Here is a 116,335-nt window from a genome sequence, read left to right on the forward strand (position 1 = left end):
GGCCCCCTCAAGGATTGAACTCACAACCCTGGGTTTAGCAGGCCAATGATCCCTCCAGCCCTATAGTTCTGTGATTCTGTGAGCACACACACGATTGAGTATTATTTGCATGAATACTCAAAGAAAGTGATTTTCACACTAAAATAATTGCAGATTGTTTTAAACTGGCAAAACCCTTCACCAGAGCCCTGATGCAGAGACAATTAAAAGATCTGACTTCACCCTTTGCATGTAGTGCAGTGCAAGCATCTGCAGTTAGTCTGGGTAAACAACTGTGGTGAAAATTACAAATCAATAAATGCAATATGCCTAGTATATTTTATTTTGGATGTCTTACTGTTTGACACAACAGTTAGCGTTCCCCAAACTCATGGCCAGATTCGTGGCACATGAGCCATACTGTCAGCGAACTGCCTCCGTCACAGCTAGAATCACAGACTCAATGGCTTTGTGTGAATGTGATAAGAAAAAAAAAATGGTCACCTCAGAAGCCATCCAATAAATGTTACAGTAGCCTGTTTTTTCTAGGAATGATGCCTTGGGCAAGGTCTGGCTGATCCGGAAGGGAAAGGTTTAATGTTTCAAAACATTCCCTGATCCTATTTATCTACTCCAAAGCTCCAGTGGCTTCCTCACTCTTTCTTTTGCATATAGGAGTTATAACCAAGGAACAGAAACAAAGCAATGAGACTTCTGTGACTATGGGACTTTTGTGACCAATCACAGCTCAGTGGAATATTGAGTAGCCAATACTTGCAGCAAACTGTTTTTGATCAGTCCATAGAGAAAAAACAAACAAACGTTGTGCGGTAAATTTAAGTTAAAAACAAATTTGAGGGAATCATGGTCTGCTTGTAAATTGTCCTCAAGCAGAAAAAGAAGTTACATGTATCAAGTAAATTATTCCCAAGGAATCATTCACTCAGCTCTAACCACAGCACCACAGGAGATATAATTAATCAGAAAAATTAAAAGTATATTTACTGAGATTTTACAAAAATCCATCTTTAAATACATACCACTAATATTAGATTCTATAAATCCCTTCTTGGGTCTAAAGCCAGCTGAGAGTAATCCTTAATAACCAATCCGAACAGTTCTATATCGAAAGACTGTTGAAAGCAGGCCAACCAATCAACAGCCTAATGACATCAAGAGAAAAAATATACCCTACACTGAAGGTTTAATTCTGATTGTGACCTCAAGTGTATATCTGCTGATGTCATTTCTCAGGCTCTTGACTGATTGGCTGCCATGTATTGAATAGGCCCTTTAGATGGATTAGCTGTCCATTACTTTGGCCAAACCATCAGAGCTGTGGGGGTGGCAGCTCTTTCACATGGGCAAATAAAAGCTTGGCTGAAGCAGTGTAGGTTTGTTTGGAGTTTGGGGCACATTTTAGACTTGGTTTGTAGCTCTTTAGGTTGCTGGTTTTACCTCTTATATTCAGTGACTATTGGCAAAGAGAAAAGCACATTCTTTCAGTGCAAAATAATATTTTCCTTAACCTAAACTAATGTAAAGTGCCCATGGCAGCATCTCTGCTAGAAATGTCCTTACTGACTATTCCCAAGGGGCAGTGCTCTGGGCAGGGTTACAGGACACTGTGATAAAAACACCCGAGTCAGCCTACACAAGCTCCTGTCTATTTCTGCTAGCACCTGTGGGGAAGTGCTACCTTTTGGGAATAATGGGTACATAGATGCTGGAACTAGGGGTGCTGGGGGTGCTGCTGCACTCCCTGGCTTGAAGTGGTTTCCATGTATATCCATTACAGTTTGGTTCAATGACTCTCAGCACACTCACTATAAAAATTGTTCCAGCAGCCCGGAACGGGTAACAGCATTTCTACTGCAGGCAAGACCTGTGTGAGAGAGAACTCAATGTGTCTTTCACTGTAAGATCCTCCACTTTAAATTCTCTCTTAGCCCTAACAGGCAGGTAAGTGGACTTCTTTCATAGAAGACAGAAGACCACTGTCCCACAATTTCCTTTAGCTCAGCCTATTGCTGTTTGCAAATTTAAAGGAAATAGTTTCAATCTCCAAATAATTCAGTTTATAAATGCCAGATAAAGAAGATTTATCAAACAAGCTTCACACTCTTCCTTAATTAAGATAGTATTAAAGTATGGAGAAGAGAGCCATCGAGGCAGGTGTTTCGGTTAGGGATGTGTGTTGGAATAAAAGAATACACTGCCAAAATCATGTAATCCATACTCCCATAGATACTGTGTTGCTGCAGTGATTCCCCCAAAAGAATAGGCCAAATTCAGAGGTGCTGGGTAAGATTTACCCTTTACTCTGGAAGGGAGCTCAGATACCTGGTAATGTGCTTTGCCTGAGAATCTATATGGAACAGACTAGAGAGAGACTAGAATAGGTAGTTTAGGTTATATATAGGGTAACCAGACAGCAAATGAGAAAAATCGGGACAGGGGTGGGGGGTAATAGGAGCCTATATAAGAAAAAGCCCCCAAAATCGGGACTGTCCCTATAAAATTGGGACATCTGGTCACCCTATTTACATATCAGGAAGTGAGTCCAAAGGAGTCTACATTGGCTTAACGTAAATAGTAAGGAGCCAGAGGAAGCTGTAAGTTAAAATACAAGGTAGTTATTTTAATTCTCACCTTTATTACACCCTCTGGAAGATGCTTCTATTACACTCCTGTCTTCTGGCCCCTTGGAATGTGACACCAACCTGGCCTCCCTTAAATTCAATTACACCTTCTTCCTGACATGTAATGTATGCTCCTTTATGCATCACCTCGGAATCTGGCCCTCTATGTAAAACACTGCATGTAAGCAGTATTTTTTAATAAATGCAATGAGCCTTTCTATACATAAGGGTATAGAGTGCTAGAGAGGGGCTTAATAAACTAAATAAAAAATGTGTTAAGTGAAAAGAATGCAATAAAATGCTGAGTGATTTAAAGTTTCCCCAAATGCTTGGAGTTTAGTGTCTCTATCACTCCCAGTCATACAGACCCATGCAAGTGAGATGCAGTAGTTTAGATATCTGTCTGAGTTCATTTCTGTATATAAAAATACATTAAGAGCCTTCTAGCTTTCTCTTCCCATTCTCTAGATCAGAATTTGCAGATTTCTGAAAGCCTCTTTGAAACAGAGCTTGCTGCTTGGATGCAGCCTCACAAGAAGTCCCATGTCCTTTCCCATCCGTGTGCTGTGATGCAGGAGGCCCCCATCAACTTTTCCAGGGAGTTTCCTTACAGGTAAACAGAACATTCAGTACACGCCGAGAAATCCGGGTTCTGAGCCAGCTCACTCTTCCTTTGCAAGTGAGCTACTCAGCGGGAAACATTAATGCTTCACAGGCCGAATGTAAAAAGTAAAGGCCTTTTCTGAGTCTCATTCGCTTTGTAGTAGATTGTTTTGAACATGTGGGGAGCAGCAGCACCATCCTCTCAGCATTCAGTGATTTTTTGTTTTTTGGAAGACCAATGAGATGAGTTCTGGATGCAAGCCAAGGGTTTGAATGGGACACTGCAAGCACTGGAGGACTGTTTTTTTCCCCCCTCTGCATTTCCCTCTTCCAGTAAAGTCTCTGGTTTTTATGAGTGATTCCTTTAAACCCTCTCCCCACACTCAACCCTCTAACAGGCAGCCTCCCCGCTGAGGGGAACTGGGCAGGAATCCCTTTAGAACTCAGCAACAATGCACTTTGATCAAGAAAGGAGTAACCGCGGTGCATCATGAAACTCTCTCTCCCAACGCTGTTCAAGAGCCGAGCTTGCTGCCTCTGCAGCACTTTTCGCCTCTTGCTGGTTGTAGGAGAGATTCCCCAGTTTGACAAGTGATCCAGGAGCTCTTGCAGAGCACTGCCTTTTATGGCACAAAAGTTTCACTGGGAGTTTTTTTTTCTATAGGAAGGGGAAGGAACATGGGCTAGCTGCTAAAGAGGGGACTGGGAATCAGGACGCCTGGGTTCTGTTCCTTGGTCTACCAGCGACTCACCATGTGGTCATGGGCAAGTCACTTCACCTCTGTGCATTAGCTGCTCCGTGTGCAAATTAGGGACAATGTTTCCATTCCTCTCTGCCAGAGGAGGAAGATTCCGAACGTTGTGTTCCAGCCCTGGGCTGGAAGCAGAGGCTGCCTCTTCCAATGGCACTTCCAGGGCAGAGCAGTGTCACTGCACAATATCAGGCAGCCACTGACTCTGATTTTGGGAGAAGTTTAAATCCTAAGCCAACAGTTTTCCATTAGAGATCGGTTTCTTAGGGGAGTGATGGCCTCCCCTGAACTGAGATTTCCATCTGGACCCTGTATTTTTTGGTTCTTAAGTATGCCTTCATAACTCATGTTTTCATCTTGTTTTTTAATCTTCTTTTACTCCCATTATTTGAAATTAATCTAATGTGATGTTATAGACTAGCCTGGGGACCTGTGACCACCCATGACTTGGAGGGAAAACTGCGTTACCCAAGGACGATGCTGGACTTGTTTAAAGAAGGCAAAGCAAGCAGCCTCCTTGTAGAGAGAAATCTGCAGCCAACAAAATCAATCCCTAGCAAAGGGTAAGTAGAGAAGCCCTCTGTGTCTGCCAACCCATGATGAATAATCACTCTTGTTCCCCCAGCTTTTCCTACTCCCATCAAGCTTCACTCACTGGCTACAGTCTGATCCCATCGTTCCCTCAGTAAAGATGCGTACAGCAGTCTCACTGCTGGCAAAAACCCAGGAAAGGCAAAAATTGCATTTCATAAATGTGTAAAATAGTAAAACGGTTCTCATGTTCACCCTGAATTTTATTTTATTTTATTTCAAAAGTAAGAGTCAGATTTCTCAGCCAAAAAAAGGAATTTATTTGGGGCAAATTCACAATTTTATCTAAGGTGTAATAACAGCAGCACAGAAAGCTGCACTTCCTAGCAGAAATGACCAGTGTTTACAAAGCAATCCAGGGAATTATCTGCCAAGTTACCAGGTGTCATGAAGTGAGAATAGGTCATTTCAGCCAGCACTATACATATCATAGAATCATAGAATATCCGGGTTGGAAGGGACCTCAGGAGGTCATCTAGTCCAACCCTCTGCTCAAAGCAGGACCAATCCTGGAGCAGAGACATGCAGAGTCCAAGTCTGGAAATCCCACCCCTTTGAACACTGACTCTCAGAGCAGAGAACAGGCCTTTATGGTAAGTAGACAGCAGCCCAGACTGTTGGACATACAGGTGGTGGCTGCCTGCACTTATGAATGTTGCAGTGGGCACAGAACAAAGGTGGCTGAGAAGTGCCCAACAAAGACAACTCTGATCAAGATATTTTCAGAATGTGTGTGTTGTATAGACACCAGGTTGGTGTCTCCTCCTGCCCAACACTTTGTTGTGGCTGTTTGTAAAGCAGTGATGCGGAAGGTTGCCTAAAAGGAGAGAGTCTGCTTTGTCTTGATCCTCCAGAGATATTTGAGAAGCTCACTCTGGTGTAGTAAAGGAAGCTGTTGTTTGATAACCATGTCAAGCTATTAGTATAATTCTGATACGACTGCCTGGCTTATTCAAGAGCCCTTGAAGAGCACGCATAGTGTCATGATTACAGGGCTAGCTGCATCTCTCTGAATGCACCTCCACATGTGATGAGCCTCAAGCTGTCACCTTTTGTGGGGTGAAACCCCGTGATTCTTCCTTTCTTACACCAGGACCTCAGCTGCAGACGTCTGCGTGCTAACCATGATTACCCCCACAGGCCAGAGTTAGTTTCAGTATCTGCAGTTCTGCTTCTCGGGAGCTGTGAGCAGTGGTATTCTGTGACCAGTCAGCCTCTTCAAAATAAAGTATCGTTTATTCTTAACAGTAGGAAAACCACATAGCATAGGACAGGGGTCGGCAACCTACAGCACGCGTGCCAAACACGGCACGCAAGCCGATTTTGAGTGGCACGCTGCTGCCTGCTGCGGGCCCGGCCCCCAGCCCCACTCAACCCCCCCCCGCCCACCGCTCTCCCCTGCGGGGGCAGGAGGCAGAAGCTTGGTCCTGCGGCAGCCAAGTTTCCCCCCCACCCCCACTTCTTCCCCCAGCGTGCTGCTTTCCTGCCCCTCCTCCTCTCCTTCCCTGCGCCGATCAGCTGATGGCCCTTGCAAGGGGGAGGGGGAGGAGTGGCAGTGTGCTCCCTGCTCCGTAGAGGAGGCAGAGAAGAGGTAGGGTCGGGACTTTGGGGAAGGGGGTGGAACAGGGCATATCCCTTCCAGCCCCCTGCCTTGAGCCGCTCAGGGCAGGGGGCTGGGAGCACCCCCACGAGCCGAGCACCCCAGCCCTCTGCTCTGACCCCTGAACCCCCACACACACACCCAGCCTTCTGCCCTGCACCTCCACACACCCCCAGCCCTCTGCCCTGACCTCCCCCCCACCCAGCCTTCTGCCCTGCACCCCCACACACCCCAGCCCTCTGCCCTGACCCCTGAACCCCCCCACGCCCCCACTGCCCTCTGCCCTGACCCCTGAACCCCCCACACACCCAGCCTTCTGCCCTGCACCCCCCACATTTTCCTCAGAGGTATCTTACCTCTAGTCATTATCTCATTTCCTGCTTGCTTTTCCTAACTGCCCCTTTTGACTTAGCTCCATATAGTTGACAACTGCCCTTTCCGCAACTGGACAATCATAGAGCATGAATAAATGAATACAGAGTGCCCACCTCCTCCAAGCATAGTACCTACAGTATTAGCATTTAGAAAGATTGACATGTACCTTTACCTTAATATCAATCACTTGGAGATGACTCTGTCTTCTGTTTTTCTTTTAAGGAGGTACATCTTGGTGAATGCTGAGACTCCTTCAATATCCTCTACCCCGCCTGTAAGCAGCCCACTGGAAGACAGGTTACTGAGTGTCCGATTCCCCAAACAAAAAGAAAGGATGCTTCAAACTCTGCCCCACAGTGTGCACAAGCAGTCTCAGCCTCCTGCAGCAATGCGACACCCTCTCGCTTTATGAAGGCATTTCCAGGGTTGGCTAACACCATAACAAGACCACTTTTCTAGTCCTGCAGATCACATTTTGTAATGTGATATTTTTTTCAAGCTATATTGTTATCTGTTTACTCTCTTTAATCTTGTATTAATACTTCATAGTTGATACTCGTTAGCGCCAAAGTGAATATTCAATGAGCAATAATCGCCAAAGGGGATAGCATTTCCTAGCTGTTAATTACCAGGTAGGCTGAGAACCAGGGAGTAGGGTCATGGAAAACTTTTATGCCAAAATCCAACTTTTCTGGTTTCATTACCAGAGCAACGCTCTCAAGGGTGTGCACTGACCTCAAGACCATTTCATGTGAACTTGGGACTGGGCTGGGCCTCCCAACAAACTGCATACCACTCTCCCTTAACCTGTAGCCATCTTTATGAGGGAGTGGGCCTTTACTCCCCCAACAAACATCTTTGAGGAGGAGCTAGATGGTCCTTTCTTCTCACCAGATGTCATCCGAGGAGCTGGCAAGCGGGCTTGCTGTGCTTCCCAATACCAAAAAAGCTTCTGAAGGATGCCAGGTAGCCCTACACTACTCACCATCTGAGACCTGAGGTGACTCAGTTGGCCCAGAACTACTTGACAGGGTTTGCCTCCATCTAAAGATCTTGGGAAGGGGAGAATGGCCCAGAACCCACCATGTGGAGACTCTAGAAGGCTGGTAGTGTCCACTAGCTCTTGCCCCCTCCTTGAAGACATCTGAAGTAAAATTTTAGTGTGGAGAGCCAGGGTGAACCCAACACTGAGGGCTGCAAAACAGATGAACTGAAATTCATCCCCAACCCCAAATTGGTTTTTGTTCACTGAAGCCAACAGGTTTTATGTAGTCCTGCCCAAGAACTCAAGCCCTCAGTCCAACCACCCATTAGTTGCCAGAAACTACCCAAGTCAGAGGTCCAATCACTCCAGTAAACTGTGTAAAAGTAATAAATGAAGAGAATAGAAAATATCAAAGGTTTCACCCTGGTTTTGTCTTTCATTTTCACACCCAGCTTTTATTTCTTTACAATATCAGCCTTTTCATACCAGCTAATTATGCTACAGTAGTGAACAGACAAGCAGGATTGGTTCTCATCATTAGGCTAAGCTAACCATGTTCTGTCTGTTACTCTCCAAGAGTCCTGCTAAATCAAGGCTCTTGCAAAAAGGGATTACAAGTTCAATTATTTCCACTAGTTCCCATCTATTCTACTATGTCGTGGATCCCAATTACAACACTGTAATCCCTGACAGAGTTAAAACGTGGTTTGATCTTGCAGTGTAGCCAGGATCAAACTGTTTTACTTGTGTGCCCAAGTCATGCTGTAGCACTGGACATTAGCAGGGCTGTAGCACAGTGCAGAAACATGTTTAAAACATGGTTTGGTACTGTATACTCTACAAGCCAGTACAGTCCCCCTTGTCAGGGAACAAACAAATTAATTGCTATAGGATAGGACCATAGATTAGTCCATGTGGTAGGTGTCGGAGATCCACAGGATCAGTGCTATGTCCCCAACTTCAGACAGTGTCTTGGAGGAACCCCTTTGATTTTCCAGACCCCCAAGGGGTCCCACTTTCCCTTCAGCATAGACCACACCGCCTCCCAAGATTGAACCTGTGGGGCTTCAGAACTCTTGCTTCACACCCTGAGCTCTGTTCAGCGAGTCAACTGAGATAGACTGGTGGAGACCTGTACACTATTCAGGGATTAATGCTCTTCATGCAGTATTTGCAGGGACACTCAAACAGTGTTTCCAGAATAGTAGGTAGGGGTTGTTAGTCAACTGGAACACAGCATAGGAAGTCCTTAAGTTAACATAGAGACATGAAGGGTAAAGCACTGGCCATTCTGGTCATTCCAGAGCAAGCCACCTGCCAAGCTGTAGTGAACTCCTTTTTCTGGCACTCTGTCTCTCTCTTTGACTTCCTTCCTTAGTCGGTTCCCAGGTGAGAGAGCCCCCAGCTTCTTCCGGAAGCCAACTCTTATCCCTCCACCTCAGACCTCTCAGTCCTTCATTCTCGAGCTGGGGGTATCTGCTCAGCTTCCTGCTGAGAGGCAGGGACATCCTCCGCCCTCAGCATTATTGGTGTCAATGTCCTGGTGCTTGGGTTTGCCATTGTCTTCTTGGATTTTCCGTTGATATAAGTCAGCCAAGGCTGGTCCTTTTTAATGACCCATTCAGATTACTGAGACAGCTAGGCAATGCGCACACAACTGTCTCTTAGACCTGGTCTACCTTACAAATGTACATCGGTATAACTGCATTGCTCAGGGCTGTGAAAAATCCACACCTCTGAGCAATGCAGTCATACCAACCTGACCCCGAGTGCAGACCACCCTGTGTCGATGAGAGGGCTTCTTCCTTCAACACCTTGACTGAAGCGCTGCAGAGGCGCAGTTGCACCAGTGACGCTGCAGCGCTGTAAGTGTAGCCAAGCCCTCAGCCTGCCCTGAGACCAAACTTAGTCCTTTCCCCAGCTGGGTAACCGTGCAAAGTATAGGGGAAACTGAGGCACATAGGCTTCAGAAAAAATCTTACCAAAAATGCTCACTTCATCACAGTAGGTAAGGTATAATGTGATTTTCCAATATGGTTATAGGATACTTCTCAGAAGAAAATCTATCTAGAACTCAGCTATGTTTACATACAGTTGCGTCTACAACAGATTCAGCAGTGGTATGGACAGGGCCTCGGTGTTTGAAGGAGGATGATCAGAATGTGATTTAATGAGGCTACGAGCCAAGGTTACGATAACTAGCCCTGTGATAGAGGGTTTTTCAAAAAGAAACTTATTCTAAGCAAGGAACCAGGGCCAGCTCCAGGCACCAGCAAAGGAAGCAGGTGCTTGGGGCGGCCAATGGAAAGGGGCGGCACATCCGGGTCTTCGGCGGCAATTCAGCGGGGGGTTCCTCAGTCCCTCTCGGAGGGAAGGACCGGCCGCTGAATTGCCGCTGAAGAATGAAGCAGCGCGGTAGAGCTGCCGCCGAAGTGCCACCGATCGCAGCTTTATTTTTTATTTTTTATTTTTCTTCGCCACTTGGGGCGGCAAAAAAGCTGGAGCCGGCCCTGCAAGGAACTATAGTGAAAATTAATCCATGGCTACCCGCAGGGCATTGAGTGGCAGGTTCTCACATCTCTCAAGATTCAATCCATACTTGGCTGCACCTGTCTTGCCATAACAAGCCATAAACTTCCAGTCTCTATGGTATTAGGTTGCCTGGCAACAGTGCCTCTTCTCTGAATCCAGTCTTCTTATACCGGGTCATTAAAACCCTTTTGGTTTTTATCTATGCAGCATCAAGTATTCCCTTTACTAAGCATAAATGACAATCGCCACTGCCAGGAACGGCTCTAGCTTTTTTGCCGCCCCAAGCACAGCAGGCAGGCTGCCTTTGGCGGCATGCCTGCGGGAGGTCCCTGGTCCCGCAGATTCGGCGGCATGCCAGCGGGAGGTCCGCCGGTCCCGCGGCTTTGGCATACCCGCCGCTGAATTGCCGCCGAATCCGTGGGACCGGCGGACCTCCTGCCTGGGGCTTGCCGCCCCAGGCACGCGCTTGGAGCACTGGTGCCTGGAGCCGCCGTTGGCCACTGCAGACCTTTTTCTCCGTTTGGATTGCCTCATCTCTCTGCTCATGCACAGAGTTGGCTGCAGGAAGTTCTGCTGCACGTGTGATCAGAGCTCCATTTTCATGTCTGGTTTTCTTTTGCTTTCACTGACGATGCGCATAATGTGAAAATGGGACCCCGAGCCTGATAAAGGCATGTGGATTTCTGAATCGCCATTGCTTTGGTAAAGCACTTCTTCCTTTGGGGCAGTTGTTTTGCATGTGGGAGGTGCTTGGCTGGCAGTGCAAGACCGTGACCCTTCAGGACAGCAAAACCATTTAACCCAGAGAGCAGTCGGAAATTCTCACTGCTTAATTTATTTTAGATTTTATATTTTGAGTGTATTTATTGCTCATAAAACGGAAGGCCCGAGACCTATGGCTAAAGCCAGCTGCAATGTGGGCAGGGTGTATACCCCTATGCAGCTATTGTAATGCATCATGTTCTTGACTTGCTCCACCCCCTGCTTTTCCAATTGCAAGCTGCTGCACAGCTCTGCCAGTGAACTGGAGACTGCAGCATACATTCATATTCATTTTTGGGCACCACCATCTCTGCTGCGTTTCCCAATCCCTATCTGTGCATTACCTTCGGTTCCAGTCCCAGGCCCTAAACAGCTCTACCAATCCACCTCAGCGTCCCCTACTACTCCGTTCCTGAGCCCTCTGCCTCCACACACTGCTCTGCCAAAGCACCTCTCTTCTGACCTACCAGCCCCCTGCTATTCAGTCCTGCTGTCTTTGCTGAGACTGAGTATCAGGACACCATTCATTTAACCTTTATTATGCATTATGAAATGCTTTACAATTATATTCTCTCTATCTGAGGGGGGGTCGCAGAATGCATATGTATAGCTAAAAATCACAGAGTAAAAGCTATCAGAAGAGTTAAAACTTCAATTCAGAGATCTATGTTTATGCAAGAGAGGATGAGATCACTAACATCTAAATCCATGTGCGGCGATGCATTGCCTGAGTTTCATACACTGCTTTGCATGTTAGTAACGTCTGGCTGGCTGCCTTTCTAACGTGCCCACCAGAGTGCCTCGGCATCATGTGTATTATAGGTGGCACGGGTAGCTCTATCTATAGGTGAAGTTTTCCAACACTTCCCATTATAAGAATCCATCTTCAGTTGCTTATAACTCTGCCAAACTTTAATCATTTGGGCTGAAATTTTCCATGCTGAGTGTCTACCTCTGGCTGAAATTTTTGGAAAATTTCAGCAAAAATGGTTCAGCCATTTCTGAGAACAAGATTAGGGAGAAATATGTTGCTTTGCCCATGTTAATGAATTAGTTGTAAGAAATGGTTTTAGAAGCTCTAGTGCATCCATGCTTTGGATCAGGGACTTGAAACGTGGCAGGGGTGGGGGTCTTCCTGGTGTTAGGGTTGCGCCTTTTGCTGTTCCCATGAAAAAGTGCCCAAATTTGGCCTCTGAAAAATCACAGTTTGCACATGCTCAGTAGAGACTTATTAGAGTTTGGCAGCCAAATTAAATTAAGGTTCCATTTACACTGGGCATCTTCCATCCCGGAACTGCAAAGGCTGGGCAGGACTTTCCCTGCAATTGCTGCTGTCAGCTGCTGTGATGCTGGGCAACAGAACTGAGAGTAGGGAGACTCCGTCTCCTGTGCTGTCAATGATCTCCCTTTTACAAGCTATATCGCCAGCTTCACCTATAATTAAGAATATCACTATAGCATCTCTCTCCATCCAGGGTATTTCTATGGCACCAATCACCAGAGCATCAGAATGACATCTTTTGTGTCTGGAGAAGGTTCAGACTCTCTTTCTTCCTTTGCTTGAAGCTGCTTTTCAGGGGCTGGTCACTCTGGGTGGTTTTCTTCCAGCAAAAAGTTGTTGAGCCATTTTGCAGCCAGAGGCGTTCTTGTGGGCAGGTCTGTGCAAGAGTTTCGCCCGTTGAGGAGGAACCCAAAACTCTGGTGGGTAAGTAAAGGAGGAAATGATTTTTTTTTTCAAATATTTTGTTTAATGTAATTTAAAATCATCAATGTGGGAATTCAAACCTGTTATGGGAGCCAATGGGAGCTTTTCCTGCCTGCAGTCTGCAAGCTTAGCTGCATTTTTCTTTTACTGATATGGGATCTCCAACAGGTGTGTTGTTTTTAAAGTATTTCAGGTCTCCAGCAGGATTCCCCTATCTATCTGGTTTCTACCGTACTAATTGTCTCTGCAACTGGAGTGGACAGAAAGCTTTTCTAGCTAGGCCTGAGTGCAGGGCCGCCCAGAGGATTCAGGGGGCCTGGGGCAAAGCGGGGGAGCGGCGCTTGTACTCACCGGGCGGCGCGCCGAGTCTTCGGCGGCGGCGGGTCCTTCACTCGCTCCGCGTCTTCAGCAGAACTGAAGGGCTGCCTGCCGCCGAAGACCCGGAGCGACTGAAGGGCCCTCCGCCACCGAAGTGCCACCCAAGGGCCCCCCGCCACCTCTAGCCAGGAAAGGGATTCTCGGCCAGGGCTCGCTGGGCCCCTGCAGGGCCCGGGGCCTGGGGCAATTTGCCCCACTTGCCCCCCACTCTGGGCGGCCCTGCCTGAGTGCAGCCAGGCCCGCTTAACTCTGCAGCAAAACGAAAACATTTTGCAAAGTGCCATGCTTCTTTTGCAGCCTGATTTGTACCCAAATATTACTGATTTTCCTATTAATTTCATTTGGTGACCCCTAGCTCTTGTGTTATGAGAAGGAGTAAATAACACTTCCTTATTTACTTTCTCCACACCAGTCATGATTTAATAGACCTCTATCATATCATAATCATATCATACCTCTTAGTCGTCTCTTTTCCAAGCTGAAAAGTCCCAGTCTTATTAATCTCTCCTCATATGGCAGCCATTCCATACCCTTAATCATTTTTGTTGCCCTTCTCTGTACTTTTCCCCCCAATATATCTTTTTTTGAGATCGGGTGACCAGAACTTCACACAGTATTCAAGGTGTGGGCGTACCATGGATGTATATAGTGGCATTAAGATACTTTTTGTCTTATTTTCTATCCCTTTCCTAATGGTTCCTAACATTCTGTTCACTCTGATCAGATGTTTTCAGAGAACTAGCCATAATGACTCCAAGATCTTTCTCTTGAGTGGTAACAGCTAATTTAAACCTCATCATTTTGTATGCATAGCCGGAATTATGTTTTCCAATGCGCATTACTTTGCATTTATCAACACTGAATTTCATCTGTCATTTTGTCGCCCAGTCATCCAGTTTTGTGAGATCCCTTTGTAACTCTTTGCAGTCTACTTTGGATTTACCTAACTTGAGTAATTTTGTATCATCTGCAACCTTTGTCACCTCACTGTTTACCCCCTTTTTCCAGATCCTATTAATATGTTGAACAGCACTGGCCCCAGTGCAGATCCTTGGAGGACCCCCTATTTACCTCTCTTCACTGTGAAAACTGACCATTTATTCCTTCCCTTTGTTTCCTATCTTTTAACCAGTTACTGATCCATGAGGGGACCGTCCCTTTTATCCCATGACTGCTTAGTTTGCTTAAGAGTATTAGATGAGGGACCTTGTCAAAGGCTTTGTGAACGTCCAAGTACACTATATCCACTGGATCACCCTGGTCCACATGCTTGTTGACACCCTCAAAGCATTCTAATTGATTTCTCTTTACAGAAGCCATGTTGACTCTTCCCCAACATATCATGTTCATCTAGGTGGCTGATAATCCTGTTCCTTGCTATAGTTTCAACCAATTTGCCGGGTACTGTAGTTAGGCTTATCAGCCTCTACCCAGGATTGCCTCTTGGGCCTTAATCTAAACCAGCGGTTCTCAAACTTCATTGCACCACGACCCCCTTTTGGCAACAAAAATTACTACACAACCCCAGGAGTGGGACTGAAGCCTGAGCTTGCCAGCCGCCCTGAGTTGAGGGGCCCAAAGCCCAAGCCACACCTCTCCAAAGGGCTTCAGCCCCAGGCAGGGGCATGTAACCTGAGCCCTGCTATCCAGGGCTGAAGCCCAAGGGCTTCAGCCCTAGGCGGTGGGACACGGGCTTCAGCTTTGGCCCCGGGCCCAGCAAATCTATTGCCAGCCCTGGCGACCCTATTAAAATCAAAGCAATAGGTTACATACCACAGTTAGCAGTTTTGTGATTTCAGCTAGGAGTTCCTCCAGAACTCTTGAGTGAATACCATCTGCTCCTGGTGATTTATTACTGTTAAATTTATCAATTTGTTCCAAAACCTCCTCTACTGATACCTCAATCTGGGCCAGTTCACCAGATGTGTCACCAAAAAGAATGGCTCAGTTGTGGGAATCTCCCTCACATCCTCTGCACTGAAGACAGATGCAAAGAATCCACTTAGCTTCTCTGCAATGGTCTTATCTTCCGTGAGTGCTCCTTTAGCACCTCGGTCGTTCAGTGGCTTCCTCTTGCATGTATCATTGCAATCTCCATATTTAAAGGACGGGTTTGTTACACTGCCAGTGGCTTGGCGTGCTAAGGAGACAAGGCGCTCACAGGCACTGAAAAGAGATGGGGCAGCACCTTGAATTGTTCTGTAGTTGACCCACAAGCAAGGGAGATATGCTGTGGAAGATGGGTCAGTCTGCTGGTAGCTTTGAGGAGTAGAATATGGAGCAATGGGGGAGGATTCACCCTCTCCCACAAAACTACTGGGTAGGTTCTATGAATGTTTTTTTCATCCCCATGAAAAGCCCAACCGAAGTCTCTGTGGCTGGGGGTCAGTGGCCATGACAGTGGAGCAAAGATCATTCTGGATCTTTACCCTGATTAAGAAAGGGCTCTGGAGCTGCTGACTCACCCCTGTCTCTCTGCACTCATACTACGGTCAGTGGGATTTCCACAGCACTCCTCTACTTATCCACTTAATGCAGGGGAGGCGGGGGGTGGAGATGACTTGAGCGGCCATTCTCAGGATCAGACTGTTTGGGTGGGGCTTTCATCTGTTAAATCGGTTGTTTCAGTCTCTCCCTTTTGTATCCAGAACCACTGCAGATGGATATGCACATGACAGCGAAGAGAGCTGCAGGGAATAGAGCAGTTTGGAAAACACAATACACTGGTAGACTTAGTCATGATCAACCTAATCAATTACTATCTCTTTACACCTATTTTACATATCACAAACTCCCTCCACCCCCTCCACACAGAGACATGTATACATCCCGTCAAGGGGTAATTTTCCCTTGCTCATTGCTAGAATGCTGTGAGATTAAATCCCTGACAGGACCTGAGATCCAGAACCTTATACCTATTCCCAACACTGCAGTTCTAAACAGCTGAATCATGAGAAGCGCTGTCCTCTGGCTGAGCTGTTCCAACTCCGCATCTCTGGTGGAAGTTAAAGAGCACAAGGACAATTTTTGCTAAGAGCTGGGCCAGCATGCCTTCTCTAGATAAAATGCTTTCTAATGTCCAAGCCTGTATAGGAGCTAGAGCTGATGGAATCTATCCAGTCATGCTACCTGAAGCCAGGACATAATTTCATGCTATTACCAGGCTATTCCAGCTGGCGATGAGCAGTCAGTGCCAGTCCTCCATTGTGCCTGGCCACAGTGGGCCTTGAGATCAGTGTGTAATCACCCAGAATAGCCACTGAGATTCCTTTCCTGCACCCCAGGAGAGGGTCTTTGTAGTTAACTCCTTCCCCTGACCCACATCCCAGCTAGACAAATATCTGAGGTGCGAGTTAACTCCTTCTTAGCAGTCTCAAAAGGCTTGTGGACACAATCTCCAGGTAGTGACACAAACCAGCAAAACATCAGAGACATTCAAGGTTGTCTGAATGTCTTTCTTAGCTCTCCATATTGTTCTTGAATATTACAGTTTAGTGTGTGTGTGTGTGTGTGTGTGTGTGTGTGTGTGTGTGTGTGTGTGTGTGTGTGTGTGTGTGTAAGTGGAAAATTGTATACAAAATCTAGATTAAAAGGTTGCAAAGTCAAACACTCAGAAGTTAGGGAATGCCAGAATTAAGGTTGCTTGAGCAAGCTTAATTCATCCCCTTTGTGCATATATATTAGAGGTCTTTAATTACATGATTGCATGCTTTAAAAAAAAAATTGGATGGTTTCCCATGGATACAGCAAAAGGTGAATCCCTAACACACAGCCCACTTCCCTGCCAGTTTTCAAGACCTTGCTCCAAAGCATGGAGACACTAGAGCTTCTAATTGAAATTGTTGTAAAAACTTTTTAATATGGGCAAAACAACTTCCTCCCTCCCACCCCCCGCTTTTGTTTTCAGAAACACGAAACATTTTAGCTGAAACTTTTCAGAAAAAAAAAAAAGCCCGAGGCAAACACCTGGCTTGGAAAATTTCAGCCTAGATCATTACAGTTTTGGCAAAGTTATAAACAACTGAAAACAGGGTTGCAAAGGTTTGGTCAACCTTAACTACATGTGGTTCTACCAACTCCTCCTAAGAGATACTAGGCTCTTCTTTATTGCACTGTAAATGTACAAAGAAATAAAATACAGTTTAGGATAATCTGCTGCTTGGTTTCCATGAGGAGAACTCCCTTCAGACATGCTATTAACAGATTTCCTTTTCAGCAAATGTGTGTGTATATATAGATAGATTTCCCTGGCCAGACTCTCAGCTGTGTACATGGGCGTAGTCATGCAGCAATTTACACCAGCTGAGTATCTGGCTCTTAAATTGTATGTTCTAAACTAACAATTCTGAGCTTGCACATGAATGAATGAAGGAGTCCCACTTTTGGGGGCAAATGCTCTCTCTCTTTTAGTCATATCCAGCTGGAGCCAAATCATTTCAAAGTAGTGTGCTTAAGTCATGTATCATTTAGACAAAGCTTACGGTTTCACCTCAGAGGCCTCTTTCCCTTTTATGAACTCTTTTAACTCAAACCACTATTCTGGGCTTGACAGAGAGAATTCCCTTGTCCAAACAGGCTGGAATCCTGTTAGCTGTGTCAGCACTGGCAAAGCAGCTGTGCAGATGTTACCTGCTAGCATTGGGCAGGACCAAAATGTTTCAACTCCCTTTCTGTGCTGTCCCTAGATTCGGATCCTGCAAGGTGCCAACTGCCTTCTTTTGATTCTGGCTGCCATATGCATACAAAAGGGTGACCAGATGTCCCGATTTTATAGGGACAGTCCCGATATTTGGAACTTTGTCTTATATAGGTGCCTATTACCCCCCACCCCCTGTCCTGATTTTTCACACTTGCTGTCTAGTCACACTAAGCTAGACTGGAAGCCTTGGAGATTTAAATGTATCCGTATACTAGGTACAGAAGAGGCAGCAGACAACCCCACACCAGCGTGCTTTGGTTGTGGTCTCCTCACAGCTGTCATTGTCGCCCCCTAGGGGGTTGCTGGGGTGCTGTAGCGCACACCAGCCATTCTTCTGGCAAAGTGCAGTAGATCACTTGTTTGCTCCACAGGACCTGGCTTTGCACATAATCCATATTTCTACACTGTCCTTTGACCCCCACCGAATGACTGTGGTCAAAGGAAAAGAGGCAAGTAGCGGTCACATCAGATGATCATTAGTTAAGGAGACCTCAGATGTGCTTAGTGATAGCAAAATGTTCCCAGGATGTTGGGAATCTGTGTGTGGACCTAACTGCAGCTCTAGCAATTTCAAGATCAGGACCTGCAGATGAAGTCCCAGTAATTCCCACAGAAGGGTCCCAGCAAAGAGGCATTAATTCACAAAATGTGTTACTATTAATGATACTCTCCAGGATCCAGTCACTGTCTATCAGGTAGGTGAGGAAAGTTTGTTGTCAGTGACCCTGAATTCAGATGCAATCATACCTTTATGCTATTTGCTACAGTAGCATCCCATTCCCCATGGTAATGAGTGGCACCATGGACTTGCTTATTAAGTGTTTTTCCTGGTTGACAGGTGCTAAAGGAGGAAGGATGCTCTTGTGTTTAATGTACTGATGTGGTTGCAGAAGATCTGTGTTCAAATAATAGGCTCTGCCACAGATTTCCTGTGTAATCTTGGGCAAGGCATGTAATCTCTTTGTAGCTCAGTTCCCTGAAAATGGGGTATAACATGTCTGTACATTCATTATTTGTGAAGTGCTCTGATAGGAGGTAATAGGTTAAATGGCCGTAGGTCAGAGTGACTATTTCTAAAATAATTATGGTCCAAACCCTGAAAACCTTCGTCAGACAAAACTCCTATTGAAAGGTCAAGGAGAGCAAGGACTGAAGATAAATGGAGCAAAGACTTCAGGATCTGGACCTACGAAAGATCACCAAGGGAAGACTCCTGCTGCCAGCAGAGAGTAGGGTGAGGAGGCATTGGATCCTTCCTTGTATAGACTCCTGCTGATGAAAAGAGGGTGCTAGGCTAGAGGAGGAATTCTCCAGAGCAAAGGTAGGGAGGCAGGTAGCGAGATTCAACTGGTTGGGCCTAGGCCCTCACAAAGAGTGCCTAAGCTTCAGATAGGCACCCAAACCAGCTCAAACCTCTGACCTGGTTTGGGTTTGCTCACTGTTCCTTAGCAATTCCCATCTTTCAGGAGCTTTCTCAGGGTCTGGCCCAAGACTATGGGGGAATGAATTCCTCCAGGAACTAGGGACCATGACAAACCTCACCACCTTCCTCTCCATGTACAAGATGCCTTTTTTGACATGGACCTCAAATGAGACACTCTACTGCCCACACTTCTCCCCCTGGGGAGAGGATGAGAGAACTTACATATGACAGATTTAGTCACGTTACTTAATGCATCACTGGAAGGAGTTGAGTAACTACGGTGCTAAGTGCAGTGTAAAAACCTAACTAGAATAGAATAAAACCCCTTTACTGGGGTTCTTAAGGATACATGTCAAGATGACACATGTTGGCTGCTTCTGTCCTGCCTGTGCCTTGGCTTTCGTACCTGGGGACATCTTGTGTGTTATGCTATTTTGCAGAAAACAAAGATCTATCTGTGCATGTGCTGATTTCCTAGAAGCTAACAGTGTATCCAAGAGGCAGGCTGGCTTTTGTTCACACTGCTATCCAACACTCGCATCACTAGAATACCCCATACTAAAGCACACATGGCATCTCTACTTCCTGAGCCAGCTGGATTCTGTTGGGGGAAAATTGCTTTGACAGTGTAACTTATTAAATCACACGCTTACAGTTAAGGATGTCTCTGCTGTCGTGTTGCCAGTAGAGAGGCTTATTCAAAAGCAATTTGAGACATGATCTTTGTGGGAGGCGGGGAGCTGTGATCTGGAATGTAATACAGGAACACGAGGAACTGGGTATGCCACTGAAAATGGAAGCATAGGGGGGCCGCTGTCAGTGATGGACACTGTCTGAGAAGTTAGATGGAATAGAACAGGAATGGCATTTTAACGCAGTTCTAGTGTCAAACCCATCCTGATCTGAGTAAGCATGTGGGGGAGGGTGTTCTGTGTCGCATGGGACACACATGCATGTTCCTGGCTGTGCGTGTGTCATGTGCTTTTTCCTCTTCTGTTTTGACAAATGCTTGCCCGCACATTGTGTTTTGTCTGTTTGTGCATTTCTCAACATAATGTGTTCCTCAGTTTGCAACGAAACAAAGTTTAGCTTCCACGATGTTATGGACATACTTATGTGACCAGCGTAACATCCACTTGAATGGCTGTCTGGAACATGGTGGCTTCCACGTGGTCAGAGACAACAGTGGAGCCTTGCTCCAGCAGTTAAGGGAGCATGTGTAGGGAGGTGCTCCAGACCCCTCCTTCTTGGTTATAGATGAGCATGGTCAGTTCGTTCACCAATATCCGCGTGTGTCCTTATGGATGCAGTCTGTGGTATCTGGATAGGGCCCACCACTTCCTGCTTCTCACTCCACCAAAGCAACTAAATACAAGTACACCATTTGCATTACAAAAACAACAGCTGGTCTGATACATGAAGGGTTGGCCTCATGCTACATGTGCTGTGGCCCAGTTGGATAGCATCAGATACCACAGTGATGGGCACAGTATAAGAACCTAGATAGTCTGGAGCTGGCAGGCACTGAGGCTGACAGGCCTGCTGTGGCCATGGTGGGTACCATGGTGCTGGATGTGCTATTGCCTGTGTGGTTGTCATGGTGACATGCGTTCTGGTCCTGGTGTGTGTCACAGTGATGAGTGTACTGGGGCCCTGGGTGTTGAGATGGGGAGATGGCTATTTTTCTTTGGAAAATGGAGACAATTATTTTAACCCCAAACCCATGCTGATGAGCTTCCCAATGGAGGGCAGATATCCTTCTCTTTTGGGGATCCCTGAGGATCAGGAGCGTCAAGGGGAGAAGGGCAATCTCCCCCAGGTCCTACAAAGACAAGAAGGACCCTCCCCTCCCTCTTCCAGGGCTGCCAAAACTTTTAAAATTTGTCCCATGTCCTGAATTATCACATTGTGACTCTAGCTTTTCAATGCTGCCTCAGTGTGTGGTGATGGAGCTGGCTCTGCATTGCGTTGTGAGATGATGTTGCAAAGCTCCAAATAAATTCAGGTCATTTTATCTGTCCTACAATTTACAGATCTGGGCCTTTAATATTCCTTCTGCCATGAAGTGTAGAGGTGTGTGGATTGGAGTGTATGCATATAGATGTACCAACCCCCACTCACCCACCCATGTAGGAACTCTGTGTTGGTCATTGGAATTTGCACTGCAAGACAGGAAGAATTTGAAAGGGACAGGACGGGTAAGATTAGTTTTTACTAAAAACAACTAGTACTCATATTCCAGCAACAGCCAGTCATGGCGCAGCTGCAACAGAGCGAAACGACCAGTTAGACACTTGCTACAGAGGTCAGGCGTTTTACTTGCTCTGAGTGAGTTTTCATGACATAGTGGTAGAGCTCCTGAGCCCTGTCTCACAAGGGCTTACCCCATTGCTACTCCCAGTGGAGCTGCAGTGGTGCGGGAATATGGGGACAGCCTTTCCTAGTGTAGACAAGACCATTGGGGGAATACAAGAATAACTGGGAAAATTGGGCTAGTAATTCCCACCACCAGAGAGAATTTTTAAAAAAATATGGGGGCTGTTTTTCTCCCAAGCCTTGTTTATGTGCATGGAACAATCAGACCTGTAATTCAGCACTGGGGCAGGCAATGGTAGCAGCCGTGGAAAGTGTAGTGGAAACAGGAGCTTGGGCATATTGGCCACTGTGTCATCTAGCTCAGCTCAATGCAGGCCTATGTGACACAGATGTAAAAACTCCTGATGTCTTCTCTGCCAGAGTTCCCACTGCTGGAGCTGCATATCTGTACCTCCCGGTTTTGCCAGTGTGCTCTGAGAGCCAGAGCCAGGGCCAGGGCCGGCTCCAGGCACCAGCCGACCAAGCACCTGCTTGGGGCGGCACTTTGGGGCAGGGCGGCGCTCGATTTTTTTTTTTTTTTTTTGATTCGGCGGCGCGGCGCTTGGAGTGGGGGCTGGGGCTTCCGGCGGCGTGGTGCTCAGAGCGGGGGCGGGGCTGGGGCTTCCGGCGGCGTGGTGCTGGGGGGGCGGGGCTTCGGGCGGCGCGGTGCGCGGAGGGGGGGCGGGGCTTCGGGCGGCGTGGCACTCGGAGGGGGGGGCTTCGGGCGGCGTGGTGCTCGGAGGAGGGGGCGGGGGCTTCGGGCGGCGTGGTGCTTGGGGAGGTGGGGCTTTGGGCGGCGTGGTGCTCGGAGGAGGGGGTGGAGCTTTGGGCGGCGTGGTGCTCGGGGGGGCGGGATCTTGGGGGGGCGGGGGCTGGCGCGGTGCGGCGCTTGGAGGAGGGGCGGGGGCTTCGGGCGGCGCGGCGCTTGGAGGGGGCGGGGCTTCGGGCAGCGCGGCGCTGGGGGGGCGGGGATTTCGGCAGCGCTCACGGGGGGGTACGGCAGGGCGGCTCTCTTCTTTTTTTCCTGGGGCAGCAAAAAAGAGCCGGCCCTGGCCAGGGCAATTAGTTTTCCGTTATGCATCTGTCATGTCCTTCTGTACGTGAATCTGTAAATCAGATGTCATCAGTGAATTAGCTTCTTCCCTATGATACGGTGGAACCCTATACAAATATAAATCCCCACTACAAAAAGCAAACACCGTCCCCAATTGCCATCAGCTGAACAAAATGGTTTAGCTATTGTTTTCAACATAGCCGCTGTATTTCCAGCAGACTGAGCACTGCAGGCAGCAAGGGGTTCCCAGAGCCTGCCGTTTGGATTGGTTCCCCCACTGCCCCTGCTTTTAAAAGAAGGCAGCTGCTGGGTTTTATTTTTACAGTATTTTTAAATTGCTTCAGTAAAGTTCAGAGGCAGATGTGACTGAAGGAATGAATTCCTGAAATCTAGTTTTGAAAAGTGCAGCATGTCCCTGATGGGAAGAATGAGCCCAAACTTTCAGTCTCCTTATGACAAACTGTCTCCACAGGTATTTTCCAAGAGCTAATTGTAAAGGGATCTCTGGGAGCCCTCATTAGTGGTATATATTTAGGATTTTGTAGTCCTAAACTGAAATGGCAACAAGACTTGAAAATGCCAAGGGTGCAATCTCTCTTCACTGAAGCACCAGCTTCTCTTAGCCCTACCAAGCATTACTACCTTAGGTCTCAAACCTGCAAAGACGTATGCACCTGCTTAACCTTATGCATTTTGTGTCATCCCACAATCAAAGCTAACAGGACTATGCACACGATGTAAGGATAAGCACATTTGTCGGTCTTTGCTGGATTGGCATCTTACTTCATAAATTGTCTGACTGAGGTCAATGGGATTACTCAACGAGTAAGGGGCTACTCAGTGTGAGTAAAGGTTGCAGAATTTGGCCCTAGATTTAGAAGACACACATGCAGCATCCCATTGCATTGTTTATGTTTATAACTATTGGGTTATCTTTCCAGAGGAAAGCCGGGCCTTGGTAACCTTAACTCTTGATCCTTCCTAGTCCTGCCATAGGGCCCAATCCTATAACACTTACCACTCCTTATTGGGCTTGATTCTCCATTGCCCTGAACGTTGTGAAGTCATTTACATCAGTGCAAAGTAGGTTTTAAAATACTATCATAGCAGAATGGTCATGTTTATACCCACTCTGCACTGGTGACAGTGATTATAGCAAGTGCTAGAAAATGGAGAATCAGGCCCATTGATTTCAGTGGAACTACTCCAGACACTGAGTACTTACATCTGCTCATGATTGCGCTACACCTGATAGAGTTTGCAGAATCAGGCCCACCCTTAATTGTACGTGTGGCAGAATTGGGCCCTTCTTTCACAGGACATGCACTGTGTATTTTAAAAAAAATAAATCATTGTATTTAGGGTGTAGGTAACTGGGGTTCTGATTGCCTTTAGTTATGGGAATGTGCACAAAGTGAGGTTGGGGAGGAAAGTAATTCATTGCTGAAGTCAAATTCAGGTGTCTGCATTCATTTATTCACAGGTAGAGGACCCTAGTTAACTTTAAACTTTGCAGAAAGAACATATTTCAGTTCTTCCCTCAAACCCCCACATTTTTGCCATTTAAACTTACATTCCACATGATTCCCCACTGTCAGTAGAAGTGTGCCTTTCTTGGTAATTACATTCTGCCTTATTAAATCCTCCCAGCACTTTGATTTGGATATAAGACTCTACTTCACTTCCCCCCTACGCTGTTGTGCCACCCTGCAGTTCGGTGTGAGATGGCTGCCACATCCCACCCCAGAAGTGGGAGAATTTCAGAAATGGATGAAGTGGTTCCTGCAGTTGCCATTACCCGAAGCACTTCTGGATGAAGATCTCTAGGTAAATGCAACATATTAAGAGACAAGCAGATGCCCAGCTTTTAGTCATGTGATTCATTTAAGTCAATAAGAAAAATAAGTCTAAAATCCAAAGCAAGTGCTCTTAATTCGGATATGTACAGACACACGAGTAGTTCCCCAGGTACTAGGCTGAGAATAAAGCCTGAACTGTATCAGTATAACCCAGTGGGTATCACATCAAGCCATTTAATATCTATTTATAAGACTCCCTCATCTTAAGACAGGCACAGAGTGCACTGATGCTTGGATTTCAGCAGGTGGCGCTGTTGCCAATGCGTAGTGAAAGCCGTTTACATTGCCCTAGCTGAGCAAGAATCAAGCAACTTGGTGTGAAATCAAAACATGGTCCTGAAAGGTTGCTTTCCACGACAGCAGGGGGACGGGGCCCTGAGGGACATTGTGGACGCATCAATTGCAGATCCCTAACCAATTTCAAATAAAATGAATGATTATTTAATCTGCAGTCAGCTCATCCTTGAACCCAGGGTTTAGGCTTCTTTTCACTCTGTGATAAGGGACTGGAGGAGCCTTTTCAAAGGAGCACGCAGAGGAAGGGTTAGTGATGAGTTTCTATAATTCAGATGAAGCATCTCCAGCCCGCAATGGACTGCAGGCACTGCATTTTCGGCAGACATGAGGACCTGCTTGCTCAGCCATAGAACAGACCCAACCCAGGCAAGGAGCAGCGCAAGCTTCCTTCTGCACTACTTGGCCACTGGGCCTCAGCCCTGAACTAGAGAGATCACCTCTAATCACCTGGCCATATTCAGTGTTCGGTGCCTCTGATGAGCCTGGCAACAATGAATTAGTGCCTAATGCAGTGGTGGGTTTTGTGGTGCAGACATACATCCATTAAGAGCTGGGCTGAGACCAGTAAACTCATTTCACATAGGACACTGAACAGCCATCAGATAGATTTTGTATTAATATGTAATATATGTATATAGATCATAGGTCAGTAATTCCTTGTCCTTTCCACACAGGGGCCAATCTAGCTGGGACTTCCAATCCCATTTGGAAAAGGAAGGATGGCTCAGTGGTTATGGCGGTAGCTTAGGGATTGAAAAACCCAGGTTCAGTTTCTTGTTCTGCCACAGACTTCCTGTGAGACCTTGGGCAAGTCTCTTAGCCTCTCTGCACATCAGTTCCCCATTGGTACAATGGGAATAATAGCACCTCCCTTCATCACAGGAGGATAAATATATTAAAGATTGTGAGGTGCTCAGATATTGTGGCAATGGGAGCTGTAGATAGAAGATTGATAGAAACATGGAGACAGCAAGGTACTGACACCTGTGTGAGACCCCATGTTATACATTTATTATCCTTCCTTGGAGCACACTTTTCCTTTCAAGGGGTGCTGAGCATGCACACTTCCCTTGGATCAGTGGGGGACTGAGCATTTTTCAGGATCAAGGCACTCAGGAAGTGACAAACATGCTCCTAGGGCAGATGGACCGAATGACTTTACAGTGGGTGCAGAGTTCGTTTACAATTGAATCTAAGTACCTAGCATATCACATCTTAATAGCTTTCTTACCCTTATCTCATCTAACCCTTAGGCTCTTAACAGCGTATTGACCTCAAGACATGTAAAGTGCAATCATAAATATATGATATGACCACAAATATTCCATTGCCCAACCTTTTTGGCATGAAATATAGCATAAGCCAACAGATCCTAGCCTGATTTTTAGCTTTGCAACTTTTTAAAAATCTAGTAAGTGCTAAGGGTTTGATTGTTTCATTAACTCCTGTGAGCTTTGGGCCAGATTTTCAAAGGTATTTAGGCACTAGAAGATTCCCACTGTGCAAATAACTGATTTTTCCAGTACAGTGGCTGAACCAAAAAATCAAAAAGAAAACAAAAATTCATTTCAGGTCACCCCAACCTGATTTTTTTTTTTTTTTTTTTTTTTTTTTTTTTGCAAACTGAATTTTTTTTTAAAAAGTTGTGGGTTGAGCAAAACATTTTGTTTAATTATTGAGGGTTTTTTAACCTTCTTAAAACTGAAATAAAATCTAAGAAAAATAATTTTGAATCTGAAAATTAAAACATTTTCTTTCAAAAATGTCTAAACCAAAACATTTTTGGGTGTGGAATTTTTGGGTGTGTGGTTTTGGTGGGTTGGTTTTTGTTTTTTCTTTTGGGGAGGCTGGGATGGGGTTACCAAAACAACACAGCAAATTAGACACGAATCCACAAAATGTTTCAGTTAACCAGAATTTTCATTTTTCAGCAAAAAAAAAAGTTGAGGCCAAAACACTTTGCTTACCACTACTCAAGATGCAAGTAGCCGCCTCATGGCATTTTCAAAAGTCTGAGATGCTTCTGAAAATTCCATGAGACAGCCTAAACAGCTTTGAAAAGCTGGTCCTTTGTACTTAAAACTAGGGCCAGGCTAAAAATGTTGGGTATGGACTGAATTTTCAAACCCCACCTCTTTTCCCTTGCAAAGTTTAAGGATCTTGAGGAGTTTGGTTTGATTGCTTCAAATGTTCATTTTTCTGTAACTTTATACTCAGTGACTAACTAACTGCCTTTTAATAACTAACAAGTGTCCTTAGCCTCTCCCCCATCTATGGAACCCTAAGATGGTGGAAAGACTCTGCAGAAACAAAAACAGTGCAGTAAGCAAGGGGTTTTCCTAAAAGGGGGATGTTTAGAAACAGAAATCAGAACACATTAACATAAGCCCCCAAACCCTTCCCCAACCAATTCCTATTGGCCTGGGATGGTGCCTCTAACTTTTCCTCAGCCACTCTCCCCAATTAGCTGGTTTATAGTCCTTCCCGGGAGCTCCTGTGCAAGGAGAGTGGATCCTTGAGCCCCTCCTAGAGCTGATGATTATTATTTGTATTGTTGTAGTGCCCAGTCATGGACCAGGACCCCATTGTGCTAGGCACTGTACAAACAATGAACAAAGAGATGGTCCCTGCCCCAAGGGGGTTGCAATCTAAGTATAAGATAAGACAAAAAATGGATACAGACTGATGGGGGAATACAAGGACACAGTGAGACAGTATTGGTAGGCATTGATTTCAGGACACCAGAAGCCTAACCTATTAGGTTAGCTGTTAAGATTAGCTGAGGTTAACGCCTTGTTCACTGGGGACAAGACACTGCCACTGAATGCAGTGAAAGCACATCAGGGTCACAATCATCGTATTATTTGTGTTGTGCCTCTCTCGCCTGCCTGACACTAGCACTGAAAAGTGCTAGCACAAGTCACCATGCAACTAGTTCAGTTCTGGAGCCAGATTCTGCTCTGCTTTACCCCAGTTTTGTGCCAATGTAAACCCATTTACTTAGTGATGTTACTCCTGAATTACGGTGGTATAAGTGAAAGCAGAATCAGACCCACTGTGTACACACATCGGTTTACAAACCAGCGTTAGTTTGACAGATGTTATAGCTGTACCCTAGTTTTTAATAGTAAGTATTTAATAACCAGAGACACATGAAAGGATTTATATTCTTGCAGGGGAGCAGGAAAATAATCTTAAGAAAAAATGTGTGTTTAACACTTTTTCAGTCTATCTAGCTGGTCATTCATATTGCAATGACATATTTCAAAGGAATGCCCCAAAATGAACTAGCAGAGTTTAAAAATAAACCACTCATGACATTTGATTGATGATGGTATTGGAGCTTTGAACTTTGATGATCGACCAAATCCTGCTCTGCTTACTCACATGAGTAATCCCATTGATCCCAATGAGTGCAGTCAGGTGAAAAGAGTGAACAAGATTTGGCCCACTGACTCCAGGGTGTATAATGGGGCTTTTCAATTAGAATCTAGAATTTCAGTCTGTCATAGGTAAGTGTTCTTCAGGTAATAAATCATGATCAGCTGTTTAGTAATTTTCCCTCTTGCCCTGATTCCACGGACTCTGCATCTTCCTTCAGCCCAAGAACTGGACAAGTCTCCCATTCAGAGCTTGTCAGTACATCTCTTTAATGAAATGGAGAAGTAAGGTTGCTGTTTGGTTGCTTTAAAGAATGCTCAACCACCCCAATGCAGGGGCTAAGAGTGCTGCCTCCACTGTATTGTGCTGCAAGGTACAATCCTGCATCAGTTTCACACCATTGAGTTCAAGATAGTTACTCATGACTTCTTGTGTAGCTGATTGTACTCAATTTCACAGCAAATTCTGCAATAGTCTACTGTTAGCTGTAATACATTTGCGATCTAGACTGTGGTGTGTGATTTGTTCTCATGAAATATGTAAACTGAGTGATCACACTTTGATATAAATGTAAATGCAGGGTCAGATTCTGATCCCAGTCCAACCTCAGCAAATCTGGAATAACTCTAATGAAGTAAGTAGAATTGCTCCAGATTTACACTGCTGTAACTAAGGCCTGGTCTACACTAGGAGGTTATGTCGAATTTAGCAGCGTTAAATCGAATTAACTCTGCACCCGTCCACACAACGAAGCTATTTAGTTCGACATAGAGGTCTCTTAAATTCGACTTCTGTACTCCTCCCCAACGAGGGGAGTAGCGCTAAATTCGACATGGCCATGTCGAATTAGGCTAGGTGTGGATGGAAATCGACGGTAATCGCTCCGGGAGCTATCCCACAGTGCACCACTCTGTTGACGCTCTGGACAGCAGTCCGAGCTCAGATGCTCTGACCAGCCACACAGGAAAAGCCCCGGGAAAATTTGAATTCCTTTTCCTGTCTGGGCAGTTTGAATCTCATTTCCTGTTTGGACATCGTGGCGAGCTGAGCAGCACTGGCAACGATGCAGAGCTCTCCAGCAGAGAGGGCCGTGCAATCCCAGAATAGAAAGAGGGCCCCAGCATGGACTGATCGGGAAGTCTTGGATCTGATCGCTGTGTGGGGCGATGAGTTCGTGCTTTCCGAGCTGCGATCGAAAAGACGGAATGCAAAGATCTACGAGAAGATCTCAAAAGCCATGACAGAGAGAGGATACAGCCGGGATGCAACGCAGTGCCGCGTGAAAATCAAGGAGCTGAGACAAGGCTACCAGAAGACCAAAGAGGCAAACGGACGCTCCGGATCCCAGCCCCAGACATGCCGTTTCTACAAGGCACTGCATTCCATCCTAGGTGCGGCCGCCACCACTACCCCACCAGTGACCATGGACTCTGAGGATGGGATATTGTCGACGGCCGGTTCCTCGGAGATGTTAGCGGACGGGGAAGATGAGGAAGGAGATGAGGAGGACGAGGCAGTCGACAGCGCTTACAACGCTGATTTCCCCGACAGCCAGGATCTCTTCATCACCCTCACAGAGATCCCCTACCAACCGTCCCCAGGCGTTAACCCGGACCCAGAATCAGGGGAAGGATCAGTCGGTAAGTGTTTTAAACATGTAAACATTTATTTTGAACAGAACATTAATATTAATAGTGTGTTTTTCATGATTTGTTTGCCCTAGGCGCTTAACGTTTCAGTCCTTGGCAGTGCAACTACTGCAAAAAAATCTAACAATGTCCGGTTTATCATGATTGGTTTGCCCTAGGCGCTCTACTGTTTAGTCCTTGCCAGTGCAGCTACAGTAAAATTCGGTCTATATGTCCGGGGATAGAGCTGAAATCCTCATGGGCCATCTCCATGAAGCTCTCCTGGAGGTAATTGGAAAGCCTTTGTATGAGGTTCCTTGGGAGAGCGGCCTTATTGTGTCCTCCGTAGTAGGAAACGTTTCCGCGCCAGGCTATCAGCAAGTACTCTGGGATCATTGCCTTGCAGAGCATGGCGGCATACGGCCCTGGTCTTTGCAGGCTTTCCCGAAGCATCCGTTCTTTCTCGGTCTCTGAAATCCTCATCAGAGTGATGTCGCTCATGATGACCTGCTTTGAATTAGGTAGGGGAATGTTAGTATTGGGACTGCTTGCCTGTTCCTTTACAGAACTGTAACCGGCAGTTTACAGCCACGCGGTGGAGGCGGGAGAGGGGCAGCATACAGGGATCTTTCCCTGGGACAGCCGCGAGGGGGTGGGACAGGGGCAGAGTTCATGCTTGCCTGATTGCTGGCAGCAGGAACTGGCCAACGCTAGGAGCATTGCTTTGAACGTGAAAGGAGGCCAGTGCTATTATTAAAGTTTGAAGCAGCCACAAGTCTACAGCTTACCATGTCAGACTGCTACCCAAATTCCGCTGTCCTGCCCCGCTTGTCAGATCTGCACTGCAAGACCCCAGGCACTGAATGCGAAGGCCGAAAATTCGACCTTGTCCTGAGTGCGCATGTGATAGGTGCTGTGCACGGTCTTGTTCACAGAGAAAGACTATGTTCTTTGTTCACAACAAAATTTATCTTTCCGAGGAATTCACTCCCTTTTTCCCATCCCACAGCTGCGACTGTCTCCCGACCTACCCTGGCATCACACTCCCAGAGGCTAGCGCAGATTAGGCGTAGAAAGAAAAGGACACGGGACGACATGTTCTCGGAACTTATGGGCTGCTCCCGAGCCGAGGCAGCCCAGCAGACCCAGTGGAGGGAGAACATGTCCCAAATCCATCGATCACACATTGAACGGGAGGAGAGGTGGCGGCAGGAAGACCAGCAGGCGACTCAAACGCTGCTTGGACTAATGAGGGAGCAAACGGACACGCTCCGGCGCCTTGTGGATGTTCTGCAGGACCGGAGGCAGGAGAACAGAGCCCCGCTGCAGTCTATCTGTAACCGCCCTCCCCCGCCACAAAGTCCCATACCCCCCTCACCCAAAGTCCCAAGAAGGAGGGGCGGCAGAGTCCGTGAAAACTCTCACTCCACCCCTGCAGACCGCTCAAGTACCAGAAGGCTGTCATTCCCCAAAATTTGATAAGTCCTTTCCTTCCCGCCTCACCCAAGCCCCCGTCCCAGTTTCATCCCCTAAGTGTGTAGTTGCTAATAAAAAATATGTTTCTGTTAATTACTGTTTCCATCATGTTCTTTTAGAGGAGAGTCTGTTTGAAGGGGAGGAAGGGGGTTGGTAATTGGACAGGACAGTCACCTTTACCAGGGTACAGACGCGGGGGCAGGTTCAGCAGCAGGTCACACACACATTGCAGTCACTAGGCACCCTGGTCAGTCTGGGAGGTGGTTTTCATGTTCTGGGGGGGGGGGGGGGACTATGTGACTTTGTGGCAGGGGAGGGCGGTTAGAGATCTTATGCAGCGGTCCTTAACCTGGATCACAGAGCCACGCAGCAGGGGATCTGTAACCGTCCTCCCCCTGCCACAAAGTCACATAGCCCCCACACACAGAGTCCCGAACAGGAGGGGTGGCAGGCTCCGTTGAAACAACCAGTCCACCAGTGCGGACCACTCTAGGAGCAGGAGCCTGTCATTCCTCGAGTTTAGAAGCGTCCTTTGCATCACTACACTACACCCGCTCCCCACCACAGTCTGCGTCCCAGTTTCAACACTTTACCGCGAAAACAGTAATAAAGAAAACTGTGTTCATTAACAAATTTCCAGTGATTTTATTTTTAAAAGTGTGTTGGAAGGGGGGGGGGGGGGGAACGGGGGAACGGGGTATGTGACTGGAGAGGATAGTGAACATTCACTGGGTAAAGAAACGTGGGCAGGTTCAGCTTCTCTGTAAACAAACTTAATAGTCACAGGTTACCCTGCTCACTGTGGAACCTAGCTTTCAAAGCCTCCCGGATGCACAGCGCGTCCAACTGGGCTCTTCTAATCGCACGGCTGTCTGGCTGGGCGTAATCAGCAGCCAGGCTATTTGCCTCAACCTCCCACCCCGCCATAAAGGTCTCCCCCTTGCTCTCACAGAGATTGTGGAGCACACAGCAAGCTGCAATAACAATGGGGATATTGGTTTCGCTGAGATCCGAGCGAGTCAGTAAGCTTCTCCATCTCCCCTTGAGACGTCCAAAAGCACACTCCACCACCATTCTGCACTTGCTCAGCCGGTAGTTGAAGAGTTCTTTTTCAGTGTCCAGGGCGTCTGTATAGGGCTTCATGAGCCAGGGCATTAGCAGGTAGGCTGGGTCCCCGAGGATGACTATAGGCATCTCCACATCCCCAACAGTTATTTTGTGGTCCGGGAAGTAAATACCTTCCTGCAGCCGTCTAAACAGACCAGAGTTCCTGAAAACACGAGCGTCATGAACCTTGCCCGGCCATCCGACGTTGATGTTTGTAAAACGTCCCCTATGGTCCACCAGTGCTTGCAGCACCATTGAAAAGTAGCCCTTTCGGTTAATGTACTGGCTGGCCTGGTGGTCCGGTCCCAGGATAGGGATGTGAGTTCCATCTATAGCCCCACCGCAGTTTGGGAATCCCATCGCGGCGAAGCCATCTATGATGACCTCCACGTTTCCCAGGGTCACTACCTTTGACAGCAGTACCTCAACGATTGTGTTGGCTACTTGCATCACAGCAACCCCCACGGTAGATTTGCCCACGCCAAAGTGGTTCGCGACTGACCGGTAGCTGTCTGGCGTTGCAAGCTTCCAGAGGGCTATGGCCACTCGTTTCTGGACACTCAGGGCTGCTCGCATCCGGGTGTCCTTGCGCTTCAGGGCAGGGGACAGCAACTCACAAAGTTCCAGGAAAGTTCCCTTCTGCATGCGAAAGTTTCGCAGCCACTGTGATTCATCCCAGACCTGCAGCACTATGCGGTCCCACCAGTCCGTGCTTGTTTCCCGGGCCCAGAATCGCCATTCCACAGCATCAACATGACCCATTGCCACCATGATGTCCACGGCGTGGGGTCCCGTGCTTTGTGACAGGTCTGTGCCACTCTCAGACTTCATGTCCTCACTGCGCTGCCGTAGCCTCCTCGCCCGATTTCTCAGCATCTGCCTCTGGAAAAGGTGGATGATAAGGTGCGAGGTGTTGACAACGGCCATAACTGCAGCGATGGTCGCAGCGGGCTCCATGCTCGCAGTGCTGTGGCGTCCGCGCTGTCACTCACCAGAAAAGTGTGCGAACTGATTGCCGCCGGCGCTTTCAGGGAGGGAGGGCGGGAGTGACGGTTGGATGATGACAGTTACTCAAAACCACCCTCGACACATTTTTTTCCCCAGAAGGCATTGGGGGCTCGACTCAGAATTCCAGTGGGCAGCGGGGACTGCGGGAACTGTGGAATAGCTGCCCACAGTGCACCGCTTCCAATGTCGACGCTTGCCCCGTTAGTGTGGACTCACAAAGTCGAATTACTGTCCTTAGTGTGGATACACACGTTCGACTTTGTAATATCGATTCCACATATTCGATTTAAGTAAAATCGAACTACTCTCGTAGTGTAGACATACCCTTAGAGGAGAATTTTACTCAAAGGGAACTGGACTAGAGGATGTATCTACTCTGCTTAATTTTGCTTCAAAGATTAACATTTATTTAAACCACAGCACTATATAAAATGATTAGTAATAAGTGGGCCAAATCCTTCCTTATTGGGGCAAAATTTTAATGGATAGTGCAGGATTGGGATCACAATGACTACTGTATTAGCCTTAATAAATGTGAAAAAACTCATAAGAACATAAGAATGGCCATACTGGGTCAGACCAAAGGTCCATCTAGCCCAGTATCCTGTCTTCTGACAGTGGCCAATGCCAGGTGCCCCAGAGTGAATGAACAGAACAGGTAATCATCAAGTGATCTGTTGCCCATTCCCAGGTTCTGGCAAATAGAGGCTAGGGACACCATCCCTGTCCATCCTGGCTAATAGCCATTGATGGACCTATCCTCCATGAACTTATCTAGTTCTTTTTTGAACCCTGTTATAGTCTTGGCCTTCACAACTTCCTTTGGCAAGGAATTCCACAGTGTGTTGTGTGAAAAAAATACTTCCTTTTGTTTGTTTTAAACCTGGTGCCTATTAATTTCATTTGGTGACCCCTATTCTTGTGTTATGAGGAGTAAATAACACTTCCTTATTTACTGTCTCCACACCAGTCAAGATTTTATAGACCTCTGTTATATCATATCATATCATATAATTCATACCTCTTAGTCATCTTTTTTCCAAGCTGAAAAGTCCCAGTCTTATTAATCTCTCCTCATATGGCAGCCATTCCATACCCCTAATCATTTTTGTTGCCCTTTTCTGAACCTTTTCCAACTCCAATATATCTTTTTTGAGATGGGGTGACCACATCTGCATGCAGTATTCAAGATGTGGACGTACCATGTCTTTATATAGAGGCAATGTGATATTTTCTGTCTTATTATCTACCCCTTTCTTAATGATTCCCAACATTCTGTTCGCTTTTTTGACTGTCGCTGCACACTGAGTGGATGTTTTCAGAGAACTATCCACAATGACTCCAAGATCTCTTTCTTGAGTGGTAATAGCTAATTTAGACCTCATCATTTTATATGTATAGTTGGGATTATGTTTTCCACTGTGCATTACTTTGCATTTATCAACATTGAATTTCATGTGCCATTTTGTTGCCCAGTCACCCAGTTTTGAGAGATCCTTTTGTAGCTCTTCACAGTCTGCCTGGGACTTAACTATCTTGAGCAATTTTGTATCATCTGCAAATTTTGCCACCTCACTGTTTACCCCTTTTCCCAGATCATTTATGAATATGTTGAATAGGACTGGTCCCAGTACAGACCCCTGGGGGACACCACTATTTACCTCTCTCCAGTCTGAAAACTGGCCATTTATTCCTACCCTTTGTTTCCTATCTTTTAACCTGTTACCAATCCATGAGAGGACCTTCCCTCTTATCCCATGACAGCTTACTTTGCTTAAGAGCCTTTGGTGAGGGACCTTGTCAAAGTCTTTCTGAAAATCTAAGTACGCTATATCCACTGGATCCCCTTTGTCCACATGCTTGTTGACCCCCCTCAAAGAATTCTAGTAGATTGGTGAGGCATGATTTCCCTTTACAAAAACCATGTTGACTCTTTCCCAACAAATTATGTTCATCTATGTGTCTGCCAATTTTGTTCTTTACTATAGTTCCAACGAGTTTGCCTGGTACTGAAATCACCTATTATTACTCCTAACAAATGCCTGCTCAAGGCCAGTAACTGCTGTTTTTCATGCTTCCCAACAAAAAAATAAATTATTCTAAGCCTTTCACTCTTTAATTTGTTCTCATTTGCCCCCTGTTTGGAAAGAAAAATCCTGTGTTTTATTTCTGTATCCATGTTTAGAGAGACAATATGGGTGAGGTAATATCTTTTATTGGACCAACTTCTGTTGGTGAGGGAGACAAGCTTTTGAGCTCTGTGTAAGCTCAAAAGCTTATCTCTCTCACCAGCAGAAGTTGGTTCAATAAAAGATATTACCTCACTCACCTTGTCTCTCTAATATCCTGGTACTGACAAGGCTACAACATCACTGCATATATCTGTGTTTGTAATATTACTTTGATCAGAAATCTTAAGGAAAAGGAGAAAGGAAAAAGTTCTCTGTGTATTCCCCTCTTATTTAATACAGATGAAAGCAATAGACTATTATAGAAATTTTTCTAAAAACTTATAGAATTTAATAGAGAATTATGTCTCTTCTATAGAACTCCATAGGTTGATTTAGTGACTCCACAGAAAAGGGTCTCATTCTCTGTTAAATTCTACAGGATATTTCCATAAGGCTGACTTTAAACTAGAAAAATATGAAGACACAAAATCTGAAAGCCACTTGTGGGCGACAGGGGATGGATCACTTGATTGCCTGCTCTGTTCATTCCCTCTGGGGTACCTGCCATGGGCCACTGTCGGAAGACAGGATACTGGGCTAGAGGGACCTTCGGTCTGACGCAGTATGTCCGTTCTTATGGGTATTTCACATGTTGAGGAATGCAATTAGAAAACTCTTAAGTCACTGGAATTATTTATAGCTCTTTGTTGGCCCCCCCAGGTATTTTAGGCCCATGTATGGGGGGGGGGGAATGGTTTAAATGTGTAATATTATTGGAAACAATTGTGATTTAATGACAATAGCAATTCTGGGGGGGAGGGAAGGTGCTGGAGGTTGATCAGGACTTTCCTCTGCATTGTTTGCAGCTCAGAAACTACAGCCTTATTTCCACTCCCAGGTGACTAGTAGGTAAAACTGACCAGCCTTCAATTGTCTGATTGTTGTTATTTGTGTTACAATGGCACTTTTAGGCCCGAACTGAGATTCGGGGCCCATTGCACTAGATGCTATAGGAAAGCACAGGGGGCGTTTGGCCCTGCTGCTGGAGTTGTATAACCCAGTGAGACCAGCCCGGCAAACGGGTGAGATTTCTGAGCTGAATGAAACGCTGAACCGACGCCAAAGGTGGAGAGCGAGGTGAGGTCGGTGCCAGGACCCCGCTCTGAGAGCTGCAGCCGCGCAGGGACACAAAGGTTCTGCCAATTGGATCTCTTTGAACAAAACACGCGTGGGGCCAAATTCATCCCCCGGCCGGGGCAACCACTGCACAGAGTCAGGCCGGCGACGGGCGTGGGCCAGCGGTTCTGTCCCTTCCACGTGCCGCTTCCCTCGCAGAGCCTCCAGCTGGAGCGCGGCCAGTCCCAGCCCAGCAACTTCGGGCGAGTCTGTAACTCAGCCGGACGGGTCCATGCAGCACGCGGGGGGGGCGCTGCCAGCGGCCTCCCTAACCGAGCCGGGCGAGCGCGCCTCCCGGGCTGGGAAACCCCCGACTGCGGGCAGGGCCCTTGCCAAAAGCGGCTGGTGTTTAGAAGGGAGCGGGGCGGGGACTTGCAAGGAGCGGGGCTTTCCCAGATGTGTGCGCCCCCCCCCCCCGCCGGGGGCGGGTTAGTAGAGCCCGGTGTGTGTGTGTGTGGAGAGAGGTTCCCCTTTGCCCTGGGGCAGCGGCGGCCGCTGCGGAGAGTCAGGTGGGGCTCGGGCTCCAGCGCACCCCGGGCCATGCCCTGCTGCAGCCGCGGCAGCAAGAGCAGCTCGCTGGCCGCCCGCTGCCCCGAGGGGACCCCCCCTAGCGGGCTTTGCCCGGCGCGAGGATGAGGAAAAGCCGCGTGCAGCGGATGGTCCTGGCCACTTGTCTGGGCTCTTTCCTCCTGGTGATTTTCTACTTCCAAAGCAGCCTGAACCCAGGTGAGTGACACGGGCACAGACCCCAGGCTGCCCGATCTCTGCCCGCTCTCCCGGCGCTGCCACTTCTGCGGGAGTCCCGTCCCCCCCGTCCCCTTTCCCTCGCCCGGGGAATGATCGGACCTGTGCCCTGCAAAAGTGTGTGCGCGCTGCTGAATTTGCCCAAGTTTCAGCTGCTCTGTTGCAAAGAGCCATCTGCGTATTAAAGAGAGCAAAATGCCCGACTCGGGGCCATAAGCAGTTTTGGGGGTTTGGGGGATCCGACTCTCGCTGAAATCAATGGAAAGACTCCCCCGACTTCAAGGAGAGTCGGACCCTAAATCCGGAGTAACTGCCTCGAAATCAGCGAAACTACTCGCTGGCTCTGAAATCGGAATCGAGCCCTTTGTTTCAGACGTTCAGCTGGTGCAGTTAGGTTTGTGCACTTCGTTGTGTGCTGAGGGCCAGATGTATAGAGACCGTGTGTGCGGTTAGCAAATGCCAGCTTACCAGAAAGTCCTGCTTATGTTGAAGCAGTGAAAACTCCCTGGGGAATAGACGGCGTTTTCGTATTTTTCAGCTGAAATCATTTATCTTCACTTTGTATCTTGTTTGTAAGGGGAAGTAAAATGCAATGAGTGTTGTTATATAAGAATTTCACATAGTCAAATGTCCATTTTAAAAACAACAACTTTTTTTGCATCTGTCCCCAGATGGTTGCCTGTAGTAGAGTAGATTTGATGAAGTCAAGGAACACACCAATCTAAAATCTGCACTCGGTATTTGAATTAAAATGTCTTTAATGCTGTGATACAGACTAACAAAGGTGAAAGAATGGAACAGGTCTCAGACAGATGTCATATGTCACATCTAGACCCATTGAAGTGCATCAAAAAATGCAGTTAAATTGTTGCCCCACTATGGAAAGGAATATCTTTAATGTCTGCTGTCCGTAATACATTGTGCTTGGGGAGAAGATTCTGTACTAGCAGAACTAGAAAATAAACAGTGTTGTACTAAAAGGGTGAGAAGTTTCACTGCCTGCTTTCTGCTCTTTTCTTGAAAAAGGAATTGCTTCCTATTTCCAAAGATATATTATTAGGTAATTCCCATAGTTTAACAATGCACGGATGTCTTCTGATAACAGCGGAGATTAATCAGTGGTGCTTTTAAAGTTATATCCTCAAATTCAAAATACTTGTTGGAAAGAAGTTAGTAGAGTTTTACCACTCTGGACTAAATGAGATGTAATCTCCATTTTATAGTAGTTAATCCATCACATTAATACTCTTTTCTTGAAAATAAAAATACAGAACTTGTTAGCCAAATAATGTCTGATTTGAAAATGTATTAGGTTTGTGTGTGTGTTTGTTATGCTTACTTTTAGAAGTTCACTAAATGAGCTGTGCAGTCCTAGAAAACTGCATTCAGTTTTCTATTAATGTATATTTTAAAACTAATATCTGCGGTATGTTTTTGATATTTGGAACATTCAGTAGAAAAATGCTGCAATGGATCCGTTAAGTATCTATGCATCCAACAGAGAGAGGGCCAAATTTTATATTAACTTCACTGGAATTGCACTGGTGTAATTGAGAGGAGAATCTGGTCTGTTATATGATTTTACTGTAGTTTTAAAATAGGAGGATGCCTTCATGGGCCCTGATCCTGAAGACACTTATGCACATGCTTAACTTTAATCCTATGAGTAGTCCCAGTCTTGATCTGAACGGGATTGCTCACAGGGTTAAAGTTAAACATGAGCAAAAGCATTTGCTGGTTCAGGCAATCAAACTCAGTGACAGAGTCACTACAACTGCATTGGAATGAGATAATTAAATTGCATATCAGGAACCCATGCCGGTGAGGTGCTGAGTGCCTCCTACTGAGTTTGTTGGAAATTAAGTACCCTCAATGCAAGGAACATGCCCTTAATTCAGAAAAAGTATCATTTTTGAGAGGTCTCCTAGATGAGCATATTTCATATAAAATGAGGTTTCTTTGCAGGTAAAGATTTAGGGGCAAATCCTCAGCTGGTATAAATGATCATGGCTCCTGACTATTGAATGAATCACAGGGACACACACATCATCTGAAATCATGAGAGTTAAGGGTAGTTTCCAGCATTACAGCTGCCCCTCCGTGTCTTTCCTCAGTTGTGGTTTTGCAGCTCCCTTTCCCTATGTAGACTGAGTGCTGTCAAATGGAGAAAGCAAACAAGCTGAAAAATACTGTTTTCTCTTAGTTGAGATAAAATTGAGATTTATCACCTAGATTTTAGGTGTTATTTGTAGCAATAGTAGGTAAACAGTTTCAGACAGAAGTGTGATTGTCTTTTTTTTTTTTTTTTTTTAGTGGCTCTTTAAGTTGTGTGTTTCTAGTATTACAAAAAAGTATTACAGAGTAAGTGTTCTAGTATTACAAAAAAGCATTGCAGAGTAAGTAGTCCCACAAGTCCCCTTAGAGCAATCAACTGCTTTTTCCGTTGTTGCTAAACTAGGTTCTTCAGATTGTATTTCACATGAAACCTAAAGTGTGTAAATTGTAACTGATCGATCAGTGCTAAAGGCACATATAGATTCTGCCATCATTTGAGCCGGAATCAAGGCTTAAAATTGTGAGAGGCTGAGGGAGACAAATGATCATCTTATTGGATGTCGAAAAGCCCTTAAAGGGCTTGATCTGCATGGAAGAGAAATAACTAAATCAGTAAAATTCCCACCTTTAAATATGACTCTGTGTGGAGCAGTTTGCATTGAAATAACAAGTCCTATAGAAATAGGGCACTCTTATTTCAAAGTCAGAGTGTGATGCACAGACTTATACTAAAATATAGTAGAACCTCAGAGTTACCAACACCTCGGGAATAGAGGTTGTTTGTGACTCTGAAATGTTCGTAACTCTGAACAAAACATTATGGTTCTTTCAAAAGTTTTACAACTGAACATTGAATTACCACAGCTTTGAAACTTTACTATGCAGAAGAAAAATGTTGCTTTCCCTTTATTTTTTTCATAGTTTACGTTTAACACAGTACTGTACTGTATTTGCTTTTTTGTCTCTCCTGCTGCATTACCATTGATTTGGTTATTTCATTTCCAGTTTCCATGTAGACAAGGCCTCTGACCACAGTCCATCCCCCTTGCTAGTGCAGGACACAGGGATCAAACTTGTTTCTGTCGAAGTCAAAGGCAAAATCCCCGTTGTCCTCAGTGGAAGCAGAATCAGGCTTGTATGGCCGAATCCTACTTGCAGTTATATCAATGTAAAGCCAGCGTAACTCACTGACTTTGGCGGAGCCACTCCAGATTTACATGTGTCTGACTGAGGGCAGGATCTAGACCTTAGTCTTTGTCATGGAGAGAGGATGCATCCGATATTAAACTTGGTAACACATTTGATTTAAGCCAGTATTACAAAACTGCAGATGTAACTCTTTGTAAAACCTCTTTAAATAAACGATTATCGTGGGAATCTAACACACTCTCTGAGCTAGACTCTGATCTCAGTTACGTTGGTGTCTTTCTGTCCAGTGAGGTCTTGGATTGACCCTGGTATAACCAACATCAGAATCTGATCCTCTATTTTTCTCCTCCAGCTTTTGCTGAGCTTGTGCCTCATTGGCTGTGTCTCCATGAGCTTTGTCCACCCAACATTTCCCATCAGAGCTAACCCTGCTGCAGCTTCCCCTGTGGTAGCAACAGTGGGGCTAGGTCTACACTACAGCGGGGGGTCGACCTAAGTTACGCAACTTCAACTACGTGAATAGCGTCGCTGAAGTTGCGTATTTTAGGTCAACTTACCTGGCTGTGAGGACGGCAGCAAGTCGACCGCTGCTGCGCCGCCGTCAACTCCGCTGCCGCCTCTTGCCGCGGTGGATTTCCGGAGTCGACGGCAGAGCGATCAGGGATCGATTTTATCGCGTCTTCACTAGACGCGATAAGTCGATCCCCAATAGATCGATTGCTACCCGCCGATCCGGCGGGTAGTGAAGACGTGCCCTGGGAGTGCTAGTGTGGAGTAGGCTCCAGTGGGTGCTTGGGTTTTTACCATTGTGCCATTTAACCCCACTTAGAACAAGTCTAGAGGACACAGTGCTGAAACGCTGGTGGCTGCAGGCACCTTGTGTACACTGAACATCCAGCCATTGCTACCACCAGTGGGAAATTTGGGGATGTGGGAGGAGGGGAATACTAGACTATACCGGGCCATTGAATGCGGTACAGAGAGCTGGGACTGCTTGAACAGAGGAAGAAACGGGGAGTGAATGACGCACTGTGGTGGCCTCTGTCTCTGTGAGGACTGAAACTTCAGCAAAACCAGGGGAGGAGTGAGGCTAGCTGATCGAACAGTCCTGCAGGGGAATCTGTGAATTTGAGGATATAACTTTAAAATTTGCATTAACCTTCACCGTGCTGGCATTTTCCACACTGCCAGGCTGAGGAATGTTTTAGGTTTTGTGTGACATCTGCAGTCTCCAAAGTGGTTAAACTAATGGCCGCTCCATCCCACATGAATTTGAATATTTCCTATGTAAAAGAGACAAGTCTCTGAAGAAAGCTTTGTAAGGGACATATGACTCTGCGGGGCCTGATTCTCCCCTAATTGTTGTAAATCAGGAATAGCTCAATTGATGCCAATGCGGTTACACTGGTATAAGTGAGTGGAGAAACCAACAGGCCCCTTGTGCATAAGGCATTTCAGTTTCTGCCTTTGGTGTCTGTCGAGTGGTGAATGCCCACTGGGCTATGGAGTCGTAGTGAAATGCATATGTAGTTACTACCAACCCCCTCTGGCTGCAAAACAGTCAGGATTTTCCTCTGTGCATTTGACTCTTGCACGCTTGTTTACTTGACTCCAGTGGCGGTTCAGGGTGTTTGGTGCCTTGCAGGATTGGGGTTTGCTTCAGCTAATGTATTCAAAGTGCTGTATTCATACAGTCCATAGCATTTAATGCCAGAAGGGAGTGTTAGCATCTATTCCGAGCTCCTGTATATCACAGGCCACTAAACTTCATCCACTTTCCCTTGTATTGAGACCAATACCTTTGTCTGATTAAACCGCTCTTCTAGAAAGGCATCCAATCTTGATCTGAAGACATCCAGAGGTAGAGAATCAACCACTTCCCTTGGGAGTTTGTTCCTGTGGTTAATCTTCCTTGCTGTTGCAAAATTGGGGCCTTATTTCTAATTTGAATTTGCCATTGGTTCTTATGTCTTTCTGCCCTAGATTAAACAGCCCTTCAGTACCCAAAACTGCAGAGGATCCTGCATTTTCTAGCTTTCTTTTCAGTCCAGCTGTTGGTGTGAGTTGTTGAACCCCCAAAGATGCCTTTGAGTGCCAACACCAGGGCCTTATACCACCCTTGATCCATGCACACAGGGCCTGCTGATCTTACTAGGACTTGCTGCCCGTGCACAACAGCATATAGCTCATGACTTTTTTGGCACACAGCAAGCTCAGGGAAAGCTATTTCTTTCCACTAGAATAGCAACTAAATTCTATGCCTGGTGTCCTAGGTACTGCATCTCCTATAAAGCCTTGAATTGCATTCACAATTACATCCCCTAATGACCTGAATGTTAATGAAAGGAATGGCAGAAGGGGCCCTGATGTCGCACACACTCTGACACTGTATAGGCCATGAACGTTTGCAGCTGGTTGTGAAATAAATGCCTAAGAAAAGAAAGGGAAAGTGCAACTTGCAGGGTAGCTGACATTCCTTTAAAACTTCTGTTCTGAAACGTGCCCACGAAAAAGGGCCCTGTCTTGCTCCCCGCATGCACCTGGCCCCAGCTGTTGACATTGCAGCCATTAAAACTTTTTTCTCATGTTAGACCTGCAGAAGCAGCCCGGGTGTGGCAGAGTTGATCACAATCCCCACTCCAGCTCAGCGTCAGGGAGATGCAACCACTTTTCCCTTCCTATATTACCAACTGTAAGAGGCATCCTAGCTTGATGGGAAGCAGATTTTGTGGGAAAAGAGGCTGGAGAGGAATTCCATTCTGGAAAATATTGAAATCCTACGGAACAGCCATTCATTTGAGTGATTCATCAAGACACAGGAGCTATAAGATGAGCCTATTTCCTGCTCGTACCTGTTGTGCTTTTCGTCACAGAAGAACTCAGTTTTTGTTTTCTGCTTTCGAGGCATGGGAGCTGTGTGACTTTAGAACTAATTCCCAGTGCTGTTCACCCCAGCTGTGACTCCTTGTGAGTGTGGCGTTTATGCTGTGTGAGATATCAGCCCAAGCCACCAAATTTGGATCTCGATGTGGAGGATCCCAAAATTCAGGAGAGTTTGGATCCGGGCCCACCTCTACCTTGTACATGGTTAATAAACCCACGATCTCCTTTGAGCAAAGTGGCTCTAAAGGACAGTACGCTCGCTAGGTCACTCAAGCCAAGATTTTCAAAGGTGACTATGATCTTGGGGGCAGCCATTTTTGGGTCCCCAACTTGAGGTGCCTTAAAGGGGGCTAATTTTTAAAGAGTACTGAGCAGCTGCCCTCTGAAAACCAGGCCATTGTAAGGTGTCTCAAGTTAGGCACCCAAAATTGGTAGTAGCTTTTGAAAATCTTGACCAGAGTGAGCGGTCATAGTCAACTCTGGATTTGTCCCCAGTGGGAAAATGCCCAGCAGTGCAGCTGTACTAGTGGTAGCACCAGTGGGAATTTCTCCCCCTAAAATTCCCTACTGCAGGCCTGGCCACTAAGACTGCGGGAGTGGGGAAAATGTTTTAATTCATATTTTTAAAAATGTCTTGATGACAAATTAATACTGTGCTCTTCCCCAGTGCTTTTCAGGTGAGGTGCTCAAAGTGCTTCATGATAATTATTTAAATAATATTTTACATCATCCCTGTGACATAAGTAAATATTATTACACCAGTCTTGCAGCTGGGGGAAACTGAGGCACGGAGCTGTTAAGTGACTTGTCCAAGACCACGCAGAGTTGGGCCCAAAATCTGCAACTACATCTGGGATTAGGTTTAAGTGGGGCTACTCATGTACTTAAAGTTAAGCATGTGTGTAAGTATTTGCAGGAGTGGAGCCTTAGCAGAGCTAAGAATAGGATTTATGGGTCCCATTCCCAACCCCCTCCACTCCCCAGTCTGCTCAAACCACTAGACTAGGGTTGCCAACATTGTATTTCAAAAATAAAGGACTGTTTTCTTAGCACCCCACCTCACCCGCCTCCCGGTATTATTATTATTATTTATTATTATTATTATTTATTTTATTAAAAATAATGAGCAGTACTCACCTACATTCGCCTGTGGTATTTCCTATTGCTTTTTGCAGAACTCCGCAACTCCCGAAGAAATAAGAGATGTCCCTGCTAATAAGGGACTGTTGGCAACCCTACCTAGACAACAGTTCCTCTGCATTTTTTAAAAAAAGTTTATTTTTCATTCAAAGATTTAGGGTAAAATCCTGATGCTGTTGAAATAATGGTAAAACTCCCATTGACTTCAATAAGATCCGAGTTTCCTTCCTAGTTTTTAATTATAATAATTCAGGGAAATGAATTGTGTTGTAGTTACCTCAAATGTCCACTTGGGATTGCATCATTGTCTTATGTTTTAAAACAATGCAATGCTGACCTTTTCTTGTCTTTGCTATCCACTAGCAAATGAATGCGAGTGAAATCCCAAGTAGCATCAAGAGACGCATGCTGTGCCTTCTCTTACCTGGTTGGGTACTCACCTGTGTATTGAACCTGGTCCTGCAAACTCTCTCTGTTTGGAAGTCCCGTTGGAGCCAATTGGGAGTCTGTGCACAGAGGGCTTGCTTGATCAGAGCTTGTTAGCAGCTGACGGACCCAATTCTAAATCTTTCCAGATAACGGTGCTGATCTGACTTCCTTCTGGTTTGTGCGACATGACAGGCACTGGTGTGAAAATATAAGGGACCCTCCAGGGCTTTTATCCATTTGCTTTCGTTACAGATGAGCTGTGAGAGTTTTTTCAGCTCACGTTCTGGTTTTCAGCTGTACGAAATCCGAGAGGCAGTAACCGAGCTGTAAGAGGCAATATACTAGTGCACTGTTAAAACAATAGGCCAGTATGTCAGCAGAGGCATTAGATAGCACCGTCTGGAATGCCAATTCCCACACACCGCTTGCATTTGATTGTGTTGAAAGGAAGGCGTGTAACGTAGAATCTGTGACCTACTCTTGTGGACTCACTGGCTGGCTCTGCACTCGAACATGGATCCGTAATGAAGTCCATATGTTCCTGAGGGACAGTCCTTTCATGTGGAATGCTTTCTAGTCCCTCCTGGGTTTGTGCAGTTTCCTGACGGTCTCTGATAATTGCAAGAGATTTGAGAGCGGGCAAGAGTGGGACTTAGCTTGTCTGGAAGTTTATTCTGAATCTGCAGAAAAGAGACCGAAGATGGTGATCCTGGGGACTTTGCCGTGTTGATCCAGGCCTTTTTCATCCCAGGGTTTGGTTCATTCAGTGCACCCTGCGTTGGGCTACATCCCATTAATGATGTCTGCTGGCTAGTTCACTCTTTTTACTCAGGTTGGGCCCCTGGGTCTCTTTGAAACAGCCTCATCCCTCATGTATTACTGCATCTGTGGAGATCCAGCAAGGTAGCAGCCTTCATGCCTAATGGTGAGGGGGGCTGGAGGCAGGGCATTCCCAGCGAGGGGGTCTATGACTGTTTCACTTCTGGTATTGATTGGCCAGAGCCCAAATTTACTGACCTTCAAATCACACAGTACCTTCTCCCAGCTGTTTTCTGATGAGGGCAAGGGTTAGAGTAAGGGAGAATGAGGAGGTGGTTGGGGAGAGAGCTCTATATTTGGGGCAGCAAAGTAGGAGAGTCCTATTTTGGATGGTGTGGTCGTGTGTGTGATGATGCAGCTCCGATAGCTGGGACATGTGCCCAGATCACAACGATTGAAGTAGTCTTTGGGCTAAATGGTACGAGTTGTTGTGAGGAAAGCCGTGCCACGCAATCGATATACCCTCTGGGCACCAGTCATCATTTGGCCACTCTATGGAGCCAGTATGGAAAATTTGTCAACGTGTGTCTTTAATCTGATGACGTTCCCCAAGGCTATGCTGATGAGCGAGGTACATGAAACAAACAGGAAGGCAGAACCCTCCCTGGCATACCACTTCTAGCCTTCACTTCTAACACAAGTGAAACGTTGCCGGAGGCCAGACTAAGTGACCACAAATGGTCCCTGCTCACCTTTAAATCTATGGAGTTTCACATAGTTGGGGAGTCTTGAGTCTTGAGAAAATGGCTGTCCTACCAGCCACACAGCAGGAAGCTCAACCAGAGAAAAGGAACCCTCTTGGGGGACAGATCTGGGCACTGATTCTGTAATTCCTGCTTATGTCTTGGTAGCAGGATGGGTTCAATGCCACCCATGAAGTCAATGGGAGTTTGTAGCATGCAAGGTAGACGATAGGCCCTAAGAGCAGAGCTGCTTGGAAAATGGAGTTCTTTTAGTGGAAACTTTTTCAACTTCAGCATTTTTCTATTAAAAAACCATTTTTTTCAAAAGAAGGGGGGAAAAATCATTCTTGTGACATAAGAAAGAAAACCCCGAAACTGAAGAGTTTTTGATTTTCGTTTTTTCGATGAAAAGTCAACATTTTCCGCAGCAGGCAGAGACTCTAGTGAAAAGTTTCATTTAGTAAAACAACCAATTTTCTGTCAAAAACCAGGTGTGATGGAAAATTTTCAAGCTACCCTCCCTGCAGAGAAGGCTGAGCTTCATGGTTCTTCCCCCCCCCCCCCCCCCCCCATCACTTTCATTTGACAAAGACCAGACTCTGAAATACACCCCAAGCAGGGGCAGCGCTGAACGCAGCTTTTGGAAGAGCTTCTGAATAATCCAGTGAGGACAACAGGCTGGGCCAGTTCAGGCAGAACCATGCACTAGTCCAGAACACAGTCCTGCCAGCCAGTCTGAAGCTGGCAACTGAATACTCTCTCGATGGACAAATAATCTGAGTCTCATTTGTAAAACCAAATTACTAAAACCACTTTTCCATCGGCTGCTGCTTGGAGAATTCCCCTGAAGGAAGTCCCAGAACCTGTTACGGGAGCTGGAATTTATCATGTGATGAATTATCTTACCTGGCTGCTAGTTGCCATGAATATTTTAAGCATTACAACTCTGTTTTAATCCCGTTGCAAGCACAACGCTCCCCAGAACTTGTTATCAAGCTGTTTATAATGGTGGCTTTTATTTGCTTGACTCTGTTTTAGACCCATCTGGACAGATGCCCATATTCCTCTCATTAAAATGCGCTTACGGACCATCAGCCAATCCGATGGTAGGTCTCACTGAACATCTGCAGCTAGAGATTGGCCCAGATCACAAGGTCAGCTGTGAACCACCACCAAACGTGCGTCCTTGTGTACGCTGAAGCTTTTGCACCGTCAGAGCTACGCTATTTAGATGTGCTGCAGCAGTGTAGGACCGGGTTTGCACTGACATACTTACCCAAATGCAGGGGTAAGTCACTGGTGCAGTGTCTATATTTGGGATTTGCACCAGTGTAACTAGATCAATGTAGTTACATCAGTGCAAATTTCTATTCTATATAGGTTCTTATACTGTGCTCGTCACTGTAGTATCTGAGGTTATGGCTACACAGCAATAAAAGACCCACGACAGAGAGTCTGGGGCAACTGTCGCAGGCTCATGGGGCTTGTGCTACAGGGCAAAAAATAGCAGTGTAGCGCTTTCAGGCTTGGGCTGGAGCCTGGGCTCTGTAACCTGGTGAGGGGGGAGGTTCTTGGAGCCCCGGTTCCAGCCTGAGCAGTTACCCAGGCTCTCAGCCTTGCTGCTGTGGGTTTTTTATTGCAGTTTAGGCATATTCTGAGTGCCTTCCGGTACTGCATTGAGCAACAGGGCTACACATCTGTCATGTGTTATTTGTTCCTTAGTCTAGACAAGACCAGAACTGAAATTCAGATCTGCACCTGCAGCCTGATTCGCCCATGCTTTGCACCCTGTGTAAGCATATTCACTGGTGGAAAGTGGGTGAGAGATTCTTACAGATCAGAATGGCGGGGTTAGCCTCTCATTTTGCCCAGGTGTAGATGACTGCATACCAAGCAAGACAGGAAAAACCAAGCCCTTGAACTTTCTGTCTGGGGTCCAACTCTTGTTCCATTCATAGCATGCAAAAGATGCCACATGCTGTGAACTACAGTAGCTGTTCTTAAGTTGTCCTCTGACAGCCATCAGCTTGTGCATTTTAAACACACACCAAGGCAGGGCTGACATTCTTCTTGCTGTTGGAATTTTTAAAAAATTAAAATAAAATATTAGACCAGATTTTCAGATAATATAGGTGAACAGTTATTGGTGTGATTTGTGCATGCAATTGCCATGGTTTGCACATAGAAAGGGCCGACGCACAAAATTGGTTTGGGTGGTGTGCACAATAATAGTCATGGCACACCAATGGGAGAGATTTTGTGTGTACCCAACCCTGGATGCATGTGTGAATTGAGATTTGCAGCCCCAGCCTGCACACGTGTATCAACAGTTGTGTGTGCAAGTTGGGCGCACACACACTTGTAGATGTGAAAAAATTGTCTCTTTAAAATGCAGTTTAGTGCCAGATTCATTTTATTACTTCTGCTGCTCCTTCCTGTGTTTGCAAAGTGACATGCACACTCTATGATGTGGTCCCTCTCCTAAGGATCTTACAGTCTACTCTGGATGGGGACAATACACACATTTAACCCAGGAGGCATGAGAACTGGCACAGACAAGGCTGTAGGAGATCGGCAGTGCAAAGGTTGGCAACACAGAGCACAGGTAATGTGCTCTTGTGCATGGGAAGGGAGAGTCTATAACTTCTTATTTGATATATTGCAGCTTAATCATACATTTATATGGTGCCTGGAGGGTCCCTTAACCAGTCTCTCTCATTTGCAGTTCACCCTGGAGAGGTGAACCTTGGTTTCAGTTTGCTGTACTATGGCACAGAACCAGAAACTAGCCAGTAATAATAATTTAACTTCTTTTGGACAGGGCCTTTTGATGGAGGATCTCAAAGCACTGTGCCAATGTTCATTGTTACAACGACCCTGCAGATAGGGAAGTATTATCCCCACAAGGCATGGAGGGATTTGCCCAATTTATTTCCCACTGACTTCTTCCTTAGGAGTTGAGGGCATTCAACACTTTGCAGAATCAAGGCCAATTCCACTTGCATTGAAATCCTTGCCATTGACTTCAGTGGGTACAGGAGAGGGCTCGGAGTCAGCTGGAAATAAAACCCAGGGTTCTTGACTCCCAAGCCTCTGATCTAGCCACTAGCACACACTCCCACCCTGGAAAGGGAGGCTGACTGTGGGCATCATAATCTGTTATCTTTAGAGAGTATATTGCTATGAAACAGGTCCAGATACCTGTCTGGATCAGAGGCTTTGGTTTGATCCCATGTTTAGTTAGGATAACTTGATACTGATGTATTTTCCCCTCCATTCTGCAATGTTCCCCCCCTTTCCAAGTCCCCGTGTATAAGTACAGCTAACCCTTTGACGGTAAATATCCCCGCTGCCTCTTGGGAGGGAGCATCTTGGGAAAGCTGCAGGGCTTTAAACTGTTTACTTCTCACACCTCCATTCTTTATATTGGCTGGTTTGTGCATGCCCTGTCGGCTCTGCTTGTGGAACACTCTGTGTAGAACTCTCGCTAAGCTGGAGATGATCCCACGGCGAGCCTGTTGTGGATTCTTGTTTATTCACCTCCTTCTAAATACCTGCTTTCACCGAAGTCCTTGGGGGGACAGCACGGAGCTGCCTAAAATGGACCACATTTTCTTGACATTTGCTTCTTGCCTGCCCAGTTTTCTCTGTCCCACTTAAAGAGCAAATACCCATCAAATCTATTTTGAATGGGGAGAATAGCCTACGTTGTGCTCTAGGGGAAAAAGGCCAGTGGTGGGAATCAAGACCTCTAGCATTGTCTCCTTCATGGCCTGCCTGGACTCTGTCTTCTGTCTAATATCACTTTCCTGGTAGTGATCCTGTCGCCTCCAATGAAATCCCTTCCATTCAGGCAAGTCTCGGGCGTAAAGCCTGAGGTTAGGCAGATATGCAAGAGAGCTGAGAGCCTGTCTGTTGGGAGTAGGGTGACCAGATGAGAGGAAAATATCGGGACACATGGGGGGGGAGGGGGGTCTGCCGGCAGAGCAAAAAAAAAAGACGAGTGTTACCAGCGGAGCAACAACAACAACAAAAAAACAGTGCTGCCGGCAGAGCGAAATATCGGGACAAATTGCGTCCCAACCAAAGATCGGTCGGGACGCGGGACAAACACCTAAATATTGGGACGGTCCTGATTTTATCGGGATGTCCGGTCTCCCTAGTTGGGAGCTAATGAAAGTCCTGGGTGGCCATTGGTCAGCTGAGCTCATCTCCTTCCCTGTGATTTATTGGAAATCTGCCAGGCTGTGGAATAATGTTGATGCATTGCTCTAAAAAAAATATTAACAACCTAGGGAACAAAGCTAATGCAACCTTAATATGATTTTGGGAAGGCAGATGAATGCAATGAGGAGGTTGTCTAGCACGTCTGAGAAGAGTCAGGGCCACATCTAAAGGTGTTTAGTGAAATAAGGACTCTGAAGAAACCCCTGACTCAAAACTTCAGTTCATTTTGTGTCATAAACTACATGTGCTGAATCTCCCATTCCTTGGAGACCACCATTAAGAGTTGGTATGAATATGATCATAACTTAATGAGTGAAGTGGCCCCTTTTGCAAGCATTGAGATATTTACAGACTTTACATAAGCAGCTCAACTCGTATCATCTACCCCTGGAATGCAGCCGCTTCTGGGCAAGGGAGCAACAGCCATTTGAACGGTAGAGGAAGTGCTGAAGAATACTGCATGCAGGCAGTGGGAGTTCTGACTGACAGTATGTGATTATCCAAAGTGGAGTTTAGTCAAGACACTGAGGTTGACACCTCTACCCCAGAGTGACCACAAACGAGAGGGGCCTCTGTTTTACACTCCTCTGCAGGCTGGAAGCTCCAGAAGCACAGCACCATCTAGCAAGGTGCTAGAGCACTGTCGCTCTGTTGAATCACCAGCAACTTGCCTTTTCCTTGGAGGGCTCCAGTCTACATACTTCAACAGCCATCTCTCCTTAGCTAGTGCAGAGTGACAGAACCACAGCCTGAGGTACAGGGTATGTCTTTGTACTTGCTGACCAGTAGGTTTGAGCAGAGTGAACCCTCAGTTTTCTGTCACCGTTTCTTTCTTAGCGTTGCAAATACTGTAGTTTGTTTTCACTCCACCAGTGCTCTTGCCACAGGTTCTGTTGGCCGGGGCTTTTAGACCTGTGCTTTGGTGTAGGGTTTGGGGGAGATTAAAGCTTTTCTGTGCTCACCCTGCCCTGGCAATCATTTACAACTCGGGCATTTTGAAGGCTTGCTGGCCAACTGACTCTTGGAATAAGTCTAAGATCTGCTGAATTCTGAACTTGGATCTATGTGCTTAAGAACTGCCTTGCTTTCCCTCCGTTGAATAGGATGCCAGCCCTGCTCAAGTTATGCAGCTCTGTTGCCCTCTAGTTACTGGGGTTTCACTGAGGATAAAAAACCCCTAATGGTTACTCTAGGGAACAGAGATTCACTCTTAGCTCAAAGGATGAAGGCCTGTATATGTGGAGCCAAAAGAACTGATGTCGGAGACTGGTTGGTGTCTCCTGTTTGTGGCCCCCAGGCTTGTTACAGGAGGCCCTAGAGTGTACATGAAACCTTTGGGATTTTTGTTTATGTAGGAAAACCACTGACAGCCTAAGCCATAAAGGCAGTTCCTGAAGTGTGGCATTGACTGCCCGTCATTGGCCTGGAAGCCACTTGTATTTCCTATAGCAGGGATCGGCAACCTTTGGCACATGACCTGCCAGGGTAAGCACCCTGGTGGGCCAGGCCAGTTTGTTTACCTGCCGCGTGCGCAGGTTCGGTCGATCGTGGCTCCCACTGGCCGCGGTTTGCCGCTCCAGGCCAATGGGGGCTGCGGGAAGCGGCGTGGGCCAAGGGCCAAAGGTTGCCGATCCCTGTCCTATAGCTCTCCAGTGCTTTGGCATTTTATATGGTTATATGGTTAATTTGTCTTGAACAAGAAGAAAGCATTTACTGCTGACCTGGGATATGCTACTGCTGCCACCTTATCTGTGCAAAAAAGCACAACCACAACACCCACGTCTTGACATAGCTACATTGGTTCCCCGGCTCAGGTCAAATCTAAGATAAAGTGCCTTCTTCCTGCTTGGTTTTTAAAACAGTTCTAGTTTCCAGCTGTCTGCTCCCTTGTGTGTCTCTCTCCGCTCCCCTACTCCTCCTACCCTTCCCCTAATACCAGCCTGTTCACACAATGTCGCCCCTCAATGCAAGAACCTTGCTGTCTTCGGCTCTGATGATCTGGAATAGCCTCTCTTTCTTACTAGCTGATCCATCTCTCTTGTATCTCTTTGACTCATCAATTTGACAGATCTCCACTGAAGACGTAGCTCTCCGCCTTTTGATCACTCCCCCTGTGCTATTATTTTTTAGTTTCATTGCACCTGTTTAATTTAGCTTCGCGCAAGACCTTTTGGCATGTCCTGGAGATGCTTTTCTGTACCTAGCACAGCTGTGCTGTAGCGCACAGTGAGCTTGGAGATCACTCGCTATGTTAGCTGTTTTGTGCTTTGCGTAGCTGCTTCCTCAAGCTACCTTTTGAAACCACCAAAAACCATGCTGCCAACGACAGGTTCCGGTGTTGTGCTCACATGCATAAATTATGATGAGCTGAGAGATACTGGAGACTGCATCCATCACAGACCTCTTTGAGATTCAGAGGGGTAGCCGTGTTAGTCTGTATCCACAAAAACAACGAGGAGTCCGGTGCCACCTTAAAGACTAACAGATTTATTTGGGCATAAGCTTTTGTGGGTAAAAAACCCACTTCTTCAGATGCATGGGGTGAAAATTACAGATGCAGGCATAAATATACTGACACATGGAGAGAAGGGAGTTACCTGATTGAATTGGCCTTGTCAACATTGGTTCTCCACTTGTAAGGTAACTCCCTTCTCTTCATGTGTCAGTATATTTATGCCTGTATCTGTAATTTTCACTCCATGCATCTGAAGAAGTGGTTTTTTTTTTTTTTACCCACGAAAGCGTATGCCCAAATAAATCTGTAAGTAAAGAAGGCTGCATCAAAGACGATACTAGACTCCATCTCCATCAATTTTTTTACTCCCAACTGGGATGTCCCCAGGGTGCTGAATTTTGACAAGCTGCTCTGGTTAAAAAGGGGCAACATTAGTTACTCTATGTTCTGACTGTGCTTGGAAATGCAAATTGTGTTCAACGTTTTGGGGCTGATATGACATATTAAAATGCTTGGTACGCTCCTACTGATGGGACCTGATATTCACAGACTCCTTACAGTCTGTGTATTCTTAGCCAGGATCTGTTAGTCCTGTATCCATCCCAGTCATACACACATTCCACACTAAGGTGCTTTCACACATCCCTTGTTCTTTTATGCTGGAATTCTTTTCCCTGGACAGTCCAGGATAGATGGTTTGGTAGAGTTAAAAATCTAAAGATCCTCCTCCTCCTCCTCCTCCTCCTCCTCTTCTTCTTCAGGTCTGAATCTCCATTGTCCTGTCCCTTGTGTTGTCACCTGCTCCAGGGAAAGGTGAGTGCAAAGCGCGTGTGAAATGTTACCGGTTTGATTTGGTAGCATTTTACAGGCCCTTTGCACTAGTGTAAATAACCGCAGAAGTAACTGCAAAGTGACTGAGATTCAGGCGCTGGCTGTTGGCTGTACAGTCTTTGCGGCTTGTTCCTCACTTTGTGAATGGCGCCACCTGACTAATTTGCCTGCATCTTCTGGATGCTTCCTGGGCTCTTTCCTAATTCTGCTCTTGCAGAGGGACTTGGGCTGAAAGGGATTGCTGCGTTCCCTTGTCTCCATGCCTGTCCCTTGCAGGCAGCTCCACGTGAGTTGTCTCTCTCCAGACTCTCTGCAAACTGCATGGATTTGCAGCCCCACCACGAGTATGAAACATGATCCAGCTCTGGTCTCTGACCAGATGTTACTTAGCTTCCCTGTTTGATGAATTATTGACCCTGCAGGAAGCAGGGTGACACTGACATTAGGATCAAAGATGATATTTATTTGGAACTGTTCACGGTGGGTGTTTCTGTGTCTAGGTCCTGTGTCAAGGTGGAGTTCCTGCGAGGCAGGGATTCAGGAAATTAGCTTGAACTAATTAGTGCTCAGCAGATTTTCAATAACACCCCTCTCCCCCATGCTCATTGTCCTTTCCTCTAAATCAGCAGCTGAAGTGCATGAAATTGTGAACACCTCTCCATGGGTAGCAGTGACACCTGCATAGTATGCCCCTGATGCAGATGAGAAAACAGAGGCACAAAAAGATTAAGGACCCAGTCTTGCACATACCTGCTCCCAAGCATAGTACTTGCTAGGTAGAGTCCTATAGAAGCTAATGGGTCTATTTATGGTAGTAAGCAACTATGCATGGTAGTAGCATCTTTGAAGATTAGGGCCTGATGTATTTTGCCTAGGATCACTCCTGGCTCTGGGAGGTACTGAACATACTTATCTCCCTTGGACTTCAGGGAGGTTGAAGGGTGTGACAATTTGGGGGATCCGACTGTACTATTTAGGGACTCTGGTTGATATTATGAAAATTGTTACCTCATGGAATGCATCTAGGTGGATGTGGTCTCCGCCATTTGCTGTCAAGGCTGTAAGTAGTTTTCCCCCCCCCGACCAAATACAATGGAGAGTTGCCAACTCTGGTCCAGAGCACAGTCGTTAAACAATTGGTATGCTAAGGAGGTTGGCTAGAGCTGGAAGAAGCTCCGTCCTCCCGCTTGTCTGCGGGACGCTGATGAAGTAAAGAGTAGAAAAACAGCAGCAGCAGAACAAAGGAACCCGGTTCTGGCAGGGGGACATTTAAACTGAGAGTCTCATGGAGACAGGACAGGAAGCTTGGGGCAGGAGAAGGGAAGAAATGGGCATGCTTTTGCAGCAGGGGATCCTATTTAAATGCGGGCCAGTCAGAGAAAACTAGCAGAACTGGAAAGACTCCACGATTTGGAAGAGAAGTCATGAGCTGTAGAGGAAGGATCCTAGATGCCCCAGAGGCTTCTGCCCAATCCCAAAGAACTCTCCGGAATGGTGAGGAACCTGAGACAGGGAAATGTGTATGGGTGTGTGTATTGTTTTGTATAGGTCGGCGTATTTCTCAGGCTACTAAGTAAAGAAGAAAGGTGTTTAGAATCCTGTGCAAAGTCTGTCAGTGAGTCTGTTGGCTTTCACTATCACATACCCCCGAAGAGGTGAACTGTAAACCAGAAGGTGCACACCTTCAGTCGGATTCTGGGGAACGTGCAAGAACTGCTGGGAGGCTTGTGGGGAGACGGCACTAGTTTCAGGGCCTAGGCAAATGGACCCTGGAGTTCCCTCTGCCATGAAGGGTGTCAGACAAGAGGCCCATGCCTGGAGTGAATGCCTAGAGACTCAAAGCCAGGAACAGGGCCTAAATTCTGCCTCACCCCAGCAGGCGAAGGGCACTTGGGATTCAGTATTTGAATCTCCTCATAGCACTCTGGTGAATAGAGTGGGGAGCTTGACTAGATCTGTGACAGAGGATACTTGGAAGTCAGGCGTTGGTAGGAGTCTTGCCAACAACTTCAACAGGTGCAGGTCTAGATACCCAGAGTCAACTGGGAAGAGAATCCATGGTTCCTGACTCCCAGGCCCCTGAACTAACCATTAACCTGCTCTCCCTCCCTGCAAAAGGAAACTGTCCTTTTGTAGCGCCTCCTGTAGACCAAGTGTCCCAGAGAGCTAAACAGGACAGTGTGCTTAATGCTGACAGTGCAGTAGCTGTGGAGGCAAATATTGCAGCTGTTCAGAACGCCAAGAGGAATGGATACTTGCGAACATGGTGTCTCAGTGATCGGCACCTTGGAAATGCCTGAACTCTGCCCAGACCCATTCTCCGATACTCCGAGGAAATGCTGGCTGGGAAGTCTGGGATATCCATGCTGCTTCGTAAGTGAAGTGGGAACTTGGTCATACTGGATCAGACCAGTGCTCCATCTCGCCTGGTACCTTGTCTCAGACAGCATCTCGTGCCACCTCCTTCAGAGGAAGGCACATGAAACTCCATGATGGATAATTATGCAATAACTTTCTCACGAGGGGGAATTCCTACTTTCACCAGTCAGTTCATGATTTGTTTATGCCCTAATATTCTTAAATTTTTATCCCAGCTAATACAACTGTGGCTATTCATATAAATCTTCAATACTTTTTTAAATCTAAGCTCTTTAACTCTGTATCTAGTGGCAATGGGTTCCACAGGTTAACTACATCGTATGTTAAAAGGAAATAACCTAATCAGAGAGCTGAACTGGGCCTCTAGCTGATGAAGCACTGAGAATCCCAGAGATGAACAAAGGGAAAGCAGGAGTAACCACTAGTAAACTAGTGCTATCAGAAAGGATTTGCTGAGTCTACCTTTTCCATGATCTGGTTCCTATATCCTGCGTTGTGATTTTATCAGTCCCAGATGTGGAGCTGGCCCGGCTGCTAGAAACATACCAGCCAGGCATATACATCCCTCTGAGGGAGGCTGGGTCTGTGAGCAATACATCATCTGGGATGTTTCTTTCTTGCTTGCATTTTTTGAGCGTTAGTGTAGTGTGCCTGAAAATGAGCGACCAGGCACTGGTCTGAGCCAAATCTAAGGACAAGCAGGCACTGTGCAAGCTCCCTGGCCAGCGTTCCGCAAGAATGCCCAATCCCAACCCTCAGCACCCTCCACTATCCTGGGCTCCCACACAGCAATCCCAAGGCTAGGGCTTGGAGCACAGTGGAACAGGAAGCAGCGGCCACTGGCTGGTACAGCTGGGCTCTTAATCTGACAGGTTGGCACAGTTGCCTGGAAAGTCTGGGCCCAAGGGCTTAGTGCAGCTGTGTGCCTGCATACACAAGCCCCAGTGATTGTGAGTCCATATGATTATGGATCGCCTAAACATTCTGCATGTGCACAGAAGAATCTTGGCCTGTGACTGTGAGTGGGATGCCAGCCTCCTCATTTGAAAATCTGCTCTCTGGCATCCAGGCTGGGTGCTGCTAGACAGATCTCAATCTGCCAGCCTGTCTCACCCTCAGCATTGACAGGCTGAGCACTGCCAGTACAGTTCCTGCAAAGCAGTGGCCTGGAAAGGGTTTATTGACCGTGAAATGGGAACGCTCGTAGTTTAGACTTGCATCACAGCGCTCATTCATATGCTGCTGCGGCGATCCAGGGCCAGGAGAATGACTGACTGGGGTGGTAGTGTTGGGGACACCACTCTTGGAAGGCCTCTTTCTGGGTTTGCAGGAGAAATTAACCATTTGGCAAGTGTGGTATTCCCAGGGTAATCTGTGTCCTGTTAACCAAGTCAAATCCATGTGACAGAATGGGGGTGGGGACCCTAATGGAGCACAGCTCCCCCAGATGCCCAGGTTCAGTGTTAAATCCTTCTTCCGCCCTCTTCAACATGACACTAAGGGATCCAAGCTTCTGACGCTGCATTGAAGACGTCCAGGTAAGTATTGGGTAGGTGAAAGAGCCAGCCAGCACTTGCTTCTGTCCACATCAGTCTCCATTAGCTTTGGTTCCTGTCTTCAGCCACAGGAACATCCTCTGGGCTGTTGGCAAATAGGATCCAGCTTCCCTGACAAGGACCCATTCTCCTTCTTTGCACAATTTATTGTGAGCTAAAGCTCGAGCTGTGGCCCTTTTAGGCCATTTGGCTGGAGATTCCTTGGCTGATTCTTGAATTGGTTTGAGAAACCATGGAGGAAAAAAATGTTCTCACCTTAAAAACCCTGACTCAGCGCTGCTCATCCTTAGAAAGGGAGAGGTCCACCAAACTGGGGCCAGGTGCACCAGATCCCAGCACCTGATGCATACAGCACTGAGATGGTGCGAGAGTTGACAAGTTGGAATCTGAATATAAGTTACCAGTAGGAAAATAAACCCAAGCTAAGGTTTGCAAACAGGTAGGTTTATCCTACCTTAACTCCTTTCTTGAGAAGGTTTTGTAGAACACGTGGCAGTTCTTGGTTCCTGGCTTTAATCTCCTCTTCTCCTTGTTAATGAAAAGGCTAAAAAAGACCATGGGATCTCCAGCAGTGTAGAATTTCAATGTTGTTATGTAATGTCTTCTGGCAGCCAGATCTTCATAAGTCACAGCTCCTTCTGGGGCTAGTGGCTGCTAGTAGCTGGACTGACTCGGGTCCTTATTGCTTAACCCTTAGAAATCTGGTTAAAGCCTGAAAACTGGCTGGTTTGATTGGGGCTCTCAGAGGTCAGGTCACTCTGTCAGAGGTTGGGCAGGAGGGAAGGCTGAGGAGTGAAATTGACAAACACAAGTAAGGCCAGTTTCATTGCCCAAGGTGAATGACCTGCAAACTGTAAAAAAGCAGCAGAAATAAACTAGCACATTTAAAGGTACAAACCTCATTCAGTATCAAGAGTCTAAAGTTGTATATTAGTAGCACCACATTTTGAAAAAATCTTAATGGCAGCCCTCTAAAACTCACAACAGTTCAAGTTAGTGGAGCCTTAGCAGGCAGTCTGAGGGTTAGTGATTGTATATGGTATGTGTGGGAAAGAATTGGCTGCAAAACTATCAGCGATAGATAGCGTCCCAGCTTTGGGAATAGCATTTGCTCCAGTGTTAACTATTAGCTGCCAAGCCAGCAGAGAATGCACAAGGAGCTGCAAGCCAGATGTTTATATCAGTTTGGTGGGCAAAATGCGCACACAGACAAATACCTGATTTGCACACACCGCTATTACAACTGCACGTCTGGTAATTGCATGGTCAGATGGCTCATGGTGGTCACTATGTGAGCAGTTGCACAACTAACTTGTCTTAAAAAAAAATGATCTGTATTTCTGGCTCTGTGATGGGGCTTAACCCCCAGCACCTGCAAGGCAATGGACTGAACCCCAGTTAATCATGCTCCACAGCTGGGGGTGATTAACTGGAGTAGCTGGTGCGAAGTAGACTGAGGGTGCTCAGTTGGAGAGAAACTGCAGTGGAGCCCTGGGATAGGGCTAACCAGGGAAGGGCAGTGAAGCCTGAGGGGGGGCGGGGCTGTTAATTTGAAAATTTGTTTCTACTTTTATTTGGACTTGTTTGTGCTACCCTGGAAGGGGTTTAGACTTCTGGGTGGTTGGCTGGAGGGCCAAGCCACAGAACACCCACAAGGGGAGTCGGGAGAAGATGCAGGCCAGGGAGAGCCTCGTAGGGGGGCACTAGAGAAAACAACCCTGTGCAATGCTGTGACTAGAGACCAGGAGGCGCTCATGAGATGAGGACATACTACCACAGGTTCCCACTAAAAGGTGCAAGCAAAAGGTAGGAACTTGGGCTGGTGAGGCACCTCTTCCTCTATTGTATGATGCCTAAGGCCTGTCAGCCGAAACGATGCCTAGTTTTCAGGTGTGCGTGGTTTGTTTTTTTTTTGTTTTTTTTTTTTTTGGAACAAGGCCATCTCTGGTCCAGACAGACTTTCCCCTAGTTTGTTAGTGTTTTGATTTGGAATAAAAACTCAAATAACTGTGAAGGTTGGGACTCTCTTCTGGTGAAGTCATTTTATCCCTTCCCACCCTCCAGAACTTTACTTGAAGTAGAGTTTTCACTGTAAGGAGAATTAGGAGCAGCCTGACCAATTCCGACTAGTGTTCCAGCTACTCCAGCATGCTGTCTCAAACAGTGGCCTGCACTGCAGCACATGCCTCAGTGGAAAATCCAGGAAATCCCAAGAGGACAGTGTCATGGAGTTCGAGGGGTGCAATCCAGACCATTAAAGGGTTGTGTCACTGCTTGCCCTGCAACCCTGGGTGCCTCTCAATGCTTTGCTACTGTAGCTCCCAGCCTGGGATACTCTCAATCAGCAACAAGCATGCAAGTCACACCCTGAGTGTCTGTGTGATATGCAGCCAGCCCTGGTTCAGCAGCTCTGATGCCAGCAGCCTCTCTATAGACCAACTCTGGCTTCCACCAGCGTTGGTTACAACCAGCAGGGTTACCCCAACACACTCCCAGTTCCCAATTTCCCCCAAACCATGTGCCCTGAAGTGTCCAGCCCTCTGCTGGACATTTCAGAGAAACAATCAAGTTCATTTAAAGAGACAAAAGCACCTCACAGTTATTAACTTAACTGGGGTAAACACACCCTTCCGTGCAAACACAGCACTTAGCTGGTTTATAGTAAAAATAAAACACATTTCTCAACAGGACATAGGGTAAGTGATGCCAAGTTAAGGATAAAGTTTGGAAGGGTTACAAGCAAATAAAAGGCAAAACACTCATCTAGAAGTCTAAAACTTTTATCTAGCAAGAGACAGGCTTTGTTCAAGATGGTTTCTCTCCTCAGTCATTCTTCTTTCCAGCCGTGGCTGACTTTTCCTCATTCAGGACCTTCCAGAGAAGGACACGGTGCTGGTGTCCCTTGCCTTCCTAGGTGAAATATCTTTGTTTCAGCAGGTTTCTCACTTATGTTCAGTTTCCAGAGACTTCAGCCCCTCCTTGGTTGAAAGACCCATCTTTCTCAGCTTGCAAGAGCTCTGGTCCCTTGCGTGTCTCTAGAGATGGATAACTTAGGCATTCTCTGCCCTTCCCTTTATAGTCCAGTGAACCTTTGAAAAGCATATCTCAAAGTTCATTGACCTTGCTTCAAGAAGCAGGAAGGCTTCGTGGGGTCTCCTCTCCAACCCCCATCGAGATTAAGTGGTCCTCTTTCCACACTTGCTCTCCTGGTGGCTTTGTTTACCTTGGGTGTAAAAGTCCTTTTCTTTGTCTTTGCCTGACAGCCAGGCAGGCCAGACAAGCAAATACACAGTCCTTCAGATCTGGAAATGCTGACTTCCCTTGGGAGCTTTGATGGTTCTGTTTACTACATATGTAAATTGCAATCCCGTTGTCACTGGTCATCCCTACTTATTTGTATTCAAGATCTGGGCAGATCTGTTTTTTCTACTTTGCTCAAATACAGACTTTAAAACCTAATATCAGAGAACATCCATAAGGCCACGTAGAGCATTAATACATGCCTCTCACAATGATATTAATATCCAGTGTGTCATTGGAAAACTAATGATCTATTAATGTCACGATCTGCATGTAAAAAGTGTCATCAGTGAATTGGGGTACTGGTCTGAACTGGTCAGGCCAGCTGAAACTCATTACCGCAGACCAGTGAGCCCCTTGCTCTTAGGGTCATGCCCTGAAGCATGAAAGATATATATATTTTTTTTATTGCAACTCTGGCTGTATTCTTTATCCATATAAATGTCCAGTTCTGTTTTGACTCCCACCAAGCTCTCGGCGTCACTGGTATCCTCTGGTCATTGCACTGCTGTGGAACAATTTGGAGCTCTCACACTAATTCACTATGAAGGGAGGGTGGCCAGCCCAGAGTTGGCAATTGCGGTTCGTTAGCCCCACCCAGCACGTACACACAGCTATCTCGTTATTTCAATATTACTAGATTTATTTATATTCGCAACTAGAGGCCCCGATCAGTGGGGACCTCCATGGCACAGACACAGAATAAATGTGCTCCAAAGATCTTGCAGTCTAATTAAGACAAGATGCTGCAAAGTGAACGTAACAAACAATCAGGAGGAGGGGAAAGAGAGGCCATGTTCTTACATAGGCCAGAGAAATATTAGACAATCCCTAGCAGCGATCTTATCGGCACCATCATGGTAGAAATGAGCCCGGAGGAGGGATATGAAGAAAGACAGGGCAGTGACTTCATTTGGGAGACATGAGGGGCAGCATGGAAAGGAAGCCTGGAGGCGCTCGTGAAAGAAGCAGGCAAACGGGGGTTAGAGGCTGGCCTTGGGGGTGGAGAGAAGGGGACAGAGGCGATGCGATCAGATACAATGGCACACAGGGAAGTTGTGACGAGCCTGAAAGGTGAGGCTTAGAAGTCTGAATCTGACGAGCTAGGGAGGCAGTGACAGGCATCTTAGTTGCAGCATTTGGAGCGGAGCTGCGGGGGTGAGGTGGGCGCAGGAAGATAGGAGAGGAGGCAGTTGTAGTGGACACAATGTGAGATAAGGGTGAAGGATCTGAACTGACCTCCAGTGACCTCCAGCTGAAGGGTTCTGCCTGCGGGAGTAGTGGGAGGGAGAGGAGAGGCCTGTCCAAAGTGTCGGGCGGCTCGGGGGGGGGGGGACCCACAGGCCCTGCATTCACAGCGGCATCCTCCGTTAGCCTTTCGCATCTGTGCTGTTCAGCAGGCTCCCGTCACTGTGTCCTGGCTGGGCACGGCCGCTGTCCCTCCCTCACAAAGGTTGCCACAGCATCTGGGCGCCTGGGGAAGGCATTTTCCTGTTCAAGTCTATCTGTTTGTATTGAGCCGACTCCAGGCAGAGAAACCCAGAGCTGGTGGCAGTGAGTGTGGGAGTGAATGCACCTTGTCTGCAGTTTTATTGTGTCTGGCATTAGCTGGAAAATTCCCAGTCTGAGTGACAAGGGTATTAACCAGGGTGTTTCCACCAGGGTGGAGGGGAGGGGAACCTTCAGATCAAGTATCAGGCTTAAGGGGCCACACTTCCCAGACAGGCCATCGGCTGTGTGCTTTTAAGGTTGCTCTCTTAAACTCTGGGGCATTTACCTGGTGCCTAAATGCAAACTGTGTTCAGGAGGGGCCTGATCCAAACAGGAGCAGCAGTTTTTATTGTTACCAATGAGAGTTGCAGATCCCCAGCACCCTCTCCTTAGGCCCCAAATATCAGTCCATTCCCCCCTTCACTCAGGGAGAAATGAGCGAACTATCTCTGCAAGGGACACACTGGAACTGACCGTTGGTTCCCAGAGCACTGCCAGATGCACAGCAGGCTTGATCCAATGCCCATTGAAGTCAATGGGGGGCTTGGAAGGGTGTTGGATCCGGCCCAGAGTAAACTAACTGGAAAATATGGAGACAAACACCTTTGTAATCCTTTGGTCTCTATCCATTCTCCTCCTCCTTTGGTGATACTTTTTACCATAGATGGGCATTAACCTTCAGACAGCAGTGATGTTTTTAAAATTGGTGGTGCCCCTGTAAAACAGAATAGAGGCAGATTCCAAAAATGCACCCAGATGGGAAAGAAATTCACCGGCAAGGGCAGACGCTTTGTGGTGCAACCTGCCTCATCCACTCTTATTTTCTCTTCCTTATAGCAGAGCAAGAGAAGGATGGAGCAGCTTCCTTAACTGGCTTTGGGTTTACGTTTTGTTTTTTTTCCACTTTAACCCGCAGCCCTGAGATGACTTAAGAGTGGGCTTGGGTATTTAATGTCCTTCTGTCTCAATGTCTGATTTCTGACTTTATAGCTCACAGCAATTCCCAGGCGTGAACCTTTCATATGCGCCAGCCTGCAAAGCGTACAGTGCCATGATTATGTCCAGATCCACAAAAGTGTGGTGCTGCCTGGGAGTGGGGTATAGCCAGAGTCTCTGAGAGATGTGCTGATTTAGCAGATTCCCCTTGTAAATGCCTTTGGAGCCCAAACTCAGTTAAAAGCTGGCAATCCCCCACCCACCTCCCATCCCAAGGAAGCACAGTGGAGCACACACTCCCTGGCCTCCCTACTGTGAATCTTCCCTAAAGCTCAGCCGTCCCCTCTCGGGATTCAGGGGTAAATCGAGACCACTGTGTGTATTGAGTTCGTTTGTTCACTGCTGGAATGCAGCTATCTCTTAGGTGGAAAGTGGTAGCTGTGTATCTATGTGCACCAGGGATTTGGGGGAGGGGAAGTGAAGAATATCTTCTCCCACCGCATCTGCAGGGGAAGTTAAGTTAAACGGACATAATGACTCCTACAGGAATTTGGCCCGGACTCTGGATCTTTCAAACAATGCGTTGGGACCATTAAAGTGGCAAGGCAAGTCTTCGGTAACTTTTACATTCCATCCAAAAGGCTGGTTGAAGTCATGGGTTCAGCATCCCAGGTGCAGGTGGATCTGCTGGTATTTTGGGGTAGATAATTTCAATCTCCAAAAGTTTTGCACTTCCCTCCCCGGATGTTCGCCGGTAATGCTGCTGCTTCTGGCAGAATCCGCTGCCTGTCTGGCTGGAACCCAGCCAGTACCAGGATGTGCGCTACGGTGACCAGATGTCCCGATTTTATAGGGACAGTCCCGATATTCGGGGCTTTGTCTTGTATAGATGCCTATTACACCCCACCCCCGTCCCGATTTTTCACACTTGCTGTCAAGTCACCCTAATGTGCACGCACCCATGCAGGCAGCCGTTCCCATCAGTGTTTCCTAGACAAGCCCTTAGGAGGTTGAAGATTAACCTGTTGTAGATTAACCTGTCCTATGCATATTCCCTTTTCTCCCCATCCTCCTAGGCAGCCCTGCTCTCCTAGAACTGCTGCTTTCTCCTCTTCCGGCCAAAAATGCACATCCCTGGAGGAGTTAGTGCTTTTTCCTGATTAACTCAGTGCAATTGATTGGATAATCCCATGTAAAACTATGACTCATCCAACCCTTCAAAGTGTGCTTTTTGGCTAGAAAGACTTTCATTATCCACAGGGGAACCCAGGCACTTCACATTACTCTTGAGCTGTTCACACAGCCCTGGAACTCAAGAGAAGCCCCGGTGTGGTAATTAGTATTTGGGAGATATGCAGAGGCGAGTGCTGCTGCTTTAGCAGGGCGTGTGCATAACTGTGCCCCTTAATATGACTTAAAGGGAAAGAAAACCATTGCAAACTACCACAAACCTCTTTCTGCTCTCTGGCCCAAGAACATGAGTGTGACGGGTTGGATTACAGAAGCCCCCGTGGGGACTGCCAACTGATGTGCCAAGACTACTTCTGCCCCTGCCAGTTTGGGATTTTAGCACCTCGTTTTGTTGAGCCAGACACACCAGTCTGCTTCAGCACAGACCCAGGGTCTGAACCACATGCCCCAAAGCTGCAGACTTAACTGAAAGCAACTTAAGAAGTGTTTTTGTTTTTAACACTTAGATGCCCAACTCCCAATGGGGTCCAAACCCCAAATAAATCCGTTTTACCCTGGATAAAGCTTATACAAGGTAAAGTTATAAATTGTTTGCCCTCTATAACACTGATAGAGAGAGATGCACAGCTGTTTGTCGTCCCTCCCCTCCCCCCCCCGGTATTAATGCATACTTTGGGTTAATTAATTTTACTTTTTGTATTTAACAAAATTACTTTTTACTTATTAAAGTGGTTTCAAGTAGTAACAAACAAAACAAAGTAAATTACCAAATAAAATAAAACACGCCAGTTTAAGCCTAATACAGTAATAAAACTAAATACAGATAAAATCTTACCCTTAAAAATGTTTTAATAAGGTGTTGTTGTTTTTTACAGACTAAATGCCTTTCTAGTCTGGGCACAATCCTTTCCCCTGGTATAGCCCTTGTTTTAGTTTAGGTGGTAGCTAGGGAATTTTTTATAATGGCTGCTTTCTTTGTTTTGTTTTACCCACTTATATATTTTTTGCATCAGGCAAAAATTTGTTGTCCCTCTCTGGGTTCCTACCTCCTTCTCAATAAAAAAGCACTAGGTTAAAAATAAATGTTAGTTTAGGTAACATAATCACATGTCACTGTAAAACTTCATTACCCACTTGCCAGCACACACACCTACAAAAAAACTTGCAGTAAAACAAAGCCATCTACAGTTAACTGTTCTGATTAACAAAAGTCATCAAAATTTTAAACCACCATTAATGGCCCACACTTTGCATAATTACAATAGGCCCTTAAAGTTATATTTTTAGTTTTTAATACAAAAGTAATACATTTATACAAATAAAATAACCACACTTAATAAATTATAAGCTTTGTAATACCTTACAAAAAACCTTTTGCATAAAGCATATTTCAGTTACATTATATTTATACTTATTAGCATATTTTTATAAAATTATATAAAGTGCAATGTCACAACGAGTTTCCAGGTAACTGTCTTATTTTACCGTGGGTTCCAGGGGGCAGCCGAGCTGATGTTTGCTTTGGCTTTAAAATCAAACATTATCAGAGACTTCAAGTGCCCTTTATGCCTTGGTGCAGTAAATAAAGATCTTGTAAAAAACTGCTGGGAGCAACTTTCAGCTGAGAACTGCTAGGGTCAGTTCTCGAAGAGGGGAGGCTCTCTGGCCTCTCTCACCTGAGAGAGACGCTGCTGTTGGGACACAAGATAGCGTGCAAATGGCAGACACGCAAGATCCAATCAGTTGTGAATCTCTTGTGCAACCAAGCCATGGTGGGAAGACTCGAAGTCTGATGTGAAATCCCCCTGCTTGGTTTCTAGTGCAGTGGAAAATCCTGCACAGTGCAGGCGGATGGACTAGGTGGCTGGAGAGGCCCCTTCTAGAAACCCATAGGGAGATTGTTCTGCTGTCCTCCCCTCTCCAGTGATCAGTGGTGTTCAGGGTGGAATGGCAACTCCCAAGTCCCCCTAAAGTTCATCTCATGGGCCCTGCCCAGGATTCTAAGGCAGGTCCTATCTGTAATGGAGCAGTCAAGGTGGGCATTGCAGCTACAGTGTCTTAAGAATTGTTTAAGCTTAGAGGAGTGAACGTTTGTTACACAGGCCCAGCCCAAAATGCTACAGATGGGCCTGTCCCGGGGGGAAGTCAGCAATTGTATGTGATGGGAGGGGTCAGAAAATTGCTCCCTTTCCTTTCTTCCAGGGGGAAGCAGGTTCACCCAGCTGTGTGCAACCAGGTCCTTCTCAGATGCTGGAGGGGTCAAACTGTAAACCAGTTCCCATGGCAATTCTTCTGACAAGCCCATGTTAATGAGTGAGGAAGGATCTTCTGGGATGCCTCTTGGTAAGAGGTCCAGGGTAGCAGCAACTGAATGTGGGTGGCAGTGTGAGTATTGCTGGAGTTCCAGGCAGGGGCGCTGGAACAGTTTGTACAGTGGGGGTGCTGGGAGCCATTGAACAAAACTGTAAACCCTGGATATCATGGAAATCACTTCAAGCCAGGGGGTGCAGGAGCCAGCACCCCTAGTTCCAGCACCTGTGATTCCAGGGCTTAGAGAGTTCTCCTCTGAAAAGCATCTCCAATGTCGTTGGCCACCTCGTGACTAAAAAAACTTCCTGAGGGCCTTTTGAAGAAGGGGGGGAAAAGAAAGAAACCATATGCTGTGATTGTGGCGAAAGATGTTTTAAATGCTCTTTTAGACAACACTGTGTATCTGGGCAGTGGCGGATTAGCCACTGGGCCAATGGGGCCCATGCCCAGGGGCCCTGGAAAAATGGGCACCCCCACACCCTGACCCACTCCGTCTGCCCATGCCCCAACCCCTCTCCCTGACAGGAGCGCCGGGCGGAGCGGGGCAGGCCCCCATACCCTGACCCCATTTCCCTGGCAAGAGCGCCGTGGGGACTGCAGGTGGAAGGGGTGAGGAGGGACCCCCATTTGCCTGGGGCCCCACAAAACCTTAATCTGCCTCTGTATCTGGGGCTGCCTGCTCTGGTGTCACAGGGGTGCAGAGATTGGGAAAGGGTAGAAGCCTGTAGAAGCTTAGTCAGGAAACAGATGGTAAAAACCACCAATGTCTCTGGTGTTAAAGTGTGTGTGTGTGTCCCTGTCTGTATCCGGGAGGTTTTACACCTTTGTGGCTAGACTGTGCCCTTTAGAGATGTGCTGCGACAGTGTAGTACAGAGCTCACACAGGTGCAGTGTACCTTACTGGGGTAGATCACTCAAGCGGAAGCCCCATTGTGCACCGTTCTGTTATCCTCCAAGCTTGGGTCTGATCGCACAGGCTGCCTTATCTTCACTTGTGTGGGCGACTTCCCTGAAATTGCATTTCTTTTGTCAACTGAACGGTATGTAAATGCTGAGAAGGGGTGTTGTTGTTTTGCTTGGCCTTTTCAACTGGGCTAGGGAAAGGCGCTGGGTTATGTAGCCATGGAAAATGTACCAGATCTAGCCCTTCCAGCACCCGTGTGCTATTGGCTGTGTCTGACTCTGCCAAGTCCAACTCACTCTGTTGGTTTAATTTCTGCGTTTATTTTATTTTAACCACACCGAACAACTTTAAATCAGGAACACGTAGGGTGACCAGACGTCCCGCTATTAAGTTATTTGTCCCGCGTCCCGACCGTACATCAGACAGGACGCCATTTGTCCCCCCCCCCCACTCCCCCCGACCCTACCCTAGGAGCCACAGGGAACTGCTGGATGCTTCCTGGGAGCACCACCGGGACCTCCCACCTCCATCCCTGGCAGGTCCCTCTGGCTCTTAGGGCTGGGGGGCAGGAGGCTCTGCACGCTGCTCCCGCCTGCAAGCCCCGCTCCGGCAGCTCCCATTGGCACTTTTCCCGGCCAATGGGAGCCATGGAGCTCGCGCTTGTGGTCGGCGCAGCACGTGGAGAGTCTGGAGACCTCCCCCATCGCTCTGACCCTAGGAGCCAGAGACCTCCCAGCAGGGTGGTGAGTGTGGCCAGGGAAGGGGGGAGGGCGTGATGGAGTGAGTGTCTTGGAGGTCTGTGGTGGGCGCTGGGCAGTGGGGGAGGTTTGTGTGTTTTGCGGTGCTAGGCAGTGGGAGCCTGTTGGGGGTGCTGGGCAGTGGGGGAGATCTGTGTGTTTTGGGGCAGCGGGGGTCTGTGTGGGGCATTGTGTATTTGTGGTGGTGGGGCTGTGGGGAAGGGCACCAGTAGGGAGGGAGGAGAAATGTGTGTGTATTGGGAAACTAGCAAGTGGGGGGGTTCTGTGTGGGGTGCTGGGCAGCTGTGGTTGGGCTGTGGGCAGGGGCAGAAGTGGTGGTGTGCACTTGTGGTGGAAGGGTTGTGGGGGGGCTCTGGGCATAGTGGATCCAGGGGGCGCTGGGCAAGGGAGCTGTGTGGCGCGGGATGGGCCCACCCCCAACAGGAAGGGGCCTGCTGGTAGCACAGGGCCAGGCGGACCAGTGTTCCTCTGGCCATGCCATGCCATGCATGCCTCATTGCCCCTGGCCGGCCCGGCCCAGCCCGTTGCTCACCTCCTCAACTGAGGGCGGGGGAGGGGGTGCAGGGGTGGGTCCTGGCAAGGCTTACCTGGGGCGGCTCCCGGGAAGCGGCCGGCAGGTCAGGTCCCCGAGGTGAGTTTCAGCTGGGCTGAGCCAGCAGTATGGTCCGGGGCAGGGAATCACTCTTGGGAGCAGCGTGATCAGCCAGGCCAGGGCCTGCCCCTGCCTGGCTTCTTCAGGACCCACTTGCCTGGAGGGGCCCAGCCAAGCCCCCACCCACACACTCCCCTCCCCCCACTGGCTGAGACTGGCCCCACTTCTGCACCGGTTCCAGGCGGCTCGGCTGTGAGGAGACAGGCGGGGCCCTAGAGGTGGCCGGCACGAGACTGTCCAGAGCTGGAGCTGCACTGGGATCTGGCCAGGGCAGGGGGCAGAGAGGAGCCAAACAAAACCACCACGCACTGTATGCCATGCAGGAGGCAGGTTGTTCTGTATGGATCCGGATTCACCACCTCTCTGGGGACACACACAGCAACCACCACGCCTGACTGACTGACACACACGCACGCCCTGACGTGCTGGGAGAGATGGACAGCTCCGGGAAGGAGCCCCAGCCCACTCCACTGGCCTCACAATGACACCAGCCGATGTCCAAGGGAAGAAATAGCTTTATTCCTCCCGGACCTGAGGGACGGGGGCGGGGAGAGAGCTCCAAGAGGGGACAGTGTGAAAAGCACAGACCTCCTGAACCGGGGCGGGGATTCCCAGGGGCCCAGCAAGCAGGGAATGGAACTCAGGAAGGGAGGAGCCCTGGGAGGGGACCACTGGAGCCCATGAATGTAGGGGGCTGGAGCCTACGAAAATGTGGGGCCTACAGAGAGTGCTGCCCGGGGGGACGGGGCCCATTGGTGTGGGGGTCACTGGAGCCCATGAAGCAGGGGACAGAGCCCATGGGGGGGCCAGGGTCCATGGGGCGCTGGCTGTGTGAGGCAGCTGGGGGAGAGGGGCAGCCCTCCCCCAAACATGGACTGCTGCTGGGTGCAAAGCTTCCAGGCTCATGCCACTGCTGCCTGTCTCACTTGCTCCAGGACGGGGGAGACTGCCTGCTGTGTGCACATTTGAACCTTGCCCCATCCTTGGTGCTCGCCCCCACACTGCCGCCAGGGGCCTCATGCCGGCACTTGGGAGTGCCCACGCATTGGGAATGTAGTGGAGCATGCTCCAGCTGCTGCTGCTGCAGGGACAGGAGTGGGCTCTGCACTGAGTGTCCCGGCCCCTGCGCATCAAGCGGAGGGGGGAGGGGGCGGAGAGGAGCCCGCGGGCTTGGTGGGGTCTGGGGGCGCAGCAGAAGCGGAGCGGGCCATGCCAGGGCCCCTTCTGAGTGTGGGTCTGGCGCCACTGAGTCACCATTGTAAACCCGGTACTGGAAAGAGCTGCCCTTTCCTTGAGGCTGGGAACAAAAGTCACACTTCAATTCACCTGTCACCTGCCAACTCTTTGTGACCAGGCTTAGCATTGCACCAGATTCAAACCCGCTCTCAACAGAATTTTCCAAAGACCCCAGCAAGCCAGACGGTCCCTATTTCTCAGTTGCCACAGGTGCATCTGACAAGGGCAATGTGAAAACTTTCCCCTTGTCGCTGAGATACTGGACACCCGAACATGGGGTCCAAGATAAACTGTTTGACTTCTATGAGCAAAGTGAAGAGACTGCAGAGGCAATAAGCAACACATTACTTGAAAAACTTGCGACACACAAACTAGACCTGAACAAAGTGTCTTCCTACTGCACTGATAATGCAAACGTGAATTATGGAAAGCGACAATCAGTGTACCAGAATTTAAACAAACAAAACGTGCTAGCAATACCCTGCAAGTTGACATTGAGACTCTGGTGATGAAGACATTCAGTCATTTCAGCAGTTCTGCTAAGAGAGTAGCAGCACCGAAGGATATGATTGACTTTGTGGATATGGAGTATGCCACTTTACTGCGCCACGTTCCGACCCACTGGTTGTAAATATGTGGCAGGCTGTTAAGTGCTACTTTGTTTCTCTGGGCAGTGATGAGTGCCCAAAATCTCTATGGATGCTGTTCTCGGACAGGGAAAACGGTGAACAAGGTGAGGGGCCTAGCAAAGTTGAGGTTCACCTGTTTTTCCTCCAGAATGTTCTGAAAATCTTCAATGATACTGTGCTCTGTTTGGAAAATGAGTGACACAGCATGTGAAGTGCATGCCATAATGAATACTCTGAGAATTAAACTTCAGCAACGGAAGAATGACTTTCTTTGGCTCCAAAGTTGAACATGCATTAACTGAGATGCTGCCTGTCACTGCTGCGTGTCTCCAAAAAGATTTCATGAAATTTTACGATGTGTTGATCCTATATTTGGAGAAATGGTTTGATTTTTCATCAACTGGCTACTTGTTCAATACCCAGTGCTTGAACATCAAAGTTAATAGGCATTCGAATACAAGGATCTGTCTGCGGTGTGACAGCTGTAAACCTACAGAAAACAGTGGATCTTGATCAGCTCTATGATGAGTACGGTGTCATCAAAGACATCAACTCCAAGTTGCAGCCTGGAAAATACTCAGTTGGGGAACTCTGGTCTCAAGTGCAGAGAAACAAGGACGGTAGCACTGAATTCCTGAACATGGTGTTATACATGCTCAGTATACCAGTAAGCAACGCGTACACAGAGCGTGTATTTTCAATCATGAAAGGTGCATGGACTGATGTCCGGAATCGAAGCAGCATAGACTTGGTGCGGAGTGAAACCCTTGTCAAAATGAATTTCCGGATGAGTTGCAAGGACCTCTACAGCTTTGTGATTGCACAGAAGCAAGTCATGACTATGGCAAAGTCATCCAAGAAGTACTAGACTTCTGGCACATCTGAGAGGTCTGCAAATTGTGAGGTTGATTTATTGACAGAATAAAAAGCCCTGCCCTTTACCCCTGTTTAGTTTTCAAATAAATCTGTATGTTTGATATGGATTACAACTAAGTTTACAATTTAGTTGGGGGGGGGGGGGGTCATGACACTCACTGATTCCAGACCTCTGTGACTTAGTTTGCTTCAGCTGTCAGTGGCTGAAGCTGGGGCTGAAGGAAGGACTGAGGGCCTCCCTACTGTGACTGCGGCTGGAGCTAGAACTGGGACCCTTCGCTCCCCTGCCCTGCAACTGGGTCTGACTTTGCAACCAGGATCCTGCGCCCCTGTCCTGCGGCTTCAGCTGGGGGCTGGAGCCGGGACCCTGTGCCCCTGGCCCCGTGGCTTCTCCTGGGGGCTGGAGCTGGGGCCATGAGTCCTTGCCTGGTGGCTTGTGGCACAGGCTGCAGCAGGGGTTATACACCCCTCTTGCAGCTTCCTAGGGCTGTGCGCCCCCCTCTCCCATGGCTCCGGTCAGGGCTGTGCACCTGTGGCTCCCCTCCCCCCCCCCCCCCCTTCCCCAATGTGTCCTGATATTTCACTCTTGCGATCTGGTCACCCTAGGAACACATAAGCCTCTGGCTGGAGCATTCTCAACGTTTCCCCTTTGGTGAAGACTGAGGCCTGTGTGATTGAGGCCTGGTCTACAGACAGGTGGTTGTACGAGTAGAACTACGTCAGATAGGGGGATGATTTTCTTTTCCCAACATAGTTATACCAGTACAACCCCTATGGTGGATGCAGTGTGTCCGTATAAAAGTGCCTTGTACCATGCTTATTCCCCTTCCCCTGTGGAAATAGCGATACGAGGCTCTGTCTCTGCTAGGAGCACTTTACCAGTGTAGCAACACTAGTGTTCGATACTGACAGATGTACTACACTAGTGCGGACCCAGCTGCACTTTGTACCACTCTCGTAAAGCCACCCGCCACAAATGAAACAAGCCAGTCCAGTAAAAGCACAATTTTGCTGGTACAGTTGTTTACACTAGGTGCTTTTGTCAGCACAGCTCTGTCAGTCAAGGATCACACCTCTTCACAGCCCTAACCAACAGAGCTATGCTGGAAAGGGGAATAAGCTAGGCCAGTATAAGCAGTTACAACCTCCTTGTGTGGATGCCGTTATAGTGGTATAAAAGTGCTTCATACCAGAATAGCTTATTCCCTTTATACGGGTATAACTGTCCACATTCGGGTGAAACCAGTACACCTTGAGTGTTCAGACAAGGCTTTACTAGTGACTAGATTCCAGAGTGAAGGCTCGTTTTAGATAGATGGTTTTAGCACACTGGAGTGTATGGCAGATAACCAATGCCCAGGGCATACTTCAGTTTTCATCAAAAACATTTCAAAGCGGATTGACATGCTGTAAAAAAAAGAATAACGCTTTGCATTTATACAGAGCTTTCGTCCTTAAATCTCCGGTTGGTGGGTGAAGACCAGGATCCCTGGTTTTTAGAAGTGAGCAAACTAACTCCCAGAGAAGGGAAGTGACTTGTCTGAGGTCTCCTAGGGAGTCAGCGGCAGAGCAGGGAATAAACCCCGGATCTCCTAACCCCCACTTTCCTCCTCTAACCAATGGACCACAGAACAATAATAGCTTGATTTTTCCGAGATGCTGAGCAGCCTAGACTGCCAGGCCTTGGAGAAAGGCATCTCCCAGAAAGGTGACGAGAGGGGGCTGGATTCAGACCTCACTAGTTTGATGCCATGGTTACGCTCCCAGTCCATGGAGTCACTCCAGACTCACGCTAGGCTGAGGGAGGGAAATGGAGCCCAGGGCTGAGGTGAGATGGCTCAGCCTATGGATTAACGGGGCGGGGAAGTGTTCAGACAAGACATGCTGTCAGACGGGGACGCTGGCTCCTTATTTTTTTCAGAAGAGTGTTTGTGTCCATGGTGGTGGTAGGTGCCAGCTCTGTTCCCTAGCCAGGGTTGGCAGGGGCTTCGTCTGAAGTGTTGCTGGAAGCTGCTACTCAGAAGGCTGCTGTATCAGGGCAGAGCTCAGTGGTTTGGATGACAAGGCCACTTTGACTCTTGCTCACATTTTCCTGTGGAAGAGGCAAGATGGTGAGAATTAGACCAGGCTGCTGGACCTCCTCTGGTGTGATCTAGGGCAGGAGGCTTGAATGGCATGTGTCTAATTCATTGGTACTCTAAAGGGCCAGTTAGGAGGGGGGCTGGGGAGGTGCAGTGGGGCCTTTCAGCTCCAGAGCCCTGGGTTCAGCTCCCAATCTGGATTACAGCAGGGAATGGGATTCGTGGGTTTCTCAGTCTAGTGCCTGTGTATGTGTCCCCCACAGCACCACCGTCTGAAATGCCTAAGTGTCTCTTGGTTTGTCTTGGACTCCTCTGCTCATCACCCTCCATTCTCCTTGGCACTGTTTTGCTGCCTCTGGTGAGGCCTCTGGTCCTGTGCCCGAGAACTCTGCTATCCTCACTGGGCAGCCTGGATGCCCTTAAAGCCTTTAGTGGTGAATGGCTAGGCTCCTTCTGCTCCATCTGGTGGTGAATACTTTGTGGAGAGAGGTGCCTCTGGATACTGGTTGCAAGACTGCCTGTTATCAGCTAATGTAAATTACCACCTGGGCTTTCCCACTGTGCCCCTTTTTTGTAAGGCTATAAATGATCAGGTTACGTTATTTTTGAGAGGATGCTTTAAAAAAATCCTCTAATTTCTGATTCCCGCAGGGCTTCAAAGAACATGACTACGTACATAGATAGGCAACTTCAGCAGTTCTGCAGAAAAGGACCTGGGGATTACAGTGGACGAGAAGCTGGATATGAATCAGCAGTGTGCCCTTGTTGCCAAGAAGGCTAACGGCATAGTGGGCTGCATTAGTAGAAGCATTGCCAGCAGTTTGAGGGAAGTGATTATTCTCCTCTATTCAGCATTGGTGAGGCCACATCTGGAATATTGCGTCCAGTTTTGGGCCCCCCACTACAGAAAGGATGTGGACAAATTGGAGAGAATCCAGTGGAGGGCAACGAAAATGATCAGGGGGCTGGGGCACATGACTTATGAGGAGAGGCTGAGGGAACTGGGCTTCTTTAGTCTGCAGAAGAGAAGAGCGAGGGGGGATTTGATAGCAGCCTTCAACTACCTGAAAGGGGGTTCCAAAGAGGATGGAGCTCGGCTGTTCTCAGTGGTGGCAGATGACAGAACAAGGAGCAATGGTCTCAAGTTGCAGTGGGGGGAGGTCTTGGTTAGATATTAGGAAAAATTATTTCACTGGACTGGGTTATCTCGGGAGGTAGTGGAATCTCCATCCTTAGAGGTTTTTAAGGCCCAGCTTGACAAAGCCCTGGCTGGAATGATTCAGTTGGTGTTGGTCCTGCTTTCAGCAGGGGATTGGAGTAGATGACCTCCTGAGGCTTCTTCCAGCCCTAATCTTCTATGATTCTATGAACTTCCCTTTCTAAGCTGTATCCTGATTTCCCGCTGCCCAATCCTGAGCCTTCTTCAGTCTGCCTAACCCTCCTGCCACACCCTAGCAACAGACACCATCCCTTACCAACTTCCTAGCCTTCCTGCTACACAGGACAAGCATTCCGGGACTGGAATGAGTGGCAGAGCTGGGGCTCAAGGGAGTAGACTTGGGATAGCAGGGCTTGCTGCAGGTCAGAATTGAGATGCATCAGCAGAGCTGGTAAGGAGATCCAGGACAAGGGAGGAGATGAGGGGAGGCCAGGATTGAGCTGCTCTGGTATTGCTACAGGTGGGAAACTCATCTAGTCCCTGACTCGGCAGCACTGCCTTGCCTATTCACAGAGAAATCTGAAAGCCAGACTCACCTGAAAACACTTGACAAAGTCAAACCAATAGATTCCCTACCGCCCGTGTCCTGCTCACAGAACTAAAGCACTGCCTTGCAGTGTCACTGTTTTTTCCCCCCCCCTTGTCAATGCAGCTGGCAGGGCCCCTTGGGAAAGCTGTGCCAGATGCAGGCCCGTGCCAGCTGACAGGCTCCCACTGGATGGCTGAGGCTAGGTGTTCAGTCTGGGGCGTGAATGTGTCAGATCCCCCATTCCAGACTCTGCTCAGAACAGAGCGTCTGTTCCATGCTTTGTCAGGCCGCAAACACGCAGGGCCGTCTAGTTCACTAGCAGCAAAGAAAACAGCCTGTGGTAGAAGGAGAGAAATACATCTGGAGGAAGGGAACAGTAGAGATTAAGAAGAAAGATTTTATTCAAGGGTGATGTAGGTCAGTGCCTGGCTGGCTGGGGAGTTGCTGGATTTCCTGTGCTTTAAGCAGCAGAAACCAGAGGTCTGCTGGCCTCAAATGGCCCAAATACCTGGGAATTTGGGAGTGTTTGCAAAGCAAATCTGAATTTTGCAAATGGCTTTTTCTCCCCATCGTGCTGAACCAGGCCCCCCACATCCAAGCGTTGAATGGACTCTGGATGTGTTTAAAACCCACTTGGAATTTTGTGGCATGAACCCATGTTTATTAGAAAGGAGTTTGATGCAGAGAGAGAATGAGATGGGGCGGGGGGTGGACTTCATGCACCTAGGAACAAGATGAAGGTCAGGTCTGAGGGTTTTAGGTCCCGTGCCAAAACCTGGGATTCATGACTCAGCTGGTCACTTCAGAGGGATCCATTAAAATCACATTTGTTTGTTTATTTATATGGAGAGGAGGTCCTACTGTCTATGTCCACCCACCCTGAGCTTCAATTTGAGAGTTAGGTTCTCACAGCAAATGTCAGTCAAAATGAATGTGCTTTCACCTGGATTTGCATCAAAGCCATCAGTGGACCTCAGAGCACCCCGAAGTAGAGAGGGAAACCAGCCCCAGAATTTGGAGGGGTGCTTTGGGGGTGGGGGGAGAGGAGTTGTGTATAGAGTTTTCCATCTGGTCCATTGTAGGGCCAGCTGCAGAATTTGGATCCAAATCTGGGTTCAGATTCCAAACCATTCTGTTCCCCCTTCCTTCAGTTAAGAGTGCACTGGTCTATGCCTCTAGCTGGGTTTGTCTCTATACAGATGGCTCATGGAACCAAGACTGGGACGAAATCCAAGCCCTGAAGTGCTTCCTGTGGCTCTGGGTTTCATAGCCTCAGTTGTGCCCAGTCTATCCCGTGGTGCATGTCTGTAGCAATGCACTTCTGGCATCCTACTCTGTTGGGCTGGCTTATTATAATGTGCGATATGCTGGAGGGATATTTCATTCCTTTGGAAGCCTCTGCACAGGTTAGCCTGGTAACCTAGGACCAAACTGTGCCCTGGAGTAAGCAGGAGCAACTTGCATTAAAGTCAATGGGAAATGCATCTGTTTGCACCAGGGCTGCATTTGGCTCCACATCGCTCTCTGGTTTGTCCCTTCACACTCATTGCAGGAAATGGCAGGATTGCCAGTCAGGCTTATGACGAACAGAGGGTTATTCTCCTACCCTGAGCTTGTGAGCCAATACTTGGAGCATTGGGAAAGTCTCCTTTTGAAGGCAGCTGGTGCTTCTACATATACCTCAGTGGACAGAAATGCAGAGCAACCTCCCTTTAACGAATCATGGTCTGCGGAGTGAAGGAATAAGTAAAAGCAATGTATATATTGCTGGCCTGGTTGTCAGTGGACGGAATATCTGATGCTGATTGTTGAGGAGCTGCCTGTAGCCACAGCAAACTGGCACCGCATCCCTGTCTCCCTGCAGTTTACCGTAGCCTGTTGCTGATCAGTATGATATACCATCCCAAGGCAAATTCTCTGTCAGCTGAGTGAGGAGGGAGAGGCCCCATCCTCAGCATCACAGGGATTACTATGCGGGGTAACAAAGCCCCATTGGACAAACTGTGTCAGGCAGTCTTCTGATCCTCTGCCCAGCCTGTGCCACTTTCCCAGTTGGGGAACCCACTACCCGCCCACTACTTCAGGTTACAGCCCAGGGACCTTATGCCCAGCAACCAGTCTGCTCAAACTCCCACCTTGTTGCTGTTTCCCTCGGCTCTTTCCTACCTTTCTTCACTATCTTCTGGCCCACCTCTGCATTTATCAGTGGAGTGTCCTCTGCTCCCGTGGCTACTCCCCCCTCTCGGCTTCTTGCCTGAGTCTGTAGTCCCAGGCAGGATTCCTGGGCTTGCTGTCCTAGAACTTCTCCTTCTTACCTTGTCAACTCCTTCCTCTCTAGAGAGTGAGTGCAGAGCTCCTCCCTGCAGCCCTCTCCTACCACCAACTTCCTATCTATAAGCCTATCCCAGCTCCTCCCTGAGCTGGGCTTCATCAGCTTTTAGGCCTTATCCTTGGCTCCCCTCCAGGTGCAACCTATAGGTTAATCAGCCTGTTTTAACCTATTCAGGCCTTTGTGTGGGGCGGACAGCTCATCACACTCGGGTCTTGCCTTGAGTCTCTGTGACAGGGCTTTGATGCTCCAGTGAACTGATCCCATTTGGGACAGATTGATCCAGCCACAGTTTGGGAAAACACAGTACAGAGGGGCTGCTGGGAGAAGAGGGCGGGGAGTTCCATTAGCAGTTAAAACACTGGCATTTCCGGAGTGCCAGCTATAGCCGCGGAGGATGTGAGTTTGGAGCAACTAACTAACATACATACTGTAAATATTAGAGATGTGTCAGAGCCAGAGTTTGTACTTTGTTCCCAACTCCCCTAAAGTTTTGGGGGGGTTGGATCTGGCATTTTGGCGTAGCCCATTATTGAGATGGGGACCAGCTGGAAAGTTTGGGTCCAGATCCGTGCTTCCCCTATGTTGAGGAACGTCTGGATCTGGGGTTTTGCTGTATCGTGAGGCTCTAGAGAGAGGAAAATCCGGCTGATATTGCACTGGGTCTTTTCCCCAGTTGGTGAGCGGGGATTTATCTCTACAAAGTCCATTCACAGTCATGCATATCCCATTTGCAGCAATGTCCAGTCCCCCTTCAGTAACACACTTGGCCAGCAGAGCAGTGCTCTCTGTGGAGGCTCCCTGTGGGTGTTAGGTTATACCCTGAAGACTGAGGCTTGATTACTCTTACCTTAGCATGTGCAAGTACAAATGTTGACGTGTCATTGGCCATAAAATGATCCCTCTGTATATAAAATCCAGCTGCAACGTATGACTCTTATCTCAAGTGCATCTTGTCATGAGGCTACTTAGTGACGCCAGACATGTTAACGGCAAGGGCTAAACTGTTCTGGTTCAGAGGTAAACAAAGTTTGCAAACTCTTATCAGCACTCAGACATCTGGGTGGTGAGCCACAGCTGTGAGGAGCTTCTATGCATTTTGTCCCAAGCCCTTGCTTGGAGAACAGAGAATCCTGTTTGGAAGGATGCAAATCAGGATTGTGCAAGAAGGAAGAGTGGCTAGTTTCAGACTGTCGCACATGAGCACTTGCATGTCGGTGAAATCCTGCAGTTTAATGTGGGGAAAAATGCATTTCCTAGGAGGAGGCTCTGAGCCAGTGGACCCAGTGTTACAGGAAAACCTTCAATGAAACTCAGTCAATTTCACTTCCTATTTCCAGTCAGTTTCACTTCCTGGGTCTCCTGCACCGGGGAAAGACTGTTGTGTTTGTGTTTACAAAGCTGCAAAGAATGTGTGAATTTAACAACCCAAGCAAATGATACAGTGGATTTATGGAACATTTTAATTTAATAAGCAAATGCCTTTTATATTACCGGCTCTTTAGAATCACTAAATTATCAACCTGAAGTTTAATAGCAGGAGTCAAAGTGGGCCAGCACATCAGTTTTCAGGAGGTGGCTATCTTGTGTTCCAAAATCTAAATTTTCATTTAGAAATAAAAATGCAGCTGAGGTGCCGAGCAGCTGCATCTCCCATTGACTATAGCTGTGAATGAGGGCGCTCAGCACTTCTGAGAATCAGGGCCCAGGTCTCTAGTCCTTGTGGTTGTGGAGATAATCTTCCAAAGAGTGAACCCGATATGAACCTATGCAGTGAAGTGTGCCCAAGTTTGCAGACAGCCTGAAACAATATCTGAGAGATGTGAACTGCTTTTATTAATCCCAATGAGGCCTAAACTCTGAAGACTAATGATGGCAATTTAAATGCCAGAAATGTTACCCCTTTTCACTGCTGATCAAAGCACACAAGAAAGGAAAGGGTCAATTATATTATGAAGATCAGCACAATGTACTGTGATTGATGTCTTGCTTTGGTGCATTGAGTGGGGAGGAGCTCGGATTGTAGGTGGCGCTTCAGTGAGTGCCACTCTTCCACTTCCCCAATTTATCTGCTGCTTAAGAGTATCTCTAAACAAACAAAAAGACTTTGGGTATAGATAAATATAGAGCTACTGATTAGAGCGCAGAGCTGGGGCCAGGACCTCTTAAGTTTTTAGTCCTCGCTCTGTGTAATGTTTTTCCTAGAATCATAGAATATCAGGGTTGGAAGGGACCTCAGGAGGTCATCTAGTCCAACTGCCTGCTCAAAGCAGGACTAATCCCCAGACGGATTTTTGCCCCAGATCCCTAAATGGCCCCCTCAAGGATTGAACTCACAACCCTGGGTTTAGCAGGCCAATGCTCAAACCACTGAGCTATCCCTCCCCCCGGGTGACCTGTTTTGTCTATTTATATTCCACCCCACCCTCACCCCAGTGCCTATGCGCCACCCTTCTAGGCAGATCATGGCTGTATATAATATCCATTCTGCATGCATGGACCATCGCCCTGGGAGGATGCTGTTGCTGCCATGCGCTTTCCATACAGCGTCACAGCTTCCAGACATCAACTGGAACATCATCATCATTCCAGCCATCTTTCAAAAACCGAGCAGGAAAACTGAGCTCAAACTGCAAAATGTCTGGATTTTTCACTCTGCTGTGCAGAAATATTTTTCCAGTTTTAATTCCTCTTGGATTTTAGAATTGCAAATGGGACAATCACTAAGCAACAGCTGCAGCTCTCTCCCCCCTCCCCCCATTGAATACTATGGTCCCGTCTCCTTGCTTAAATTGGATCACAGGGTTCTATGTTTCCATTTGATTGGTGCGGTTACTTTGTTAACAAGGAAGTTGCTTTAGTGCGCTGGTGCTTTTATTCTTGTAATCAGGGCTGGTTTCTATTTGGAAGTCACTTATCCACCAAAACCACGCCCCCCCAAACTTGCTCATATTTCGGGAGGAGTAGCAAAATTTGGAGAAACCAATGGCCATCAAGGATGACAAAGAGATCTAGGTTCTAGTCCCAGTTGTGCCCCTGACTTGCTGTGTGGTTTCAGGCAAGTCAATTAATCCTTGTGCCTCGGTTTTCCTGTCTGAAAAACGAAGTGAAAATGCTCGCTCACCTTGATAACGCACATTGAGAGCTGTGAATGGAAAGTGCGAAGAATTCTTGTGTATGTCACAAAATTTGAGGGCTGCTTTGGAAACAGCTGTGTCACATTGCTGTTCCTGTCCAGCGCAGCTCTGCTGATGCACCTCAATCCTGACCTTCAGACCCTTCCTGTTCCAGTCTTGGACCAACATTGATCGCTCTAGGTAGTAGCTTTTATTTGCATGTTAAGCCAGGCACAGAGCTGTACATTCATTTTACTTGGTACCCAAACATGCTTCGGAATGCAGGTCTCCAGAATGAAGGCTGGCCTGCTGTGGGTTTTCTTCAGTGGTTTTTCCTTTTGTCTCTTTTTTGAATCTTGTTCAAAATGTTGACAAAGAAAAGAGAGAAGCTGTCCCCAGGAAGGGTGACTTGAGGCTTGCCATAAAAGTGGTGTCTTCCTACAATACAAGCAGTTCCTCCCAATCACCTTTCAGACTCTCCGCCTCCAGGAGTCACAGACCGTAATTAATGCCCAAGGCCATAATTTCTGACTTCCAGGAAGAGCTATCATTTCTTCTCGTTTTAGGTCTTGCATAGACACAACAGGAAATGAGGGATAAAGGGAGTGTGTATTAGGCAACAATATGGAGATCAGTGCTTCTACCAGGATTAACCCTTTAGAGAGAGAGATTGTGTGTGTGTGTGTGTGTGTGTGAGAGAGAGAGAGAGAGAGAGAGAGAGAGAGAGAGAGAGAATGCCTGTTTTCTAAGCACTGAAGGCACTGGTTCCTGTGGCAGAACACTTAGCACTGTTCAGACATTAACCAGTCTGCACACCCCTGGATAGGAGGTAAATATCGTTTATTCCCATTTTACTAATGGGGAAACTGAGGCAAACAGACATTGAAGGTCCTGATATTCAGAGGTGCTGAGGGCTCACAAGTTCTATGGGGACGGTGGGTGCTCAGCACCTTTGAGAATCAGGTCTTCAGTGACCTGCCCAGAGATGCACAGCATGTCAGTGGCAGTGCTGGGAACAGAACCCAGCTTTCCAGATTCTTACTACTGTGCATAATAATAATTAATACCCCCTAGGTCTGATTATAGTGTTTTTTGCCTGTAGGCCGCTAAGTGCTCTTCAAAGGAAGCAAGTTTACAGATGGGGAAATGGGGGCACAGAGGGGGGAAGTGACTTGTCTGAGGTCACCCAGTAAGCCAGGGTCAGAGCCATTAATAGAACCCAGGTCTCCTGGGTCCTAAGCCGGTTTGCTAGCCTCTGAGTCACACATCCCCTCTGTTAACCACAAGCCTATATCTTCTCCCCTGGGAGCCAAAATGAAACCTTTAATCTGAACGTTGGCTGCTGAGATAAAACAGAATCTGGGTCTGAATCACCACTGGTGTTGGTTCTGCACAGCCCATATCAGCCTCGTCTGCCAACGTCTAGCTTTATTTAGGTACGATTCCAATCTGTGTTTCCAAAAACGCCATCTGCATCTTCAGAACTCTGACAGCCCTCTTTTGTGGTGTGGCTTGGTCCTGGGTTTGCTGTGGAAAAAGTCTTCTGTGTTTTCTGTCCTGTGTCTTTTCCTACCTTCTCCTCAGTGGCCTGGCACTGTAGGAGTGCAAAGGGGTTAGTGAATTGCGGTAGCAGGCCAAGGGGGGATAAATTAAGTTGGGTTGGGTGCGAGCAGAATTAGGTCAATTCCCTGGCCTTTTCGTGCTGTTAAATAGACTGGGACTTCAGTGGACTGAAGAGGAAAGGGTAGGAAATGGGTGTCTGAGACTGGCGGAGATGTTAACAATGCTATAGAAAAGGCAGATGGACTGGAGACCAGTAGGTTGTGTGGATAGGTATTGAAGAAACAGTCACCAGAAAGCTAGGTGTCTTGTTCCTGTTCTTCAGTTAATAGAATGGCCCCATGTAGACTGTGCAGGTTACAATATTCTTTACTCAAACTTCACCATAGACAACAGACTCATAGAAGCAACTATAAGAATTCAGCTGGTTAGAGGAGGTATCATGTACACACATAGCTTGGGTACCACCTAGACATGGTCTTGCTGCCTCAGACAAGTGCTCTGTCTAGCCCACTTCCCTGTCTTTAATAGAGGTCAGTGCCCAGTGCTTCAGAGAGGTGCAAGAAACCCCATGGTGGACCATGGTGCCTCCCACCTGTTGGTTTTCTCTTAACCCCATCAATGGATGGCTCTTGCCCTGAAGCCTGAAAATTTACATCCCTTGTGTTTTTATCCTCACTAGTACAACTGCATGTTGTCATTACCCATGTAAATGGCCAATCTTTCTTCTGAATTGTACTAAGCTCTTGTTCTCATTGATGATACGGATAGTACCTAGGGAGTTCTGAGCAGTTCTTATTCTGCCTCGTAGAAGGTAGAGGGTCAGCAGCCAATTCATTACAATAATACTTATCTAGCCCTTCCTCTTCAAAGTACTAGCTAGCAAATCCTCACCGTGCCCCCATTAGATATTATTACTCCGATTCCCATGGACCCTTAGAATCTGTCTCCCTGATGCCAGTACTGGTTTGTCTCTGCAGCGTCACCGCAGTGCAGGGAAAGCCTGTTGCTGCCGACGGCCATGATGTCATCTGCTGCTGCTCAATGGTCTTGGCCTGGGATCCTGGAGAATCATCAACCTCTTTCCCTCTCCTTGGATCGCTTCCCTGGAGCACATGGGCTCACTCTGTAAAACAGATGCTGAGGGAGCAGGGGGAAATGGCGCCATTGGAGGGCTGCTTGCCATGCCTTTTGTTTCAGCACTGAAAGCTCCTGGTTCCTCCTCCAGCTGAACAGTAGGCCCTGGCTGCAGGCCCTCAATCAACGCACGGAGCAACTTTTCCCTGCTCGCTATGTGTCGGCTGCCCGTTGACATCGGACAAAGGATGCAGACGTTCTTCTCTTGACCGTGGTCCAGTATTTCCTGTGGGTGCCCCCGGCCTGCCCTGAGCAGTAGGGGATTCCAGCTCCTACGTGGGGGACAGCTGTCTAAATCCCCAGTTCGTGCGTTCACTTCAGCATTGCACTCGCTGTTTAAATTCCCGCCACTTGGCTCCAGACTGCAGTTCATGCTTCGTGTACAGCCCAGCCCCTCACGCACATTCATTCTCTCCTGTGCAAGGGCCGAATTCCTTGTGTGCTCATGGAACCTTGTCACTGCCTCATGTGGCGGTTTCAGAATGCCTATGGAATATGGCTGCAATGCTTCCTACATATTCCACAGAGCAAGAATTGCCAGACCAGGGCACTTATCTAATAATCTATCTAGTCTGGTATCCTGCTGCTGGTATCGTTACCTAGTGACAGGGTGGTATCAGAGCCCCACAGACCTTGGTGTTTGGAAGAGTTTGCCCACTCTGCAGTGACTGCCCTCTGTACTGCTAGCTGGAGGAGGCAAAATACATAGATAAAAGCCTATGTAACGCCCCCTCTGTGGTCAACAAGCATGATCAGCAGGAAAAAAAATCCTTTGCTGCTTCAAAAGGATGTTGTACAGCTCCCATAATGTGACTGGGCAACAAGGAGGGTGGGGTGGAAGATTTCTTCCTGACCAAGCTAGTGATCAGCTTCTGTCCTGAAGCATGAGGGTTGATAACACTCTTAATATCTTTTTCCTTGGCTAGTCTCACTGTGGAAGCTGTTCTTATTCACATAAATACTTAATTCTTTTTTTAACTTACTGAATTATTTCACTCCATTACATCCTGCACCAGTGAGTTCCACAGGTTAATTATATGCCACAAAAATAAGTTTTCCTCTTGATTCATCTTTAAACTTGTCATTTAAATTGATCAAGGGCCCTCTCATTCTTGCACTGGGAATATTTCACAGTGATGTCAACAAGGCTTTATGCTATACTGGGCTCTGTTCAGCAGCTTTGGAGTGGCCAGCCTTTTCTGTGACTTGCCTTATTAAGAAACACAGAGTGCTCTCCAGTTTATCAGAATAACATAGGGATTGGCATAGTGGATCAGACCAGTGGTCTGTCGACTCCAGTATGCACTCTCGGATAGTGAACAGGATCGGGTGTTTCAGTGCAATATGGAAGGACTCCAGATGTCTCCTGGGAATCTCTAGGGGACATTGGGCCAAATTCCGCTCTGAGTGACACTGAGGTAAACCCAGAATAACTCCCCTGAAGTTATTTGCTTGTGTATTTAGACACAGGGTGGGGGAAAAGGTTTATCTGGTCTGCCGAGATTGTAAGCTCTTTGGGGCAGGGATTCTCTGTTACTGTGTTCATATAGTCCTAAGCACAATGGGGGCCCTTATCTTGGTGGGGCCCCTACGTGCTACCACAATAAACATGCTAATCAGAGCTGCTCCAAATTGACACCAGCGTAACTCAGAGCAGAATCTGACCAGTTCACTGCAGTTTGGGTACCACCATTTCTGTTTTGTCTCATTGTACTGTTTGACGCAACAAATCTCCCATGGTTCTCCTGCATGCGGAGGAATAGAATCAAGACAGGAGGCCTGAAACAGGGCTTTCCCTCTCACACACTCTTCTGCAGTGCAGAAAATAGGATTTGATAGCAGCCACCCCTGTTTTCTAAACACCTTGTTTTTCAAAGCATTCCCTGGGACATCCGCATCCTGTAATGCTTCTGCCCACTTTATTGACTAAATAAGCCTAGAAATTCCCTGTTAAATTGATTTCCTTCTCCTTTTCCAAAAATCGTGAAGTGAAACAGCTGAACCCCAGACCGAGAACAATTATTGCTATCAAACTGCTGCAGGATAATAGCTTCTGTGTTCGATGGAATATTAGTAGAATTTGGAGTGTGGGTTGGTTGGTTTATTTGTTTTTCAAGCTCCACAGGGAAGATTGAAAGCAACAGCAGCACAGAAAACTCTTAAAAAGTACCTGTGTTTCCTTTTAGTCTCTGATCACGTGGTGGGTACTGATTACCTCTGGTTTCTTGACAAGTGTTTTCTCTGCCCCTTCCCATCTCCCCCAACCACACACCCGCTGTGTCTCTTCTGTCACCCTTTCCCAGTCTATGGTGAAGATAAGCCTTTGAACTTTGTAACCAATCCAAACACGCCCCCTCCTGCCCCTGCGCCTTAAAGTTTGGCACTGGATCCCAACTTTGCATCTTGGTCTCCTCCTCACTGGTCACTCTCATTGTTTTCTTAGTGGTCTGAGAAATGGGATGGGGCAGTGCATAAGTGTGAGGCTTCTTCCCTACAGGAACTGGATCTAGCTGGCTAAACTGTATTCCTTTGTATGGAAACAACTGTGGCTGTGCAAAACCTTTCTGGGATTTCCATGTGCGGAGGGGGCTGGATGTGGAGTCTGGGAAAGTCACTAACGGGCTGTAAAGTCAGAACTGGAGCCAAGACGTTATGATCTTGGAACAGCCTGCGTGATGGAGCATCCGCTGTACCTGTGGCTGTGATCCCAAAATGGAGAGGGATCCATGAACCTACCCTGTTTCCCCCACTCTCGGCTATTCCATTACCTATTGGCTCTGTCCCCTTCCTCAACCTCCTAGAGCCCAGAGACCACCAAAGCAAGGGTACCTCCTGCCCGGCAACTTAGCCACTGTAAGAGACCCAGCAGAACCATGGGGGCGTTTTCTTCCACTCAGTTTCTTGAAGTGAAGCCAAGGTAACAATAAATGGTCAGAAATATAATTCCCCACCTGCCCCCTCCTCTAATTCATGGTTCATCCCCAACCTAATGGAAGAAACAGGTTTGAATAAAAACCTGAGACTTTCTCCCCCTCCAGCCATATACTTGGTTTCCAGTTCAAGGCTCAGTCCGTGCAGTTTAGCCAGCGTTCAATAGGAAGCCACTTTATAGCTCTGCTTTCGCAGTCTGAGCCATTGTCTGCTTTGGCTTGTGTGGGAGGAGCTGTCTGTAGGGAGGTTCAGGACTGGAATGTCTGGGGGCCATAGGGCGAGAGTGAAGTACATGAACAGAGCTGTTGGAGGGAGTTGGTTCCAAGAATAGGATAGTGGGGTGTGCTGCAGCTCAGGAGCAAGGGGCTTCATCAGAGCCGTAGTTGGGAGTGCGGGCGGCAGACCCAAGGCCAGAGGAGCAGGGGGTTCTTTGTTACACAGATACACTGTGGAACCCATGTAGAGTAAACTAGATTCAGTGACCTCTGTTGTCAAGTAGAATGAGTGTTCCATATAGTTTCAATGCATGGTGCCATCACCTATGCTCTGCCTTGTTGCTGCACCGAGGCTCCTTCCGACTACGAGGCCTATGTCCCGTTGAGCACGTCTTCATCTGCCACTGTGTGAGTTGTTAAACGTTGCCACCTGCCTCTGATTTTGCAGCTCCGATCCCGCCTCCAAGAGAACGCACACCCTCATTACTGTTCAGCAGCCATATTACTTCAAAGTTCCTGTCCTGCTGGGGACTGCTGGGCCAGTGAGCGAGGTCATTTGCGGTTGTGTCGGTGCTTTGGCCCCATTGGGCGCGGGTTTCAAACTCTGCTTTAAACATGGCTGCGAGCTGGGACTCAGATGCGTTACTGTCCCAGCCGGGACGCTCATCTACTTTTCTTCTAGGGAATTAGTGTAAAGCAAACAAAAGTTTTTTGGGTTAGGATGCTTCCTGTGGTGCATGTGCTTGTAAAACCTGAATTGGCTCGGATGTCAACCGTGAAAGTTTGGCAAGTCCAGGGGATGGCGTAATTGCTTGTGAAAACTAAACCAGCCGAGAGCTACGAAATGTTGCAACCTGGCTGCTGCCCGTTGGCAGCTCAGAGCTCTAAGGCCCCTCCATCAGCATTGCAACAGCCGTTTTTAAGTGTACACAGTACGTGCCCCGTGACCAGGCTGTTGCAGGTATCTGTATCTATGGAAGGGGAGTATTCTGGGCCAGATCTTGCTCTGGTGCAGGGACAAAGGGGAGACAGCTTGCAGCTGCTCTATTCAGGGGCTTTCCGGGGGGCACTGCGGCACACAGTGCAGGATAGGGAAGTCCTTGGTCTAAGTTGCGGCTCTGCTTCCATGGCTTTGCTGCTGTTGCCTTCAAACTTACCCATAGCACTTAAAACCAACCCCTCTCAGGCTCCAATGGCCCGGCCGCAGGAGCACCGAATTGCTGGATCTGCCCTGCCCGCAACTCCTTCCACTCCCCACGCACCCCTCTGGACGGCCTGCAACATGCTGCTGTTCTGCTCAAAAGTGCCTCCTGTGCTGGGGCGGGGGCTCTTGCCAGCTGGGCACATAGCCCCCAGAGCCGGCTCTTCATATGACCCACAGGACCCTGTACCAATGCTATTCACTGGGGTCCTTATACTGCTGCTAAAGCCCCCTTGCCTCCAGCTTACTAAACTGAGCCCTGTGTACTCGAGGGCCCCAGGTCAACCTCAGCAGTCAGTCTTCGGTGGTACAGTTATTTCCTGCAGCTAGAAATGTGACCATTTGTGAGCATGTTCTTTTCCAAAGCAAATCCCTCCATGCTGTTTTGAATTAAAGGCAGTGCTGGCCATCCCAGTGCTCACAAGCAACCACCGTGCATCCCACACAATCACAATCCCCGGGGACCCCGACAACAGTATTGCCAACCCCAAATGTTCAAAAATCATGAGTCAGGCTCAACTAAAATCATGAGGTTGGCTTTAAAATCAGGAGATTATGTACAAATAATGGATTTGGTGTTTTTCTTTCTTTGCCTTCTGCTTTTTGAGCCTTTAGGGTGCACTGGGGTCACATTTTGAAGCTTTCTCCACAGTCATGAGGGCTAGAAACTTACTTTCTCTTTAAGAATGAAGACTGACATCATCACATATCCACTTGATTCCAGGAGCTGGGACTTTAAGGAAAACAGTTATCATGAGGCTCATGACAAAATCATGAGAGTTGGCAACACAGCTAACAACAAGCCAGTGTGAGTGGCCTAGTACTCAAAGCAACCCTACAATAACAAGGGATTTAAAACTCATTGGGAAACAGACTTGCAGTTTCAGATTTTCACCTTTTTAAAAATTATTATTTCTTTGTTGTAACAACAAGGTTTTAAATAATGGATTTTTAAAAGGACCAGGACCATTTGCCTTTCGACTCAGCCTGGCAATGCAAACTCTTAGCCCCTTGGGCAAGTGTCGCAGCATGGCACTGCATGCCTCAGGCCCGTCCCTTGGCTCTCCTCACCACAGATGTTGTTACACCCACTTGCGGGGTAACGGTTACATTGGATGGAGGAACCTAGCACCACTGCCTGTTACCTCCTGTTGAGTAACTCCTTGATCATCTAATGCTGCCGGAAGTGTCATTTCCTATGTGTATGTGGATTTAGCAGTGGTTTGTGCTTAGATCTTAAAGTGTGGTCTTTTATTTTTTTTTTATGCTATATTTCAAAAGGACTACAGTTGCGTGTCTTAGACCCCAGATTAGCTTGCTGAAAACAGGTATATTTACAAACCCTAATATTAGCAGAATTCTTTTCATGCTTTAACCTCCATGTGACATGTTCTCTTTGCATTTTAAAATGTCCCTGCAGCAATTATAACCTGCATCCTGCAATGTTGGGCTGCTGAACTTTTTGGGGTGTCCTCATCTTATGGAGAGGACCAACTTACAGTATTACCAAGGGCTATGTGGTGGGAGGTCACAAAGCTAGGGCTAGCCCAGGTGCAGGACTTAGTGCATAGCGGAGTGCGCAGTGATGTCCTTTCAGGCTCGATCCTGTCACCCGTTTTCACATGAGCAGCCCCATTTACTGGGCTTGCATCAAGAGTTGGTATCAGGCTGTTTGGGATTCAGGCTGAATCAACACGGGGGTATTTATTCAGTGGCATCTAAATCTTGGGAGATTTTGACCAAAAGAGGCAGAAATCTCATCACATCAGGTGAGCCAGGGAGATTTTCACATGTCTCGTCCAGAACTGGAAAGCAGGCCCCTGACAGTTTGGGTTTTTTTTTTTTTTTTTTTTTTTGCAGGGGGTAGGGGTGGGATTCTAATCTGAACTGTTACCTTTCATTTATCTCCCCTCCCCACCAAAACATCTGAGAGGATTCTGGTTTGAATCCATCTCTATCAGTAACTAAACTTTTTAAAGGCCACTTTCAGTCCCAACATAAGCCAGAGCAGCTCCCCTTGACGTCACTAGGGGTTACCCAGGGCCAGATATGCTCCTGTGTTAGGAATACAGTGATGCAGGACACCCCCTGCCCCAGAGGTACCTCTTGCTACCTTCCCCCCCTCCTTCCTTTTTCTGCTTCTCTCTCTTTTTATCTGCCTTTTGGCCTCCCCTGCCTCTTCTTCCTCCTCCCCTCTTCTGTCCCGGGGTGGGGGTGACTTGAATTTAAGAGGATAGATCTCCTAGACCTCCCCCACTACTCCTGATCTGCCTTCTTTCTTTCCTTCCCAGGCCTGAGCAGGGACGTTGTTGTGCGGAGCAGACTTTCTCCTTTCTCTCCAGTCTCCTGATCAGCTCCATCCCGCTCCCCCTCTCCCTGAATACTATCTCTGCCTCCCTATTGCACTGAGCAGGGATCAGAGAGGGGGAGGATGAGCAACAATTACCATGTCCACTAGTGACCAGAGAGTAGAACACCCAAGGGAAGCTTTCCCTGCTCCCCACGTTTAATCTTTGTCACCCAGGCAGGGAGTGGGGCAGCCTAGAAGCCAGATGAGGAAGGGGGAAATAGGGCCGCGCTCTGGGGTGCCACCACTTACAGCAGGGCAGTTTTTTAAACTGACGAGGCCTGAAGGAGCACAGCTCATAGCTGTCCTGCATCCATCGGCTGTGGATAAATGCATGAGCTGGATGTTTCTGCTAGACCAACCAGCAGTTTAAATGGTTAACCATGTGCATGTTTAAATTGTTGCCATTAGGCTCCAGAGTTAACATAATCCGACATATACAAGGTATCTCACTCTTCCTTGATAGCTATTGCTTCAGGCTGTCAGCAGACTCAGGCAGACAGCACTGCATCAAGTCACATTTGGAATGTTTTTCACAACTCTAAGGGCTAGAAACATCATTGTTCTCGTAAATGAAAACTTTCCCTTAGTATCTCCACTTGCCTTGGAAACTGGAATAACACAGCAGACGGGTAGGATCTATCCTGGAGTCTGACACCAGTTTAAACACCCCTCCAGTACAAAAGGAGTGTATCTATGTAGTACAGAGAGAAATAAAAACTGAGCAGGAGGTTCTTTAGTTTCAAACACTAGAGCAATTTTTTTAAAACAGCAAGTAAGACAACAAATTTATAACGGTTAAGTATCTTGACAACTTCCCTATTAATTAGCAAGTGACCTGAGCCTGGAAATGTATACCTTAGTCTGTCCCCCTGTTACTGCCTAGCACAAATGCTATTACACCCTTTTGTCAGATAAAACGGTTGGGATTGCTCTCTGTTACCTCCTGTTGAGTAATTTCCCTCATTGATCCAGCCCAGTAGGCAGTGGCATTTCTCATGTCCACGTGGGTCAAGTTACTTGGCAGTTGCAATTGAAGTTGTGAAATGCAATTGCCTTTTATTTGTGGTTTTATTATTTTAAAAGGACGTGCATGAAATGTTTGTACCCCGAACTTCGGTTTTATTTATTGGCAGAAATATTTTGAAGAGAGATGCATTTTCTTGCATTCCATGTAAATAGTATTTTCTTTGATTTTAAATATGACCCATGAAGCGTTTGCAGTTCAAACATTGCCACAGTTTGCTAGTATGGAGAGCCAGAAAATGAAACTGACGAGAAGAAACAAAATAAAATGAAACTGATTAGGCTTACAGCTCAAATGTAGTGAAATACAGAAAATTAAAACAAACAAACACAGCATTAGTCGGGACAAGTAAATTTAAGAATGTTAGTTCTGAAAACTTTCAGGAATTCAGATGTTACAAAGAACAGGGATAAGGAAAGTTGTATTACAAATACACTTATTAACCTGACCAGGCTCTTTTAAATCTCAGATAAAGAGCAGTGTGTGTGTGTGTGTGTGTGTGTGTGTGTGTGAGAGAGAGAGAGAGATATTCGTGTTTATAAGGCCATGAGTTTGAACTCAGACTTCTAGGTCTATTCCTTACTCTCTCACTGATTCAATGTGGGCATGTCACTTACGGCTTGATTTTCCTAAATCCCGAGCACCTATTGCCTCAGTTTCCCGATGTGTTATATGGGACATCAACAATTTAAAAATCGCATATCGGTCTGAATTTTATGAATGCCTGCAAGATGTCTAGTACAATGGGGTGCTCAGTACACTTTTCCAAGACACCCTAGGGCTGTTATGATGTCATGTATAATGTATTTAACCATCCGCTGGCTCCAGAACTTTCATGTGGTGTGTAGAGCCATATACATACCCGGATCTGCATTTAGAAATCCCACATGTGGGCAGCAGCAAGAAGCGCATTGACACCTTTGAGTATGTGATGTGGGACTTGAATCCAGTAAATCCTAACCCAGAGGTGACCACCTTTCTCAAGGCGTCACACCCAGGGTGACTGATAGCTTGGCAAGTGGTGGAAGGGGACAAGTTGCTAGTTCAGTGTAAGAAGCTGAGTGGGTCTAAATAGAAGGTGACACCAACTCCTATTTAACCTAGGGCTTGTCTACAACTACAAAATTAGCTCGTCCTGGGAGCTCTTTTCTCTCCGTCATAGCATCTCAAGAGAGCACCCGAGAGGCAGTAGCAAGGGAAGTAAAATGCTCTGCTTTCTTCTCCAGCTGCAGAGGATAGGATCCTGGGGACCAGCTGGCACGGGAAGTCAGGCCGAAGTCCACTCCAGGCACTTTACGACAGTGACCAGGTGGGTGAACGTGAAGAGGAAAATGAAGGATCTGAAAGGTGGTGGTGGGGAATCTGGCGGGGTTTGGTGGGAATTGACCCATTATTCAATGACATTTTTGTGTGTCCTAAAATTGCAGCCTCACACAGGCTGCTTTGCAGTAATGACCTGACCTTGAGGTGTCAAGGGTGGCGTCTGAAAAAGGTCACAACCTTCTAGATAATTATCAGTGATAAAAAGTACTCCAGACCCCTGCTGCTACTTGTGTCAAGCAGTTTCATTAGCCTTTGGCCTGGCACAGCCAGGCTGAGGTACAGTAGTTGAGGATCCAACAATGGTGCTCTAGCTGAGGATTTCAAAGCAAATTCCACAGCACAGAAGATGGGTAAAATCTTCCCCCGCTGAACATGTGAATGGCTATACTGGGTCAGACCAATGGTCCATCTTGCCCAGTATCCCATCTCTGACAGCGTGCAGTGCCAGGTGCATCAGAGGAAATGAACAGGACCAGCCAGTTTTGAGTGATCCATCCCCAGTTGTCCACTCCCAGTTTCTGGCAGTCTGACACCCCAAGTATGGGGTTGTGTCCCTGACCATGTTGAGATCACCCTGGCCATGTTTTCCAAGATAATAACTGAATAGGGCACCATTGTGTTAGGTGCTGTACAGACAGAACAGAAAGATTGTCCCTGCCTTGAAGAGTCTACAGTCTAAGGCCTGGTCTACACTGGGGGGCGGGATCGATCTAAGTCATGCAACTTCAGCTACGTGAATAACGTAGCTGAAGTCGATGTACTTAGACTTACTCACCGCGGTGTCTTCACTGCGGTGAGTCGACTGCTGCCACTCCCTCGTCGACTCTGCCTGCGCCTCTCGGGGCGGTGGAGTACAGGGGTCGATGGGAGAGCGCTCGGGGATCGATTTATTGCGTCTAGACTAGACGCGATAAATCGACCCCCGTTGGATCGATCGCTACCCACCGATCCGGCGGGTAGTATAGACATACCCTCAGTCTACGTCTACACTACAGCTTATGTCAGCAGAATTTATATCCCTCAGGGATGTGAATAAACCATCCCCCTGAATGATATAAGTTACACTGACATAAACGCCGGTGTGGATAGCCCTATGTCAGTGGGAGAGCTTCTCCTTCCGACGCAGCTTCTGTCGCTCGCGGGGGTGGTTTTATTATGCCAACGGGAGAGCTCTCTCCTGGGGGCATAGAGCATCTTCACCAGATGTGCTGTAGTGGCGCAGCTGCAGCACTGTACGTGTAGACACGCCCTTAGTAAACCACAGTCATTTTTGGATTGTGTTGTAGCTGTCTCATCTCCACCCAAGCCCTAGTCCCAGCAAGACACTAGATTAGATGATCAACTAGACCACACCTCACAGACACCGACTTTCCAAAGTGACGAGGAGTGCTCGACCTCTGGCTCTGCCCCAGGCCCCGCCCCCACTCCACCCGTTCCCCTAAAGCCCTGCGCCCGCTCCACCCCGCCCCGTCTCTTCCTGCCTAGTCCAACCCCCTCCCCAGAGAGGGCCTTGTCCTTACTCCTGCCCCCTCCGCCTGAGAGCCTCCTGAATGCCGCAAAACAGCTGATCATGGTGGGTGGGAGGCGCAGGGAGGGAGAGGGAGGCACTGATTTGCGGGGCCTGCCGGTAGGTGGGAGCTGCTGGGGGGTTGCCGGTGGGTGCTCAGCACCCACCATTTTTTCCCCGTGGGTGCTCCAGCCCTTAATTCTTTCACCCTTGTAAAGTGCTATGAGAGCCTCACGAGCTAGAACAGGGAAAAATAAATGCAGGATAACAGCCTTGTCTTACTTAACACTATGTCTGTTGCAGTCAAAGCATTCTTTAAAAGAAAGCGCCCACTTAACCTCCCATTCAGATGGCCAGCATCTCACTGGAAACCAGGCATGTGCTGTCGCCTTTAACCGTGTGACTGGAAGGCCAGACCCATGTATCATGACAGAAGACGTGCGGACACCAACTGCCGTTTCTGAAACCTTGACGGGACCCATCTCCCCAACAATCCCAGAAAACGCAGGGCCACTCTCAGCCTCTTCCTCACCAGAGTTCTAGGTCTGCTTCTTGCCCTCTTGGACATGGGCTCTGGGCTCCCAGCCTTCTGAGTGGCTGGCAAGCACATCAGTAGCAGACGCTGCCAGAGACCAGCTCAGCATTCAGCACATGCCTCCCCTTTGGGTTCCTGTCTGAGCACTGTTGACTTTACAGATGGTTCGCAGAGGGGGAGAATGAATGGAGCGCGGTCCTTTCACTGCACAGCCCAGGTTTCCTGGCTGCCGGCAAGGGGAGGGAGAGGACACAGGCAGGCTTCTGACATGCAGGCCTGGCTCCTGCAGCCAGCACAGAATCCCAGTGGCCCAAGATAGCAGGGGCAGTAGGCACAGGCTTCTCCACTCTCCCCAGTTTGGGTGCTTGATGGTTACTGTCAGGGGCTTGCATGCTTTGAGGTGTTTTCATCTTTTGTTAGCAATCCAGGTAAAAGGCTCGAGAATGAGGGGACAGTACCCCCCCCCCATGAGACAGGAGCAACAGCACAGAGCAGAGAGGGACAGTGTTTTGATGAGGGGGCTGAGGGAAGGCCTTGGGGGGAATCCTGTGGGATCTACTGCACCCTCAAGGGTTCCCTGAACTTTTCCACAAATGAGGAGGGCTGGCCACAGTTCTCTCCAGAGCCTGACACAGCTACCCATCCGTTGACTTTTGGGGGTGTCACTCGGGGGTCTGTGGAGATGCTGTTAGCCACCGCTGACCCAGAAACTGAGGGACCAACTTCTGCATCAGCACTGCTGAGCAGAGATCTGCTGCTCGCTGTGGTGTTTTTCCATTGACTTTCCTCCCCATAATGCCCAGGCAGAGCATTCTGAGTGTCAGAGAGGGGCAATGACATGTCAATTTCCCCTGAATGTCATAATCCCCAGCAGGGGTCTCCACTCAGCCCCCCTGTTCTCTAGGAGAGTCCTGGTTTGCCAACCGCCCAGCCAACTAGCCCATTAACATGCCCCCAACTGGGTTTATGGTGCAGTGACTCTGCATCACCATGACACTGGGTCGTGATGGCATGACACCAGCTCACCTCACCAACTCCCAAACATCCCATAAATGCATCGTAATGGGGCAGTAGTGCCACTTGGGATATCATGGGTATCAGCCCCTCCTCACAAGCCTGCTCGGGGTCAGAGTTCCTGGTTATACTCTACAGGTTATACTCTGTCACGTGGCTGGCAAACTGCTAGCAGCCATGGAGGGACCAGAGGCCTGGAGGCATCAGAGATCTAGAAAGAACTATCCATGTTATCCTCACCATGTTGATCTCTGAGGTGTGTGCGGGGCCAGCCTAAAACTCCCTCTGAAATCAAATTCACCCCCCCAAAACCTCATTGTGCAGCATTATTGTTGAGAATGAACATGAACACAACTCCAGGAAAGGCAGTTAATGGTTCCCATGACAACTGTAATGAGTCCCTCTTATGCCCATGTAATGGCTTTTATGCCTTAATATGTCTGCATTACATTTGCTCTGGAGAAGTGGTAAATGTGGAATGTCTTGGCTCTGGTGCATTCAAAGTCTCAGACCTACTGCTCCAGGAATGTAGTTGGGGTTTTGAAAAACTGATACTTAATGTCATTGGCTTTTAAAAAGAAGGAAATGAAGGGAGCAGTTTTGCACTGAGATAAATACAAGACGTGCACTTTCTCCATTGGGTAACTGGTGAAATGCAGCTGCATTTCTTTGGGGCCGTGCATGCATACTTTTAGCCATCCCTCCATCCCCCATGGTTTTGAGCAAGTACAGAAAAAACACTTGACTAACTGTCTTATAGCATGAAACACTCTGTACTGTTTTCACTCACAGAAATGGCTACAGATGGGGGAAAAGAACCTCTGAGCTGAGACCACACGAGACATTTCAAACCAGAGGGTGATTGTTTTCAGGAAGTTACAGTATCTGAAATCCAGGGCTAAGAATGAAAATGCCTCTTCGGCCATATCTGTAACACCACAAACAAGATGCTAATGGCGTGACTTCCAAGTCGCCAGCCAGGTACAATGGGGCAGAACCTCAGTTGGTGTAAATTGTCATAGCTCCATTGGTGTCAGTGGAGCTATGACCGTTTATACCCGCTCAGGATCTAGCCCATTATTTCCCTGTTGGGAGAAAAAAATGAGTGAATAGCAGAGAAAGGATACTTTATTTGAGCCCTGCTTCCATTTACAATTAGTGTGGGTCCTGCTGACTATGTTTTTGAACAGAGATGTTGCGTGTGTGTGACGGGTTGAATCACAGAAACCCTCTTGGGAGCTGCTACCTGATGTGCCGAGACTACCTCTGCTCCTGTTTTCCCTGTCTTGCTGAGCCAGACGCTCCCGTCTGCTCCAACACAGACCCAGGGTCTGAATTACTTGCCCCAAAGCTGCAGGTTTACCTGAAAACAGCTCGCAAAAGTGTGCTTGTCTTTAGCGCTCGGATGCCCAACTCCCAATTGGGTTTAAACCCAAATAAATCCGTTTTACTCATAAATTGTTCGCCCTCTATAACACTGATAGAGAGATATGCACAGTTGTTTGCTCCCCCAGGTATTAATACATACTCTGAGTTAATTAATAAGTAAAAAGTGATATTATTAAATACAGAAAGTAGGATTTAAGTGGTTCCAAGTAGTAACAGACAGAACAAAGTAAGTCGCCAAGCAAAATAAAATAAAATGCGTAAATCTATGTCTAATCAAACTGAATACAGATAATCTCACCCTCAGAGATGCTTCAGTAAGTTTTTTCTCAGACTGGACACCTTCCAGGCCTGGACACAATTCTTTCCCCTGGTACAGCTCTTGTTCCAGCTCAGGTGGTAGCTAGGGGAATTCTTCATGATGGCTCCTCTCCCTCTTTGTTCTCTTCCACCCCTTTATATATCTTTTGCATAAGGCGGGAATCCTTTGTCTCTCTCTGGGTTTCCACCCCACCCCCACACTGGAAAAGCACCAGGTTAAAGATGGATTCCAGTTCATGTGACATGATCACGTGTCGCTGTCAGGGGCGGCTCTAGCTTTTTTGCTGCCCCAAGCACGGCAGGCATGCGGCCTTCGGCGGCATGCCTGCGGGAGGTCTGCCGGTCCCGCGGCTTCGGTGTACCCACCGCTGAATTGCTGCCGAATCCGCGGGACCGGTGGACCTCCCTCAGGCATGCCGCCGAAGGTTGCCTGACTGCTGCCCTCGCAGGGACCGGCAGGAGGCCCCTTCGTTCCTCCCAGCCTGACTCACAGGAAGGCTTGCTTGCAAACAGAGCCCCAGTCAATTGTCCTGGTTGATGGGAGCCATTAAGATTCCAAACCACCATTAATGGCCCACACTTTGCATAATTACAATAGGCCCTCAGAGTTATATTTCATATTTCTAGTCCCAGATACAAGAGTGGTACATTTATACAAATAGGATGATCACACTTAGTAGATTATAAGCTTTGTAATGATACCTTACAAGAGACCTTTTGCATGAAGCATATTCCAGTTACATTATATTCACCCATTAGCATAGTTTTATAAAACCATATAGACTGCACAACGTCACAATGTGGTTTCAGTTTCCTATATGATACCCACATAAACATCTACAAAGGTTATGGGCCTGCCGTGGGGGTGAGCTCTTTCCAGTGAAAGCTTCCTCCTGCACAGTGCAACTTGTAGCGATGAATCGGTGGGTTTCAATGTAGGAGCCTGAATGCAAAGCGTCAACGGGATGGAAGGTTTGTATTGGGTCCCAGGGTCCCAAGTGCTGTGTTTAGAAAGCTCCCAGCTAGCAAAGCACCCACAGCTTTGCCTGCCCAGTCTAAGAAGGAGCTTGAGGTGAGCCTTACAGGGACTGGCAGGCTGGCTGGGGGTCCATGCAGGCAGCCTGGGCTAAGCAAATGGGCTCCTGGGGGAGGGAGGGTGATGTAACAATGGCCGACAGCTGTCAGGAAGCTTCAGGAGCAAGAATGTGAGGAAGGCAAAGGTCTGGCTGCACCTTACCTCATGAGGCGGGAACTCTCTCCATGTGTGGTGAGCCGGGCTGACAGGATAATGATCCGTCTTGCTGGCTACTGAAGGAGCATCCAGCCAGAACCTGATTACAGGGATGGAATGATTTTAGGGCAACCTTTTTTACTATTATTATTCTTGAGTTTTTAAGGTCCACAAATATTGGGGAAAACACCTGGAGACCCAGAAAGAATACGGGGCATGTTCATCAAATGTGAGGGTCATTGTGTAAGCTTTCCCTGCACAACTCTGCCAGTGCACCTCCGTCCTGACCTACAGCACCCTCCTAGTCCAGTCCAGGGGTTGTTCCCCCCATCTTAGCTGAAGCACCTCAAGCCTGACTTCCAGTTGTTCCTGTTATTGTAGTCTGGGGATCCCCATCCAGCTCTGCTGCACCTCAGGCCTGTCCTGCCGCATCCCCTGCTCTCCCCGTGGGGCACCCGCAGGAGAAAAGGAGCAGTTTGCCAGAGCACTGTCACACCAGTGCAGGTCGACCCCTGAGGTGGCTTGGAGAGCAGTAACTGGAAGGGTGTTCCTTGCGTGGAGGTGGCATGGAGAAAAGGGCAGGAGATGGTTGTGGGGAAAAAGAACTAACAGACTCTGAGGCATTATTGGTGAGGAGGAGGAGGGGAGGCAGGTGGTGTGATAAGCGACCAGGTCAGAGAAGTAGGCCAGCAAGGAGCTCTGTAGGGCCTTGTAGACAAGGCTGAGCAGTTTAAACTAGGGGATGCTCAGAGGGAGGCCAATTCAAATGCCAAGCCATGGGGGTTGTTCCCAGTCCTGTGGAAGATCCATCCCTCTGTGGTTTGGGTGGTGAAAGATGCAGGAACAGAGGGATGTGAAGGGAAACAAAGTGAATCCCAGGCTACAGAAATAGGACAGTGAGCAGCTATTCCCCCGGACAGCGGGGTGCCTGTCTGGAGGAGCAGAGTCTGAAGTGGAAGACCCCCTCGGCTTGCAACATGGGAGCCATCATCGTGGTAAAGCGACAGCTGCACAAAAGCAGGTTTCTTTTCTTTTAGCGGTGGGAGTGGTAGTTTCTTAACTGTCATCGTAGTCTTGGTTGGTAACACTCTGGGACCAGCCTGGAAGTTTCCCTTATAAGGCCATCCCTGAGTGGTATGGAGAAGCCACAGCAGTTGTCTTCTGCCTCTCTGCCAGCATTGATGGGAGCGGGTGGGCAAGAGAGGGAGGGGATCTCCTCCTGATAGCTTCCTGGCAGTGGCTTCCCTTTGAAATCGCATGGTTCTAGTGGTTTGAGACATGACAGTGTGAGAGGTGAATTCCTGCTACAGAGCTCAGAGATCCAAACTTCCCCAGCTCTAGGGTTTACAGAGCTAGAGGCTGGCGTGAAGTTGGATCTGATCTTACCCAAAGTTTTGGGGGGGGGTCTGTAGCTGGGATTTCGGTCCAGAGACATCTCTGCTCGGCTTTTAGCAAAGCAGTAGAGCTGGTGGGAGAGGAGGCTGGGGAGAGGAGGATACAAAGACTTGAGGGATATGAGAGAAAATGTAAATGAAGCACTCCTGGGCTGAAACCTGAGCCTTCTGCCTGCATCCTGCTGCAGAGCGGGGCTGTGTTGGGGAATGTGGCACTGGAGGAGGAGGAGAGACATGTCCCTACCATGCATGGCAGCTGCTTTGTGCAATGGTGGGGGAAGAACCCGAATAGGAACCTGAGCCTCCCGTTAATGAACTTGCCCAGCCCAGCCTGGGGCCACGTAGCTGACCGCTGCCAAGCCTTGGCTCTGCAGACAGCTCAGGCAGAAAGGAATGCAAAGTGGGGGGAATGGGGGAGGGTGTTTGGGTTCCTGGAGGCATCTCAAGACAGGTGTGATCACAATCATGTCATGCTGCCGATGGGACCACTCCAGTTACAGATGCTGAGCTGGCCTCATAGAAAAGGGTGAATAATTGTGAGAGGGGAGAACTGAGGCCAATGCAGGTCTAACCCCCCCCCCACCCCCACCCCTCCGGTCAGGGGGAGCCATGGGTGTTGCCAAGCCAATGTCTGAGGGGCTGCTCAGCAGGCAGCCCAGCAAATGGCTTTAGCAGCAAGGTTGATGCTGTCTGGCTCTGCGACAACAGCCTCTCATCACCCCCTGCCTTCCCATCTCTGTATGGAGTTTCTTCGCTCCCCTCTGCACTGCAGGAGGCCCTCAAAGGGGGCTGTTCCTTTGCCTACCCCCTCTGCAGGGCAAGTGCCAAAGGCCCCCTCTTCGCTTCCTGTATTGGGCATAGGGCAGGCCTCAGAATGGTTTTTGCCTTCAGTCCGAGCCGCTCTACGGGTCACGCTCCCTTCCAGCCACAGCCCGTGCAGCCCCTCGGCCCTGCAAGGCGTGCACGTTCAATCCCAGGGGTGCTAGAGACTGAACGTTCTTCCGCTCCCGGAGCCATAATTGCCCCTCCCACGAAACCCAAGGATGTTCTGACCCTACAGACTCCAGCCTAAGGAGAGCTGACAAAGCTGGGTGATGCAGGGCTCCTGACTCTGCCATCCAGAAAGCATGGGACTTGGAAACAGCTCATTCTCCCTCCCAGTTCCCTGCTGCTCCCCACACCTCTCCGAAAACGTGCCCTTGAATCTGACTCCTGAACTGCCCCTAACATGGGAGCTAAGCCATGTATTGGAGACTCCCCTGGGAACCCCAGCTGTTCACCTTCACCCAGCCTGCCCCCAGCCCTGAGAATATCCCCAGACCCCATCCCACAGGAGGCTGCGTAGGCAGGCTCCTAAGCAAGGCTGGTGGAAGGGATTGTAGCTTGAGTCCATGAAGCTTCCTCCAAACTCCCCTGCCCCCAAATTTCAAGGAGAGATTTCCAAGGACACGAGTGAGGGTTGTGTGTCCAGTTCCCTTTGACTTTCAATGGATGTCTACCTGGCTGCCCCTTGGGCCTTTGCAGATCCCCCCTCTACATTCATGCTTTTTCCTTTATGGGTGACTCAATTCAATTTAATTTTCCCCTAGCCAAAGGGAAGCCAATTCCTTGTATTAGGAACCTCCCTCCTGACCCCTTAATTTGTGCTAGCACAAGTGGCCAGTCTATACTCAGTGTGTATGGATTATAGCAATTTTTAAATTAGAATTTCACTTTGCTCCATTTTTTACAAGCCCGTGCGTTCTCTCACTCTCTATTTGCTTCCATCCTCCTCCCTTTTCCCCACTGGATCTAAGTGTCAAGTGCCTCACAGCAATCGAAGCTCAGAACTAAGGCAAAAAGCCCACACAGGTGAACTCCATAGCCTAGAAGCAGCACCCAAAGCTGGGGAGGGGAACGCATGTTACACCACAACAGGGAGGGAACGTGGACTTCATACCCTGATTCCCGTGTCTGAACTCAGTGTGTCTGGCTGGAGCCCAACTCCATGTTAAGTTCAGTCGGGCAATGACGATTTCCCTCTTGTCTCTCCCCAGTTCGAGCAGTCATCACTGCAGGCCACTCACCAGCAGAGGCGGGACCTGCTGAGCAGCGTTTGCAGCCGCTACACCCGCAAGCGGCGCCTCCTGACGCCTGATGACTTGCGCCACCTGGTGGTGGATGACGTGCATGGGCTGCTCTACTGCTACGTGCCCAAGGTGGCCTGCACCAACTGGAAGCGAGTCATGATGGTTCTGACTGGACAGGGCAAGTACCGGGACCCTCTGGAAATCCCAGCCAATGAGGCCCATGTCTCGTCCAACCTGCGCACCCTCTCCGAGTACAGCACTCCCGAGATCAACCATCGCCTGCGCAACTACCTCAAGTTCATCTTTGTGCGGGAACCCTTCGAGCGCCTGGTCTCGGCCTACCGCAACAAGTTCACCCGCCGCTACAACACGGCCTTCCACAAGCGCTACGGCACTAAGATCATCCGCCGGCACCGGCAGGAGCCCAGCAACGAGGCCCTGGAGCGTGGTGATGACGTGCGCTTCGAGGAGTTCGTCTACTACCTGCTGGACCCGCGCACACAACACGAGGAGCCCTTCAACGAGCACTGGGAGCGGGTGCACTCGCTCTGCCACCCCTGCATCATTCACTACGATGTGGTGGGCAAGTACGAGACACTGGCCGAGGACGCCAACTATGTCCTGCAGCTGGTAGGGGCTGACGCCAGTGTCAAGTTCCCCTCTTCCTCCAAGACCACCAGGACCACAGACGACATGACAGCCCAGTTTTTCGAGGACATCAGCCCCTTCTACCAAAGGAAACTCTTTAATTTATACAAAATGGATTACTTGCTCTTCAACTACTCCATCCCGTCATACCTGCGCCTCCGATGAGGGTGGTGGTAGGGGGGCCCTAGAGAACTGGGGGCCTCACCCGTTCTTAGCTACTCAAGGCACCTCCCACCTTCCCCCGCATCCTCGCTGTTTGGTTAATTCCTTTCCTCTCTGCCTCTCCATTCCACTTCAAGCACGTGCATCACATGCCGACGCCCTCATTGGGACTGACCATGTGGCGAGAGGCTGCCTTGTTGATTAGCATGTGGAACGCTTGGGCTGAAGCACCCTTAGCCCATTCCAGTGCCTGCGGTAGATTGTTCACAGAAGCAGGCTGCTATTGTTTAAACGTTCAACTTTTGTGTTTCCTTTAGATGCTAAGAGAATTCACTGCAGATCTGAATCTCGGGAAGGCTCCCTTCACGGCCTGTCCCACTAACTGGGTTGTTTGCAGCCCTATCACAAGAGGGATCTCAACCTTTGATGGGCACGGGGAAGAGGACTGTCAGAATTTTGCAGAGGATGATGAGAAAAGCAATAATTTAATGTGTATTGTTTTCTTTGTTCTTCTCCCTTTCCCCAAGCCGCCCCCTTTCCCATTGACTGAGGAAGGGGGAATGTGAGCCATCGATGTCTTCTTGTGATCTAGTATTTCTCTGTGGCAAAGCCTGTTTTTATCGCTTCTCCACTCAGTTGGGATTTTAAATACTTTGTTTTATGTATGTATAGAAAGAGAAGGACAGATTCATAATTGTAAATCGATGAAGCTGCATTGATTTCAGTGGAACTGCACTGATTGACACCAGCAGAAGATTTGGCCTAGATTGTGTGTGTGTGTGTGTGTGTGTGTGTGTGTGTCCTGATCAAATATGGTAATTAAAGACCCCATGACCCTTGTGTGTAAGAGTAGGTGTCAACTGCTCTTTGGGGCAGGGACTGTTTTATTTTCCATCTGTTTGAGGTCCCATTGTGTTAGGTGCTGTACAGTCTGGTTGCCCTCTAAGGACTACCACAATATAAATGTTCAATAGTAATAATCCTTGTGTCTTGGCCAAATTCCAGTTTGGCTGCTTAAATGTGGCCTACCAAATATTCTTCTTCACCTCCTGCCATACGGTGTAGCTGTATGCTGTTAAACAGCTGCTGCTTCTCACTCCAGAGGTGGCTGCATTTCACTGCTGGACCAAACAATTCCCAGGCATAGTTTGTGTATCAGTTTGTTTGTAAAGCACTTTGGGAGGGGATGCACTATAGAAATGGGAGATAACTATAGTTATGAAAAGATGACGCAGACTTCTGGAAAGTGTGGGGGGAAGAGAGAGAGAGTCTGTGTTTGTGTGTATGAGAACAAAACATAAACAGAGTCACCTAGTGGAAAGTTGTTGGCTGGCTGGCTGGCTTTGGACAATTCATTACTTGAAGAAGAAATAAGAAAACCTAGGATTTTAAATTCCAACCAGTCCAGATAGATGGATTTCCTTAGACAAAACAGCACTTCAGTCTTTACTCTGTTAAATTCAGCTTTGGTTCTGCATATAGAGCATCTCCTCTGTAAGTAAACGTGCTGATAGTAGAATTACTGTACATTGTGTCTGCTGATTCTATTGTGAATACTTGATTTAGTGCAATACAGTGGCAAGGTTTTTATAAAACTCCATTGTGCTCAGACTTAGTCTTTTTAAAACAAATATTTTCACTGAGTATTTTTCAGCTTGTTATTTCTCAACTTCTTTTGCCCTCTGCCTTTGAACTGTTCCTAAAATGCTGACGTCCCGTCCTTGGTTATCACACTCTGTAAGGCCAAAGTGAAATCCAACTCTGGGACAATCTCATCAAGTTTGGTAGTTGGGTTTGGATCAGCACTGGAAAAGTTCTCATGATCATCTGAATTATCGGAACTTCTCTGCCAGATGGGATCTGAGAGCTCACGAAAATGGCCTTTCTTAGGTTATTTGGGCACTTCTCTATCTACCTGAAACCCAGAAGCACAGAAACATAAAAATATTACAAATTTTGGATTTTGAACTTCTCAGAGGTTTGGATTGAATTTTTGCATGGAGGTTTTGGTTGCTCATTGGTCTTACGTTACCTGGCCATCTTTTGCCCATGCCTGTTGAAAACCTACCTTGCTCCCATTTCTATGACACAATGTCATGTTTTCGATAATGGATTGTAGTCATGGGTCAGACTTAGGACACCAAAAGGCTGATACCCGACGCAATTCCAACCTCCACCCACGGCACCAGAGTAGGTGGCCATTTCTTCTAAAATGATCAATAGTGACCTAGGACGAGATTGTAAAGATATTTTAGGCATTGCAGTGTTGCAATGTCAAAGTGGTTTATGAGCTTAAACCATTTTCAGAAGCGATTTAGGCCGTTAGGAGCCTAAGTCCCATTGACAGTCGATGGGATTTAGATTTGCAAGTGCCTAAATCACTTTTTGACAAGGAACATCTCTGTGATAATGGACTCCCTGTGATTGTATTTGGGGACTGGGTGGCTCAGGAGATGGGGAATGGCCTGCATTGCCTTTCATCTTTAAGTTGTCACAGTTTGATGGCTGTTTGAGCTCAGTCCCTGTCCTGGCAGACAGATATCCACATCAGCAAAACTGGGCCCCTGAATGACATTACTTAGCCAAGAGTCCAGGGCCAAATGGGCCCAAGAGACAGAAATATCCTACCACCCTTAGACATGGTCCCTTCAGGAAGGGGACAAAGGAAGGAGGAAGTTTATAACTCTTCTATACAATGCTGAACTGTCCATTGGAAGTCAATGGGACTTGTGCTTCCAAATAACCTAGGTGCTTTTGAAAATATCCCCCTCATTGGGTTTTTTTCACCAATCGTTCTGCATGATGTTGCTGTTGAATTCTTGGTTTTACTCTTGCCAAAATAATGCCTTTAGCATTCCCCCTGATGTGAAGTGAAATCTATATACCCTCATGGAAAATGGTCTCTTTTTATTGCAAAGATAAGTAAGTTCTCACTGGGTTAGAGAGTTCCATGGACTATAAATGCTTTGCATTTGCCAAGCCAAACCAGCAAATTCAGCCATGACCAAGGGCCCATGAGTCCAGGCTCGGTATCAAAAGAGAACAGTGAGGACTACCCGTTCCATCAAGAGGAGACAACACACTGGTATCATGCTGAGAGGTGAAAAGGGACAGTAAGTTACATATTTCCATCCTTATGCTTTCCCCTACCACAGCTACAAGGTGTCCACCCCTTCTCATGTCCGTGCTGTCAGAGGTAAGTGTGGGAAAGCCGATTTGTGTCTGTTAGATCCAAATGGAGTTATGGAGACACCATGAGGCCAGCTAGGAAAATTGCAATCCTTTTAATTTCCTATGGGATTCTGGGCACTGATTTATGAATGGTATTTAAAAATTGAGCCGTATCCACTCTCCTCCATCTTCCTAGCAGCTCTAAGCCCCTTCTCCCACGGCTTAAGACATTTTCTCGGGAATTCAGACTGCATAGAAGACTTTATACGACTCAAAACTTTGCCTTCTCTCAGGAACATGACTCTGAGATGGTGGCTGTTGATGGACGACATGCCCACAGAAACCCAGAGAGTGAATCAGAAACATGGGGTGTCGGCCACCTCCAGAGAGAACATGGAGATAACAGGTTCTGGGGAAGTCAGTGGTTCTGGGCTGTCCAAAGGATTCTGAATCAGGGCAGTTAGTAGCCTGCATGTGAATGCATCCAAACAGAACAAATGCTGGAGCCCTATCCTAGCAAAGTGATTTACCTGTAGCAAACCTGCTTCTGACTATACATGGAGGCAAAGATTCTTTGTATGCTGAGAGGAGCTAGTCTGGTAAGGAGGAGGCTGAAGGGAGGTCAGGCCAGAGAAGCATATTGGGATCCAGAGCAGAAGCAGCGTTTCCAGGGGCTCTCACTCCCAAGAACACCCTGTAAGCATGGTGCCTTGTGCCAAAGTTCGCTGGCAGCAGAAGAGAAGATGCAGGAGGACAAGGAGAGCTCCAGGAACACAGCTGAGCTGAGAGGGGAAGAGACAAGTTCCTACCCTTCCTTCTAGGCAGGGTGGCTGACTGGGCACGCATGGGGAGACTCCTGGTGCAGCTGGCTGGCTTTTTGAGTGAGCCCCGTTCTCCTTAATTCTGACCACGTCCAGACTCTGCTCTCTGGGCAGTGATGGTCCATTGCCCTGGTATACTGCAGATTTTCAATGTAGATCTAATAGCATCAGCACGTTCAAAGCTTGTGCATCAGGTGAGCTGGGATGCCATATACTAATTATCTACCTTCATTTTTATTTAGCTCCTGTCACCATGGTATCTGAGCCTCACTCTTCTCTAGCAACATCCAGCCAGGGACCTGCATGTGCTTTGCAGGCATGAATTAAACCTCATAACTTAAGTTCCTGCAAGATTGACATGTATCATTCCCATTCCACCTGTGGGAAGCTGAGAAGCAGCCCAGAGTCACCCAGCAAATCAGTGACAGAGCCAGGAATAGACCCAGGTCTCTTCATTCCAAATCCTCTGCAATAGGCACAAAGGCCCAGCTTTCTACTCCTTAGTTCCTTTCTTTTAGTGCCTCTGACCTACTCTTCTGAGGAGATCCACGTTTGCCAGGAACATCGTGGTACTCCGCTTTCCCACCTCCTCACATCCATGGTGCCAATGCGTTTATGAATCCTAGGAAAGCAAAGGTTTTGGCTGATGAGTTTGTTGAGGTATGTAGCAGTATAGCATCCAGCTGCTTCCCCCCTAGCTAGCAGGAGGAAAACCTGTCTTTGCAGAAAGCTCTGTAGATGTGACTTGAAGATACAACAAAAAATCGATCTTCGGAGCTAATTGGGGCCATTTTTACACAGTCACTTTTCTGTGCGCCTGTCTTGTCACCGTATGTGATAGAATCCTATTTCTCCTGACCCGATTGGTGCATTAATTGGAATTGCATCAATTATCTCTCTCTCTCTCTCCCCCCAAAACCCCCACTTTGGAGCAGCTGCAGCAAACCATTTATCATTCCCTTGTGCTGAGGAGTCCAAGGCACTTCATGTGGTTTCAATCGTTGTCAAATAGAGTACAGTGCATTGCGCAAAAGGATATAATCTGCCCCCTTTCTCGCTGCACTAATCAGTAAATTGCCACCAAATGGCCAGCCGTTCATCCCCTTACTCTGCTGGAGGATGCAGTGCTCTCCAGAGGGCGCTTCCCATGGATCTGTCATCAGTTCAGTTCAGCATAAAACCAAGGATTTCAGGCAGCTGAGTAATAAATCTTCCCTCTCCTCTGGCCCCATCCTGCTCCCCTGGGAAACGTCAAAACTGGATCTAATGACTGGAAAGAGCAGAAGTCGCTGCTGTGATCATCTCACCCTGCTGAAAGGCCAGTGTGTAGTATGGGAATTGTGACCTTGTCTACACACACAATCGCACCGGTGCAAACCCCTGGGTGGACACTCCTATTGTGCTTTAAGAGCAGATTATTTCAGTTTAATTTAAGCCTGTTCTCATTTGAAGTAAACCAAGAGCATCCACTCAGACGTTTGTGTTGGTTTAGCTAAATCTACTTAGAGTCACTCCATTAGTTAAACAGGTACGACTCTGCGTGTAGAGCCCAAGGATTGTCCTGGGACTCGGGAGCCTTGGGTTTAATTCCCTGATTTGCCACAGCCTTCCTGTGTGACTTTGGGCAAGTCGTGTCGTCTCTCTGTGCTTCTGTTCCCCATCTCCCTCCACAGAGGGCCCACCGAATTCTTTAGAAATCAGTCACGCTTTTTTCAATGGAATGCTCAGCGTGAGTGTGATGGTAGGTGCCCAGACTGGTAGACACAAGAGCGCTACACATTGGTCACCCATTGATCCAATTCTTCTGTTCACTGCCTATGGCTTTTGGCTGCACGGACCACGCCGCGGGCTGGACCTTTGCTTTGAGACTTGCCGTTTTCCACAGTGTGGTGTGAGGAGAGAGATTTTCGCTCCACTTTAATTCTCTCTCTTGCAGGGCATGGCTCTCTCGTATTCATTCGTTCCGGGCGGGTCCTTAATCTTGAGCTGCTTCTGCTTGAGAAACAAACCTTTGCCCCAGCCGCCTTCCCACGGGGTGAGAGCAGCAAGCTGAGCACTAGCAGCTATTTAAATAAAGTGAAGTTGGCTCCTAAATTTCCTTTAATGGCCCCATCTGCGCTGATGGAGTGACAGAGTAACCCCCTACCACCGTAAGTAACTAGCCTTGCATTTGGAGAGCCAAATCCTGTCCCATTGGAATAAAGGGATTTGTGCCTAGATGAAGGGGGAATGCACTGTACTTTTGGCATGGTCTGGGCTGAAATCACAGCCAGAACTTTGGTAGAGTTTGGATCTGGACTGGGGCTTGAGCTCATCCCTAATGAACAGCAAATCCATGGGTCCTGAAGGCAGATTCTGTGTGAACCCTCGGTTTTGGCTGAGTGACACCAGCAGGTACCCTGCAGTCAGCTTAGCAGAGTGCGATGTACCTTGGCTGTGTGCTTGAAGGAAAATCACATCAAACCCTGGAAAGCTAACTCTGGGTTAGTCACTGTCGGAGAGTAGAAATGAATGGAAAATCCAGGTCAGATGAAATAATTGCATGCAGCTCAGCCAGATGTGAGGAATGAACGTGCAAATCCTGCTGTAAAAAAACCAGCAGCCCTATCACATTCTGGGGTGCAGTGCAGACTAGTGAGGGGTTGTGTCACCCCCTGCCCTGCAACCTGGGCTGTCTCACAATGCTTTGCTGCTGTTGCTCCCAACCTGGGCACCTCATAAACAGCATGGAGGTCACACCCGGAAGTGTCTGTGTATAGCCACAGACCTGGCCCAGCAGCCTGTCAGCAACACACCAGCCACACCCTGGCTTCTTGTAGCCTTGGTTACTACTTGTAGGGTGACCACAACGCACTCCCAGTCCCATATTTTCTCCCAAAATGTGTTCTGCACTGTCCAGCCCTCTCCTGGGCAGTTCAAATAGTACAGGGCTGTTGCCCCTGCAAGGAGTCAATACACAACAGTTTGTTACTTTAAGTGGAGTTACCAAAAAATTCCGTTTAAACACTGGATTAGTTTTGATTAAAAAATAAAACAAGTTTAGTTAAGTACACAGAGAGAGATTTTAAGTGAGTATAGGAATAAGGCATTAAAGTCAGACATGGTTACAAGAGAAATAAAGACAAAACACTTTATAGCAACTAAAACTTTACAAACTACACTTGAGTTCAAGGTAAAAATCCTTACACGTTCCTAGCAACAGGCTGCCTGAATTCTCGTCAGGATCTGCCCCAAAAGGCCCAAGGGCTGGTTCCTCTGTTGTCTTAGGTGAGAGGGCGCATGCATGCGAGAGAGAGACTGGTGTGGTTTTGCCTCTCACTTTTATAGTCCAGTCCCCCTTTGAAGTGGATTCATCTGAGGCTTACCCCTGAAAGCAAAATTTATTCAAAGAAGGCAACATGGGGATGGGGATACAGGTGCCCACATGCTCTTTCTTTTCTCCTGTGTATGCTGAAATGCAGATTTGCCTTGTCTCCCTCTTGCTGTCTCAAGGACCCTGTTTACTACTTATACATACACCTCTACCCCGATATAACGCAGTCGTGGGAGCCAAAAATCCCTACCGCGTTATAGCTGAAACCCCGTTATATTGGGGTAGCGGCAGCAGGGCTCTGGCGGTGATTTAAAGGGCCCTGGGCTCCCCGCAGCAGCCGGAGCCCCAGACCCTTTAAAGCGCTGCCGGAGCCCCGCTGCTACCACGCTATACGCGAACCCGTGTTATATTGGGTCGCGTTATAGCGGGGTAGAGGTGTACATTGAGATTAAACACACACGCCTTTGTTAAGCTAGACCTGCTAAACCACTCCTGCCTAAGCAGGGCTACGTGGGTTTGAACATGTGCTGCCACCATCATATAGGGGGAATTTGTAACTTTAGAGATGGTGTTGCTACATCTATTTCACATTTCATGATATCATTGACCAGTGAGTTATTAGTTTTTGATTTTGTACAAAGAGTATTACAATAGTGTGTAGGCTGTGAATACAGGGGTGCATTCAGTCACAAGCCCTAGGATGGTACTTATTTAAAAATTGAATCCTTCCCATTGATCATAAGATGCTTCCACCTGTGAGATACCCATCAGGCATTCTGAGACACAGCTCTGGAGTCAAGGTGTTGAAATGGCAGAGGGCGAGCTCTGGGGAATGCTCAGTGCCCTCATCAGCAGCAAATCCTTAAACAAGAGGAAGGTGGTGTGGGCTAGTGATAAGGGTGGCGCAGAAGCCCTGTGTTGTGATCTGTAAAATAGTGATGTTTCTGTCATGATCTTTACCAAAGTGGCTTGAGATTCCTGGATGAAAGGTGCCGTATAAGTGCAAAATGAGTGCAACTGTAAAGTGGGTGTGCGGATACTTACTCCTGCTTCTCAAAAATAGTTTCAGCTCTATAGAGGAAAAGCTTCCTGTAAACATGTTACGGCAGGGGCCAGGACCTCCTGTGTGTTTATACAACATCTGACACAGCCAGGCCTGATCCTATTTGGGATCTCTTGGTGCTATTGCAATACAAATTCATAAAAATGCAAATTACCGTATATATTATAAACTAAAAAAAGGGGGGGCATCCAGCTGCTGGCTTTAATGCTCTGCTTTTCTGGCATCACAGTGGCGAATGGAAAGACAGAGCCTTACTCTAAGCAGTCTCACCAACACTGTGCTCTTCATTCTTCAGACTATAAACCATATTTCCTGTACTGCCTGATGTTAAACACCGCCCCCAGCACAGCGGTTTATTTAACGATGTGAAGGTTCTTCTGCCACTGAAACAAAACTGAGATTCAGTGATACCAAGGTTTCCTTTCAGCGCTTCTTGGGTGACACTGATTGGCTTGTTTACCAGCTGCAGGAATAAACAGGCTTCCAGTGAAGGGGAAAAAATACAGCTGTGTTGTCAAGTATGTCTTTGGAGGCAGTGTTAGTCGTGAAGGTTTTTTCCTCCTCCAGATTTGCTTGTGTTTACCTGTTGGCTCTTGCAGCCTGGGAGAATGCTGCACTTCTAACAAGGTATTGCTTCTGGAAAAACACTGGCTTATGCTATGACCGCCACTTGTGGAGGTAGCTGGTGAGGCTACTGGAGTGCTGTATGCTGGGGAATACTGCTCCCCCCCGCACCAACCCCATTCCCTCCTCTGTTAGGAGGCTGAAGTCATCACCTCCTTTGCCGGAAAGCAAGTTTTGGCTGCATTGGTGATGCTCCTCAGCTGGTCATGAGTGAGGCTGTTCCCGCAGGCCCAGTCCTTTTGTTCCTCAATGTTGAAGGCATAATGGAACAAGAGGGGGATCTTACCAAGGGAAAGGGGCAACTTCTGCTCTCTTACATGGGGGTAAAGCAGGACTAACTCCACTGAAGTCCCAGATCTGCAACAGGATGCTAACTCCCTGTGGATTAGGCACCTAAAGCCCTTCGAGGTTCTGGGTTTAAATCCTCTAAACCAGATGCTTTCAGTAAATAAGGCTAAATGGGGCAAGGTGCTAGCTCACCAGGCAGCTCAGGCCACCTGAACATGAAATCAGGGGGCCGAGTCCCCTCTCACCGTGGGTTCACACTGCGGTAACACCTTTGACTTCAATGGTGTCATTTCCAGAGCAGAATCGAGTCTTTCCCCGCCATTCCTCCCTCCACCAGGCTCTGTGTGGTCTAGTTACTCCACTCCTCTCTCCATACCAGAATATCCTATTCTCCGCAAGGGCGCTGTGTGCTGCCCATTGCCTCCTACGTAGGGTGTCCATACATCCCATTTTGGCCAGGACAGTCCCCCTTTTAAGCCCTGTCCTGGATGTCCTGTCTTTTTTGGCAAAACTAGGCATTTGTCACATATTGCTCTTGCCAACTGGTCATCAGTTGTCAAGAGCAAAAGGAAAAAGTGCACACTTGGCCAAAAAGTGGGGTGTGTCCCCAGGGTGGGGGGGCAAGGTGTCGGAGAGTCGGCCCCAGCCCTAGCCCCAGGCGGTGTGGGGTTCAGCCATGCGGTGATGCCAGGCGGGTCAGGCCAGCCCTGCGCTGTGTCCCATTTTTTTACTTTGGGAAATATGGTCACCTTACTCCGATGCCTATTACAGGGACTCCTTTTTCTTCTCCCTTTCTGCCCCCTGGCTGGCTGGTGCTCTCTCTCTCTCGCTTTCCCTCACCCTGAAGCAGGTTTTGTGGAGGTAGCGTGCTGGAGGGAGAAAGACAAAAAGCTGCCTTGCCTCTCTTTGCCCTCAGGCTACCTGGGCTGGTTTTGGTCTTGGCTACACTATAGAATTTTGTTGACAAAAGGTATGCCGATGTAACCCACACATCTCCTGGGTGTGGTGCTCTGTTCCCCTCTAGTGGCACCTCTAGAGGCACCACGTTCAATCCTGCCTGCCAATGACTGGGGGTCTATCAGTGTTACAGTGACATATAGCAACTGTTTAAATTAAACTGCTGTTGCATGTCCACACTATGCTCCTTGTGGCAGCAGAGCGCATTCACACTAGGAGCTCGTGCATTCACACAGAGAGCAGGGCACTGTGTGTAGCTATCCCACTGTGCAACTGGCCGCAGGGCGCTTCGGGAAGGGTTTGCAATGCTTCATGGGGCAGGTACAACGTCCCAGGATGCAGGTTTTTCAATCCCATCATTCCATGGACATCCTACTAGACTGCCAACCGCTTTTCAACGGAAGGGGGTGGGGGAGGAAGAGAGTGTGTGAACTGGGACAGTGTGTGTATGGGGAAGTGTGTATGTGAGAGAGACAGACTGTGCTGGGGGGAGAGTGTGTGGGTGGGGGGGAGGGAGTGTGTATGTGAGAGAGACAGACTGTGTGCTGGGGGAATGTGTGTGCTGGGGGGGGCATGCTGTCTCTAAGGTCAGACAGCAGCTGGAACAAACCAATCCCGAGGCAGGAGGAGGGGGACACGCCCCCCTATCAACCCACCCCAGCTCAGCCCAGCAGTATCTCCCCTGTGTCCCACCCTGCAGCAGTGCCTGCCCCTGTGTTCCTGGGGCGGGCGAGCAGGATGTCACGTTACTGAGTCTGGGCTTCCCTCCCAGTTCTCCCACAGACCAATGAGCCGCACCCGCCGCTGGTGGCAGTAGTGGATTAGCCACTGAGCCAATGGGGCCCTGCCCAACTGGGAGGCCCTGGAAAAAAATCCACGGCTTGGTGCCCCGGCCACTGGGCAAAGCCCCCTCACCCCCGCTCTGCTCCCCAGCAGAAGTGGCGGGACAGGGGAAGACCCCTGCTCCCACCCCACCCCTGGAAGAAGCCTGGCAGAAGCTGTGTGATGGGGGGAAGACCAAATGCCACCACCCCCCCCGACCCCGTCCCTTGCAGAAGTCATGGGGCAGCAGGAGAAGCCCCCAGGGCCCCGACTTCATCCCCAACAGATGCGCTGGGTGGGCGAGAGATGCCCCAGCACCCCATCCCCGGTCCCCACAGAAGCGCAGGGAGTGGCAGGGAAGCCCTAGCACACGGACCCTTGCTGGGGCCCTGGGCCTGGAGGAGCTCTCACTCCTTGGCTTGGCCCTGGCAGGGCGCAGGGACAGGGCGGCTCCAATCTTGGGGCTGGGGAGGCCACAGTGGGGGGGGGGGGTAAACACCTTTGACCCACCCCTGCCCCTTCTCCGGGGCCTCACTCCCCTGCTCACTCCATTCCCCCCTTCCTCCATTCCGCGCTCTCCCCCACCCTCACTCACATCCTCATGTTCAGCGGGCTAGGGCAGGGGGTGAGTGTCCAGGTGTGTGTGTGTGGGGGGGTGAGGATGAGGCATGGGGGGGTGGGGCCGAGGGGTTCGGAGTGTGGAAGGGGGCTCTGAGCTGGGGCAGGGGATTGGGGTGCAGGAGGGGGTGAGGGCTCCAGCAGGGATGCAGGCTCTGGGGGGGGGGCATGGGGCTGAGTGGTTGGGGGTGCAGGAAGAAGCTCCAGGCTGGGGCCGAGGCATTTGGAGTGCAGAAGGGGGCTCAGGGCTGGGGCAGGAGGTTGGGGGTGCAGGCTCTGGGAGAGAATTTGGGTGCAGGAAGGGGTTCCGAGCTGGGGCGGGGGATTGGGGGCACAGGAGAGGGGTGCAGGGAGGTATGGGCTCTGGGTTAGGGGCTCGGGGTGGGACCAGCAATGACAGGTTCAGGGTGCGGGAGAGGGCTCTGGGCTGAGGCAGGGGGTTGGGTGCTGGGGCAGGACTCCGGCTAGGGGTTCAGGCTCTGGGGTGGGGTGAGGGATGAGGGAGGCATTTGGGGTGAAGGAGGGGGCCGCCAGGTCCCTGCACCCCCTAGGCGGATGGGTGGCCAGGGAGGCTCTGTGCGCTGCCCTCAGACCCGCAGGTGCCACTCCTGCAGCTCCCTTTAGTCGTGGTTCCTGGCCAGTGGGAGCTGTGGAGCTGGCACACAGGGTGTCGGCAGTGTGCAGCACCTCCCTGGCCACCCATGCGCCTAGGGGCTGCAAGGACCTGGGGGCCGCGCAGTGCTAGGGCAGGCAGGGAGCCTGCCTTCGCCCGGGTAGCTGCTGCACCACTGACCGGACTTTTAGTGGCCCGGTCGGCGATGCCGAATGCAGCTGCCAGGGTCCCTTTTCGACCGGGCGTTCCCGTCAAAAACTGGATGCCTGGCAACCCTAGGCACGTGCCTGTGTAGTTGGAATGCAGGGCAGCAGCATTCAAAACAGTGAGCAGAGTGGTCACGGTGGGCATTGTGGGATACTGGGGTAGGCCAGTTATGGCTACATAACAAACGGCAACATCTACATTAACACATTGTTGCTTTAACTTTCCCGCAAACAGCCCTATGCCCTCTTGCCGACAAAACTGTAGTGTAGAGAGGGCTTGAGACTGCACCCCAGAGCTGATAAGAAGGTCTCAGCAGGGAGAGCAAGGAGCAACTTTTCAAGTGCCATGGGGTTCAGCCCATGGGTGCCTGGCCCAGTCCCTGCAA

The 116,335-nt window shown here is 48.1% G+C and overlaps 1 protein-coding gene across 1 annotated transcript; it reads left to right on the forward strand.

Annotated features, from left to right (window-relative positions):
- Positions 1–37,156: 37,156 nt before the first annotated feature.
- On the forward strand, positions 37,157–105,062 carry CHST13 (carbohydrate sulfotransferase 13). Its single transcript, XM_065407183.1, has 3 exons — positions 37,157–37,264; positions 93,090–93,172; positions 102,611–105,062. Exons 1-3 carry the CDS (start codon positions 37,171–37,173, stop codon positions 103,454–103,456), a joined length of 1,023 nt encoding a protein of 340 aa, XP_065263255.1. The 5' UTR covers positions 37,157–37,170; the 3' UTR covers positions 103,457–105,062.
- The last annotated feature ends 11,273 nt before the right edge of the window (positions 105,063–116,335 follow it).

Source organism: Emys orbicularis, chromosome 7 (genome assembly GCF_028017835.1).
Source record: "Emys orbicularis isolate rEmyOrb1 chromosome 7, rEmyOrb1.hap1, whole genome shotgun sequence".
In the NCBI taxonomy this organism is placed as follows: Eukaryota; Metazoa; Chordata; order Testudines; family Emydidae; genus Emys; species Emys orbicularis.

What these genes read in the sequence shown, in the direction of transcription:
- CHST13 (XM_065407183.1), top strand. Translation starts at nt 37,171, where the DNA reads ATGAGGAAAAGCCGCGTGCAGCGGATGGTCCTGGCCACTTGTCTGGGC. An exon ending in CCAAAGCAGCCTGAACCCAG is followed by an intron (nt 37,265 to 93,089) that starts GTGAGTGACACG and finishes TTTCTTCTCCAG; the next exon opens with CTGCAGAGGATAGGATCCTG. An exon ending in CACTTTACGACAGTGACCAG is followed by an intron (nt 93,173 to 102,610) that starts GTGGGTGAACGT and finishes GTCTCTCCCCAG; the next exon opens with TTCGAGCAGTCATCACTGCA.